At 38.3% G+C, this 126,402-nt stretch overlaps 3 protein-coding genes across 7 annotated transcripts; all 3 read left to right on the top strand.

The window, feature by feature from the left end:
- The first annotated feature begins 1,782 nt into the window (after positions 1-1,782).
- On the top strand, positions 1,783-37,955 carry ubr3 (ubiquitin protein ligase E3 component n-recognin 3). 5 transcript variants are annotated; one of them, XM_060876510.1, is made up of 40 exons: positions 1,783-2,352; positions 4,432-4,571; positions 4,739-4,891; positions 5,521-5,682; positions 5,802-5,842; positions 6,100-6,166; positions 6,257-6,387; positions 6,575-6,791; positions 7,362-7,541; positions 7,818-7,951; positions 8,158-8,244; positions 8,362-8,427; positions 8,593-8,682; positions 10,221-10,349; positions 10,637-10,689; positions 10,893-11,026; positions 11,750-11,835; positions 12,094-12,235; positions 13,164-13,260; positions 14,358-14,499; positions 14,684-14,788; positions 15,057-15,263; positions 15,476-15,508; positions 16,926-17,368; positions 18,341-18,429; positions 21,023-21,172; positions 21,967-22,100; positions 23,328-23,438; positions 24,167-24,379; positions 24,671-24,807; positions 25,639-25,724; positions 28,551-28,656; positions 30,230-30,330; positions 32,198-32,322; positions 33,472-33,576; positions 34,106-34,231; positions 34,385-34,564; positions 34,662-34,871; positions 35,215-35,354; positions 35,483-37,955. In XM_060876510.1, exons 1-40 carry the CDS (start codon positions 1,922-1,924, stop codon positions 35,598-35,600), a joined length of 5,601 nt encoding a protein of 1,866 aa, XP_060732493.1. In that variant the 5' UTR covers positions 1,783-1,921; the 3' UTR covers positions 35,601-37,955. The 5 variants fall into 5 exon arrangements, with proteins under 5 accessions (XP_060732493.1, XP_060732490.1, XP_060732491.1 ...); XM_060876507.1 differs by having other exon boundaries at positions 1,785-2,352; positions 6,575-6,803; XM_060876508.1 differs by having other exon boundaries at positions 1,785-2,352; positions 6,575-6,803; positions 24,167-24,367.
- Positions 37,956-44,538: 6,583 nt separating this feature from the next.
- Positions 44,539-114,731, top strand: myo3b (myosin IIIB). The gene is made up of 37 exons (XM_060877329.1): positions 44,539-44,681; positions 45,438-45,539; positions 45,726-45,909; positions 47,012-47,146; positions 47,626-47,730; positions 49,963-50,062; positions 51,181-51,257; positions 51,853-51,998; positions 60,016-60,081; positions 62,335-62,496; positions 64,825-64,909; positions 65,500-65,616; positions 65,840-65,944; positions 66,978-67,061; positions 67,266-67,468; positions 67,629-67,727; positions 67,816-67,930; positions 68,347-68,473; positions 68,709-68,919; positions 69,733-69,880; positions 71,425-71,578; positions 71,733-71,821; positions 71,923-72,052; positions 78,430-78,509; positions 80,061-80,081; positions 81,925-82,002; positions 82,232-82,437; positions 85,829-85,940; positions 86,396-86,558; positions 88,081-88,161; positions 89,720-89,795; positions 92,297-92,348; positions 93,257-93,374; positions 106,228-106,328; positions 106,858-106,904; positions 107,370-107,589; positions 114,155-114,731. Exons 2-36 carry the CDS (start codon positions 45,511-45,513, stop codon positions 107,527-107,529), a joined length of 3,966 nt encoding a protein of 1,321 aa, XP_060733312.1. The 5' UTR covers positions 44,539-44,681; positions 45,438-45,510; the 3' UTR covers positions 107,530-107,589; positions 114,155-114,731.
- Positions 114,732-118,354: 3,623 nt separating this feature from the next.
- sp5a (Sp5 transcription factor a) lies at positions 118,355-120,196 on the top strand. Its single transcript, XM_060877331.1, has 2 exons — positions 118,355-118,638; positions 118,955-120,196. The coding sequence occupies exons 1-2, from the start codon at positions 118,588-118,590 to the stop codon at positions 120,041-120,043; spliced, it is 1,140 nt and encodes a 379-aa protein (XP_060733314.1). The 5' UTR covers positions 118,355-118,587; the 3' UTR covers positions 120,044-120,196.
- The last annotated feature ends 6,206 nt before the right edge of the window (positions 120,197-126,402 follow it).

A 126,402-nucleotide genomic window follows, 5' to 3' on the forward strand; every position in this document is an offset into this window, starting at 1 on the left:
GTTTCTCTGATCACTGCCTGCTTCATCTTATAACAACCCACAGGCAAAAGTTTAGATCTGTTAAACCTGTAGTAAAGACTGTAAAGAGATGGACCAACGAAACAGAGCAGGTTTTACAAGCCTGTTTTGACCTTGTTTTTGAAGCTGCTGCCATTGATACACTCGACCTGATCAACTTATTACATAACCTTTAACACCTCCAGTACCCCCCTCCCCCTCTCCTGCACTCCAGATCACTGAAGATGATGTGTGCAAGGTCTTCAGAAAGAACAAAAGAAGAAAGGCACCAGGCCCAGACGGTGTGACACCAGCCTGTCTGAAAACCTGTGCTGACCAGCTGGCCCCATCTTCGCACAGATCTTCAACAGATCATTGGAGCTGTGTGAAGTCCCTGTCTGCTTCAAATGTTCAATCATCATCCCTGTCCCAAAGAAACCTAAGATAACAGGACTTAATGACTACAGAACTGTGGTGATGACGTCTGTCATCATTAAGTCGATCGAAAAACCCGTTCTGGCTTATCTGAAATACTTCACTGGACACTTACTGGATCCCATGCAGTTTGCTTATCCAGCAAACAGGTCCATGGATGATGCAGTAAACTTGGGACTGCACTATATCCTGCAACACCTGGATAAATTAGGGACTTATGTGAGGATCCTGTTTGTAGTTTGGCCTTTAACATCTGTCAGTGGCTCATCAGCTTACTGACAGATAGGCAGCAGCTAGTGAGACTAGGTAAATTCATGTCAAACAGCTGCTCCATCAACACTTTGAGGATGACACTACAGTCATCAGCCTCATCCAGGATGGAGACGAGTCTTCCTACAGACAGGATTTTAAAGAGCTGGCTGCCTGGTGCAGTCACAACAACTTGGAGCTCAATACACTCAACACAGTGGAGATGATAGTGGATTTCAGGAGAAACCCCTTTGCACTCCCCCACTCACCATCATAGACAGCACTGTGGCTGCAGTGAAGGCATTCAAGTTCCTGGGCTCTACCATTTCCCAGGACCTGAAGTCGGACACTCATATCAAGATTCAAGGATGCTTGGCCAGTTGAGGAGGTTGAACCTGCTTCAGGAGCTGCTGAAACAGTTCTACACTGCCGTCATCGAGTCTGTTCTGTGCACATCGATAACTGTCTGGTTTGGGCGCAGCCACAAAATCAGACATCAGAAGACTACAGAGAATGATTCGTACTGCTGAAAGGATTATTGGTGTTCCTCTGCCCATTCTTCAAGAACTGTATATATCCAGAGTGAGGAAAAAAAATCACTCTGGATCCCTCACATCCAAGTCAGGATGTGATTTAGTTATTTAACTGATCACTCCCTGCATAAGACAAAACAATCTGCTGTATTCTTCAGATATCTGGGCTACGGTTACCGGGGGACTAAATCAAAGCTTTTCATTATGGGGAAAATAATTCCAGACCCAACTAAATCACTTGAATTATGCTGAACAATGTGCAATAGTCCTATTATGTGCAATAGTCCCATCTCTGCATCTCATTCTATTGTATTTTATGCCATTCTTTCATCTATAGCACAACTTGTCCATGCAATTTATTCTTTTTTTTCTATTTATTTCTGTCTATTTGTATTTCCATGAATGTATTCTTTTTTTTTTAATTCTCATCTTATTTTTATTGTATGTGTTGATGTTGTCTCTGTGTACTGAATAACACTAACACATATCCCTTGTATTCTTGTTAATAAGGTTCTTTACGCTTCTGCTTCTGATTCTGTGTTTAAACACAAACAGCATGTAAACTTGCCCAGCTGATCAACCCTCTCTTATTTACTACGAGTCTGTGCTGTCAGTTGGGCAACTCGCTTCATGATATCGCGAGAAAAACCGTGAACATAGCAACAAGACAACCAAAATAAATTGTTGTGAACAGTTCTGAGTGAACGATGGCGGCGTCGCTGCTACGCCGGGACAAGAAAACTACAGCTGCTCACTTAAAGGCAGACCTCAATCGGACTGACAACAGCTCCGGGGTCCGGCAACTTCAGGAACTGCTAAATAATGTGCTCAATCCGGAGAAACCGGCGGCGGACCCCGAGGCCCTGGACTGGTGTAAATATCTTCTGGCAGGAGGCGACGGTTTCGAGGAGTTCTGCAAAACCGTCCGCTCCTACGATAACGCTACGCTGTGCGGCTTGGTCTGGACTGCTAATTTTGTAGCATATCGCTGTCGGACCTGTGGCATTTCGCCCTGTATGTCACTCTGTGCTGAGTGCTTTAACAACGGCGACCACACGGGCCATGATTTTAATATGTTTAGGAGTCAGGCTGGCGGGGCCTGCGACTGTGGAGACGGTAATGTCATGCGAGAAAGTGGGTAAGTTCATTTGCTTGATAGCTACAAGCTAGCTTGTCCTGCTATCCATATTTAGTCATTAGCTAGATGAGGTAACATCACTAGCCACTCGTGTGAGCTGTCTGTCTTGTATTTGGTTGTATTATTGTACTCAAATGAATGCATGTCATGCGCACCGGAATGCGGAATAAAATGAATAACAGCCTGACTTGACTAGCAATGCTATGTAGTTGTGCTACATCCAGGTTCTTAGCACGGTAACACAGCTAGCTTAGCGTAGCTTAGCTTAGCTTAGTTTAGCTTAGCTTAGCTGCACGCCTTAACTGAGTGTCAGGGGTTTATTTTTAACCCCAGAGCACCACACTGTTATTGCCTTTTCCCCCTCACGTTTATTTGCATTCAAAAATATTTAAAACCCAAATAGAACAGTTTTATTTTAAAGTGTGGGCCCATTGAATGCCCCCTGTTTTGTGGAGTTAAGTGCTTTACTGTGTGTGGTCTTTTTATCCGTAGGTGTTCTTGATAACTAATAATAAAAAAATAAACATTAAAAAGGAGGTGGTTTTATCATGAATTATGGTACTAATTTCATTGCTCATGTCGTCAGAGTTTTTCTTATTCTATTCATGTACAAATATAGTTTAATGAGGTTGATTTCTACAAAGTTTACTATAGAAAAGTGTAAACAAGACATTAAAACACACTTCAGTAAGTACAACACATTAAATGTAATGCAGTACCACTATAACAAAGTGACAGGAAAGTCTTATCTCTACTCCTAAGCAGAATAAACCTTTCTTTCTTTCTTTCTTTCTTTCTTTCTTTCTTTCTTTCTTTCTTCGTGATGCTCAATGACGTAGAGCCCAGACACACCTCTATAATTGTATTATTTAATTCAGGCTCTCTTTAAGAATAAGTAGTTTGCATTTGGTATTATGGAAACATCTCGTTTTTTGTATCAGGGATGCTTTATTAATTTAATTTTTCGTTTTGATTGATCCCTTGTCAGTTTGGTGATTTAATGCACATTGGAGAAATCAAATTATATTAACAAAACCTTACATAAGAAAATTCTGCTTATTTAGTTGTTTCCCCATTAAAAACACATACAAACCTCTCTTCAGCGGAGCGGACTGGATATTTACGCTAACGTACGTGATCTCTGCTCTGATCCAGACAGGGAGAAGATTGCATTATCCTCAAAATCCCCAAACTTAAATTTTATATGCAGCGGCCACCTTCTCCAAATTATCCTAATACATAGCTCAAGGCATGTATTGAATTATTTTTCTGTGAATGCCTTGCACGCTTCCCCTTCTGCTCTCAGCTTGGTCAGGATATATTATTCTTGTTAGGTATGGACCTGGATTTCACTCCAGAGCTCTCCTTCCTTAATACCTTCTCTGAACTGTTACTGTCCTTAGAACAGTCAAATTGATTTTAAACTTTAAGGAATGACAGACATTGGGATGGATATGATTTGGGTATTAGGTCAGTTGTCTGTCAATACTATGTAAGGTCATTTTATTTTAAACAGCTAATATGTAATTAATTCGACATGACTGGAAAAATAATCAACACTCTGATTTTGACCTGCATTGAGTGATTCATTTCCAATAACAGCATGTCACAAAATGTTTTATACCCACAAAATGATTTGGATATATTTAAGATTTTTATTTTATAAATAAACATCATGCATTTTATTTGTTTTTAGAGGCATTTCATTAAACATGGCTTCACACCGTACTATTAAATATGAACTGTCTATACAAGTTCCTGTGAAAGACCTGTTACTATAGAAATACTAACATATTAGTTTTATGTTCAATTCTATCATTTTTAGTATACTACTTCTGTACTGCTATAAAGGCTAATTTTTCCAAAAAAAAAAAAGAATCAAGACCCTTTAAGGAATTTAGCAGTTCTGTGGTATAACTATAAATAACTCCTTTAGGAACAAGAACAGAACCATACATGCAATGTGAAGGATGCTTTTTTTTCTTTCCCATTTTCTTTTTCTTTTCTTAGTAATTAAAAAAAATTTTTACTTTATATTTAATGGATTCTATTGGTAAGCATGTTTATTTATCTCGGCAGGTTTTGCAGAAGGCATCGGTTAAGAACCGGCGAGAATATTCCATCAGTCCCTAGAGATCTGCTGCTCATGTCTGAGATGGTTCTTCCTCGTTTTATCATCAGCTTAATCCAGTACCTGAGGGATGGTTACACAGAGTCAGGTGAGGCACATTAGTCAAATTCCTGCAGTTTGCAAAACAGGTGTACTTTTGCAAACAGTGAATTTTTTTCTTCTTCTTCTTTTTTTTTTTTTTAAGTTGTCATACCCCTTATATAATCATTTATAAATCATATGTGACTAAACTGCGTCGTTACTCCGTTTTTCCAGAATCGGCCACAAACAGAGATCTGCAGAAGGTCCTTCAGCATCTGGAGCCTCAGATATCGTTCCTAGAAGACCTCACTAAAATGGGTGGAGCCATGCGCACAGTCCTCACAAAAATCTTAACCAATCAGCAGACCTTTAAAGAACTGAGCATGGGTAGGCAATTGAGAAAAGCATTATAATTCAATACCTGTCCTAAACTGGCCTTGAGAAATCATATTATTGTAACTGTTGCTCACACCAAAGCACTGTCAACACCAGTGTTAAGATGTGCATGCTGTATTATACAAATAACAGGGATGCAACGGTAGCTGCTGCTGCTTGTCTGTCTGCCTCCCTGTCTGCATGTCCCAAAATTTAAAAAAATTCACTAAAAGTATAATAGTGTATAAAGTTCATTAAAGTTAGTAGTGATGCGTTTATATGTGCTTAATGTCATTGACTGGGAAAGAGTTTATGATTCTGGTTAGTAAATACTATTAGTTACTGTCCATTTGAGATGACGTGACCATTCATACACTCGTAGGTAGAGTACATAGAGAGTAGTGTACTTAAATTGGGACGCAGCTTTATTGTCTAAATCGAATGTAATGGGGGGGGGGGGGAGAGTTTTACTACAGCACATGACTTAGTAAGAATGCATGTTATGTTCTGTTCGTAACAGACCACATTCAGTCACATCTGAACTTTGGTGTAAATTGTCTTTTATAAAAAGGTTTTAGTTATTCATGTTTTTGTTGTAAACATCTTGAGAGACCCATTTTGAAATTCTTTCTGTTTCACAGGCCAAGAGGAGAATACGTATGCAAAGAGAAACTATGAGAAGTACCTGTCTGCACTTAAGAACTCTGGTCTGGTGTCAGTGGAGGATAAGGGCTTGGCTGGGGCAGGGGCAGGGGCAGCAGATCCTTCAGCTGGGGCTGGAACTGGAGCACTTGGCTTACTGGGTAACTCTTTTCCTTCATGTTGGTTGGCTGCTGCTTTTATTTACAAAAATATGATATTCTTCATATACTTTTGCACATTATTTTTCTCCTGTCCTTGTTCTTATTTTCTTTTCTTTTAGGTGCTACAGCAGCAGTCAGCCCAAACGAAGAAATTAAAGAGGTAAGATTTAAAAAAAAAAAAAATATATGATCAAGCTGCCAGCTGTAAGATGATAAGTTTTCTCAGGAGTAAAAAGTTGTCATGTCCTTTGTGTACTGATTTCACAGCACAGCACTCAAATTGCAGCACTATATCTCGTCATTGATATTTTGTTTTCACATTCGAGAATACGCTGTTGTGTTGTAGGATCCGATGCAGAAACCCAGTCCCATGTATAAGAAAATATAAAGCACATGTTATTTATCTCTGTTCAACAGGAGGATCAGGATGGAGGGCAGAGTGTAGGCCAGAGAAAAAGAGTAAAGCTGAGTAGCAGTACCAAAGGTGAACTATATAGTCACACTACTTTCTCTCAATTCTTTCAACAAAAAAAAAAAATAGATTTCTGATATGTCATTGTTTCCTTTCTTGTAGATTCATCTATAATGGACGTTCTAAAACACAAATGTTTTTTAGAGGAGTTATTGTTTTGGACTATTAAATATGAGTTTCCACAGAAGATGGTTACTTTTTTACTTAACATGTTACCAGATCAAGACTATAAGGTATGTTGAAGCTGTTGACACAAGCTGGATATTTATTTATTTGTTTATCTATTTATTTAAAGCTATTAGGATTAATTAGCACAAATGTGATTAAAAGTATTTAATTTATTTAACTGCATCACATGTTGAATAATGTAATATTATGAACCTGTGTGTCTGGTAAGTTAATAAGCCGTTTGTCTTTCAGATCACTTTCACTAAAACGTTTGTCCAGCACTATGCCTTTATCATGAAGACTCTGATGAAGAGCCACGAATCAGACACAATGTCCAACCGGATAGTTCATATCAGCGTACAGCTGTTCAGTAACGAAGAGTTAGCACGTCACGTCACTGAGGAGTGCCAGCTGCTGGACATCATGGTCACTGTACTGCTCTACATGATGGAGAGCTGCCTTATCAAAAGTGAGCTGCAAGGTAAACATGCACGCGTTGTCGTCAAGAATGCTTATTTTATACCTACAACGTTCATGTGTATGTTAGATGAACTGAGTGTATATAAACATGCAATAAAAAAAATACATGAAGACGATAGGTTTTCAAAATGACGAGTGCTTCATTTTAATAGTGTTTATCGTTCCCAACACTAGTTACATGTAAATGCATGCCATGCAAGATCATGTTGCGTAAGGAGCCAGTTTATCAGAAACGCAGTCTGCTAACAGATGACTAAAACCTCGCAAGCTAAGTGTGATCATCTCATGGAGGAAAGTCGCACTTTCATCAAGTTTTTGCAAGTCTAATTAATTCACGAGTCAGAAACCAGCTGTCAAAATGTCAACTGACTCTCAAAACTTAGCATCTGCTTGAGATGTATGTGAAAGAGAAATGTATTTTAGTTTAAACAGTTCTTTTAAGAAAATGTTAACATTTTCCAGTGTTTGAAGAGTTCTCCCAGGCTAACACAGGTCTAAAAAAACACCTTTTCACCTCGAACACTTCGATAGCTAAAATACTCATTTTCTCATGTTGTAGATGAGGAGAACAATCGTCACGTGGTGGTGAACTGCGGCGAAGCCTTGTTGAAGAACAACACCTACTGGCCTTTAGTTAGCGACTTTATTAATATTCTCTCTCACCAAAGTGTAGCCAAGCGTTTTTTGGAGGATCACTCGCTGCTCATGCTCTGGATGACCTTTGTCTCCTTTTTTCAAGGTCAGTCATTCATTGGTTTTGCAGTTTCATTTTCATTCCTTTGACAGCGTATTATACTTGGGTTTATTTAGTTTTTGTGAACTGAACAACGGATAAAAAAGGATAATAAACTAATACTTGCATTTGAACAGAAAGGGAATCTATATTTATTTATTTGCTTCATTTCTATCTGTTCTACAAATTCATTTTTCCTCATTCCATTCCCATACATATTAGTAGTTGTGCTTCAGAATAATGGTTTTATGTTATTTTTTTATTATCTGTATCACTTTTCAGGAATGAACCTTAACAAGAGGGAGCTGAACGAACATGTGGAGTTTGAATCACAGACGTACTATGCGGCTTTTGCTGCTGAACTCGAGGCGTGTGCTCAGCCCATGTGGGGACTACTCACACACTGCAAAGTCAAAGTAACATCCTGATTTGATCTACTTGCTCTATATAAAGTGCATATTAGCCTTTTTATTTTAGCATGAGTTCAGCTCCCTGACAGACACCTGCTAAATCATTTGTAATAAACCAGTCCTTATGTTGGAATTCATTTGGTCAGAAGAATGATTCATCAGAAGAGAAACTGAGGTGTTTAGGATGTTTGTCTGGTTTGATTTCTTGACAGGAAACACAGGAGTACACTAAAACAGTAGCTCGCTACTGTCTGGAAACCTTACAGATATGGTTTGATGCCATTGGCTTTGTTGATGAGGTACAGCATTTTTTTTTGGTTGTTGCCATTTATGTTCATTACTGATGTTTTGGCCTATTTGTGTACAGGTGTGGAGTGCTGATTTCTTTCTTTCTCTCCTTTTCTTCTCGCAATCAGCCTGCGTCCAATCAGATAACGTTTCATTTGCCGTTACACCGCTATTATGCCATGTTCCTTAGTAAGGTAATAATCTTCTTCAGTACTTCAAGACTTTAACTTTTATTAAATTTATCTCCTGCCAATTCATTTACTTCCCAAAGGAGGGGGAAAAAGGTTGTCTTCTGAATTAGCTTTTTTGAGCCAGCTTTTAGAAAATTGCATATGATCCATGTTTCTGAATTGGTCCAGGGGGTGAAGTGTCAGGGGCTGGACTTGGACAGTCTTCTCCCTGATCAGGAAATGCTGATGAAGATTATGGTGCACCCTCTTCAGATACAGGTAACTTAACATTGGGTGCTGGATAGAAACAAAACTTTATTAGATGCTTTGACAGAAAGGTCTGTTCTCTCACTCTGTAATACCAGCTGGTGACAAATTGGAGAAAAAGCCAACACCTAAGGTGTTGGGCCACCATGAGGCCATATAGTGTTGGTCAGTCGATGTAAATGGTGATGTAATCAAAAAGCTTCTTGTCTTTTTATCTGATTTTGTTTTTCTTATATTTTTTTAATGTTTAATTTGTTTTTGAATTTTGTGTGGATTGGAAAGCAATTAATAGACAGAAGAATCACTCTTATACAGCAGCAGTATTTTTGGGTCACTGCAGAATACAGAAGCTTTAAGAGGAAATGCATTGTTTTTTTTCTTCTTGCTTATCTTCTTGTTTTGTGGTTAATGAAATTTGCACACAATGTTTCTGTGTAACTGACATAACTGCAATTAAGTAATGATCACAAGAAAAGAACTGTTTGTGTGGAGATCAGATGAAGTTGTGGTCATGAGAAATGAAACCAGAAAAATAATGCATGGTCTACTGGGGCTTCTGTAAGAATTGTACACTACTCAAAAAAATTAAATTAAGGGAACACTTTAATCACACATTGGAGCTCTATGAACTAAATATTCAAGTTAAAAATAATACAATATGATATGACAAGGATCCATGGAAAACAAAATCATTAACCCAATGAAGGCTGGATTCAAAGTCACAAAAAATCAAAGTAATAAATTTAAATTACAGCCTTCACTAAAAATGCATGAAAACTTTCACCACAACCCATAATGTAAGTCAGTAGTTGTGTGTGGGGCAATACTTATGCATTTCCAACACTGTCTGATGAGATCTTGGAGGGTCTCTTTCAAGCCCTGGATCAGGGTGTCAGTGTCCAGGGTGTCCAGGATAGTGAAGTGTGGTGAGATGCTCAGATACATAAAGTGTCTGTGGTTATTCAACTGATTCAGGTCTGAGAAATTTAAGGGCCATTCAATGTCTTCAGTACCTTCAGCATTCAGAAATTGCCTGCACACTCTGGCCTAGCAAGGCCAGGCAAAGTCATGCACCAGGTGGAACACAGGGCCCACTGCACCAGCAGAAGGTCTGACACTGGCTCTGAGGATTTCAACCCAGTCTTCAACAGCAGAAAGGATAACGTTGGCTAGCATGTGGGGGTTTGTACGTCTCTCTGTGGATATTCCTCTTCAGGTCATCACTGACCCACAGCTAAACTGATCAACCCTGGATGATGTCACCATGGTATCTCCAGACTCGTTCATGACATCTTCAGACTCGTTCAAGACACCAGACTCTGAATCAGTTTTACAGCAGTTTTTCAGCTGTGATAACTTACTTACTCACTCACTCACAGTCCTAACTGGACAGATTGATATCCCTGAAGTTTAATTGACTTGGTGTTTTGTGATTTAAATGTTCTTGTAAATTTGTTGAGCAGTATAGACAGATTTGTGTTATATTAACATCTTCACCTTTTGCAGTGTTGTTCATTAACTGACTGTGATGTGTTTTTGTATGTGTGTAGGCATCTCTGTCTGAGATTCACAGCAACATGTGGGTGAGAAATGGATTACAGATTAAAGGGCAGGCTATGACATACGTCCAGTCTCACTTCTGCAACTCTATGATAGACCCAGACATCTTCCTTTTACAGGTATTCCATTATAATAGCTCTTATTAAAACACTTATTCATGAACATTTCAACACTTGGCTTTTGGTTAGTTGATGTATGTAGAGCGGTTATGCCCTAACTATAGCTAAATATTGTCCAGTACATGGGATGGTAACAGGTGGGTATTTAGGGGACATCTTTTTAGTTACACATTTAGGGATAAAATCAAAACCTGTTTAGTTTTCTGCTTGTGTCCTGCTTTAAAATCACAGTTGGCACATAACAAACCTGCACCAGTGAGATGATTTTCTGCTTTATTTTTCCCCAGGTGTGTGCATCACGACTAGATCCAGACTACTTTATTTCTTCAGTGTTTGAGAGGTGTGGGTCAGATTCTTCCTCATACTTTCTGCTCTTTCCGCTTTACCAAGCAATGTCCATGCCAACAATCTGTTTTTGTTTTCAAGCATGGATCATATACTTTTTATTGTGTCCTCTGATAGCAAGATAGTACATTTTCTATTGTACTGAAATCATTACACCTTTTCCTTTCAGTTAATAGTGTTTTAACGTTTGCATGTCAGGTTTAAAGTAGTGGACTTGTTGACGATGGCTTCACAACACCAGAACGCCGTGCTGGACGCAGAGCAGGAACGACCCATGCTAGAGGGGGCTCTCACTTTCCTTGTCATATTGTGCAGCCTCCGCATACACCTGGGTTGGTACACACTGTGTTTTCTGTATACTTCCGTAAAAGGCTTTTTGTGTTTAAGTTCTTAGTCTATCTCTAATTCTTAATAGTCTTTAGTTCCTCAGTGTTGTCCAAGTGATCCTAAAATGAGCAAAAGTTCCACAAATCATTCCACGAGTTTCCTTATTTATCGATTTCAGCTTCACATATCTGTAAATAATCTAATACATATCTGTATGTATATCTGTAAATAACCTAACAGGTTATGAGTAGTAATAAAAAGGCACACAGGCAGGATACTCGTATTAAAATGTAGATAATATTAATTATTGACAGCCTGAATTTGTACACATGGAAACGTGCAGACTTGGATATGAATTTATTTGTTAGCCCTTCAAGAAAGTAATATGAACATGTACGTACAAATGGCATCACGGAAAGCTGTTCAAAGCCCTTTTTCAGATCGTCCCACATTTCTGAGGTTAATTGCATAATTTACAACACTAAAACATGCCAAACAGGATTTACTTTGACTTTCTGTGTTTACAGTGTTGCATTCATTTATTTCAGCATTTAATTTATTTGAATGCTTTCATTATTTATACCTTTGTTTTCTCATAATGGAAACTAGGTGTGTCTGTATTTTAAATAATGACGATTTAGTTCTAAACTGAACTATAACCAATAATAGTTTACATGCCTAAATGCTAGTGATTTTATCTCACCCCTTCTTTTTTACCCACTTACTAGGCATGACTGACGATGAGATACTGAGGGCAGAAATGGTGTCACAGTTGTGTATGAACGACCGCACACACAGCTCTCTTCTTGACCTTATATCCTTTACTGCTTGCTCTTCCTCAGATTTAATGAGGAAATGTGTATAGGGGTTGAGGACAGACGTGGTCATTAAACCTGGATCACAATGTGGAAGTAAATTTAAATGCTTAAAGAGAAAGCCACTGCTGACATTTGTCATTTATTTTCTTTTGTTTTAAATTGAGCTTGTGAGCTTTTTTTTTTGGTAAGCCTGCTTGCTTGTGTTATGATTATACCATGTTTTTTTGTATGCTTCTCCTTAACAAATATTGCAAATCCCAGAGAATCCAAATCCTAAAAGTGGGATAGTGCCTGGCAGTTGTAGCTTTGAGGAGATGCTGTCTGCTGTGGCTGATTTTAAAGCTCCAGTGTCTGAGCCTGGTGGCTCCATGCAGCAGGGCATGTACACGCCTAAAGGTGAGTGAAACTATTGTACCTACACTGATCAGCCATAACATTAAAACCACTGATGGGTAAAGGGAATAACATCTCATTACTGTGGCACCTGTCAAGGGGTGGGATTTATAAGGCAGCAAGTCAACAGTCGGTTCTCAACGTTGATGTGTGGGAAGCAGGAAAAATGAGCAAGCCTAGTGATCTAGGCAACTTTGACAAGGGCCAAATGAGTGTTCGTACCTGCAAAAAGTGGCCCAAGAAAGGATATCGGGTGAAGTGGTGATGTTGCATGTGATGGTGTGGGCAATGTTCTGCTGGGATACCTTTTGTTAAAGTAACATCCATATGAATGCCAGGACCCAGGTACCCTCTACCCAAACATTGTAAAAGACCAAGTATACCAAATATATACAAAATAATTTGCAAATCTTTCTCAGGAGTGTCGTGTCTCAATCTGATCAGCATTCGTGGGGGGTGCAAGACAAACAATAACAATCCATTAAAGCCTCACTTTTCAACTTGCAGGATTAAAGGCTATGCTTCTAACATGTTGTTGCTAGATACTACTGCAAGCCTGGTGGCACAAAGGGACCTACATATTATTAGGCGGGTGGTTTAAATTTTCTAGCTGATCTGTGTATTGTATTTAAGTAATCATTTTTGCATACCTAAGCAGTTAGTAGCCCACGTTAAACTTGCCCATTCTTACTTTTTTTTCATTATCCATTTGTGTTTGGAAGTCTGTAATGGAAATATAATTGTCATTTGTGTCCTGTAAAGATTTTACATGTTCTTTTGAGCCTATTACTTTGTGTTCCTCCCATCGGCCTCATGATGGCACTCCTGTTCTATTGCTGAAACCGCTGTGCTGCCATTGATGCAATAATTCTCATGATAATGTCCAGCCATATGTTGAATGTGTTTTATGCCTTTTGCTGGGTTTGTTTAGCGGAGGTCTGGGAGAAAGAGTTTGACCCCATCATGGTGATCCTGCGTACAGTTTACCGGCGAGATGTCCAGTCAGCGATGGACAGATACTCAGCATTGTGAGTGACCTCTTTCAGTCTCCATTAATGCTTTCTTGTTTATTATTAGCTGGTGAATGTTGTTAGAGCTTTTGCTCCTGATTTGTTACAGATTGTTGTTCCATCAGCATAAATGATTTGCTCTCTGTGATCTCTGCATCTTCTGTTAAATTGTGATACAGAGGACATGGCCTGCACACTTCTTTTGCCCTTGAAAAGATGTGCATGTGAGTTTCAGTGCCTGATACAGGTGCCTCCAATTAGAGCCAGGGCAGGAGCAATCAATAGATCAAGTATAAGGTCTAATAGGCCAGGGTGAGTCCTGCTGTATTAAAGTCTGTTTAGAGTCTCCTGAAGACAAATGTGAAGGTCTAGGTTCAGGAGATAAGGCAAGGTTAATTTCCTGTAGATCTCAGCATGATGAGATCTCTCCAAATGCAAGAAGACATTCTGCAGCTGGTCAGAATGTTGTGGGGCTTTTTTAATTTTTCTTTATTGAATAAATTGTACAGCTAAAGAAATGTCTACCTTTTGGTTGGAGGAGATGAGTTAGTGTGTCTAATGTCAATCAAATCAATGCAACGAGAACATGAACGTGCTAAACAGCATAATGATCTCTAGGCCAAATATGACTTCAGTATGAGCACCAATATAAGCTGATGGAAGTAGAACAATGTTTGATTATTTATTTATTTATTTATTGGGGGGGGGGGGGGGGCATTGCCTGCCTGAGACTCGCTCTGAGCTATATAATGATAGATTACCTGTCAGGGGAGCAAAATGTTTCATATCCCACACCCTTCCTTACTTAAATGAAATCAATGACATTTTAAAAACCATTTATACCTCCGTTAAGATATTAATACCTTTTGATAAATTGTTTAGATGTATTGTAAAATTAGTAAATTGTTCTGCGGTCAATTGATGAAACCAAAGTTTAAATCTAGAGAAGGTTCTCGCAGCGGTGCTGCTTTAGAAAATGACGTTCATCGCTTTTTTTTTTTTTTTTTTTTGGTTCAAAGATTTATTTTGTCTTATGTTGAATGATCTTTCAGTTCTCTTTCAGTAGCCTTTAACTACTGATCTATACTGAGCAGTTTGTTGTCTTCTGAATGTAGTTTGAAGCAGTCTGGTATTCACACTGGTAACCCCTGGCCTCCGTATAAGGAAAGGACCCCCCTGCACCCATGCTATAGAGGACTAGTGCGTCTGCTGCACTGCAAAACGCTGCATATCGTCATCTTCACCTTGCTGTACAAGGTGCTCACCTTTTTATAGATATTTCTGTATTCATTACAATTTTACAATGTTTTAATTATTAATAGAAATACTAGTAGTAATAATCCTACTTAATAATAGAACTTAATAATACTAATACTAGTTAAAAGACACACACTCATAATTGATTTTATTCTTTTTTTTTTTTTTTTCTCCACTTGTTCAGATCTGGATGGACCATCAGAACATGTCTGAGCATGTGCTGTGTATGGTGCTGTATTTGGTTGAGCTCGGTATGGACAACCATGCACAAGAGGATAAAGAGGATGAAGTGAGTGGCTCTTGTGCTGTCGCCTGAAATTTGTGAACGCGTTGTTCTTGACCTTTTCCCAGAGCTCATGGTACAGATGTTGTTTTACCTAGAGTTGTTAGAAAGCTAAAACCTTTATGTACTTGGTAGATTTATTTGAGATAAGCAGTAAATGTGGATTCAGAATAATTATTGCGTGTATATATATTATTACCGTATGTTTAAAGAAGGTGCATTTGCTTTATGCATAAAAAATCATTTATGTTTGTTTGTTTATCTTCTGCTGAAGGAACCATGTATTGAGGAGCACTGCCATGACAGCTGGTTCCCTGGCACCAGCCTGCTTTCCAATCTGCACCATGTCATTAACTTTGTACGGGTGCGAGTGCCTGAGACGGCCCCAGAGGTGGAAAGAAAAAGGGAACGGGAAAGAGAAAGGGAAAGGCAGCGCGAGACGCCTCCCAGCACCAGCACTGATGCATCAACCTTTGGACAGGTCAGCTAGACAAATTCTCTTCTGGCTGTTACTGCAAAACTAGTTATATCTAAAGGTGTTTAAGTCTTTCCGTATAAAATTACCGCATAGATTGTCATTCATTTTATGTTAAACAACTATCTGTCTCTAGCCGGTTATTGGAGTCGGGTTGTAAATAATGAAATGATGTCTGAGGCATGTTTTAAATGTTATTGCTCACTTTTATTCCACAGAGCTCCAGAAGGCTGACAGGGAATTGGAGAGAGGTAGCTGGCTTTGAACATGACTGGGCTGGAATTTGGGAATGATTTGGATTGATTGGAAGTGTAAAACAAATGATTAGGAGTGAAATCTGTGAGCCAAGTGCATGCTTGAACTCTCTGGATACAGACCGAGCATTTAATGATGCGATGTTCCAGTTACACTTTTTTGAGACTCTCTTTCAGAAGAGTTTATTACTAAATGGTGTAATAAACATGCATGTTGTTTATTACATTATAACTAATGGTGTGTTAAAGCTGCACTACTTGTCTTGTGCATTGTGTCTCTGCAGTGTCAGTGTCCTGCCTTTGTGTAACTGTGAAATGTTGTCAGTGTTTGTGTGGTTGCCTTCTGGAGTTTCATGGTTGATGCCTTTGCAGTGTGGCAAACTAATTACATGTTTAACGTCTAGCAAATAGTTGTTTGGCATGTGAGAATGATGGATGTGTTTCTGAGGGATCTATGACGTGTTGCAGCTGTAACCTGCAGTCAGTTGACTGACCATGCTTTTCTTTTATAACACATGTGTGTTTATAACACGCTGTGATATTTAAGTGGCGGTGGGGTATTTTTCCGGTCTCTGGTATCTGCTAACAGATTTAGGACAGGACATGTGATAGGATATTACCTCATGTGACTCGCTGTGGTTGTACACACAGAGCTTGAATCTAGTGTACAGAGTGAAGACTACATGAGTATGACTTAGCACTTAACATCCAGCAGTACAATATGCACCTAATCTGAATTGACTTTTTATTCCTAGATCATGTATTTGTGTCCATACCTTCTTTGCGTGTCTGTGTTTTACTTATACATATTGAACTAGGTGAATCTTTTAACTAGGTGAAGGCTTTATAACTTGGAATATTTTCAGCAGTTTCCAAAAAACACTATCAATGCTTTAGGAACGTTGAGGGCCACTTTGACATTTGCATACAATGCATTAAGCAGATGTAAAGCAGCCTTTTCAACCTGACTTTGAGTTTTCATTGGGAATGTTTTAAGTCCTGCAATTTTTTTCCACTCCAAAATGTCAGTTTAGACTTGATTCTGTAGGCACGATTATCTGATTAATGATCTCACTGTATGTCCTCTTTGGCAAGAAAGGTAACCATATTCAGCACAATTAAAATTTTCCCAGGGAACGTACCTTTTAAAATGTAGGATAATGGATTTGTTACTATCACCCGTTCCTTTGGAAACGTGCTGCTAGTGTTCTGACTCGAGTATTTTCTAATTGTTCTTCTTCTGGAAATATTCTAGGCAGTTAATTCAACCAACTAATGATGGCAACTGGAAAAAGGGGCATCATGCTTGCCATTTGTACCTCTGGGCTGCTCTCATTTAAACATTACTTTCATGTAAAGGAATATGTCTATACTTTCTGTCCTCTTATTTTTGTATTGTTTGTTTCTCTGTCAGAACTTGCGTGAGGCTCAGTTGTTCAGTCTGGTGGCAGAGCGCAGGAGGAAGTTCCAGGAGATGATAAACCGCAGTAACCACGAAGCGAACCAGGCTGTACGGCCGAAGTCGTCTTCGCGCTGGCTTCCCCCAGGCTCTCCTCCTCAGATGGTCACTGAGATTCTAGAGATTCGTGAGAGCATGTTGTCCCTGCTGGTCAAACTGCACGAGAAACTGTCAGCCAAGCAGAACTCACTGACACCGAGCTGGCTGGAGGAGGCAGAGCCAGCAAACCATTCGCATGGAGACGGTATCACTGCTATCGAGAGGATCCTGGCCAAAGCAGCATCACGCAGCAGACATAGCAAGAGATGCCTGCAAGAGATTTGTGGCAAAGTGTGTCCTCCTGTGCCTCCTAAAAAGAACAGTCCAGGAGAAAAGAAGAGCATGGATAAAGAGGAGAGGTGAGCAAATATAAGTGTGTATCAGGGGTGTGTGAGTTTGTGCGTTTGATTTCATCGCAATAAAGTAGAATTATTATATTTTCTACTTTTTAAAATTGCTGTTTTTAATGTTTGTTCCAGGCATGTAGTTTGATGTCACACTGTCTCTGCTAGCATATTATACCATTCTTGCTATAACTAAGTTTTCCACTTCTTGGCATACTATCATCTTCATTTGTACAGGCTCTTGCTATGCATGTGTCAAACTTCATGGTCGTGGTGGAAATGTGGTAATAATTGCACCATTTATTCTTCATGATGCTGCTGTTGCTCTAGTTGCCCTATTGTTCTCTGCCCTGCCTTTTGATTGATCTGAATCTTTCCTTTGCTAGATTTTAGTGGGTAGAAGCTCTGTCTGATTTTCCCTTTCTAAGGGTGATAGAACAGCCTATACGGCTTCCATTAGCACCTGTTATTATGGAGAAGGTGCCACCTGTAAGTCAAGACAAATTACACACCGACACTTTAGCTGAAGGTTACCATGGCAACAGTGATTGGTCATGGCATTGGACTCATTTTTTTAGTGTCATATCTTTGTCCCTGATGCTGTCAGTGGCAGGAACTGAAGTGTATCGTTCGTGTCTGCACTACTTCTTTTTATGTCCTTTTATTAAGCTACCCTGTTTGAGTGCTTGACTACGTAGACAGTAGAGGGACCCTGATGTTCAGAAATCTCTCAGTGAGCGTGATTAGTGGCTGTTCATCTAGGAGAAGGGCTAATGATGGGAGGCAAATGCATATCATGGCCTACCAAGCATAATTTGAACAATCACGGACAAACGTATGTCTACGCAATCTGTAACTGCTGTACACAGCGTTGCATCTGATCGTGTCATTGCTGCCTCTAAAATTAGATGCTCTTCCTGGGTTTATTGTTTGATGTTTTATTGATGTATGTTTTATTGACATCTCTCACATTTTCTCTTTTCTCAGGCGGCAGAGGGCCAGGGAGAGACAGCAGAAGCTACTGGCTGAATTTGCCTCCAGGCAGAAAAGCTTCATGGAGACAGCCATGGATGTTGGTAAGCATAGTAATTACTCTAGTCTTGGTGCTTTGAAAGTCAGCCAAAGTGTCCAGTTGGGTGGAAAAACTGCCCTTCTTACGTTATATATGAATGATGGATTATTTCAGTCTGCTTGACCTAAATTTGACTGAACGCTGTTCCCATCTTGCTCCACATTCGCAATCATATATGTTTGCAGATGCCATAAACTTGTTGGAAGTCCTTGAAGGAAAGTGCTTTATTAGGGCTGGGGTAGGGGACGCAAGTGACACCTATTATAGCTTCCCAGGCCTAGTTAGCATGCTTGTGAGTGCGTGTGTGTGTTATTCTCCGGGGAAACAGCTCTTTGGTTGAGGGGACAGCAGATCAGAGTGCTAACAGTACTGTAGACACAGAGGGACTGACCCCATGCAGCGTTGTTAAGGGATGAATAATGTTGGTTTTCAGCACCTAGCAGCCTTAAATATAGCCCTAAAGGCAGGTAAAGCACACGTGGAGTGTCTGTTAATTCTTGCACATGAATTAATGTCTGTGTGTTGAACCGAAGCTGAATGGTAACGCTGATTTTTGTTATTGGTTTGCATTTAGTTTAAATACATTTGCTTGATTCATTTCCACTAGCCGCAAATAGCAGTTTAATGTGAAAAATTGCCGTTAGTATCCTCGCTGCTGTGCAGTCTGACATTGACCCACTGTGTGCATGTGCTTTCCATCTAATTGGAATAAAAAATAGTTACTCAAACAGCTTTTCTCCCCCAGACTGACAGAAAAGGTCACTGAAAATCAATATTTAAGGTGGAAATTTGCCAAGGTGCCTTGATCAAGCGCTTCTGTACAAATGATCTTTACACACTCTATGCAACACTGGCTGTTCTGCTCTTTTTTATCCGGGAAATATAACGAAGACAAACATAAGCTTAACATTGCATTTGGGTTCAGACTGAAATTTCCCATGAAATTGCCCCACCACACACACATCAGTATGCTGTTAAGAGAATTTATTTTCTCCACTTTTGTGATTGTGTACAGTGCTGTCTGAATTGGAATGATCTGAATCTGCACATTTGGTCTTTTGATAAGGCTTCTTCTGCTGTGTGTGCACGCACGCACGTATGTGTGTGTTTGTGCCCCTTCAGAAATGGCTTTTTGTGAGATTGCCCCAGGCCCACACTGTCACATTGACTTCCAAACTAAACATTTTGTCCCAGCTGTCTCGCCCCCTAAAGCGATAAATCAATCTAAACACACTGGCATTTGTTGCCCTGTGTTATAATTGAATTGAACACACACTAACATTTTGAAAAAGTAATTAATCTTCAGAGATGGAGGTCCTTGAAATAGTGGAAAGTACGAGATGCATAGACAAGGATGCATACACAAGTTGAACAGTATTCACAAAAAGGCTACAGTGCTGTGTACAAAAACACAATAAATTATAATGGTATTCTTTACTATTGCGATATGGTGAAAGGTCTACAACTCGTTTCTCCAATAGATGTTATTATAAATGTTCACACTATAATGAAATTTAGAGTGATTTGCTGAAATTTAATTTGTGTTTCCTGAAACATTTAATACTGGTCTGTATTTATCATAAAAGAAGGTTTGTACATCAAGGGGTTTTGTTACTAGGACTAATATGATGCACTACATGGCCAAAAGTCTGTGGATACCTGACCATCACACTCCTGTGAATATCTCATTCCAGATTTATTCACACCTTTTTTTTTTTTCTCGTTATAACAATCTCCACACCTCTGCAAGCTCTTTAAGTGTTTTAAGTTTTATCAGATTTTTCACTGTATTTCAGGCCTATTTATTTTTACTGGCCTGCATACTGTTGTGCACTGAATGCTTTAATGAGGATAAAGAGAATGTGGAAATGATATCTTCTGCCCTTACAGCTGACCTTCTCAAACAGTCGTCTGTTAGGCAGCTTCAAATATTGTCCAGATAACAGAGCTTTTCTACACTACATTACTTCTGATGTTCTTTTGTTTACACATGGTTGACCAAACTTCCACCATCTGTTAATTTAAGCAAGAGAGGGCAGAAGAGCAATGACCATCCTCATAATTTAGCTAATTAACTATTACAAGTCTGCCTCTGTTGTAACTCATGTTCAGTGATTTGATTTTAGTCCCTATCCTCTCTCCTGCTTTTATGCTTGCTGTTTGTTTGCTGCTGGCAAATTCAAAATTGATCTAAATTAGCAGTAGTGTGCATTTCTGATTGTTGGAGTTCTTCCAGTTCCTTTCTGGGCACTGGTGGCTGTACTGTATTTCACACACCATTTGAGCAGTGCCACACCGCTGCCTGCTCCTGTTTTAATCAGATGCAAAATAAATGAAGTCCTGTTCCTTTTTCGCATTGTTTCATTGCCTTTGCGTTATCCTTACTGGGGATGTTATTTCAGTCTCTTCATGAACTACAAACGCCATGTGGTCCATTTAGAAACCACTCGTGATCAATCCAGTTTCCATCCTTGTTTGCTTGTTTTGATTTTTTTTCTTTTTTTTAAGGTAATAAATTGGTCTACCACTTCACTGTTGCTTGATAAATGTGTGAACCAGGTCTCTGTTTTGAGCGCCTTTTGTTCTCTTGCTCGTAGAATGTCCTGAAGTGGAGGCAGTGATGGACGTTAGCTCAGTCGAGCCTCTCGACTCTGAGGTTCTCTATGACTGTGTAATATGCGGCCAGAGCGGCCCGTCTACTGATGACAGACCTACGGGCCTGGTGGTGCTACTACAGGCGTCCTCAGGTGAACAAACACTCATTGCTTCTGTTTTATCTTTTCTTACATTTCTTATTTCCTTTTCATTCTGGTGTCAAATATCAGCACCTCTACTAAATTTAATCTGTAAAATTACAGGTTCCCATCAACAAGTGAAGCATTTTATAGTCAGTCTGTAATCTTTTTCTGCTGCAGAGCACAGCACTGTTATAGCATCTATTAAACAGCCCCATTTATTTGCAGCACCTGAGCCTGGGCACATTGCACCACTTCTTTTAATGACACCACTTAGACAGCAGCATTTTAATTGCTTCATTCATCATATGTGTTGATCCTCAGACAGGCCCTAGCTTTTGTAGAGTAATTCCTGCCATGCTGATATGGACACGGGAATCTCTCATTCAGTGTCATGAAAACAAATAGCTTGTTTTGTTAGTAATTACCACAGCAAACTGATGTACAGTATTGCATGTGTGAAATGCACAGCGTCAAGGTCAAAACCGCATCCTCTGGTATTCACTTAGCAAGACTCGATGTGCCGAAGTAGAACAGGTGGATAATGAACATTCCGGAAAGATCATTAGCGACGTTATTTTTGTCCCACTTTGTTAACTCGATTGGTCGTTTACAGTGTGATATAAACGTGAAGAACGTATGAAGATGCTGTTGCTGTTCAAAGTGTGATGGCTGTCAGTGTTGACATTGACATGGCACTTCATTACAGTATGCAAATGAAATGACGCCTTCCATAAATGGTAACACCAAAGTCAATTAGCATTGAGTTGTTATTCATGTTTTGTTTGTGTGTGTGCGCGCTTCAGTATTAGGGCACCGCTGCTGCAGCGATCAGGCAAAGCGGCTCCCTACCAGTGATGACGAACGGATCTTCCCTGAGGACACGTGTGGGGCAATTAGCGATGTTAGACTGTCACTTATGCAACGTTACTTTAAAGAGGTACGCACATAATTTTATTTCTGATTCTGCCACAGGACACAAGGTTACAGTCGAGATACAAACGCTAGTCATGTTTCCAGCTTTTCAAATACTTGGTTAACCTTTCCAGTTTCTAGTATAGAGATTTCTAAATGATCTGTATTGAATTGCTTGACACTTATCATTTTCTGTTCCTAATTTGTTCCAGATCTGCTCAGAAGCAGACTTAATTTACATAACTGTCAAAAGTAAAAAAAATTAATACATGTATTGTTCTGATTTGAAGTGGAGATGAGCAAGGGCAATTTAAACTACGTTGTCTAAGCTTTTTCTTTATACAAACAAAAACCAACATTTTGTGTGTGTTTTTTTTTTTTTCTTCTTCTTCTTTTTTTCTTTTCTCCTTTCTTCAATATTTCACTCATTTAGGGACTCGAAATATTTAATGTAACACAAATGAGGTCAAAGCTTTTGCAAGTCTTGATTTTTCCGAACTTTGACGTATCCATTTGCCACACAATCATTTGAGTGATATGGCATACTGCTAAGAATGGTGACCCATACTCCGAATTTGTTCTCTGCATTTAACACATCCAAAGTGCACATACACAGCTGTGAACACACACACACCGTGAACACACACCCGGAGCAGTGGGCAGTCATTTATGCTGCAGCGCCCGGGGAGCAGTTGGGGGCACCTTAGTCGTGGTATTGCCGGCCCGAGACTCGAACCCACAGCCTTAGGGTTAGGAGTCAAACTCTCTAACCATTTGGCCACCCCAGCTCTCTGTACCATTTGCATTAACCAGTTGTTGGCTTGCTGATAACCTTGCTGTTTTTTTTATGCCCTTTTTTGATTTATCTGCCCTATCCGGTTCAATCTGGAGCACATCCTTATCCCAAACAAATCAATGTGCTCAAGCTTATTAAGTACTCAGACCAGTTGGAGACTCTGAATTAGCATAACTATTAAATCTGGCATAGCTTATTTTATCTTGAGGATATGTGATGTATAACAAAGATGCCCAGGAGTGAGTACCTGATTCACAGTTTGGTTATATATTATCTTGCATTCCTGGACGTGTTTTTGGTTTATTTTGTTGTCTGTAATGAAATTGATTTATGTGCATGGAACAGATGATTGATTTGGGTTTTGCTTAGATGTTTCAGTGTGAGTCTCTTGCTGCTGTGTAATGCATTGTTATTAAATGCTCAGTAGTTAAAGGTTAATGTTAATTCTCTCACCAGAGTTCCTGTCTGCAGTCGGTCTCCATTGGCTGGGATGGTGGTGTGTATGTACAAACCTGTGGACATACGCTGCATATAGACTGTCACAAGTCCTACATGGAGTCTCTGCGGGTAAGAGAATAAAAAAATACATGCGAGGATTGTCATATGGAAGAATCAGTGCGATTGTGTGCGAGAGATGCTCTATCAAAGTCATTAGACAAGGAGAACAATTGCTTGTTTTTTACACCAGTGCTTTGTGTTTGAAGTGAAACAGTGGCTATAAGGTTAAAGTCACTGCACAGTAGCCTGCACTGTAAGTGTTAATTCCAGTGCACGCACACACACGCCCATCACCCTATTAGTTTGCCGAGAGGCAGAGCATGAGGATGAGTCCTTCTCAAAGATCTGACACATCATTAGTAGGTCATCCATCAAAGTGACTTTTCTCAAATTGATATTTCAGAACTGCTTGCTCTATCACTCATTCTTGTGACGTTTATGATAATGGGCACAATACGACATCACTCTCTGCTTTAATAAGCCCTAATGCGAGCAGACAGGGGGAAGAGTGGCATCAAGAAAGAGATTTATCAGTGTGTGCTGTCTGGGCCTAGAGAGTTGGGCAGATTTTAATATTTTGATCTGTTTTCCTTGAACAAAGGAGACTTGTATCCAAAATTCCAAATATCTTAATATGCTAAATAACCACAATAGGCAAACACTCAAAGAAACGTACAATGATTATATTTAACCTAAAGTGGACATGTTTGATCTTAGACTCCTAGTCTAATATGATATATGCACATAATGTTTTCTCCAGGCTTTGTGTTTTCAGTTTATCCTTATGTCATGGTCAGAATGACCAGGTTTTGCAGGGTTTCTCGGTGGATAAAGGCGAATTCACGTGCCCGCTGTGCCGCCAGTTTGCTAACAGTGTCCTGCCCTGCAAGCCAGGTTGTGGTACTGAGGCGGGCTCCTGGCACACACCCAGCAACACAAACCTGGCCACACTAGTGAAAGAAGTGGAGGAGCTGCAGGAACAGTTGACCATCTTTCCCGTAAGCACCAGTGTAAGGCAGATACCTCTCAAAATACCACTCATTAGACTCTCCCCCATGTATTCATCGAATGTGAACATCATTCCATCCTAACCACACTCCCAGGCTGGATGGAATAACAGATTTGTGTGTGGAGCCATGACAGTCACGTAACTGTTCTCTGATTTAACATATGATGTGTTTTGTGCATTTTTGAGGACCATTATTCTATGCAATTCACCTTTATTGTAATATTCCTTACACTAAGCCCTTTAAGACCCTCTCTCAGTGGCATCTTTTGATTTAGGAATATTTGCCTTTCAGACGGAGTCTAACCTGACTAAAGAGATGGAGTCTGTGATTAAAGACATAAAGAAAACCACGCAGAAGAAGTACATGGACTATGGGAAGAACCCTGGCTCACCTGATAATGACTTCCTCTTCATGTACTCAGTGGCCAGGTAAGCATTACAGACATAAATGAACATTATAGATTAATACATACATTTATTCAACTGCTAGATGTCTTTTTTCCCAACTGAGTCCACTCTGTCCATGTTCTGCTCAGCAGTTGAGGATTAAATGAAGGCTGGATTTAAGGCTCCCTTAGTGTTTCTCAATTTTAAACTCTAATTCTTATCCAGACACGCATGTTAAACATACAGGGAAAGGTTCTCTGCTGAGCCAAACCTGAAATATATATCTACTAACTGATCTGGACCCATTATTTGCTACATTCTAATAGAATCTTAATCTACCCATGATTGGTGTCAATACAGTATGTTTAGTAAATGTCCACTCTGTTGGTTTCTCTGAGAATTTCATGTGCTTGCTGAATCTCCCAGTTCCTGTTTGTCAGCGTTTTCATTCAAGAATCTGACATGCTGTAGGCAATTTATTTATTTATTTATTACTGAAACGTAGTCCTTTTTCTCCCCAGTGATAGCTAGTGTGCTCAGACCTCCTTCCCCCAAACTGCTCTCCTTTGTCCTCCCTCCCTCCTTCTGTTCTGGTCCCCAGTTTTGTGTCCTCTTTTTCCTCATTGGCTGAATAGTGCAATGGAAAATTCCACTATCTCATTTCTCACCTCGTTATCAGTAGCAGACAGGTGAAGTTGTACATCTACAAAATTTTTCTCTCTCTCAAGAAGGGTTGAGTATTTTGCTTTCTACCATGTGAAATCCATAGAAACAAAAAATATGCTGTTTCCAACACTTTTGCCTAGGCTAGGATTTTCTCCCAGGTTTGCATTTAATGCAATCTCTTTCTTTCTCTCGTTCACTCTCTGTCAGGACAAATCTGGAGTTGGAGGTGGTTCATCGTGGTGGGAATCTGTGCAGTGGGGGGGCGAGTGCTGCAGCAAAACGCTCCTGTCTCAGTGAGTGTTAAACCACATATAGCTCAGGATATCCATACACATTTGCCGTCACTCCTATTGTGAAATTAGGGCCAATGTTACACCTATATGCCTGTATCATTGTAGATAAAGGTTATATTGCCACGTACCAGATCAACACTGCATTTCAATACCACATATGAAAGTGACCAAGTCTGTCTATGTCTATATGGGTTTATGTAGTATGCTCAGATCCTTACCCATACATCTCAGATTTGCGGCAAATATGTTTTGTTTTTTTTTCTTTCAACATTTCTTAGTCTCTCGCTCTTGGTTGCGTGTGCTGGTGTGTTTTTGTGTGTGCGCTGCTCATGTCCCTCAGCTCTCGTGAAAGTTCACTCTTAAATGGAGTTGAAGAGATTTCACACTCCACCACCACCGTTTGCAGAGTTCCATAAGAATATGGGCACAGCTCTGGCCAAGTTTACTCCACGGTAAACACAAGAGGAGGAAGAGTGAGAGAAAAGCAGGGTAGTTTTGAAGACAGCTGCTAGATGAAAGGATGGAAAAGGGAATAGATTTAGGGAATTGGTCTGGAGAGGAAGGGAGATGTGGAAGTGGTGGCACCTGTTTTCTCATTAAGGATTCAGTTTTGTTTAATACATGTTCTCTGGGATCAAAGCAATTAACAGAATATTTAACATTAGTCAATTTTAACGATTGAAATGTTTAGAACTATTTATTATTTACTATTATTTTGGTGTCGATTCATGATCTACTCACTCATCAATATTGTGTTGGACATATGAGTCATGACATGATCAAGATAGATGTAGAGTGCATTTGAATTCTGAAGCGTTTCCAATAGTCCAAATTAGTGCATCAATACAAGATGATTTGATACAGCTGATTGTAAAAGCATAGCACTCACCTTCTACATGTATTATGTTGCCTGTAGTGCTGAAGCAGTAGCAGTGATTTCACAAAGATACAAAACTATCAGGAAAAATATTCAGAAATTGTATAGTTCTAATTAAAAAACTTCTCTGAAGGTTGGCTATTTTGAGTTATTAAAGATGTAGCAGTATTGATTGGATTTTGATGGGTATAGTTAGAGAGAACTGGCAGCAGAATAATATCCACTTTAAATAATGCAAAACACTGACATGTGGTCTGGTTAGTTTAATATGGATTAATGATTTTAATTTGAGTTTAGTTTAAAATCAAATCAAATGGCCAAATAAATGACTTTTTCTCTACTGAGAGACTAGTGAACAACTTTTTTTTTTTTTTGGCCAACGTTAGAAGCTGAAAAAAGGGAAAGGACTGCTATTGACCTGGTTGTGTATTGAGTTACTTGAGTCTCAAATCTAACTATATTTCACCATTACATTGGTTTATTTATTATTTTTGTATTCTTATGTACCTAACTGAGCTTCTGTTGTTAACCAAATGCAAGATATTTACAAGGAAGTAATAAGGTTTCCTAAAGTACCCAGATCACAAATGTTCCTAATGCGAGCTACGTAGATAAAAATATCTAGTATTCTAAATTCCTGTGGCAATTTCAACACTGGTCTTCATACACCTGTGCTTTCTGTCATGCTAACAAATAATACACATAAACATCTGCCATGCACACACAGATGGCAGTATTTGATGTATGGCATCACTAAGAAGTGCTGAGGTGTAGAGAGTTTGGTACTTTATAAGCAAACATGGGACAAGGAGCCAGATCAATATCAGAGAAAGAGAAATGGTGAGATCTCAATTCCAGCCGTCGGAGTACTACTAGCCACTGGATGATGGAGTGATTTAACAAATGAGAGTCAGCCAGATGAATGTGTATCAGATAGTGGTATAGAAATTGGGATTAGAAGATGCCTGGTGCATATGATACTAGTTTAAACACTATGCAGTTTAGAGACAGAACTGGATCTCTCATTGCCGTTCTGTATCGTCCCTTTTAGTTGTTCTCCTTTGCTTTTAGCTCTGTCCCCAGTGACGTAATGAGTTGTTCGATGAAGCATTTTCTGTCCTTATCTCATTACCTCCTCATTACACCATTCATTTAGTGTGTCTTCACTTTGCTCATCCTCTGTGTTGGTGCCTGCAGATGGCAGTATTGCTCCACAGTAGAGTCTCCAGACAGAACAGGTTGTTTTAGTTGCCTTCTGCTGCTGGTAATGCACTATTTGGCATCACGACCTCTGAAATGGGGACATGTACAATCCTGACAGAGCCAGACCGTATTCTACAACACCAGTTCCCCTGTCTATTTTAAATGAGTCTGGGAGCAAATAGACGGCAGAAATATGAACGAAAATGGTGTTCTGGCTGAATGTCAAATTTCATTTGTTATAAGAGACAGTTGTGTTGGTAGTAATGGATCATTTCTTGTATGGATAATGAAAAGCTTTTGTCTGTATATGGCAAAGCGTGGTGATGCGTTAACAGACTCGATCATGCCGGCCTTTTGTTCTGATGAATTCAGTGCAATGGGGAAGGTTATCTGATTCATTGTTCATCATCTTGGCCTCTGATTCGAAGTGTCCTGTTCAGATGAATGTCTGGTTAGCTTTAGGGTTACAATAAGCAGGTATAAAGCATAGACACTTGTGTGTTCATTCACTAAATTATATTTGTTATTCGACAGTGAGACCTATACCTGACCTGAAACACCTTCACATTGAGAGCGCTAAGAGCAACATTCTTAGAAATTAGAACTCAGGAAAGCTGTTCAAGGAAGTATTTTTCTTTTGGTTCTATGTGTCTGAGAATGAATCATCTTTGTGAACTGTTCTGACTGGTTGGTCTGTTCCGCTTCCTGTTCATGCCATTGATGCGTGTCCTTTCTTTCTGTTTCAGATCAGTTGTTTCATGTATTAGCCATGCACATGCGTCTCTACAGTATCGATTCTGCGTATAATCCCTGGACTCGACTCACGCAGATCACTCCGCAAAGAGAGCCAGAGTAAGTATTCACACATGCGCACTCACACAGAGACACACACGCGCACACAGCTCTGCCTGCATTCAGCCTTCCTCTTTCACTTCACGCTAAATGGTGCCATCTCCTCAGGGCTCCTAGAAACGAAGTACCAGGGAAAAAGGGACCCATATGGCGTTGCCATAGATACCAATAATTGCTGCATCTGGCAAATTATGGGGTGCTGTGCTGCTCAGAGAGGGACGACCTCAGCCTTAAATCCCTCAATAATAGAGCTGTGTGTGTGCTTTGGTCTTTTGATTTTCTGCTTCTCAGCATTCAGTATCACTCAATTTTATCAGATCCAGAAGGTTTGACAGAGCTTTTTGTGCAACTGGAATTAATAGCTTTGCACAAAAAGTGGCAAAAGGCACTTGTAGGTGAATTTCGACTGTATTGAGGTTACTGTTCCCTAAGCACCATGCCCCCACTTAATACACCAAACCACCTCCGATTGGATAAGCACTCAGTAGTCACCTCTCATAGCTCTCCTTGTCTCTACATTCATCAGTCTTCTGCTCAGCATGACAAAATAACAATGGCTCTCTTCTTTGGATATTATTTTCAGCCTTTGCACCTGTGAGATAGTAAGCAGTATTCAGAGGGGAGTCATATAGTGTTCAAACTACCTTGTTAGGATTATTATAGGAGAGCACTGACAATTGCTCCTCCAGGACATCTCCCTGTGATATTTAAATAGCGTCTATCTTCTTGGACCACTAGCTGAATTTAGTCTCCTTTTCTGGAAAAGCACAGATCCTCTATATAGTTTTGCATAAGCGGTGATGCTCTGATTGATTCCATGTGTTTTTCTGTTAGAGAGAACTTACTACCATTTTGGAATATGGTATCGGTGTGTGGATGTGGGAGTGTGTGGATGTGTGGGAGAGGGAAATAAGGAAAATGGTTGAGCACTCGTATTATGTAACCAGAAGAAAATCTATTCAAATGAAGATAGCAATCTAACAATGCGCAGTGTCTATACCGCCATGTGAACATTTACAGAATTAAAAGCACTTTGTGTCACCTCAAGAATAAATCACAAAAACCTTCAGCATTTTCTAGTTTTGTGAACAATACTCGGTACGTTATTTCTTTGAAATGGTAACACTGAGGACTAGATACTAGATTCCACTTCATTTAATCTAATAAACTCATCCAGTAGTATATCGAGATATTTTAGGAGCATTAAGTCTTTGATATTTATTCACTATTGTCTGCCAGTGACACTTTTCATGAGTTCTGTAGTCTTTTTAAGGTACAGCGATTTGAGTTTATTATTGTGAAGTTAATTTTTTTTTTAACTGTTCATTTATATATTTTAAGTTACCTCTAAAAGAATTCCTCTAAATATTGATATAAACCAAAGACAAAAGAATTTGTGATTGTCTGCTTACTAAAGAGTTGTTTCCTTGGTTGTAACTTGCTTACCATAAAACATTATGTATGTATACACTACCTTACACAATTCTTGTAAAATGGGTCTATCACACTGTTTGTTAATGCTATGTGCATTCATGTGTCTTCACTGACAGATGTGTTTTTGTCTTGTGTGTAGAGACGAGGATGATGGGCACCCCGAGGTTCCAATGCTGTTCAGAGATGTTCCCTCCCTACTCATTATTTTTGTGCTCACTATGCCTCAGCCACTGCGCAAAGGTACAGCATTTTATGCACTCATACACTATTCTGTGGAAGGGCGGTTGAAAAACTCCTAGGTGTTATAAAGGTAGTTTAAGAATGTCAGAAACATGGTGACATTAATAAGAGGTTTTTATATATAAAGGCCACTGTCTCTCTCTTTCTCTGTCTGTCTCTCTCTTTCTCTCTCTCTGTCTCTCTCTTTCTCTCTCTCTGTCTCTCTCTCTCTGTCTCCACCATTGCTATTGTATTCTAAAAGCTGGCAGGAATGGCCCAATTTGTAGCAGTCTTGTGGGAGCGGGTGGTTGAAAATGAAGGGAGTAGGTCATGCGCAGCGGAGGTCAATGGCACATCATTGTAGAGCTTATCACAAAGGCTGGAGATGAGCACAGGAAAAGGAGGAGGAGAATAATGATGACGAGTTTCATTTCCAGTCAAAACATTGGAGTTAGGTTATTACCTTAATGCCTTTTATTTTTATTCTGGCTGCTATTACTGTAGATATTTGGCAGATCCACTGTTTGAATATTTTTCCAATCTTCCTCTACACGAAAAAAGCCTTTGTGTTTAAATGTTTAGAAAAGCCTGTGCTCTTTGCTCCTAAGTGCTTTCTTGCTCATTTAAGTGTGAAGTTGCATCTATTCTCAAAGCACTCTAGCAGATATGCCTCTTTTCCCCCTCAGGCCCCTTCCACTCAACCCCACCTGCCAGTGAGCTTCAATTACTGCTCAAATGAAAATGACCAATGCGTAAAATAGCACTAGCATTTATGAGCGGAAATGAGTTCCTCAGCCTAGAGTGCAGCAAAAGGCAAATTGATGCCTTTTTTTTTTTTTTTGAGGTCTGTCCTCCCTGTGCTCAAGGGAACAGTGCTCAGTTTGTGTGTGCGTGTCGATCCAGCATCGATCAGAGCCAGAATAATTATCTTTACTTCACTCATTGGGAAATGGGGAATTGATTTTAACACATCACAATGAGACACGGGTGTGAATGAAGTCTTTTAGTAAAGCTACAGAGCTGAAGAAATGGGTCAAGAGTTGACCACTTGTGTACAGACACGCCCACTGGTGTGTGAGGCATCTGTGTGGTCCACAAGTGAAGGGCGCAATAATGGAGTTTTTTTTGTCCTCCTGTCTGACTCCGTCACATGGACAATACTAATAGACGCACAATTTACCACCTTGTTTCACGAATACATTCACGGACAACATAATATTCTTGCACTCATTCATGTTCTTATGATTGATCCTTTTCTCAATGTCCTTACATACACAGTAGCAACAGACAGGTCACTCATTCCAGTTTGTGTTTTTCTATGGTCCATTGTCCAGCGTGGATTGTAGATCTCTGTACACATTTAAAGAGATGATGCCTATGATGGGATTTTTCTTCTGTTTTTGTGCTTTTAACAATAAATGGGAACTGACTGTAGGCAGAAACTCATGTAATCGTATGAGGAACTGAAGAAACATCAGTGCACACACTACATATTGGTCAGAGGAATTGTTTGATCGTGTCATCTGGATTTGTCCCTTTAATGGGATGTACCTAATTTGCAGATCAAATGTTCTGTTTTGTTTTGTTTTGTTTTTGAAAAAAGCTCATGTAACGTGTCATGTTTGACTGGAAAAGGATGAAAGGTATAAAGGGTAATGCTTCTATATTCTATGTTGGCGGACAGTGAGATAGGCAATACCTAAGTTTTATGACTTTTGCTGCTCTGTTGTCAAAAAGATTGAACAGATAAGTTATGAAATATCTAATAATAAATCTCTTCATAGACTGGAATACAGCCACTATAACAGGTTTCTTAACCAACTTGATGCACAGTTTAAAACATTTGACTTTTAATGCGCCTTTTTTTTTTTTTTTTGTCTATTTTCAGATCACTTCACAACATTTGTGAAGGTGCTATACACACTGCTGTATACTCAGGCCTTGGCTGCTCTGTCCATAAAACTGAGCCCTGAGGAGAGATTGGCCTGGTGCAACAGCGGGGCAGCCAAGAAGGTAAAGATCCCTGTAAAACAAGAATGACTGTTAAACACCTATTAATCTATGTTCTTCCTTAACACCACTAGACTAAGCTTTTACTCAGAATATACAGATTTAGGAGTCCTCCAAAATGTCGTACCACAGAAAATCTTGTTTTTAATTGAGTATTAAAGTGAAGGACTTCGTGTAGCTACTGTTGCTAACATAGTTAGATTCTGTATAGGAAAATAGCCATTTCCAGGCATGGCATTAAAAGAACAATAAACAAACAAGAAGGTAAGGCCAATCAGAGCACCAGCTATCAGCTAACAGGACAATCGTAGGCAGCTCCATAGATATATTTACTGGCTAAGCATAAGGGGAGCCTATGTGAACAGGCATGTCCATGCATACACGGGCACAGCTCTGCTTATTTAATACTGTTCATTTATAAACAGGACATTGTCATTCTGTATGTCATCTGAACAGATCTCACAGAATAAACTCATCTTTGCTCATACTATATATGTACACGCTATAGATGAAGGGGATCCTTGCAACATTTGTCAATTTAGGTAAACGCAGAGCATCCATCATCGTTATGAGGCTTTATCATTCTATTCTAATCTAATCTTTTTCTCCAATTGAGATTTAATAGAGTGGGTAGTGAGACCATGGAATATAAATAATGTGAGACAAATGGGAGAAGTTGCTGATTTTCCATCAGGCTTCTTTATCGCCCATTATTCAGATATACCGCTCTTTTCCTAGACGTTTTACATGTGTTCCTACAAGTACATCAGGTTTGTAGTAGAGATGGAGTTAAAAAGACTGATTGTGTAGGAAAAATTGAGTAGCTTGCTAACTAATAAATCTGACCTTGCAGTCTTTGCTTCTGTTGCTTGCTGTTTTCAATTGTTACATATTCAGCAAGATTTGTTACTTATTCATCAAGGCTTTTGCCGAAAAGTCTGAGTTTTATCTGCACATATTCACTTAGAATGTGCTTAGTCGTGCAGAATTAAAGACTTTTTATGCTTTCTAGTTATGTTCAAATGTATTGCATTGCTAATTATTAAAGCATTGTGTTTTGGAGCACAGTTGTCTTTTTCCATGATGTGTGTGTTCAGGTATTGCTAGGATCATTGTAATGTTGTTGTTTTTTTTTTCTGTGTTCATGTGTAGAATTTGCCAAACGCAGGGAACTCATGGGAAGCACTCCTGAGTCATGTGATCAGTGAGCTCACAAAGGCCAAGGGAAGTTATGACAATAGCTCTATTGACAGCATGGTAAGAATCTTCTGATCTGAAGTTATTGCACTCTTTAATACAATGTGTCGATGCTGGACGTGCAGATTTGTTTTTGCACTCTAGCAGAAGAGCCATCATCAGCATAAGTCAAATCCATGTGTTCATTATGGGAAAATTAACTGGAGTGCTACAGAGTTGGAACATTTTTTTCAGTATAGAAAAGTAAATATTCAAGGAATCTAATTATATTTAATGTGGGGTTTTTTTTATTTGCCTCGAACACTGTTTCAGAATACTTGAATAAAACATTTATATAAAACAGACTAACATTTAAGTAACAATACGTTCATATCTGCAGTAGGGATTATGTCCGTTCAGTAGGTCTGATGATGTTTTACACCTCATCTTATTCTGCCATTCACACTGTTCCAGTTAATAACACCATGGTCGTTTTAGCCATGCTTTAAAGTTCCTGCTCTCTTCCAACTGATTAAATATGTTTCCAATATCCACATAACTGTTCCCACTGGAATAATCATTGATGAGATTTTTTTCTTTCTCTTTCTAGTTTAGTGCCACTGTATGGTCTCCTAAATCCATAGAGTTTACATTGCAGCAGTTCTGTTTGCCATTCATGCGTCTGTCATGTCTTCTTCAACATCACCTCTACGGAGACAATCTACCCGGCTGCCTGGTACTGTGACACACAGACACACTGCTTTATATACCTGCCTTCATGTCAGAAATACACGCTGACATGTTAAAATGCATGTACATGCTGCTGTATTGTTCTTTCTGGATTGGAAAATTTGCTGAGCTTTGAATTCAGTGACTGTTTGTTTTTCAGCTAGAGGAGGAATTCTCATTGCTGGCAAGAGGTTTGGGTTTGCTGTCTGCGCCGATCCAGCCCAGTACCTCTGTGAACAGTTCAGGATACCTGGAATGGAATTTCAACGCCTTTGAACTCATCTCTCAGTGGTGTTCTGAGCTCATCATCCTGGCAGACACACCTTCACAACACTCTATGGTCAGATTCATGCATTCTCATGTCGTTTATCATCAGTCTTGCCAGGTTAGCCAGAGGAGAGATTTTAATCAGAACATGTTTTTTTTTTTTTTTGCAGTCTCTGTTGCCGCAGAACCCTCAGTGGTCTGCTCCTCGTCTGCTGCAGCTTCCTGAAAACTACAACACTATCTTCCAGTACTACCACAGGAAGGCCTGCACTGTGTGCAATAAGACACCCAAGGACCCAGCTCTATGCCTTGTGTGTGGAGCATTCGTCTGTCTCAAGGGCCTGTGCTGCAAACAGCAAGGTGTCTGCGAGTGTGTGCTGGTGAGTGCTGACGCTCTGTAGTTCACCCATCATTCATAATTGTTGGGGGGTGTCAGTAGGTTTTATTTCTTCAGAGTTCAATTTTTCAGTCCCATATCGCATCTCTTGCTGTGTTCAACAAGCATATAACCATGATTTGTTCCCAAAATGGATTGGCTGTAATTGAGGCGGTAAAGGAGTAGTAATGAGTTTGGATACAGCTGAAGCAGTGAAATTGCTGTTGCTAACTATCTGAGGAAAGCTCATCAAATTGCTGCATCTTTGTAAAGGAGACTTGAACTGCCTGAATTGTAATAATAGGTGTGAAAGTTTATAAAATAATTATCTGTCTTTTCATCAATAGCACTCTCAGCACTGTGGAGCTGCAACAGGGATCTTCCTCTTAATAAATGCCTCTGTGATCATCATCATCCGTGGTCATCGCTTCTGTCTATGGGGGTCTGTTTATCTGGATGCTCATGGAGAGGAAGACAGAGACCTACGGTAGGAACACTCACGTTCACTGTAGACAAATGAAACATACCAGAAAAACCAAATCATATGAAGGTTTGATGATTGAAGCAACTTGTGTGTGAAACAAATATTTTGATTGTGTTTGTGTGTGTGTGTAGTCGTGGCAAGCCTCTGTTCCTGTGTGAGGAGAGATACCGTGTGCTGGAGCAGCAGTGGGTGTCGCACACCTTTGACCACATTAACAAGCGCTGGGGTCCCCACTACAACGGACTTTAACACGTAAACCCCACGCCCAGAGGAGCCAGATCACAGTGGGCATCAGTGCCAGCCTCTCCCTCTTTTTTTGATATATCCTGTCATGTAATATAAAAACTATGCTGTGAGTGAATTGCTGCTACAGCCTTGGTTATGTGAAGTTTAGTGTACAATCATGCCTAATGACTAACAGCGTGTGTGTGTTTTTTTTTTTTTGTTTGTTTTTTTAATGATTTTTTGATGCATTTGAAAGGGGAAGAGATTTTAATCTTTGTTTTTGGGACTGGCTCACAGTGAAAACACAAATTTGCCCACTTCTGAGTGCATTTATTTAAGTGCTGTTTGTTTAAACCTCTTGGCTACTGTTTAGTGCATTGGAGAGTAAAACTCCACAGATGGTTGTTGTGTCTGAAACATTTAGAAGATCTTGAAAAGTCCACAGCCTACTGTATAAATGGATATCTTAGCCATTATGAAAGCCTGGAGGCATTTGATTTCTCTTAACTGCAATTTAAACAGAGGTACCAAACTGGAACCAGACATCGAGCATCATCACGCAACCCTACATCAAATGCAGCGAGCAATCATTTTCATCCTACATGCTCATAACTCAGGCCATTAAATGCTCGTACGGGATAAAAGTTGAGCTTTCTTTGTTTTACAGAAATCATCATTGAATGCTAGAACAAAAATTACCTGCCCATCGAGGCCTAGTTACTTCCATCCTCAGGAATTTTCTTTTCTGTAGTTAAATAACTTTTAATATTTAAATAAATATTGCTATTTGATGTTCATAGTATAATAGTTAATTCTATCATTGTATAAATGATTTCAGGCTGTGGCAGAAGGCACTGCGGTGATGGCTGTCAGCTAGCTATTTGCAGTTGAGAGACCAGTTTGCATCAACCTTGCCAATCTCTCAGCTTTTCTTAACCTAACCGGTTAAATCACAGTACTTCTGGCTAAAAGCTGGAGTAAATGTTCTGTATTGGTATTTATGTAATGTTTTACAGAGGCATCCAGAATCGCTGTTTCCATCCCGAATGGTCAAGATCTTTTATAGTCAAACCCCAAGCTCATTTTTGAACAGCAACTGCGTTGCTTTCACAGTTTATATTTAGACCGGGTTTAGAAAACACTTCATTTGGTCCTTGATGAGTGTATCGTAGTATCTTTACATCAGCATCCGCAACAAATGCAATTATACTAGCATAAAGCGATCCTCTGAAGAGAAAATCAGTTATTTTCATGTCGTAGGCCTGCATTTTCCTGCTCTGTCTAGAGCTGAAATGCAATATCTGAGGGTCAGGATTAAAGCACTTGTGGTTTCATAATGTTCCTAATGAAATACATTTTTTAACATGTTTAAACAGCACATTTATCTCAGATTCAACACAAGGCAAAAAAGTTGTGAATTGGATTTGCTTAAAAAAAAAAAAAAAAAAATTAAAATATTTGGATTCTTTTCCAGTTACTAGGATTAAAATCAGGACATACATCAACAAGTATTTCAGAATGTAGATTTCTTTCTCTTTTTTTTTTTTTTTTTTTGCATAGGTATACTTTTATATTAATGTCTAGCCCCCTTCATATGATATTGATCTACATATAAGAAATTATTTCACAATATTTATTAGATGTTTTTGTATGGGATGTGTGTAAGAGGTTCATGAGTGACACTACGAAGAGTTTGTTTCTTTACATTGTTGGATAAAATGTTCTGTTGGTATGTGTTGCTCATTTCTGTCAGCTTTCTCTTAAGAAACTAAAATGGTCACAATTAAGTGACTCGCACACAAGATCCAGAATATGATCTGTTTCAGGCTTTGAAAAAAAGCTTTCATTGCTGTGTGTTTATTTCTTTTTTCCCTTCTACCCTATTTTTAAAGTCCCCTTTCTACATCTGTCATAAGAAGAAGTCACCAATGAACACCATAAAGGATGTTTTGATTTTGTACTTCACCTTATTGTGAAGCTATTAGGTATTGGTTCTCAATGCTGCACTTACACAATGCTGGAGGGAAATGCCCAGCACTTCAGTTCTTAGTTCCTGTCCTTATCTTGTCTTGAAATCTTGCATGCTGCTGGTTTTCTTCTCTTTATTTTTCTCTTTTTCTTCTTCAGCCCAGATATTATATAATTGGACAGAGTTTTTGCAAAAATGTAATGGGTATATATTGGAATGGAAAGCCGCAATGTTGTGTGTGTGTGTGTGTGTGTGTGTGTGTGGTTTGAGGTGTGAGGTGAGTGAGTGAGGCAGAAATACAGTACATTACTGTAGGTGCTGATTCCAACTTTCAGATTGCAAATCAGAAAGGGTGGCAGACATTTAATGCAAAATGTAACATATGTGAATAAAATATAACAATACTCTGACATGCTTGTATTTGGATTTTCTTTAAAGTCAAGGTTCCCAGCTCTTTGCTGCTTACATGTTCATTATTAGGAGTGAAAATGATATTTTCAGAAACATGAATTATTCCATTTAAGGTGGTGGTTGTTTGAGGTGCATCAACACACTCAACAAACATTGAGTTATTGAGTGTGTTGATGCACCTCAAACAACCACCACCTTAAATGGAATAATTCATGTTTTATATCAGTCTGTATATTTTTTGAAGACTTTGTAGATCCGGCAGTCTTTGGATGATGATGAGACGAACACTTTAAAATTGAGTGTCTGAAAGCATTAGCATTATATGAGTTATAATTCAAGTGATTTCCATTGACAATTTTGTCATGTTAACAGAGATGAGTGAATGTTTTGGGATAATTAAATCTACATTTCCAGTAATATGTAATGTATGATTCTTACATATAATATAAAGGAGATTAAAGTGAATCATGCATTAATGCAGGAATAATGATTTTTAACTTGTAATTAAATTGTATTTCACTGCACATACATATTCACAAAATAAAGTCAATAGGATTGGCAGAGTTACAGATGACCCCCTTGGCATGGAATTACTCATAGATTATGTACATACTATCTATGTGTCATGTCTGTATGGTTATGTTATGGATCTGAGGTTTGTTTTTTGGGGTTATTAGAGTTTACACAGTTTATTACAGTTTCCAGTTCAGTGAGCCAGTGTTGGGGCCTGAACACTAGAAGGAAAGAGTTTTGGGGGCACAACACAATAGCTGCTTATTTGGACTTGGCTTCTGTTCCTGCTGTCTCATTATCTCAACGGATCTGAGAGATAGCAAGTGATGGCAAGCTGGACTCTGCTCTTACTGTCCAAAACCTTTTGGAAATGGGTGCAGATAGTTTTTTTTTCTCTCTTTCTTTTAATAAGGCTGCTGTTCAATGCATAAGCACCAGGCAGTTTGTCAGCATTCTTTGTTAATATTCATGTTGTAAATAAATCCCACCTGAAACCCTCAGAAAAGTAAAATTGTCCCTCAGTGTTTTGTTGCTGTGGCTTGACACCAATTCAAGATGACCTACGGGTTGCCATTATTATGGTTATGTAGTATGAGTCTTGGAGGTTATTTTTGTGTTTGTGTGTGTGTGGAGCTGTGGGACTGGCAGTATGGTAACCGTGGTGCACTGCACAGCTTCCTCTGTCACAGCTTCTTCTCAGATTCCACTCAATTATTAACCTCAATGGAAAGCACTGAAAATCTCTTCAGCAATGTTAGGAGACGGCCATGGCAGGTAAGTCTGTTCTCCAGAAAACCACCTTTTGGATGATAAACATTTAAATGTGCGATGATTGTTCTAGAACAACCTGCAGCACTAGTCTACAGGGACTCTAGTATCGGGTTATGTTGGAGATAAAATAGCTTCAGGTGTATGGTATAACATATGCCTTTAAATTCACTTCTGCTTATTTTCAAAGGAAATATAAATGGAAGAGATGATGCAATCAAAAATGGGTAAGGAAATATACTTTCTGTTATCACTAAAGCAGTTGATGACAATGCAATTGTTTTACTCTCCTGGTCATGTGGTGTTTTTTATCATGTAATGGTCATAAGTCATATTTACTTTTTTAATAAATACATGTGAATCTTGCATTAAGGTTATTTAAGTTTGAGTCATGATTTCATACCTTTTATGTTTCTCCTCCAATTATTTGTTTGGCTAATGCTATGACCTTGATTTGCCCTCCGAGGAAACGTGTATTTAATAATTCTGGTCTTATAATTCAAACGACTGAGATCCAAAACCAGCCATATAATCTTTTCGAGTTGCTGCTCATGCTAATTGTACTGAATATTCACAAAGAAACTAACCCCTTCTGCGTATGAGCTCATAGATGCCCCCTATTGGAAGTGTTGTCCTGCCTGACAGTTATACCTTCTAAGAAAGTCATAAAGTGGCATTGCAACAAATACCGCTACTACAAAACCTTTCTTTTTTACTTCACCCTATTCATGATGAAGCACATGACCATCTGTTCAGCTATTTACTATGGACCTACATCTATCCTGTCCAGAGCTGGTGATAGTCTTCACTGCAGAATAGGAGGCTGTTTTAGCATTACGATTGTGTCTGGACCTTGGTTTCTGGACCTTCTGGCAACTTCCTAGATCTGCTTGAATGGTGTGCACCTCATCCACTGGATCCTGTGCAGTGCTTGATTTCCCAAATACTAACTTTTATTCACGGATATCTAGACACGTCCTTAATCTACACTACGGTGTCGACCACTGCAGCATGCCACAAGACTGTGGATTGCTTCTCCCTTGGTGTCTGATATGCTTATTACAACTTTTCTGAAATGGAAATGCCTCTAGCATTCTCCAAGAACCTAGCATGAGATACAAAATCTTCATCTTGTGGTGGAGCTGCTTAAGTCCTCTCCTTATTAGTCCATGCATGATGCTGAATTGAAATTGGTGTCTCTAAAAAAAAATAAAAAAAATAATCCAATTCCTCCTTTTTCTAGCAGTCCAGTTAGTCTAAGGTTTTGGTGTGTCTTGTGACATTGTGATCTTTCTCATTCAGAAACAACATCAACTCAGTGAGAAGGTTCCAGTGAAAGATGGCTGTATGATGATATTTACTGCAAATAGTACATCATTGTCTGTCAGATATGGTAGGATTTATTATTTGGTTAACTGAGAGACTTTTAAGATCAAAATAACAGGTAGTAGTGGCACGCTTCTGGACGCAGTGTCTGCATTTGGGAGATGGTTGTGAGTGGAGTAAAGTGTGGAATCACAGGATATATGAAGGCTGTGGCAGGAGAGAGTGTATGGGGTCTTGTACCTCCTACCCCCTGGGTTCTAAGTCCATGACTCTTTTACTCATTTTTGAGTGATGTGTGTTTTTATTTCATGCACAGGGTGGCTAAATCGGAGGGCACAGAGGGGAAAGAATTATACCATCTTCACGGCAGGATATGGTGAGAGCGAAAATCAGAAACTGATCATCTAAAGTGTTCAAACAAATCGTCCAGTTTATTAGGAACACCTGAATGTTCATAGTTATCTAATCAGCCAGTCATGTGGCAGCAATACAATGAAAACCATCATGCAGATACGGCTCAAGAGCTCCGGTTAATATTCACATCAAACTTCAGGCATTTCTTCCTAGAGTCCAACTGTCACTCACTGACAGTCACAGGGACCATTTTTATTCCTTCTGTTTTATGTGAAAATGATCACAAGCGCTTATCCATTATTGAAATGATTGTATGTATCATGCTGCTGCCACAAGACTGGCATGATTGTATATCCAGTGTAACTTACTAGGTAGCTAGAATCCAAGCTTACAGACGCTTTACTAGGATTCCTGTTCTAAGGTAGTCAAGTATGTTTTTTTGTGTTTTGTTAGCTGGTCATGCTGCACAGTTCTTATTCCTTCCCTTCCCTTAAAGATACTCGCTGTATTCCACAGACCTGACACGTTCTCACATTGTATTGTAAATTAAGCAAAATGTTATATACTTGGATGGTTGTGTTAAATTTTCTGAACCAAGATGTGACCCTGACTTATAAGATGCTTTTTAAATCTCCTGTTCATCTGTATTTATTCTCACTGGGTGGACTGTAGTACTGACTGAGTAATGTAATCTAAGATATCCCTCTCTCATTGTCTGGCTCTCATTGTCTAGTATCATCTTTCCCCTTGTGCCATACCCCCTTGTTGAGATGTAGTGCACCATGTGGGTTACTATTAATAGTCATTGTGTACCTTTTAATGAATGAAAAGTAACAGCCAAGTCAGAAATTATTAGCACTCTTCCATACACTATAAGGTTCAGCTGGAATAGTTAATTTTATTCTAACAAAAAACTCTTTCTATTTAGATCTCGTATTTTTTTTTTTTTTAAATAGTATTTTCTTTCAAAACATATGTGGCAACCATTTCTTATGTCCATAAAGAAGGTTTAAAATAATTACTTTGAAATGGCCATGATTTTAAAAAACTTATTGTTTACTGGTTTGACCTGACTGAAGGGCGATGACAGCCATTCGTGACTACGAGCCAAAAGAGCACAATTAGCCGTAGTCTTGGGGTTTAGAGGAATGGTACTGTATGTTCTCTTTCCCTGTCAGTCACAGAGACATTAACAAATTGTAAGTAGACTCTCTGAGTGCAGATGGCCTTTTCATCCCAGATGAATGCTTCCCTTTGATGGAGAATGAGCAGCAGTTTAAAAAGATGAAATTGGCTGGGTTTACATCCTTCTTGGAGGAAGTATATGAAGCCTTCACCCGCCCTGATGGGTCTTATGATAGGGGAAAACTTGCTGGTGAGTGGAAATTGGTACATGACCAAACTATGGAGAAAAGAGTATAAAATAAGATATATAAAGCACTGGATTATGATGACATCTACCACCACTTGTAGTTGCTTTTGCCAGGATGGTTAACGATGGCTAATTAGGTAATGTCAGTGAAGGGAAAAAAAAGTTTGATTTGATATCCACTAGTCCATATGCACTAATCTAAGACTGTAAAGGAACATTGGTCTCTCTCTCTCTCTCACACACACACACACACACAAACACACACATATATATGTAATATATGTGTGTGTGTGTGTGTGTGTGTGTGTGTGTGTGTGTGTGTGTGTGTGTGTGTGTGTAAAGGAACTGTAAAGAAACATGGGTCACACACATACATATTATATACTGTATGGGTCTCTCTCTCTCACACACACACGTGTGTGTGTGTGTGTCTGTGTGAGAGACCCATATATAATATGTATGTGTGTGTGACCCATGTTCCTTTACAGTCTTAGGTTTGTGCATATGGACTATATGGATGTGTGTGTGTGAGAGAGACCCATATATAATATGTATGTGTGTGTGACCCATGTTCCTTTACAGTCTTAGGTTTGTGCATATGGACTATATGGATATGTGTGTGTGTGTGTGTGTGTGTGTGTGTGTGTGTGTGTGTGTGTGTGTGTGTGTAAGAGAGACCCATATATAATATGTATGTGTGTGTGACCCATGTTCCTTTACAGTCTTAGGTTTGTGCATATGGACTATATGGATATGTGTGTGTGTATGTGTGTGTGTGTGTTAAATCGTAGAGCCTACATTTAGCATCAGACCAGAGCTTAATACGGAGAGAGCTGGCCTGTGATGTGCCATTGAATAGTGCTGTTGTTTTCACTCAGGTCCTTTTCCCACCTGTTCTTCATTCTTTGTGTATTCTCTCTGGACCTGAGCTCATAGCAACATGGCCACTGTTTATGACTGGAGCAGAGCCAATGGGTTTAGTCTGTCTCTGAGCTTTGTCAGGGAGGATGGGATGCAAAACAATATGAATGAATTCTTTTCTACTTTTGAAAATGGAAACATTAAATAACATTGATGCATTTTTAATAATTTTAAATGAGATCTTAGGATGGATTGTAGAGTAGCAGTGAGATGAGAAGAAATATGTTAATGCTTCATGAGTTTTTACAGATGTTGGAAACACTGACGGCAATCATTTTAACTTCTAATGACAATTAAATGTGTCTGGTTTTGCAATTATTAGAGAGTTCTGGAGGTTTTTATCACATAGGCAAATTTTCTGCACTAATAATTTTACAACCCTCACTGTAATTATTGCATCGAATGTCACCTGTGTTTTTTGTAAAGGCTACATATGAATGCTTGTACAGTATGTATATGTATATTTGTAAGTAACCTGAGTGTGCCATATAATGCTCCTTTATGACTGGCTACATCTTTCTTTTGAATATTTAAAAGAAGCTCACATTTCACATTACAATTTAATGAAGTCTTCATGAAAGCTGATTAGCATGATTTAGGCTTGACACATTTGCACCTTGGATACACACGCATACAGGAACACAGTCATTTCAGAAACGTGCTAGAGAAGCATCTGACAGAAATAAGGTATGTATTTCCTTTTGTTTTATTTGTTCAATTGTTTAAACTGTTCAAATCCACAATGTGCTTATGTTTGATGAAACTATGGTGAGTCGAAGAACAGTGCGTTATTTCTTACTTTGCTCTTTAAATATATAAAATTCTGTTAGTGTATTGGTGATGTTTGTGTAGACAAATATTAATCACGGTGATACTAGTACTATTATGTAGTTTCAAATGAACTGCATATAATTTAAGAAGTATAACATTTATTTTTGAGAATTATTCTTGAGATATTAATTTACCTACACTTGTCCTTTTTATTGCTTTCTATAACAACAGTTTGAATTTTTGTAAAACAGAGTGTTATGTTAAGGTGGATTTGGTGTTGGGGTTTATCGCCTTGAACAGTGTAGCCTCTGGGTTTGTGAAAGTTAATATTGGTGTATCGGATGATCCTGTCACTGGGCTCACACAGCTGCTGCAAGCAACGTGACTCTCTTGCAAAAACAATAGTGTGTCAGAGACACTCAGTGATGGAGGCCACCGTGTTAAGATGATTTATTGCCATATTTCCAAATATTTTATTTAAGCTTACTTGATTTTTTTTATTGTATTATATTGTTTTCATTTCCTGTAACTGAATATGCTTTGCTGCTAAGCAGGTTTAACTTTATTTTGAGCTTTCCATCTGTACTGTACTTAATGGATTTTACTTCGAGGACAGAGTGTGTTTTCTGGATAGCCTGTGGATAACTGTTGAATGTTTGTTTCCAGCTAAAAATGGAGCCATTAGAGACATCCGTCATAGGTTAGGCTGCACTTACCATGTCCCTCTCAGCAAATAAATGAGAACTATGAAATATCCATCTCCCAGAGTTCAACACCCACCATCACTCACTCTGTCCTCCAGTGTGATTCATAATTCTGCCCGAGTCGCTGAGCGTGCACCATTTACCTTCTTCACTTCAACCTGCGTCCTAAGCAAATGCAGCTGCAGCATAGGGTCACATACCAGTGCGCATATACATCATAGACATCCAAGAACATATTTTCAATATGTGCTGCATCCTCAGCAGTAGAAAAATGCATCTCTAGTTTATCTGGCATTACATTTTTTGGATTGTATAGTATCAGTCACGTTGGTTTGAGATGTTCGGCTTGTCACTTGCTCTTACAGGTTTGATGCGTATTATACTGACTCAAGTGATGCGGAGATAATTCCTGCGTCCACCTCTTCTACCCAAGGCCCTGTCTCACTTAACACTGTGTACGCTCCGCTAAACATTACCTTAGTGACAGGACGGACCTGAGTCCCTAGACACCAACCGGACTACCTTTTGTGATGTAGCTTTACGTTTCCATTTACTAACTTTATTCCCGGAGAAAGTTTTGTCTGACTCAGAATGAGATGTGTGTAGGTTATAAGTCCCTTCACTTTTAAGGGAAAGGTAATCTTCCTTAAACCCATTAGTAAGGATTGCTTAGCTCTTAATGCCACAGAAAATTCTCAGTGTCCAGCCTGTATCTCTCCTTTGGGTTTCTGTCCTTCTCTCTTGGGTCAAAGATGAGCTTTGTTTAGCTTTTATAGTCTGCCATGATCACCTGAATCGTGAGTACTCTATTTCACATCGGAAGACATGAACGAATGCAAGATTTCATTCTCCTTGTGAGTATATGCTGCTTTGCAAACACAGTCCGTCTAATATAACAGTGAAAGCTCCAGTTTCTCCTTGTTATTTTCTGATCTGGATATTACAAGGTCTGTATAAGGGTATGCATATTCTGTGTATACTAATTTGACTGCCACTCCGACTGGAGCTGTGATGAGATTCCGGGTGTTTGTTGTGTTCAGGAGATCACTATATGGGCTGTATCCATACAAGTCCAGCATGATCAGGCTGGAGGGGCTGGAAAACCCCTCTGACAACTGGAATATTGTGGAGACCATTGGGGAGGGAACCTACGGTAAAGTCTTTAAAATCACCAACAAGAAAGATGGACGTCAAGCAGCGGCGAAGGTTTTGGATCCTGTTAATGTAAGTCATTCATAGACTGTATTAGGTGATGAAAGAATCACAGTGTTTAGGTTTGCTGACACAATACCTGTGAACAGAGATCTCTCTATTTTAGTGTCTTATGCCTTCATGCATGAGCCAGGATATATTCCAATTATTTTTTTATTAACATTGATTTACTTTTTAATTACCTTTTACTGCTGTGAGATCAGTTCTGACTTTCAAGAACTTTTACAGTCAGAGGAATAAAAATAAAATAAAAGATTGCATTGCTTTTGCTCAGAACTGTATGGTTTATCTCACAATTAGCATCAGTGGTAAATCCAATCTCTCTCTCTGCTTCTCTCTCTCTCACTCACACGCTCTCTCTCTCTCTCTCACTCACACGCTCTCTCTCTCGCTCTCTCTCTGCTTCACTATCTCTCACTCATACTCGCACACACTCTCTCTCTCGCTTCTCGCTGTCTCACTCACTCACTCACACACGCTCACACTCTCTATCTCCATCTCTCCCTCACTTACTCACTCACTCACTCACTCACGCACTCTCTCTCTCTCTCTCTCTCTCTCTTTCTCACTCACACGCTCTCTCTCGCTCTCTCTCTCTGCTTCACTCTCTCTCTCTCTGTGTCTCACTCACTCTTGGTGTGTGTCAGCAAGTGTGTGTCAGCACTGCAGTAGCTCTGCCTAAAACTCTGTAACCTGGGGATGAAACCACAGTAGCTACACACTTCTTTTTAAACTGAGCCTGATTTTGCTCTTATTCCATACAGTACATTAGACATCCATTGCCAATAATTGTTAGTCACCTTTGTGATTTGTATTAACCCACCTGGACTTAAAACTAACTTGTCCCCACATATATAAATAAATGAAGGAGTAAAGAAGGCACATATACACTAGCTCTTACACCTCTACTCTAGCACTCAATTACAACCTTGTATCTTGTACACTTCTTGTATTGTCCTCTGCTTGATAAATCACTTTGTTGTATTTCCTTATTTGTTAATTGCTTTGAATGTGTCAGTTAATTCATGAATAAATAAACTAAACTAAAGAAAGCTTACAGAATAACTGGCTTGAGGTTGACAGATTTTTAGATGTAATTGTCATCTCTCTTCAGGATGTTGATGAGGAGATTGAGGCAGAATACAACATCCTGCGCTCTCTTTCAAACCATCCTAATGTGGTAAAGTTTCTTGGCATGTTCTACAAAGCTGACGAGTTCACTGGAGGACAGCTGTGGTTGGTTCTAGAGGTTGGTCACCTTCTTGTTGAGCTCAAATGTGTTCAAGTAACCATAGAAACCATGAACACCTCAGTATCAATCATTTGGAAAGGTGCTTCTATTTTGGGTTTGTTTTTTTAGGGTTTGTAGATCTGTCTGATGGAAAGCTTCGATAGAGCCCTGGAGGGTTAAGAGATATGAGTAGAACCTAAACCATCAACTGAAACCCTGAAAATCTTTTACATGTACATAAAGCAAGCAAATATTTTAATATTTTGTTCTGACAACTTTGCGCCATGCTTTATGAGTTTCTAAGAGGTTTAGTAAAATATCACTTCTAAATTATGTTGGTTAGAAGAATTGACTCTTTTTGCTGATTGCCCAGGAGAAATAATAGTAATAGATGAAAGTAAAGTGTGTGTGTGTGTGTGTGTGTGTGTGTGTGTGTGTGTCATAAATAATAAAGCAGAAATGAACAGGGAGTCACTGAGCGTTTTATTCTCTCTCAGCTGTGTAATGGGGGTTCAGTAACAGAACTGATAAAGGGTTTGCTGATGAGGGGAAAACGTCTGGAAGAGCCTGTCATCTCTTACATCCTCTGTGGTGCTCTGCTGGTAAGGAACACACACTCACTCATTTGTTCACTGCTGAGTTAATCCGCTAACAGCACAGGGCAGGGGCAGGGGTAGGTGAGGTGGCTGGCTCAGCAGTCTGCCATGAGAACAGAAGGGGCGCAGACACAGCTGTAGAAACAGTAAAGGAATCACATGGACTGAGACAGGAGCAATGTGAAGCTATCAACCTTTGTGTAAGTGGCTTACAATGTCCTCAGGGGTCATGAACTCTTTTTCCTAAGCTTGTTGCAGAAGAACTCATTTTAGGCTTAAATTTATAGTCCTGGATTCTTTTTCTAATGTGATTAAAACCACTGTTAAGTGACATTTTAATGAACATTTCTGATTTAGGAAAAAAAACATGATTTGAGGCCCAGAGGTGGGTAGAGTAGCCAAAAAATTGTACAAGAAGTACTGTTACTTCAGAATAATATGACTCAAGTAAAAGTAAAAAGTAGACATCCAAATAATTACTTGAATAAGAGTAAAAAAGTACTTGGTGAAAAAACTACTCAAGTACTGAGTAACTGTTGAGTAACGTCTGATTTATTTTTTTAACACAAGACAACAATCAGACAGACAAAAATACAAAATAATCTTTAGGCAAATTATGGCTCATCCAATCAATAAAATAAATTAAAATTAATTCATTACAAAATAGCTTAAATTAAAATAATTCAGGTAAATTCAAGTACTTAATAAATAAAATAATAATAAAAATAAATAAATATGCACAAGTAAAACAAATTTCCAAACCTTTATACTTTTTTACCAGGCAGAACTAGAACAAAGGCAGCCCATAAATTCTCATAAACTGTGTGTGTGTCTCCAGTGACAGAACAACAGAAGGAAACACACACACACACATTTCATTTCTTTTGTTTTGTGATTGTTGCACATTTGATGCCTTGATGAAAAGGGCAATAATAATGAAATACATCTCTACTCCTTTAATTAATTTCAGAAAGCCTCTAGTACTTTCCTTAGTTTCAGGTAAGCTAAAGCTTCTGGTTGCAAAGCTGTTTTTGTTTCTCAAAATATCTTCCTTCATGTTCATCAGAACAAAGAAATGTATACAGGTTTGTACCAACATGAGAGTGAGTAAATGATGACAGAATTTTCATTTTGAGTGAACTATCACTTTAAATATGTGTGTTCGGCTCTGCAAGAAACGACACGTCTGATGTCATCTGTTTGTCGGCTCTCGCGACGCTGAGTAAAGTTGAGCAGATAAAAAAACTCGAAACAGCTGAACTGGACAAAACTGTTGTGTTGCTATAACTAACGCGTCCCGCCGCTGAGATGTGATTGGTAGGGTACCATTTGATTGGTGAAACAGTCACGTGGTAAAGCCTTAGCGGAAGTTTCTGTCAAAATAAAACATTAAAATTGATGCGTAGAATACCAAAGAGGTGAAAAGAAAAGTAACGAGCTCATTGTAGCCTAATGTAGCGGAGTAAGAGTACAGTTTCTTCTTCACAAATCTACTCAAGTAAAAGTAAAAAGTATAGTGATTTAAAACTTACTCCTAGAAGTATAATTTTTTCAAAATCTTACTCAAGTAAATGTAACGGAGTAAATGTAACTCGTTACTACCCACCTCTGTTGAGGCCTAATCATAAGACCAACTTTAAGGCACTTCATATATTATATTATATATTTGTATTGCTGAACTGGACTGAATTCATTTCTGAAAGATAAACATAGTGATTTACAAAATATATAGCAACTCTCTGAGGGCGAATGCTAAACCCACTTAATAGAACAGGGGGCATAGAAGCCTTTATTATCGCCACATATACATTACAGCACAGTGGAATTCTTTTCTTCACATACCCCAACTGAGGAGGTTGGGGTCAGAGTGCAGGGGCAGCTATGATACAGCACCCCTGGAGCAGGGAGGGTTGAGGGCCTTGCTCAAGGGCCCAGCAGTGGCAGCTTGGCTGTGCTGGGCCTTGAACCCCGATCAACAACCCAGAGCCTTAACCAGTTGCGCCAACACTGCCCCTAATTTAATTTAGCCGTTCATAAATAAATCAGCTCCTCTCCAAATAAATTTGTCATTAGTAGAATTTGGATAAAACTTGATTATGTGAATAAATAAAATTTAAATTAAATAAATAAAATGCCCTCTGTTGCATCACACAGTGTGTGCTAATCACTGTTCAGATCAACTATTCACTGATCCTAAGCCCTTCTTTAATTCCTCCCAATTCTTCTTTTCCACATCAGGGCCTGCAGCATCTGCACAATAACCGAATAATCCATCGAGACGTCAAGGGCAACAACATCCTGCTCACCACAGATGGAGGTGTCAAGCTGGTGGATTTTGGTAATGGCTGTTTGTGTTTCACTCTGTACTGACAGCCTGCGGCTTCGTGTTGCTCTTCACTTAGACATGCTGACAGAATGTCTTTAAGAGGCTACATACTCTGGGTCTACAGAGTCCTCCACTGTAACATTCACAGGCCTATATTTAGCAGCAGGACCATTAGGTGTAGCACACAGGAAACTCTCTACTGTTTAAATTAGTGAAATATAGTTTTTGTGTTTGTTCATTTTTGTCATACATTTTTGTCTTCTGTTTTGAACATGCACAGTGAGAATCCAGACACAAGCTTTTATTTCTGTGTGTGTGTGTCTGTCTGTCTGTGTGTGTATGTGTCTGTCTGTGTGTGGGTGTGTCTGTTTCTGTCTGTGTGTGTCTGAGTCTGTCTCTGTGTGTGTGTGTGTGTGTGTGTGTCTGTCTGTGTGTGTGTGTGTGTGTGTGCATTTGTGTACGTGTATGTGTGTGTGTGCATATGTGTGTGTGTGGAGGGGGGAATGACTTGCTTGCCCGAGGCATGTTTGGGTGTGTGTGAGGTGGGAAATAGGACCCTGCAGGGTGATAAAGCTGCTGCTTTTTATTACAAACAATGATGATGATAGCCATGATGGTGACAATGATTGCTAGTTCACTGGGCCATGGCATTGTGCCATATCAAATTATGGACCTCTGCTTAAAAGATGTCTGTCTGTTAACAGATATCTGTGTATCTGACTGAATCCTTAATAGGAGTGTAAATCTCAGGCTTTCACATGATATCATATGACTGCAAATCTTAATGAGTTCATATTTTTGAAGATACAACTGAATCAGAATTTGTGGTAGGACTACTGTTAACTGGCGAACGACCTTGATGTGGAGTGCGACAATTTTAAATGTCAGTTATGAGCAAATTTTTTTGTAAGCCTATGCAATTATTTACATATCAGATTTTAAATATGAAGATTTTTTTTTACACACCACTTGCCTTTTAACAATAATAAATTATAATCCATGATAATTTATTTCAACGTTGACTTAAACAGGGCTGGGGATAACAGAGGTCAAGAGCTCATTGAAGATTATTACACATTTTCCCCTGTGGAATATGAATGTCATCACCATAATATGCATGTCTTTTGCAGGTGTGTCGGCTCAGCTGTCGAGTGCACGCTTGCACAGGAACACGTCAGTGGGAACGCCATTCTGGATGGCTCCTGAGGTATCTCCTCCCATTCACTCTTTCACTCTCCATTTCTGTCCTGTTCACTTATATACAGTACACACTGCAATACAGTATTTTTTTGGGTGGCTGAATATAGTTATAAAGCTGTGTGTTAATGAAGTATTGTTAAAAGTAGGATAGTTTGCATTTTGATTGAAAAGTGTGTGTGTGTGTGCGTGTGTGTGTGTGTGGGCTCAGTGGGGGTTGTGTGAAGGTTAATAGCTGAGAGCCTTTCTTGTGCTATTCGGTAGTGAAGCGAGATGATTGGGCTAGAGGGGGTCTGGCCTCCAGGCCAATTAGAATTCAGTCTGCTGAAGCGTCTCTTCTGTTTCACGATTGGTCACGATGAGCCTTTTATAGCCCAGAGGAAGAAAAACTGCAGTTTAATATAAAAATAAAACAATAACAAAGTGGAAAGATTTTAAATGTCAAGAACAAAACAATAGTAATTTGGTAATTTTTATATTATACCAGTTAGACCTCATTATGGCTCCCATAGATAAACATTATGCAAATATAAATTATACAATATTACTATACCCAGTAGCATTATACTGTAATGCTACTGGGACTGAAATGTTTTCCTCTACAGGTAATTGCATGTGAGCAGCAGTTGGATTATTCGTATGATGCCCGCTGTGATGTGTGGTCTCTGGGCATCACTGCTATTGAGCTGGCTGATGGAGATCCACCACTGGCTGAGTTGCATCCTGTAAAAGCTCTGTTTAAAATACCAAGGTGAGGCAGCAGAGGGCACCATGCACACATCCAACCAGATAGAGGAGTCTAGGAAAAAGAAGATTGGTTGGGAAAACAGAGAGGGAGTGATGGAGTGAATGATGTGTGGATAGAGAACCGGGTTCTTATAAAACGCCCTGGTGAAGGTGTTAGAGGATCCTGTCCAAGCGCTGATGCTAACCTTAACTCTAACCCCAGCCTTTTTAACTTAAGGAATGCATGGGGGGGTTTACGATGGATTAAAAGGAGATTTGACAATTGTTTTTGTGTTTGGGATGGATTTTAATTTTCAGTGTGTGATTCAGTCCCACTGAAGTCAGATCAATTTAGTTTGCCATTTTTTTGCTTTTTTTTACCCAATCAGAAAATCTGTCCCTACACATTGTCCTGATTAATGATTATTTGAATGCTTTGATGGTGAAAGCGTTTGACCTGTCATCCCTACAATCACACCATTATCTCACACAATGCAGCATGCCTGCACCCTCTGATTGCAATTTGCATGTGTGATTAGCCTCTTCTTTTCTCATTGAGATGAGGCTGTCACTCCCTGCACCCTGCACAATGTTATCTGGCCCTCAACAAGCCCACACGAGATGAGGGCCCTCAGCTGCTGGTTTGACGCTAACCTTACACACACCTTTAGTCCGGATAACATCCAAACATGTGAACTGTCTAGTGAACGCCATGATGGTCCATAACATCATCTATCAGCAGATCTCCTGGTAAACTGGTTACTTAGAATAATATAATTTCAATATAATGGATAATAAAGTGCAATGATTATGAATGAAACTTTTAAAACTAAAATCTGACAAATGACTTATCCCATGTTGAGTTCTTTTCCTAGATGCTAATTCCACCTCTGTCTATCCTGCTCCCTTTCTCTTTCTTAATTTTTTTTTCCTGATATGAGAACAGATTCTCGGCTTGGACACATAAATCAGTGGAATAAGGACCTTTAGCAAGGCCACGTCTGAATAAATAGGTGTCTGTGTGTGTGTCTGTGTGTGCACTGAAGTGTGAAATGATTCTGTTAACATGTCATCTGTCGTGGTCACACACACTCCCTTACTGGGCTGACCTCGGACACTGATATTACGAGTGGGTGTGTGGAGACTTTATTCTGTCAGTAGGAGGTGTTTCCCCTTATAATGAAGGACATCTGTGACTATGGTACACTGACTTCCACCAAGGTTGCAGACTGAATGAATAGATGCATAGATTTCTAATGCATTAGTTACTGACACTATTCATTGACATGACACAGTTACATGACACTATTTATTTCCCCTGTCCTGCTGTAAATCAGATTCAGAAACATTTAATAATATGACTGGACCTTTTTTAGATTTTTATAGCATTCTGTTAAAGCATATTTTATTCATTCTCAGACACTGGGCTGCTGAGCTGTTGACTGTCTTTATCATCGCTCACAAAGTACGCACAGTTATTTAATAATACATAGACTCCAGAATTTCTGCACTTCTAAGATATTGAGCTGTAAAGTTTTGATGGAGAACATCACAGTATGTGCTTTAATATTTTTCTACATGCTTTTAAGCAATGTTTTGGTATAAAAACGCTCACCTATATTATGTGGAATGTACATAACATTTATAAGAAGAACTCATTTTGGATGAACAATTCAACCTTATAATTACAATACAATATTGTAATAATACAGTATAATAATCTAAAGCATTAAATGACAGAAATAGATAACATGCTAAACATGTGCAACTTCCACGTGAGACATTTATAATGTAATGATTCTATATACAGGTGCAGCTCAATAAAAAAGTTCATTTATTTCAGTAATTCAACTCAAATAGTGAAACTTGTGTATTATATAAATTCGGTACACACAGACTGAAGTCGTTTAAGTCTTTGGTACTTTTAATTGTGAGAATATGGTGACATACTCAAAACACCTGCAAAGGTTCCTGAGCCATCAAAATGGTCTCTCAATTTAGTTTACTAGGCTACACAATAATGGGGAAGACTGCTGATCTTACAGTTGTCCAGAAGACAATCATTGACACCCTTCACAATGAGGGAAAGCCATAAACAATCACTGCCAAAGAAGCTGGTTGTTCACAGAGTGCTGTATCCAAGCATGTTAACAGAAAGTAGACTGGAAGGAAAAAGTGTGGAAGAAAAAGATGCACAACCTACTGAGAGAACCGCAGCCTTGAGAGGCTTGTTAAGCAAAATCCATTCAAGAATTTGGGTGAACTTCACAAGGAATGGACTGAGGCTGGGGTCAAGGCATCAAAAGCCACCACACACAAACGTGTCAAGGAATTTGGCTACAGTTGTCGTATTCCTCTTGTTAAGCTACTCCTGAACCACAGACAACATCAGAGGTGTCTTAGCTGAGCTAAGGAGAAGAAGAACTGGACTGTTTCTCAGCAGACAAACGTCGAGTCCTCGTTTCAGATAAGAGCAAGTTTTGTATTTTTGTGTTCAAGGCTGTGGGGGCACGGTGGCACGTTCGCCTCACACCTCCAGGGTCGGGGTTCGATTCCTGCCTCCGCCTTGTGTGTGGAGTTTGCATGTTCTCCCCGTGCCTCGGCGGTTTCCTCCGGGTACTCCGGTTTCCTCCCCCGGTCCAAAGACATGCATGGTAGGTTGATTGGCATCTCTGGAAAATTGTCCGTAGTGTGTGATTGCGTGAGTGAATGAGAGTGTGTGTGTGCCCTGCGATGGGTTGGCACTCCGTCCAGGGTGTATCCTGCCTTGATGCCCGACGACGCCTGAGATAGGCACAGGCTCCCCGTGACCCGAGGTAGTTCGGATAAGCGGTAGAAGATGAGTGAGTGAGAGAGTGAGTGTTCAAGGCTGGAGAGGGGTGGAGAAGCTCATAGCCCAAGTAGCTTGAATTCCAGTGTTAAGTTTCCACAGTCTGTGATGATTTGGGGTTGAATGTCATCTGCTTGTGTGGGTCCACTGTGTTTTTTAAAAACCAATGTCACTGCACCCGTTTACCAAGAAATTTTAGAGCACTTCATGCTTCCTTCTGCTGACCAGCTTTTTAAAGATGCTGATTTCATTTTTCAGCAGGATTTGGCACCTGCCCACACTGCCAAAAGCACCAAAAGTTGGTTAAATGACCATGGCGTTAGTGCGCTTGACTGGCCAGCAAAGAGAATCTATGGGGTATTGTCAAAAGGAAAATGAAAAACCAAGAGGCCAAAAAATGCAGATGAGCTCAAGGCCACTGTCAAAGAAACCTGGGCTTCAATACCACCTCAGCAATACCACAGACTGATCACCTCCATGCCATGCCAAATTGAGGCAGTAATCAAAGCAAAAGGAGCCCCAACCAAGTATTGAGTATATATACAGTGAATGAACATACTTTCCAGAAGGCCAACAATTCACTAAAAATGTCTTATGAAGTATTCAAAGTTAACTGTTTTTTGTTAACTGTGAGCCCAAATCATCACAATTAAAAGTACCAAAGAAAAACTACTTCAGTCTGTGAATTTATATAATACACGAGTTTCACTATTTGAATTACTGAAATAAATGAACTTTTTTCTCAACATTCTAATTTATTTTGTGTGTGTATGTGTGTGTATGTATATATATATATATATATATATAATATATACATACATACACACACAATATGCAGATATCTAGAAATTGTATAGCATGGTGCCTATTTTGCACTATGTATTTATTTATTTATTTTTTATGTTCTCTCACATAGACTGACACAGAGCTTCAAAACATCTGCCTGTTTTCATCTCCTCAGTGTCGATGGCAGACGTAAATGCTATAAGAGCCATGATTATTTCAAATGAGAGTAACATAAAGCATTTAAAAACCAATAAAAGAATAATTGATTGCAACTAGCAGTGGCCATTATGTTATGTAAACATTATTTGCAGCAGCAGTATTCATGCTCTATGTGATCACCTAGCCATAAAGATGAGACATTCTCCTAGAGTCCTCCTATATGTCAGGTCTTATTGGTTCCCCCGATTCACCAAACCTGCATCATCTCATCAGTTAATCTGCTCCTTCTGCTCCACACCTCCAACAGTGGGTGTGTTAGCACAGGTAAAACTCTAAAATGTGTAATATGTGATATATTTATTGATGGAGACTTCAAAGCTCTTTTGTACGTTGCTTTGGATAAGGCCAAATGTCATAAATGTAAATGCAGGGAAACCTAAGGCAATGCATTTAGATGCACTGCATTAAATAAGATAAACTTAGACAGTTTAGAAGTTGAAGAATCCTCTGGAGTTAGTAATATTCCATAATAATATTCCATATTACTGCTACAAATGGAGTCAAACATCCAAGTAATAAAAATATGATCTCTCTTAGTAATTTTTAACATTAATATAAGGGCCACAATAGATACGCCTTGTGTGAAATTTATAGTCTTTTATGAATATATGAAATGCCACAAAACAATAAAGATTAATATATTGTTAGCAGGCTGTTTTGTCACTAGACCAATTGATGCAAGCTCTTCACAGATGGTTACACTGTTTCTGCACAGACCTACGGTCTATTTTTAGTGGCTTGCTCAAAGCTTTTCTCAGAAATAATCACTAAAGAGCCACCCGGGTTGCTTGGTAGTTCAGAAATATTGCACAGCCCTTTTTATGTAGCAGATTGCTATTGACAAAATGTCTACTGGCTCATGTGTCATGGACAGCTCAGGATGGTGCTGGACTTTCTGACTTTTGTTTGTGTGGCTGTGAGTGTCTCTTACCTACTGGAGTGTTTTTTTGAAGTAATTTTATAATTATCGATGCCTTTATTTATATGTGTGTAAAAAAAAAAGAAGACATGTAAACACTGAAGTGTGCATGACACAATAAGCATTTCTGGTGTTTGTATTACACAAACTATTATGTCTGGGTTTCTGTGTATTGCTATATATATTTAAATATGTATGCTTGCATTAGCTTTGAGTTTGCAGACTGAGTGGAAAGACATCTTTATGCTGGCTGAAGTGAATTTTCAGTGTGTGATGAGTACCGAGCAGCCTCTGTTTGTGCTTATTTAGGTCTGGTCATTTATAACACAGTCATAAGCATATGGAGTGAGGATACAAACCTGTAACACAGGGCTTTTGGTGGGAAATTTCTCCTTTCATTCATGTTTGCTTTATCTCTGTCAGTTTGTATACTGTCTGACCTGGGTGTGAGGCATCTGTGTGTTTTTGTGTGTCTTTCAGCTTGTCATCTGGAGTGTAACTAACTGATGTTTTGAGCACCATTGCTGACGGCGCCTGCGTTTGGCACCACGCTCTATGACATGCATTTAGCAGCTCTGCACCTTGATTAGAACAAACCGCTCCTGTTTACATGCTGTCTCACAAACAGGCGGCAAGGGGAGAAGCCTTGACGGAATTTACACAGCACAATAAGGATGTTGAGCAGTGCCATCAGCCACGCTGGCTTCACTTTGTTATGTAGAAGCGGCTTGCCGTGGCAGTGCAACATCAAGGCGAGAGCATCGCTGCGGGCTCGCATTATAGTTTGCGTTGAAGGAGTCAGTTATTCTCCTTTGATCTGCTCTTCAGAGAGGACTGTCTGTCTGCATTTCTATCAAAGGATGGGGTGACTTAGAGCAGCCGAGGACGACAGATTTACTCTTAGAAAAAAAGGAAAACGGTGCTTAACAGGGTTTTCGTTTATATATGCCTGACTGCTTTGTTCTCACGGATAGTTTATGATGAAAAGGAGCGAGGACGTGTCTTTAAGTAGTGCGTCTTCCTTTAAACCTGTACAGCACCCTGGATCTAGCCTTCAATCAGTGTTAAAGTAGGATGACGTATTGAAAAACACGAATATATGGGAAATGTGGTGGTAGAAAATAAGGGAATAAGGGATTTAATCGCTGTCTGTCAGTTAAGTTTGTGGAAATAGTAACTAGAAAATCCAATCTTTCCAGTCTTAGAGCTTTCATTAGCCTCGGGTACAGTGTACTGATGCGTTGTCAGTTCTATATTCCTCCAAAATTTTAGCCGGGTTGCTCACTTTGACTTGATCCGGAGTTTCCCAAAGTCACTTGTTTCAAGTGTCATGCTGAAGACACTTTGGCATTGAGTGACACATTTTTACAGTCATCATTGCTAGAGCTTGTTCTGTCACTCTCTATGCTTCCACTAAGCATACCAGTTCATATACTGTTAGTGTTCGTATGAAACACCAGAGTCCAGCAGAGCCTGTACTGTACAGTATGTGGCTTGCCTTTGTGTGTTTGTCTGCTGATGGATGGAGCCATTCTCAGGTTGCTGACAGGAGAATTATTTGCTCTCATAACTCGGCCACACTGTGGCAGATGCTGTGTGACAGACACAGCGAGCCTCAGCTCATTTGTCATCTTCCACTGGAGTGCTTCAGGCCTGGCCCACACCCAAAGTCAGCCTCTAGTACTTAAGCACTCACTGCTCCGCTCCCAAAATCATTCTCATTATCTTTCTGTGGCTCAGTGCCACAATCTTGATTTAAGCCAATATCAACCAGATATGATTCATTAAATCTCTGAGAAGTGTTGGAGTTAAACACCTCTTAGAGATGCACGTGTTTTTACTGTACTGTATATATTTAAAATAGGAACCAAAATTCGTTTTTTTTCTTTTTCATGTTTTTATGTATCTCACCCAGAATGAACATTTTAGCATTTTAAAATCATAAAAAGTGAGAATTTCCTTCCAAGCTGGGCTGCAGGTTTATTGTGGTGATTATAACTGCAATCTGATTAGATTAGGTTTTATGTCCATTTCACTATGCAATGCATGAAGACTGACATTGACTGTGTGGAGCAATCACACAGCTAGCAACATTTTAGACATCTTTCGGCAGACTGACTGCTTTTACCACTGTGTTTGTTGACCTGGCTCCTTACTCAACATGATCTTTACAGAAGAAAGAAGAAAGCCTAGCCAACGGTTTAAAAAGTGGATTATTTTCCAGTACAGCACATCACACACTTACATTTCTTATACCAAAAAAGTTTGACTATGTTTACACATTTGAATTTATTAATGAGTAACGTGTCACGCTTTTAATCAATGGAATGCAATGCAATATTGCACCATGTCCACAAAATGTAGATCCTGACATTTCTTACATTATAGCAGCTATGAACAGATGTTCCTGTACCAGCCTCCACTCTCTCTCTCTCTCTCTCTCTCTCTCTCTCTCTCTCTCTCTCTCTTTCTCATGCTATCTTCTTTCTCTCTTTCTCTCTCTCTCTCTCTCTGAAGAGAAAACCCTGCATCTTGTGTTCTTGAGAAACGGAAACGGCAAACTGTATAATTGTTAAATAATTTAATCGTTAAATAAACCTTTACTTATTGAAACCATCACCATATTTTGTGCACTTGGATTATCCAGCAATTGGATATTTTACTTAAAACGATATATAATTAGACATGCATTATGTGGAGAATCTGTCATTCAAGAAACAAGAAGAGTGTATTAATAGACCTAAACCATACAGCTGGACCTGCTGTCAGAGCTGCTATTATAGAAAACTAATCAACACCTAATGACCAATCAGAAATGTGTGTGTGTGTGTGTGTGTGTGTATTGTGAAGCCTGTAAAGACTGCTAAAGATATAGTAGAGTAGAATATTGTACAGTACTGAAAAAAGAGGCCAGCCTAAAGCATGATGAAATGTAATTTCTTTTTGGGAATTCTTAATCAGTATGTCACCTAGAGGCTATATTTTGTCTAGACTGTAGCCTCATGGCACCTTCACAGAATAATTTCTTAATTTCTTATTCTTTTCCAGATTAATTTAGATTTCAAGAACTTTTTTGATTTATACTTATGTAGAGAGAGTATTTGGTGATGACAGCACTGTTATATCTCTTTTTCTCTTACTCACTCTGTGTGTGTGTGTGTGTGTGTGTGTGTGTGTGTGTGTGTGTGGTGTGTGTGTGTGGTGTGTGTGGTGTGTGTGTGTGGTGTGTGTGTGTGTGTTTGTGTGTGTGTATGTGTGTTTGTGTGTGTGTGTGTGTGGTGTGTGCAGAAACCCACCTCCTAAACTCCGCCATGCAGATCAGTGGTGCAGAAGCTTCAGTCACTTCATTGCTCAGTGAGTATTCAGACCTTTCACATATTCCTATACTCCTAAACTTTCTCAATCTTGGTGGCTATTGTTTTTTTTCTTCTTCAATTAATAAGCAGTTGCATAATTACAAATGAACCCAAGTTATCAGAAAGGTAGCAGTGTAATGTTTATGAAGACATATTAATTATTATGCACTTATATAGATTCTAAATGCATATTACATCCAGCATTTCAATATAGGAACGATTGCCTCACTTCTAATTTCTTTTGGATGATATCATCTGGCAAATGACTAAATGCAAATTTAAAATGAATCCATTCCTGAGTTTGCAGCAAGAGGGGTTATATATTACTTTCTCCATTATTAATATCGCTGGTTGCTGATAAAGCTGCGTTATAAATGTAAACCATTTTCATGGCAGAACGATTTTACAATTTTCACTATATATCATGGCAAGAAGAGTTATGAATATTACTGTAAGAGTAAAACATTCAGGGATACACTGCACCCACCGTGGTCTCACCAAATATATGAGTTCTTTCTTACCAGAGTTTGCAAATAAAGAGAAATGGTGAGTAGAGTAAGAAGATTAATAAGTATATGCTCATATTATGGAAGTTGATTGTGTGTGTGTGTTTCAGTAGGTGGATGGTTTGTGATCATGTGTATGGAGGAGGGGTAGGTTTGGGCAATATGTGTCTGGGTTCACAAAGACATTTAAAAACCGAAATAATTGTGTGCACAGCAGGAACCAAATTGACTCATTAATTTGTATTTCTTGTGAATTTGTCGGTGAGGCAGGTCTGTCTGATGAATTAAATGAAAGACTAATGCGTCATATTAATAATCTGCAGCAGACTTATGCTTTTCACGTCGTTCTGGGCAGTCTGGCAATTCACTTCTTTAACAGATTCATAATACTTGACGTTTACTGATTCTCCTGCATAACTGTTATCTTTGTGTTCAAACACGTTGATCGGTAAATTTTCTGAAAGTACACGACGAAACAAATGCTTAATTTGTGTGCATAATTATCTAGAGAAGGAAATAATCTGCAGTTGCCTAAGAAACTACACATTGTCTGTTTGTGCTGTTTTGTATTAAATGCAATTCTTCTTCAAGAGAGGCTTTTAAAAAACACTTTAATATCTAAACCAATACTTTATGGAAAAATGGGGATCAGTCAAATTGTTTGTCTGCTTTCCTCTAACTAAAGCTCTGTACAATGTTATCAGGTGGTGCAGGCTGTTTATTGGACACCTCCCTCTTCTAATTGTAGGAGTGTGTTGTTCCTGGCTAATAAATGCATCAGCAGTGTCAGTAATTGTGCTGTGGAACAGCTTGCTCTTCCCTATCAGCACGGCCCTGCTGTTAGAGCCACCGCACTAATGGTGGAGATTTAACGTTCTAATGGCACACACAGAAAGGGTGCAAGTGACAGGCATGCAGGCTGAATTTCAGTGTAGATTAAGATAGTGTGATTTAGATGCCTGTGATTTGTCTTACTTCAGTCCTTTCAAAGTAATTGTGCTATTGTTGGTCAGCGATAGGTTCAAATATGTTTATATATTTGAATGGTATTTCCATAGGTGTTTATATACATATTCGAGTCAATAGTTTTTTTTCCCTCTTGTATTTATTTCCAATAAATCTATACTTCTCCAAGGGGGCTCCACATGAATTGAATAGGTTTAATATAAGCCTGTAAAAGAAAGAAAAATCATTTCGACACTTTTATTAAAATGATGTATGTTAAAAGCATCATTAAGAACTTCTAATCCATATGAGATTTTTATGATTTGTGTGCCAAATGATTAGCCTATTACTGGTCAGTATGTGACATTGTAGATGTTCAAACAGCATATGATCTATACTTCTGTGCTGTACTGTACATAGGGTGAGCCTCACATTGTCCAGGAGGTTATCTGGTGCTGTGCATACAGGTCAATGAATTGTAAACTGATATTTGAAATGTTAGTAAGTCAACAAGAGCCGGACTGGAGTTAGAGGATAAGACTGTTTTCTTTCCCCTGTGTTTCTATGAGAGATATAGGAGTGTGTGTCTTATAGTGATCTCTCAGCCACTTCCCAGCTCCAGTCTAGATCTGACTCGGGCCACAGCAGGATGCACAGGTGTCTCAGTACATCCTTTAAACTGTTCATATTTAATTCAAGCTTCTGTGTTCACAGCGAGGACCAATTTATATAATTTTCAACAGTGTTATTATTTTTTTTTTTTCTGGTTTACTATTCTGTTATTTCTCCTTGTTTTTTAGGTGCTTGATAAAAGATTTCGAGGCACGTCCTTCAGTCACCCATCTGCTGGAACACCCCTTTATTAAGCAGGCTCACGGCAGAGATGCTGCGCTCAGGAAACAGCTCTCGGCTCTCATACAGGACCAACAGAACGCCGGCTCCAAGACCAGGACCAGGACCAAGTACGTGTTCTCCTCCTCAGATATCACCCAAGAGTTATATACAATACCTTCTCACATGTTCTTTTGAATAATGAAAAATTTTGAAATGCTTTGGATTAAGACTATCAAGTTGATATCAAAATCCATAGTATGTCACATTGCGTGAATCTGATATTGTGGTCCACTCTATTGATTTTCTGTCTTGTCTTTTACCGTTGATACTACTGCAATATGTGTCTTCTTTATCTCTGACCTTAATATTGAGTGTTAAGCCTTCTACAGATGGTGCTGTATTTTTTAGAGCCAAAAGGGGGCAGAATGTAATATGATTCAGCAGCACTGCTTGTCTATAACAAACCAGTCCAGTGCGCTTGAGTGACGAGAATGTAAAGATATGGTCTGTGAGGATGTTTATCATCTCAGACACTAGTTTACTTTAATCAGACTCGCTGTTAGCACTAACCTTATTATACAGCAGACTATTTTAGAACATACATCTCTGTTCCCTATTAGACATCCACACAAGATTTAATTAGTGGTGAGCTTAAGATCAACAACTATAGAGAGTACTACTTTAAAGAGTGTATTAGAAACAGTGTTTCTGGGCTGTATAGTATACTGTATGATCAAGTATAGTTATGTCACCTGTATGTTTTAGGAAGCTGACATACTGCATGCTAGCTTCTTTTAATTACTAAATACATATAAATACATGGACCGTGCAAGCTCTAGGCTATAGGAAAATCTACAGGCTTGTTTTCTTATTAAGCTTGTGCAAGGAGCATTTACTTCAGTGTGTAAGAGCCAAGCTAAGTAAGACTGACCCAAAGACATAGTAAACATGGCTATTACTTCCTTTGTTGTGAGAACGGTGGAAACATTTGCTTTTATCCTTCCACAGAGTGTCAAAGTGACAGATAGAATGACAGAAAGAGAAAGGTCCTAATAAGATTATAGGCTTGTCATGGAAAAGTCTTTGCTCTCACAGTATAGATACTGAAGTCAGGGAACAAATTAAGGAGGTGACAAAAAAGTAGATAATCACATGCACACTGTGATACACACACTCACATAATGGGCTGTAGTTATAGGTCACAGATTTCATGTGCAATAGATGAAGGTATAGACTCAGGCAGCATTTTCTGCTGAAGAGAGGAACAGAAACTCACAATCTCCTTTTCCAGTGAATTTAACAGAGACAATGCATGAGCTATACACAAGAAAGCACATATACTTACTGCATTTTAGCAAAGTAAATATACTTTGATTTGTGTGTTATATTAGTGTGTAATGTGTTGAAGTAATTGTTTAAAGGAGTGGTTTGATATTTTTAGAGCCCCCTTGTGGCTGTGAATGCAATTAATACGCTGACAGATGATTCCCCTAAATAACCTACACTCTTCTTAAACACTTTCTGAGATGCCTTATATAAAAAAGAGGCAGGGCTAAGCAACGTTGATCCTGCTTGTGTGGAACTTACTGTATATCAGGGCCAGAAAAAAGTAAAGACACCTTGTATGAAAACAAACTGGCTATATTAATTGCACAGTACTGCAGATCCTATTTTTCTTTTCGTATCTAATGACGTTATATTCAAAAATATGTCTCAAAAGTTTTCAATATAATAAACTGCGTCTTTAAATTGTTTAACTATTAACAGTTAATGCATAACTTTCATCACTTAATCACTTGGAGTATTTAAAATGTCTTGAAAATATCAAAAATGTAGTCAAATGTATTTAATATTATAACTCTGAAATAAGTAAAAGAAAAAAGGTAAAAAAAAAAATAAGAATTTAAATAATCTTAATTTAAAGTTTGCTTTTATTTCTTCATGTGGAAGATGATTTTGCTTTTTTCCATAAATGCATAAAAAATGCTTGGAATTACTGGAAAAAACCTATAGAAAACATATAGAAGAGAGGATTAATTATTTAATATTTGGTTTATTGCAATCATGTTGCTAGTAATATTAGGTATATTTGACTATATTCAAGATATTTGCACTTACAATAACCTTTTGCAGAGCACCGATTAGCTCATGCAGTCCAACACACACATTTTCCATTCCTTTCTGAAGCATTTCTGTCTCTGTCCTTCTCTCTCCCTTTCCCCTGATCACAGTACAGCATATCCTCACACTGTGCTAGCTGAGGGCCTTAGGGCTTTGTTCTGTTTTTGCGAATGGACCAGCTGGTCCTCTGTTAATCTCCTGCTCCATACAGGGGTAAACTGTAATAGACTAAAAACCCATGTGGACTTGACCACTCGGCTCAAAATGACATTGATTTTGTGTATGCATCGATTGCATATTGTAACTACAATTGAGTTATACTCCTATCTTTATAGGCATGAACGGATCAATACACGTAAAACACTGCTGATTGAGAGTTTTCCTGATGATGACCTGGTGAACCTGGAGGCTTTAGATGAGGTCTGATTTATCTTATATTTAATATGCTGAAAAACAATTTACTATATAGTCCACTTGAAGTTACACTCTGCAAGTACTTAGGGGAAAAATACTGAGCACAAAGCTAATGTTACTCTAATACTATATAAGTTTAAGGCAAGTGGGGCATGAAGGAGGGGGATGCTGCTGGTCAGATGAAAAATAGCAAAAAAAACTCCATTAGATCGGCTAGTCTTTACACAAATGTGTGTATTAGCTCTGCATTTAGCCATCAGAGTATACTGGAACAGTCTCCAAAATAGTAATAATAAAAATGGCAGATGAGTCTGTCAATGTTCTGAGCTCTTGGATATTAATGAACACTCTTTGGAAGCCCTGCCCTTTTCTGAGGTTTGTTAGCAATGTTTTGGCCCTCACTTTCTGTCAGGGTAAGTTGAGAGATGTTTTGAAAATCAGGATGCCTTTGGACCAAACTCGTAAATTTTGAACAAACAAACAAAAACAAAAAAATCTTCACTTAAAAGTTCACTGTAATGATATAATTGCATAATGATTTAATACTCATAATATGTCATTTCTAATATATATTTCTTGATTTTTGCTTTTCTCAGGAAACTATAATCACACATCTTCAGAGGCGCTATGACGAACTGCAGATATACACCTATGTTGGAGACATCCTCATCGCGCTGAACCCGTTCCAGGCTCTGAACATTTACTCGCCACAGGTTCTGGCACAGCGTTCTAAACACATATGATGCATTGCTCTTTCAGCTTGCTTAAATGTGTTTTTTAAAAACTAATGACATTTAGCTAGCTGATTGATATCATATACGAATATACGATATCACATATAATTCACAGGCTATTATACTGCACATGAGAGAACTTCAAATGGCCAGTTACTGAACTGCCACGATAAAGGTTTTGTCTTTTCCCTGTTCTGTACAGTTCTCTAAGCTGTATCATGGAGCAAAGCGCTCAGATAATCCTCCTCATATATTTGCCACTGCTGATGCAGCTTATCAAGGGATGGTAACATTCTGCAAAGACCAGGTATATACTTTCAGTTCTTAATACTTGTCTACAATCAACTCCAGAATTATTAGCTCCTTTTATGAACAGTGAACAGAAATGAAAATCTAACATGAACAACTTGTGCAATGAGCAAATTTCAGCTTAAACAAAAAATGAAGGATGCAGAATAGTCCAAGACATGCCTTTTAAATGTATTGAAATACTCCTATGGTTAAAAGTTGTGTCTAAAAGATAAGGCTTACCTTGTTGTTCATGCTGTCTCGTGAGTCAGTTATCTTATAAGGCAGTGCTTCAGTATCTATGAAGCTACCTGTAATACATCAATGGTCACTTATCTGAAAGTCAATGAGGTGAGATGGAATAAATAATTGTTATATAAAATAGAGCAAATAATTTACAAATAACAAATTTTTCCACAGACTGTTTCCTCTCTCTCATACACATTTTCCTCTTTTATAGGGTTTCTGACACATAGGATTATGGAATATGTAGGACAGCAAAAGATACATGTATTCTAGATTCAAAAACTGCTCAGATGACGGTGCTTATGTTTTGGAAACGCCTTAAGCCTAAGCCTTCCTTTGAATGAACAATCGCTCTAATCCTTAAGAATCTTGTAATGTTGAACACACATGTTAAAGACTTTTTAATGACCAACGATATCAGATCTTTAGTGTTTCTGATTTTGTGCATGTGACCGTTCTCCGTTCAATGTTGTGCTATGTGTAACTGGGGTCATTATCCTGATGAAAGTGCTACAAGCAAATATTTCCCTCCTGACGAACAGGTTTTGGATTAAAATATTATAAGATTTTCAGAGATCTTACTTAAAAGCTATTCTAAGAATATTTTTCTGTTTTTATTTCTCCATTATTTAAGTGGGGGGGGGGGGAATAATTATTTCCCATTTTATTGTATTCATCCATTTTGGCTGTTCGCTTAAGGGATGCCAGTAATTCTTGATTTGACAAGGTACAGGATATATCAGTGTCTTGATGCCTTTTATACACAGTGAAAAATCTTTGATTAAGTGAATGCGTTTTTCTCTCAGTGTATAATCATCAGTGGGGAAAGTGGAGCAGGCAAAACCGAGAGTGCTCATCTGATCGTCCAACATCTCACTTTTCTGGGAAAGGTAGAAGACGTACTGTCGTTCTTTCTGTATACAACTATCTGTTAGGAAAGAGATATATATTTCACAGAGTTACTGATGGAACAATTCTACAGTATGTTAAGAATGTAAATAAATTACCCAGAAATATTCGTCTATAATGAAGTAAGTGTAGAAATTGTAAAAAATAGTCACTCTCTAGTCACGAATGCTTGGTTCCCTCTGCAGGCTAATAACCGAACACTGCGGGAAAAGATCCTGCAGGTGAATCCACTGGTGGAAGCATTTGGTAACGCGTGCACGGCTATTAATGATAACTCCAGTCGCTTTGGGAAGTACCTGGAGATGAAGTTCACACCCACTGGCGCTGTCATGGGTGCGAAGATCTCTGAGTACCTGCTGGAGAAATCACGAGTCATCAAACAGGCCACGTGAGAGTCACACTAACCATCATGCTATTACACAGAGCTAACTATAATTCTAGCACAGATATGGTTTACTATTTCCCTACTAGTTCTCAACACTCACATTAAAGTGGTTGTCAGTTTACCATGTCCTGATTATGTTTCTACTATTTTGTTTTTATGCCAGAGGGGAGAAAAACTTTCACATATTTTATTACATATATGCTGGTCTTTATCATCAAGACAGTCTGAAGAAATACAGATTACCTGAGAAAACAGCACCCAGGTTTGAGACTCTGTTCAAAAAAGTATTGTTTGTACATCATTTTAATGTCCGTGAAAGCACACATGATGTCGACTGTATTTTTTTTCAGGTACATTAATAATGCAAATGGCAAAATAATGCAGGAAATTGTGTCCAGCCAATTATACAAAGACCAGTTTGCTGCTATTCAGGACTGCTTCCGCATAATCGGGTTTTCAGAAGAGGTGTGGTGTGCTGATTAATTAACTCTTAAATATAAATCCATCTAAATATGTTATGGAGAATAAAATGCCACAAGGTCTGGGTTTTAATTTATCAACTGTGCATATGCAGTGTTTTGGGTGTAAACTGTGCAGATGAAGAATGCAGTATTAGGGAATGTCTGTCGTGAATAGAACAATGACGTGCATGCTACAAACTACTGGTTTTATTACACTGATGTGCCTACACACATTTGAGAATTTCAATTTTATTATTCCTTTGAGAATTTTATGCATGACGTGTATGCAGGGCATTAAATTATGAGTGCACGCTACTACTAATATGATTCTGATAAGGCAATTTAACCTTTTAATGATGACTCTACAAATATTTTTTCATCATTTCTGATTGTTTGACATATTTTATTGTACTTGTACAGGAAGTGAATTCTGTATACAGAATCTTGGCTGCTATTTTAAACACTGGTAATATCGAGTTTACCTCCACCACCTCTCAGCACCAAACGGATAAGAGTGAAGTGCCGAACTCTGAGGCATTAGAAAACGGTGAGAGCTGTAATATATGGGAACATCTGACTTTAAAATTAAGAAAACGTTCACATCTACTGAATCTATTTTTACACATTATTTGTACATTATGAACATGGGTTTATTACTATTACTATTAATAAGGATTTGTTGTACTGATTATTTTTTTATATAGCAGGGGTATATATTACATATCTGTAGTTTTTATTTTATTAATAATCGTTGACCTATTGTGTGGTTCTTTGCCATGCAGCCGCGGTTCTGCTGTGTATAGGAGCACAGGAACTGCAGGAGGCGTTGACCTCTCACTGTGTAGTAACACGTGGCGAGACCATAATCCGCACCAATACAGTGGATAAGGCCACTGATGTGAGGGATGCCATGTCCAAGGCCCTCTATGGCCGACTCTTCAGCTGGATAGTGAATCGTATCAATGCTCTTCTACAGCCGGACATCAAGAGCTGGTATGTGGATTTTAAGACCTGTTTTACAGTCTTGCATTCTTGCTGATATTAATCATCTCCAGGAATCAGAAATATATTTGCTCAAGCCACCAATGTCTCTGATGTGAGACAGGTCTGCTAGTTGACTTACTAGAATTGTGAAATATCCACTCCTTTCAACTAAACAACAGCAATGAGTTCGGTATGCAGTTGCCGGTGTCTGGTTTCAGTAAAAAATAAGAAAACCTCTACTACATTTGTGAAAGCGTTCTCTCCCTGTATGAAGTTTGGTATGCACAGTCTCTCCATCTTAAAGGTGACCTCCATTTCAGCCAACACAGACTGCAGAATATTAATTGCCAGAGCAAGACAAGAAAAGCACAATGAAAATGAGGTTTCTATAAATTTTTGATATTGAGTTGCATTGAGAAAATACTATTCAGATGATTAAACAGACTTCAGAAGGAGAATAAGAGGCAGTTCATTGATCCAAGAGAATCCCTTTAGATAGCAGCATGTGGACATGTCAGAGACTCTAATGCCTTCCAGTCTGTTTCACAAAATCCATATGCACCCTTTTCCACTCCAATCCTTCCCAGTTTCATCCTTTTTGCCACTAATAACTGTTAACTATGGCAGAAGGTGACCTTTAAGTACTGGTATATTTTGCAGTGAAGTGTTGCATTTTAGGCAGAGTGTGAATCCCTCAAATTACTCACTCCTCTATACTTTGTTTATATTGTTTGTTTGTGGTGCCTATTTCTAAAATTAGAAAGGCTTTAAAGCTACGTGGCATTAGAATAACGTGAAAATGATTGTTCTTTCTGTTTATAGCGCTGCAGAGAGCGGGATGTACGTGGGAATTTTGGACATCTTCGGCTTCGAGAACTTCAAGAAGAACTCGTTTGAACAGCTGTGCATAAACATTGCCAACGAACAGATTCAGTTCTACTTTAACCAGCACATCTTTGCCCTTGAACAGGTGAGACATTTAGATCTTTCTTTAAACCCTGCATTATTGTGCCTTCTAAACAGTTGTGTATTAACATACCGTAGCTTTTATTGTGTTCATGATGTAATCAAAACTGAATGATCCCCGAGCTAGTCCGGCTTGCCTCAGGCATGTGCTCTGTTCAGTGTGTTTGTATCGATTTTGGGGGAAAACATGTACCACAGTATCTCACATAATCTAATAATATATTCTGATATATTCTATAGGCTTAAGTCTCATTTTTTAAGAAACACTTAAAGTAATGGAAATTTGATACTTTCCAACTTAAGACTGATTTACTAGTATGCATATACTGTATATTTACCTCGAGAAAGGTTCGCACAATGTCCTTAAATGTTGAGGGATATTACAATGTAATGTTGAAGGTATGTTGAAAGTGAAGTTAACAAAGGGGTTTGAGTCCAGCTAGCCACGTAGTGTCATTTATAAGTGTTTTGAGGTTTGTGATGTGAGTGAACTGTTCATACAGTACGTAGAATTCAAAACGTGCATTCACCAATGTTCACAGAAATCCCAGTCTTTTAACATAGCACACCCTTCAGGACATCACATTTTTTCCATTGAAGACACAACATTCCACAGTGTATTAATTAGAGAAAGTGTGTAAATGCCCACCATGTAGTGTAGTGTTTAGCAGTACAACAAAAATGTAGTGTAATTCAGTAGTGATTTATGTATCTGAGCAACATTGTTGTTTTAATAGGCATCACGACTCTGACAAATTGAACTGTATCAGACACTCAATCTGTACTTCTGTCTCTCTGTCTCTGTATACTCTCTCAGTATTCTCTCTACAGTACATTATTGCCAAACAAATTAAATTCTCAGAATGACTAGAGAATTATCAGTGTCTACAATGAATATAGTACTTTTCTTATAGATAATGGTAACATCCTTCAAATCTAATGATTAAATGTTTTTGCTACAAATATTACCTGCAAGTAATTTATCCATGAAATATTTGTCATTTGTTGTTGCTTATCTTCTTGTCTATTAATGAAGAGAGCGAGAAAAGTGTGTGTGTGTGTGTGTGTGTGTGTGTGTGCGCACATGCAGGGCAGTCTGTGTAAGCGTTTGGCCTGGAAGGCTGACTGCATAATTTTCCTCATTACTAACAGAGCATTAGTGAGCTTTATTCTAGAGCTGAATGTGATTTAACACACACCACACCTCCTTAGTGATAAACACACAGCACTGCTATTCCACAGCTCTGATTAAAACATGAGGAGTGGAAGCAGAAGCCTGTCACGATTAATCTGTAGAAGAGCAGAGTGAAAGAAATGTCTTTGTTTGCATCTTATTGTGTTAATATTACGATATTTCCACTATGAGTTGGTTTCTCAATTTGATTCAATTTTTAAATATGTATTTTGATTCTTTTGCTATCTGACCAAGGTAAAGCAGTTATGTGAGTGAATGAATGAACATTAGAGCCTCACAGGGCCACAAGAAGTTAATTATAAATTTTATAACGTCGCCAATGTCTGACAGTTAACATTGTGTGTGCTTCTCAGATGGAGTATCAGAGTGAGGGGATAGATGCCAGTCTGGTGGAGTATGAAGACAACAGGCCGATTTTGGACATGTTCCTACAGAAGCCTATGGGGCTTCTCTCGCTGCTGGATGAGGAGAGCCGCTTCCCTCAGGCAACAGACCAAACCCTTGTTGGTAAAACACTGCACAGCGCTCAGATCATTTTCCGCCAATATTTATAACCTGGTTTTATGTTTTTTTAACAGGTATTAAAATGACCTACAGTCTATAATTAATGATCCTCTAATGGGCCATTTATCTAGTTCTCACATTCTCCTTTTATCTCAAGACAAATTTGAAGACAACCTACGCTACAAGTACTTCTGGAGACCAAAGCGTGTAGAGTTGTGCTTTGGAATTCAGCATTATGCTGGAAAGGTAAAGAATCTCTATTGAGTGCAAATCTACTTCATTTTCTCTAATCAGCATTTTTCTCAGATCGGGAGGTATCCTAATATCTGGATGTTGTGTTCTTGAAGGTGCTGTACAGTGTGAATGGTTTTCTGGAGAAGAATCGAGACACTCTGCCTGCAGACATCATGGTTGTTTTGAGAATGTCTGAGAACAAATTGCTGCAGCAGCTGTTCTCCAATCCTCTTACTAAAACTGGTATGTTTCACAACTGACACACACAACTAGTTAAATGGTAAGTCAGGTTGTCACACTGAGACTTTTGACACATACCAATACTGACATTATTTAAATGACTTTCTGTAATTGGGTGTCAAGTAACATTCTAGTGATGAATGTCTATGGATCGTTAACTCCACCATGTAGTATGGGATCCACTTAGAATAGTGTTGATACAATCACCACAGCCATGGTAACACTCTGTCATTCTCACACCTCACTGTTACCCCTTAGGGGTCAATCTGAGGGAAAACTCAGAAGAGGTCAAAACATGTTTGAGGAGGATTGTTTGGTTGTTTATGTGAATATTTGCATTGTGTCATTACGCACACTTTGATTGTATGTTGCTTTACTTGTGGTAAAGGTCAGTCCAAGTGCAATACTATTGACATGTCACACAACTGTATTGTCAATTACGTGGCCTGATGTTGATGATTTAGAAGAGATTTTTCATCATAGCACCTTGTCTATTCCTCTTTTTCTCCTTTTCTGTCTTTCTCTGTTGATTCTACTTAAATAGAAATCTGTTTCTTCTTTATCTCCCATGTGGCTGATCATTGGCTGGAAAAATAGTAAGATAGAATGAAAGAAGGATTTTTTCATATTCACTAAGTATTCATCTTTGCTTCCCTGCTGTTTTGTTCTGTCTCTCATGATTTGGGGTGTTCCAGCGATAAGGTTTTCAAACGGCGAGCAGATGAGATGCCACTTTTTAAATCTCTTATAAAGCATGTGCATCTCCTCTTTTCTTTATCAATGTGCTGCCAGCGACATGCTTAAAAAAAACGTCTGCCACTAGGTAAGCTTAAAGGCCCCATCTACTAGATTTAGTGAAGAAGAATGAAGCAGAGCGTTTAATTATGTATTTCACTCTCCTCTGTAGATAAGCCATTATTTGCCTCCCATCTTCTTTCAGTATCCTTGAGTGTGATTTGTCTAAGCAGAAGAAGGCAGTTGTTTTTCTGTTCTTAATGGATAGAAAAAAAGAAAGTCCCTCTCAACCCTGTGTGTGTATGTGCGTGCGTGTGTGTGCGTGCATGTGTGTAGGTGTGTGAGGGGTGGGTTGTGGGGGGCAGGGGCACATGCATTGAAATGAATAGCTCACTCCTGTTTGTGATTGATAATAGATGTATAAACAAGAGGGCGTTCTAACAGTTGTTAGTCAATGAGAGAGTGCAGTACCATCCTTTACGCTATGTATGTGGCTGTCCACACTTATACTTATCTTTGCACATCATAGCTGGCTGACTTTTCATCCTCATACAAACCATTAGAAACAGCATCTTCCTTTTATGTCACAAATATCAGCAAAATTAACATTTTTGATCTTCAGGCCAAAATATGAGAAGAATTTAATTTGCATATATTTCTACCCAATTTTGTAGTTTTCTCCTCATCTCCTATCTGTGAAATTGCAGCTATCTGTAAGATCTGATAAAAATCATTTTGTGCCTGGTGGTGTTTGCTTTACTGACAGGCTTCCTCTTGTAGTCTGCTTATCACCACTAGGGGGAAGCCTGGCTGACAGATTCTCTGCAAGACTCTGAAATATGTCAGCATTCATTTTCTGTTAAAATTAAGGGGTGTGTGTGTGTGTGTGTGTGTGTGTGTGTGTGTGTGTGTGTGTGTGTGTGTGTGTGTGTGTGTGTGTGTGTGTGTGTGTGTGTGTGCTGTCTGTCGTGCACAATCAGAGATGATCTAGATAATGTAGATTCAGAACTAGGTTAAATGTGTAGCATCAGAGAAGGTGTCTGGCATCATTGTACTAGATCGATGTGAATTGAAATCTTTGGATGCTAAACTTTAAAGTAGAACCATTGGCTGCATAAGAGAAGTTAGTAGGATTAAATGTCTTTGCTTTTATTTGTAATGAATACTTTTGAAGGTCTAAATAAAAATGATTTAAAGTTGTAAAATTGTTATTTTAACTGCACACTTGAGTATTCATTTTCTATTACACTCAAAGTACACATATGCCAAAATAATACTCAAATAAACAAATAAAATATAAATTTTTACTTTATGTAATTAATAGTCTAGGATCAACAGATAGATCTTTGGTGTTGGGATGAGATTTGGATGGAGATACAATATTGATAAAGCATATAAGATATCTCTGACCTATACAGATGCCAGAAGTTAATATTAAAGATTAGGTCCTGTTTGCTTAAACATCTCGACTACTAAATAGAATATTCTTGCCTTAATTAAACACTTATTTATAGTAATTATATTGACATGTTGTATTCCAAATAAGCTGGGAGTACTGAGCTTACTATTTGCTTCAGAATACTTTTTGTTCCTTCGTGGCTTGCTGAAAAACAGTTAGCTGAAGTATACGGTGGAACTTCGTGGAAGAAGTACTATAATCCTTTTTTTGCTAGGAAGGCTTACACAACATACACAATCTTATAACCAGTCCATACATAGTGTTATAACCATAAACACAAATAAAGCTTGACTGTGTTTAGAAATGAAACTAAGCTTTGGTTCATCCTCTCCTTCAGAACTCATCTGAAGGCCTGTCCATGTGGCATGGGTTTGTCACAGGAAATGAATTATATTTGCATGAACAAATTCCCCTGAAGCCTGAGCACATCCGTGGATCAGGCAGATCGGTGTGTTTGGGTTGGCCCTGTTCTAAGATGCTCTGTGGGATTTGCTCTCCCAGGCTGTGGGTCATACTGTATGTATATATTCTAAAGTAGGGCCTCAGCATACATTTACATTTGTACATTAGAACAAAAATGTAAAGGCTGTTAGAGGGAATAGTGTTTGTGTTGTGTAAGGACTGAAGTCTCACAGCAGAATAAAAAAAATCAAGTCAGGTCCAAAGTCATTAAGTTTCTTCTCAAGTCAAGTCAAAATAAAGTCCTTAATAGACTTTTCTGTGTGTAGCCACCCCGAATAATTTAGTTGATTGAGGGAAATCATAATTTAATTAAATCGTAGTAGCACATTTATATGCCAGAGAATGAATGCAAAGAATAAAAAACAAGTCATAGATTGAACATGAATTGCTGAAATCCTTGCTGAGTCCAAGCACATGCAAGACATTGTAAGGAACGAGTTCAAGACTCAAGTGCTACAGGTACTGATATAATATAGCTTATGTTTTATATAACTTATGACTAGACTTATAGTAGGTTGTTCTAGGTGTTTTACTCTCATATCATATTCCCCAAAGCATTCAAAATGTGCTGGGCAAAAGTCTGAATTTGCTCAGCTGTTGACTACACAGTGAGCTAAATTTACCCTAATCTAAATAAATGGATTCAGATGTTCACCTTACTTACATCATTCAGGGAAGATAACCTTAACAACCTTGATGCTAAGTAAACATTTAACCTCAAATGTGTTTGCTGTAGCTCTGCAAATTCTTTTGCTGCATTTCTGCTGCGATATGGAGAAAGCAGTCACACTTTTGTCACCTGTCAGAGCATCTCTTGATAAAGCAAGGCTGTGTCAAGCATCCAAAGCCCATTACAGCGTGCGCTGGCTCCTCTGATGGATGCTTTCTTACAGTGAAACATGCTGTTCAACATGCCTCTGGCCTCGGAGCACGGGACACTGACGAGGAGAGGAGGCAGTGGAACAATCTCATTTGCCTGGTTGCTGACTTGATTTTTAAGAATAGTTCATATTTATTTAAAAATGATGAAGGGGCTTGAGAGCGATCGAGGCCACAAGTCAATGTATGAGAGAAAGCATGCTCGAGCGAGTGAGAAGAGAGTGATATCTAGCAGCTCTCCTCAGCAGAAGTCAGCTTGTAACGGCTGCTGTCTGACAACTTTGATTGTCCCCTGTGTCGACAGCCCGAGTCTGGCCTTCTGAAGTACAAGGCACACACAGCCTCTGATGAAAGCGAGCAGAGAGGTGTCATATTGAACGAGGGATTGCTTTTTAATCCAGGGCACATTGACTATTCTTGTCAATAGAAACTCAATACAAGTGCCAGCTTGAGATTTTTTTTTTCTATAGGAATCTTGCTGGGCTTAATTTTCAAAGTGAATGCACAGATGCCAGGGAAGGGTTTTTTTCCCCTCTCTCTCTCTCTCTCTCTCTCTCTCTCTCTCTTTCTCTTATTCGCTCTCTCTTTCTCGCTCTTTCTCTCTCTCTCTCTCTCTCTCTCTCTCTCTCTCTCTCTCTCTCTCTCTTTCCCACTCTCTCTTTCACTTTCTTTGTGTTGTCAGCATTTGCCAGAAGCATCACACATGAAGTAGAGATGATGGGTGTCATCCTCTTTCACAGAACTGTGCCTTAACAGACAGATGGACCTAGTGCAAGAAAACAACATACATGCACATACAGATCTGGTTTGCTGTTTAACTTTTAGAGAAATCGGACACAGGACTGTATTGAACTGTCTTGAGAATTATATTCTAGCTGTTTCAGTGAAATTGCAGCAAAGCGTAAAGGAACATCGCATAAAGCCAATCTCTAATATACAGGCATAGGAATAAATGATTGTCTATTCCATGTAATATCACTGTAACAATATATATATAGCACATGACCTTAATTTTAGATAAACATGTTATGTTAGTGCATTGACAACGTTGCATTCCTCTCCCAGTCTTACCGATTCATGACAATAATGGGCTGCTCATCTGTAGACAGGAAGCAGGAGGTGGAGAGCTGTATTGATAAACATCAAAGGAGATAGAGATGGAGAGTGAAATCTTCATTTAATTCTATTAGAGGGAAGATGTTGTTCTAGGCAGCGTCAGTGCTTATAGAACTCTACATGTACTTAGTAGGTCAGATAAGTGCAGGTGGTCACAGTGCTACCGTATTTAAACTTATTCTTGGCTACGTCACACAAAACTGGTGTTTTGGTTCAGAATGATCACAGAAATACCATGATGTTAGTGAGAGTTATCCATTATAAAAGGAGGAAGCTGAGAAATCTGTATTTTAACAAGATTCCTTGTTTAAATTATATCTGCTGAGCAAAAGCTGGAAAACACAGCAAACTAGTAGTTTTAGAGCATCAGATTCCTCTGCATTCACATGCGCACACACACTCACTCGTATGCATACACACACATTCGACTGCGTTAATGCTGCTTTCCGTTTCTGCGGTGGGTATTTTCTAAAGGTGTGTGGCACATCTGTGCTGCTATTGTTTATTCATGCAGTCGAGCCTTTGAAATGTGTTAAAATGCTTCCCACTCATTATAAAACTCCTGCCACCCATGGATTAGCACTTTGATGTCACCAATCCTGCTTCAAAGGCTGCTTTCAGTACCATTAATCAGAGTTTAGCCTCTGAAGACTCAGCCAGAGAAAACATTTGGACATCTTGTGCAGAAAGTTTTGAGAAACACAGACTGCTATGCATGTGCTACAGTGGGACTGCATATCCTGTAGAACAGTACTGCGTGTGTGTGTGCGTGTGTGTGTGGTGTTTGCATGTGCGTGCACGCAAGCGTGTGATAGAGGAAGAGAAAAGATCAGGACCCTTTGCTGTGACGTTTCTTGTACTGTTGTGTTTCATGTCTAAATGATTTTCTGCTCTACTATTCTAGAAGGTTTACATATCAGTGTAGATCTGTGTGTCTAAATGTTCCTGTAAGTCATTGCATACTGTATTTTAAAGAAGTAACATAATGTAAATACAGAATTTAGAAATACAGATAATGCATTCTGTAAAAACATATTTGTTTATTATTATATTTACTCTAGTATATTTCATATTTATTTTTAAGCCTTCCAAAAGCTTTTCATCTGGTTGGATCCCAAAGGACAAAGGAAAAAACTTATAAGGTCAAAGTATTTACTTGAATGCAGCTTGTGGAAGCTTGTTGGGAGGAGTGTGTTTTAATCAAATTTCCCATCCCACCTACAGCTCAAACACTGCACAAGATTCACAGAAGAACTTCACTCCATCTTTATAGAAGGTCTTCTAATCTTTCTGGAACGTAACAAACCCAAAAAAAAGTATCTATTGCAGTCAACATTAATTTGAGTTGGGAAAAAGTCTCTTTTAAAAGAGTCCAGTGTCCACAGGGCATCTGGTTCAGAGGCTGAAGAAAGTGAACAATGATTAGTAGCTTTGCCTTTTTTTTTTTTGAGTAGTTTCCAGATTTGCTATGGAAATAAAACTCTGGTATAGACCATGAACACTTCTGGTTTAAATACAAATGTGAAAACAGATCTGAATATTCTGCCCACTATACGGAGCCCTTTAATGGCATTTACACCCCTACAGAATAGAGAGATATTTTAAGTTGTGAATTAAACTGAACTTTAGCATTTGGCTCTCTGTGTAAAAGAGCTGCTTTATAAGTGTTGCTATATGCTATAAAACATCCATACTCAGGTCTGTAACATGGCAGGTTTTTTTTTTCCAGGTAACTTGGCCACATCCAGAGCCAGAGTTACTGCAGCATCCCGATCTCTGCCTCCTCAGCTCCACGCAGGACGTAACAAGGTACCTGTAAGCACGGCACATACACCTTTCATCCTGTTATGTGAAAATAATTCATGTGATACAGATAACTCACCAGAATTGGCTTGAAGTGATTTACTGATTATTATTTTTAATGTTATCTGTATGTCTGTTTCTGCCTAATTAAATATTGAGGTAAAAGTCCATCGGTTCCCTCTAAACAGAAGCTGAAGTTCTAACGAAATGCAGCTTAGCTGGTAAACTGAACGTCCCCTGTCCTGAACACTGAACATGTTTTCCTCAAGCATGGGAAATTTTTACTGTGCATTAAAATGAACCACACCTGCAGATATCTGCACTCAGGGACTTTAACTGTTACTATTGCACACAATTGCACACAGTCACCTTTGTGCAGTTGCACTTTAACCTACATTTATATTTTGACCTCATATTTCTCACCTACCTCGTAATTAAACACACCGTAGCTCTATGATGTGTAAATGTTTACTGTTAATTTCTGTTTACTGTTGTTGGTTGTTACTTGTTGTGTCTACCTGTGCACTTTAGTCAGTAGTAACGGCATTTCATTCTTTTGTATAATGTGTATGTGAAGGAATGACTATTAAGCTTGAGTTGAGTTGAATAGAACAATACATTTTTTACAAGTTTTTTGAATTTGTGTGTTTATTATTGGGCTAAAAATTACCACAGAGAATTAGTATTATTAACTACACCACATGTAACCATCCTGGTTACATAACTGTGTACACACCTATAGAAAGGAATTGTTTCTGGTCATACAATCCAGTGTCACACAGCTGAGGATGGGATCCTGTTTCAGTTTGGTTCCTCTCAAGGTTTTTCCTCATATCCTGAATATATATTTCTGTAAAGCTTCTATGTAACCGTGTTCAGTGTTGAATTGAATTGAATTGATAAAAACCAACATCATCTGACTAATTAGATGTGGAAATTCCTTAGTAATGTAGTATAAGCATGATTAATGACCCTTTCACCGGACATTTTCCATGTCTTGTAATGTTCTATTGAAATGTTCTACTTCTTGTATGATACCAATTTTAAGTTTGCACATTCTTCTAACTTGGCGAAAAAATACTGCCTACTATGTTTGTATTTACAGTCAGGAAGTATGTTAATGGCATCAGAAAGCACTGGAATCAGAATGAACAGATTAACTTATTTATATTTGTTTTTATTACTTAACCATTTATTTCAAGCAAGAAATAATGGGTGGATTCAAAGAATATCCATTCTATTTTTCCAAACAATACGTTTGTATCTGGTATAACAGACTTTTAGGATTAGTGACTGTTAGCGTGCGCTAGAAGCCGGTCTCAATCTGCTTCTCTACAGATGTATTCATAGCTTAAAGCACTGCCTTGTAAGAACGCTGACTGATGAGTCGGCATGGAAAGGTATTAAGACAGCAGGCTTCAATTTTGGACACACCTGATATCTCAACCCCAATATGTTTCAACCCCCAGTATCTGATCTATGTGTATGAATACTTTAACTTTTCATCTATCTCTTCTTTCTATTTCTCTGTTTCCAAATGACCCTCTCTACTCCCAGTCTCCTAAATTTTGGAAAAAGGTAAGATTCTTCAACTTTTCAAGCCTTTCTGAATTTAACATAACTGGGTTTTGCTTTCTCTGGTTCCTGTACTTTAATCATAAATTAAAGTTGCAGATATATATCTATGGCATTCATTTAAATTGATTCAATGATTTAAAATAATAACCAAGGTAGTGCAAGAGGCTCAACACAGTATATTTTCCTTGGTTTACATGGACCTTTAAATAAGATTCTCAAATCGCTCAAAATTTCGAAGCTGGTGATGAGTAATTTTCTGTTACAGAACAGCTCTGGCTTTAATTTTCAGTGATCTGTTTGCATTAATGTGCTCAATACAATTCATTTTCATTTCTATAGTAACAGCTTATTAACCAAGAGTAAATAAACAAAATAAAAAAATCATGATATTAAATTATTTTTTCTCTAGGGAGACATTTATATAAAGATTATGGTAAGAGTCTCGAGTATTAACAGTCAGTAAGTATTCTAGCACAGGAAAGAGTTCAGCACAGAGTTCTTCCGGTCAGAGATGCTTCCATGTTCCTCTGTAAAATGACAAGCTGTGTGTTTTCTTATATTGTTCGAAAAAACGTTTGAAGCTACAGTGTAAACTGTAAGTAGATTGTAGAATTGTACATAATGTAAGTAAAATGGTTAAATAGTATGACATGTTATTGTAAAAATTATACACTATTGTCAAATTGCTGGGGCATAACAAGAATAACATTGGGATGTGTTGTTAAAGGAGATACAGACACTTCCTGGACATGTTCCATGGACAAATTTTATTCCTAAGATGTGAAATAAAAAATTCTACCCTGGGGGTTTACTTTATGATAAATAAAAAAACTGCTTAATGAATACTGTAGTAATTTTACAAACCACTAAAATGGCTGATCTGAAACTTCAGCAAGTTACAGCAATGCCAAAAGTGGGACAGATGTAGAGAGATGAAGATCTTGTTAAAGCAGCCACACAGGACCCTCTCATTCCCCGTCTCTCTCAAAGACATATTGGGCAAAGTCAACTGTCGAAACCTCCAATTACAGAATGTAGGACCAGTGAAATAAAATTCTGTGCATACCTTTCTCCTTTGCTCAGATGAAATGAAGTATTAAGATATGCACTTTGCTGCATAGATGTTCCATAAAATATTTATCACATCGTTAAATTTGATGAGTCCACGAGAGGAGATAGCTGTTAAGAAGATCATATTGTGTTCTTGTTAAAACACTGTTGAAAAATGGATGTTGGTTTGAGATGATAGGGTTCATTATATAAAAAGGACCCTGAAGTACTTGTGTCCCCAGTATGCTCTCATTACTCCTGCCCTCAGGATGTTGGTTTTAAGTGTTTATTTTCCTCCAAACCACAGTTGATGAAGTTGACATTATTGTTTTATTGGATCATATTGCGCCATGATCATGCATTTACAATTCCGAAGGGGAGAAAGAATTAGGTATGTGTTAAACACATTAATATACAAAATAATAAATCTGAACCTGTGTGGACTTTGTGAAACATGTTGTTTCCATTCTCATGAATTTAACCAGTCTCAATAATTATTTCCAGTTGTGCAATTGTTTTGTTTGTTTGTTTGTTTTTGTTTTCCTGTTAGCACTAATTTATTCAACTTTTAGCAAGTTACAGATTTACTATAGGAAGACATTGTGGTTTGGTGGATAGTACATTTCTTTTCCATATTCAGGGTTGAAGGTGCCTCCCTGTGTTTTTTCCCCCCTCTAGGTACTCTTGTTGATTGGCGTCACTAAATGATGCAGTGTGTAGGATTGTACTCTGTCCCCTGGGATAGGCTCCAGACTCAACATGTGGACTAAAACTGAACTTTGTGTTGTTAAAGGTGGACACCATGGAAATGATGAGACACCCAGAGGAGACCACCAACATGAGAAGACAGACTGTAGCATCCTACTTCCGTGTGAGTGTCCACATCAGTCATCATTTGGTGTCCCATACTGGTGTCTAAGAACAATAAGACTAAAAGAGAAATGAATTACACTGACATAATTTAATAATATCTTAAACTGAATTTATAATGATTTCTTTATAATAATGGATTTCATATGGAATACTTTTGCTATTTGTTTCATAGACAGTGTTTAATAACCATTCCTACTGTGTAATGTATGTATGTGTTTGTTCTCTAGTATTCTCTGATGGATCTGCTGTCGAAAATGGTAATGGGAACGCCTCACTTTGTGCGCTGCATTAAACCCAATGATGATCGCCAGGCTCTGCGCTTCTGTCAAGAGCGTGTGATGGTGCAGCTAAGGTACACAGGCATCCTGGAGACTGTCGACATCCGACGCCAGGGCTTCTCTCATCGCATCACCTTTGATGACTTTGTTAACAGGTAGGTCTCAGAGCCACTGTAGCAGTCACTCAGGAGCTCTTGTACAACAAGCCATATCACACAAAACATGGCTTGTTAATTAGGCAGAATAAGTGGGACAGATTCACTAACGTGTAGTTATTAATGGGAAAACTCTGTACTCCCTGAGCGAAGGATGAGAAGATTCAGAGGAACTAGCTAGTAAATGAGGACAGAAAGGAAACGGATGTAAAGGAAGGAATTTCTGGTATCTTGTTTATTGGCAAGTCCAGCTGTGCATCTTCAGATAAATGTGTGTAGTTTGTTTTACTTACAGGACTTCAGGACTTTACATGAATTTATTTTACAACTGAAATAGTTTTGTGACAGTCTGGAAAAAAACAATTAGTTTTGTTTTCTGAAAAACAAAAATGATGAAAAATCAGCTTTAGACCAAAATCTGCCAATCAAATGCCTGTGATATAATTTTCCACCTCTTTTTGACATTCTTCCTGCAAAAATAATGTTGGCTAAGGAGTCAGTTAAACATATTCCATGTGAAATGCAATCAGTCTGCCTAAAGATGTCTAAAACCTTGTGTGATTTTTCTCACACATTTAATGTCAGGCTTTGATCAAGTTGTATGATAGCTGTTTTGTAACAAAATGGATATAAGCCTAATTAATTCAGTGTGTAATCAGATACCGGCTCTCAAATTGCCTGTGATGCTCCTGTGTCCTCACATCACCATCAGAACAAAGAAGAGCACTTACACACTGTGTACAGATCACAGCACACAAAGCTTAAAAATTAATAAAAACTATTTTAGTCTGAACTGACTGACTGATTTGATGAGTAGTTCTCCACCAATGGAATGAATGAATGAAAGAGATCAGATGTGTGAAGAGATGATGAGTCTTGTGTTTCTTGAGGACTTCATTGGCTCTGTCTATCTACAGAGATGCCTAGATAGTTTATAAATACTACAACTCTTCTTATTTTCTGAAATTTCTTTTTTTTTTTTAAATCATGTATTTTTATATAAATTTAATACATTTGAATAAACTCCTGCTGAGGTCAGATACACACCTTTGCAGTCACATGGCCCACACCAAAACACACAGGAAGAGCTTTTATCCACAGTCCATTATGATCCTGAACTCCCAATAACCTGACTCTTTATTTTGCACATACCACTTTAGTGCAGCTGTACTTCAGACGGTCTGCAAACCTTCTATAGATACATTTCCTGTCTTATGCGCTAGGCTCATTGCACACCACTTCACCACTAGTGCTGTGCCCCTCCTCATACTATTACTGCCTCATCGTGTTATTACAGTCCTTACTTATTACATTCCTTTGCATTTCTATATGTTTTACTTGGTTGCTTCCTTATATCTATGCATGTCTAATTATATATTTTATTACCTTTATTACACTTTACTACTGCTTATATCCTGGTGTCAATCACTCTGCATTTCACTATGCACTGCATCCTGATTGATTGTGTATCTGACACATTTACTTGTACAATAGTTTGAATCTTTTGATGTTAATTAATTTTTTTATAAAATAAACTTCACTATGTCAATTGTTATTAATTTATCCATTTAAATTTTTTTACTTAAATGTATATTGTATATTACAAGCCTTAGATGATGTCGAGTGCCCGCCAAGTCTCTGTGACTTAGTGGGTACTATAGAAAATTAATTGTATTTAAAATAAACTTCTGATTTGCCTTGCAGATCAGAACTGCTGTTATAGAATCAACACTTTTATTTCTATAACCATATTATATAATTAATTTTTAATTATGAATCGATCCTTCCTCAGCCATCTGATTAGAGATTTCAACAGGGCTGTGGTATCAATGCCTTTAATTACAATAGATGGACTACTTTGAAGAATGCTGAATTAAAAAAAAAACTTTTAATAGGCTGTGGAACACACTCTTTACTTTCACTTTTTTTCCTCTGCAGAAAATGGAAATTTACATGTAGGTCATCTACATTAGCATCTCACACAGTTTAGCGCTCCTCCAAAAGGGACACAACAAACTCCAGGCGTTCCTCCTCTTTCTTGTTATCTTTCAGATCAGAGGACTGTCCTGGTTATTTAGTTTTTCCCAGGACTCACTGTGTCTTTCATGACGTCTCTGCTATGCTTTGTGACCATTACATTCATGTTTAGTGGATTGCATAATTATCCATCCAAGGCAGTGGTGGACCAGTGCCCTGATATGTAACTCCACTAAAAACTAGCTTAAATTTGTATGACTTTTTCCAAAGCTTTCTCTGAAGTAAAGGAAGTGTCCTCTTTGTATCCATCATCAAAGAGATTACAGGTATCAACTTGAATTAATATGAAAGGCAGTGGGAACTGGTGTATCAAAGAGATATTTTCTCCTGGAAACACAATAGTTGTTATCTTCCTCTGCAAAGCAGATGAACACCCAGTATCATCCTGGCCCTTCATGAGCCTTGATGTGTGTGAACAATGATCCTGATGTCCTTCTGCTCTAACTGCTGCTTTCAAGTGCATAACAGTGAGCACTGTGGACACAGCAAACAAGGGTTAAAGTGGTTCAGATTTCGGGTTTACTAGTTAAACCATTTTCTAAGCTGCAGACAGTGGATATATACTATATGATAGTCCAGACCTGAATGTATACTCAAAATATTTTATATTTCATGCAGAGAATGTTTTTATCCTTCAAGCCATCTTTTATATTGAACCTGGAATAACACAAGTCACTTTGCAAAATGATTTTTTTCCATATAACTGCAAATAATTTGAAATTGAAATTTAAAAGTATGTACAAACAACTAAAAACCATTTGGTCAAAATTCAAACCATTTACATTTATAGCATTTGACAAACACCCTTATCCAGAGTGACTATTATTATAACTGTTTAGTGTTAAGAGTCTTGTTCATGGGCCCAACAGTGGCAGCTTGGTGGTGAAAGGATACAAACTTCCGATCAGTAGTCCAACACCTTAACCACTGAGCTTCCACGTCCCCTTATTTGAGCAAATAATTTGCTATTAAAACTTTTGTATAGAACAGAAATATCTTTTGATCTTTTTGAGCTTAGAGTAATGAGCTGAAATAAAAACATTCAAAATTACTGGTCTTTCAGAAATAAAATTTAAAAAGAAAATTCATTGAAGGTGATGTTGAATGGTCTGCATGGGATGCACTCGCCTCATCTTTTTCCGATCTTCAGCTGTCCAGTTTCTATGAACTTAGATACCTGATCTTGTCTAATACGTTTAAACCCAGTGTGTATATTTTTCTGGGCCAATGCTAAACCTATGTGTGTTCCTGTCTCTGTAAATCCGACTACTCAGTGTATATTTACGTGTATATTTATATAATTATATTCATTAATACTTATGACATGATTAGTAATATTTTCTCTTCTCCGCAGATACTACTACCTGGCATTCCGGGCACATCAGATGCCAGAGAGCAGTAAGGAAAATGCGGTCATTATTTTACAGAAAGCCAAGCTGGACAACTGGGTTCTGGGCAGGACTAAGGTAGTCACCATTCACTATTACACCCTAGACTAAATCAGCTGGGCAACAGCGTGATGAAATACCTGTTCTACACAACATAGAGCTGTTTTCCCAGCCCATCCATTGCATACAAAACAAACTCAGCTCTTTGATTCTCTTGCTCCTTCTTTCATTCTCAGCCTCTTTCATTTTCTCACTCTTTCTCTCTGAAGAGTTAAATCCCTAAGCAGAGAGGGGTTGTTATCTATGACTCTAATTGACCAGATGGTTGGCATCTGCAGCTTTGGAAAAAAGAAAAAACAAGAAGTTCAAAGAGCGCTATTCCCCTATAAGCCCCTTGATTGCAAACATTGTGTGTGTTTTTGAGAGGTGAAGGTACCCTCTGCGCATGAATGTGTATTTTATGTGCATTCATTTGTGCATTCATTTGTGTGTGTGTGTGTGTGTGTGTGTGTGTGTGTGTCTGTGTGAGACAGGTGTTTCTGAAGTACTACCACGTGGAGCAACTGAATTTGTTGTTAAGAGAGGTGATGGCTCGGGTGGTGGTGATCCAGGCCTACACTAAAGGCTGGCTGGGGGCAAGAAGATACCGCCGGGAGAAAGAGAAACGCAATCACGGGGCAATCATCATCCAGTCAGGTACAGCACTGCTACAGAAGCATCACGGGAGCCCTGGATTTCTACTGTCTTCTTAGATTAACAGATCCAACTGAGAAAGTGCTTTCAAGTTTTTCACCTGCGATTAGTGATCAGTCAGATTGTGTACAATTGGCTGTGCATTTTTCTTACATTGCATCATATCAGAGTTATTCAAATAACTTTTTTCCAGTTACAAAAAATTCCTTTCTTTCAAAGGTCTAAATGATAAGAGTAATTGGTGATAATAGCAATTATGTTTTAGTGCTAAACCATTAATGATTCATTTTCAGCTATATATAAGATCCTTTAAATTGGTTATGTGCTTTGTTTGTTTGTGTATCACACTACTGCTTTTTTCTAGCCCTGCTGAGCCTGAACACATGAGGCATCAGTTTGAAATTTGATGCAAGGAGAATAAACACATACTTCTCAGTGTATTCATCTTTAATTGTTCTGTTTTCAATTCTTGTTTAAAGAGCCATGTTGTCAGTTCACTAATCAGACCAAAGAGTCTAAATAAAATAAAATATCTGTGAAACTCTTTGGTAAATTCTCACCTTTCTGACAAAATGTCACTAGCCTTATAGCTAGTCTCTGTTTCAATCAGCTGCTTTCAATAATTCATCTAAAACCATCCAATTGGTTGCAGCAGAGGATCTGATACAGAAGCCTGATTTTTCCTGTTTTGTCACTGAGCTACTGCTAGTTATTTCACATGATGATTGTGCTACATTACTTATTTTAATGCTACATATGTTCTGCTTAAATAATTTTCTAGATCCACAACTGCATCATGGTCTGCTACATGACAACTTATTCTGTTCAATGAAACCAGAGTCATATAATCAGTGATTCCACATTTTGTCATTTGTTTTTTATTACTAAGTGACCAGATCCTGAACAAATTGAACACAAAGTGAACAAATTCTGTTGCAAACTTTGCCATGGTACATGTTCACATTGAAATTAGTGACAAAATCCCTTTTTTTTATCCAAAAAGATTTAACATTGCATATTTGTTTTTCTATATTTACCAAATCCTGAATAACTTTTTATTCGCTAATTATTCTAATTGTAGAATAAACAAGTGCACAATATGGAGGTGCTTGAAAGATTTGTTGAAGCTTGAAACTGTTCTGTACTGAGGAATAATCAGGTTATTATTCCTCTTAGCCAATGTGCAAACATTCCATAAACATTCAGCTCTAGTTATTGCTGCACAAGAGGATCGTCCCAGTTACTGACTGCATACATACTTTTGCCACTCACAGATACGTAATACTGGATCATTTTCCTCAATAAATAAATTACCAACTGTATTTTTTGTTATCTTCTTTAGTTAATGACATACTGACAATGACAAACAGATTTATTATTAAATTAGCAAGCTGCTTATTCCCTCATCCTTTACTCATATAATGGACACAGATATTCAGTTCGGGTGTGGATAGTCCCGCTGTACCATATTGTCTGGTGGAAAAGTTCCCTAACTGTCTGTTTTTCTTTCTTTTGCTCTGTGTAGCATGGAGGGGTTATTTAGTCCGTCAACATGTGAAGCAGATTAAGCAGGATCGGGAGAATGCAGCAGTGCAGATTCAATCAGGTAATGATCTTAGCTCTGAGCAACCACAGCTACACCACAGAGCTTCCCTTCTTGTTCTTTGAAAAATTGTGGGTTGATTGTGCATCTATTCATATTTAGATCTATTTTTCTTTAAAAAAAAATTCTCCAACTAGGCTATTTTCTGAAAGTCCCCTTATTTTCAACAAATAAAACCCATGGAGATAATGAATTAATAATGATAGAGGGAAAAAGTTTGAGAGTATGGGCCTCAGCATTTGGTCCCCATGTTTCAGTGGAGTGGTGCATGTTGAGATCCTTTCTTTTCTTTCATCTCTTTCCCAGTGTAGGCAGTGGAGAAGAGGAGAAGGGGAAAGTGGGGAGGAGGTGGTGGTTTATCCCCTTCTGTTTCCTTGCCACTTCCTCTCTCAAATTCCCGGCCTATTACAGCCCTCTCACATACCAGAAACAAGATGCCTTTTTATACTGTCAACCTTTTCATCTGAAATGTAAATGAATTCTTACTCACTGTGGCCTGGCAGAGATCAAAGCGGGCATATTAACCTTCTTGGGGTGCCCCCTCCCTCACTCCACTACTCCTTTGAGGACATGTGGAGGGAGGGAGAGGGCGGGAGCAGGGTACTGGGGGAGGCAGGCAAGAGGGAGGGACAGGGAGGAGAGATGCCATTGTTCTGCTTTCCTCTCTTCAAGTGCTACTCACCTCCTTCTTGGCACAGAGGCTGCTCTCTCTCTCTCTCTCTCTCTCTCTCTCTCTCTCTCTCTCTTTCACTTTCTCCCATCCTTACATGTGCCCAATATTAAAGCCCGTTTAAACAGACCAGATGAGCTGATCTGTTACACTGAGAAAAGCCAGCTGACATGGTATAGTTAATGTGGTCCCTCATTGTGCGTGAGGGCATGCTGATGTGTGTTTTGTTGTTTCTTCTTGGGGGGTTGGGAGTTTTTAAAGTCAAGCTCTTCAAACCCCTGCTATACCACTCTGGCATGTTCACATGAGTTGGGCTGCTCTAGCATGTTTAGCAAAGACCTTTGAGATGAATGAGAACACTGCATACTCAAAGCACATAAATTAATCACAGTCCTGGTATGTGCAACTGCATATTCTCTTACTTTATTTCCCTCACACTTTGTATGTGTGTCTCTGAATTTAAAACTCTTAATACCAGGCGTGTTGGCTCATCACTGGACTTTACTCAGCTTAAAATGGAGCACACTCAAATTTAATTGCTGAACCCCATTTAAACCAGAATATATGAATGTTTCTGCATTTTAGTCCAACTGCTTCTCTTTCATGTGTGTTCAGTTTCGGGTTGTTTCTCTCCTCAGTTAATTTGTAATTCATAAAGTAATTATGTACTAAACTAATCACTGATATTTGATTATAATCATCCATGCATGCTTTGGGTGTGGGTTTTTAATGGCAAGGAGAATTTCCAAGTAAAAGCCAGTTTGTTTGTTTGTTTGAATGAGATATTGATACTTGAATTTATATTTTATAAAATTGCTTTTATGAAACAAAGTAGGCAGCAAAATGAAGAACTCATTATGTTTCAGTGACTAGTGTTGAAATTTGTCACAGCTTACAGAGGACACAGAATCAGAAAAGAGTGCAAACAAAGCCACCAGCAATCTTCATCTGATTCCCGATCAACTGGGTACGTATGTGTGTTTCCACTGGACATCCCTGTGTGAAGTGTTTTCTCCTTCCTGTAGAGTTCACATTGTTTACATTTGCACTCTCTCTCGCTTTCTGTAAAACACAAACACACTCAGTAACCTTTTATTTCCTTTTCTAATTATAGCTAACAATAATATTCCAACAGAAAACTACAATTAATTTCACATCAGCAACTGTCATGTAAATTACCACAATAAATTACCACAATAAATACCACAAAAAAAAATACCAGAAAAATACCAGAATAAATTAGAATTACAGTAAAGAGGCATATTATTGTTCATAATACGTTTTATTAGACGGTTAATCTTTATCTTCTAATGACAGATGCACATAATCATCTTAATAAAACTCAGGATACAAGCAGCTGAATCAAGGTACAGACATTAGAAAGATATAATACAGAAGGAGAACAATTGCTTAGTCATTGCTAATGTCAAAGCTACAGCTTTGACAGATCAACAACCTATGAAATAAAATCTAAATGTGTAGATCACAAGTGACTGGATTTACTGAGTGTGCCAGAGGTCTCCATACATAGGGGAAACCTTTGACAAAAGAAAAATGTTTTGGAAATCATTCTCACAGCTTTATCGGGAAGCTGCCACAAAGTTGTGATGGACTTTAATAGGAAACATGACGAATGATGTAGACGATGTTTTGTAAATTAAGTTTACTTTTTTTTTAAAAAAGTGATCATTTCCACTATGTATAGAGACTATCGGGACACCCTCCGCTTCTTTCATCTATCATACTGTAACTCTTCTTCATTCATTCATTCATTCATTCATTCATTCATTCATTTTCTACCGCTTATTCGAACTACCTCGGGTCACGGGGAGCCTGTGCCTATCTCAGGTGTCATTGGGCATCAAAGCAGGATACAGCCTGGACGGAGTGCCAACCCATTGCAGGGCATACACACACTCTCATAACTCTTCTTCAAATTGACCTTATTTTTAGAAATCAAATTCATTCTGGTTACATGTTTATCCTTGTAATTTGCAAATTATTATTTAGATTCATGTTCACAATGAGACATTAAATCGTTAAATATTATTCGGTTTTGCTCTCAGTCTCTCTCTCTCTCTCCTTCTCTCTCTCTCTCTCACTCCATGTGTGTGTGCGTGAATGCATTCATGTGTGTGTGTTTTTTTCTGCAGGGATTTGAGTGAGCTTGTTTACATCCTAAATCTCAGTGGTGAAACTTTATTATTCTGTTTAATCATTTCTGGAGAGGATCCATATAGATTTATTTTGACATCAGCTGCCCATTTTCTTTTTAGATGATTCATTAGCTAGCTTACATGCTTATTTGTTAGTTAATTTTGTGCTGTAGATCTCAGCTTTAGTGTTTTATTTTTCATCTTTATTTTTTGTCTAAATAATGTCATACACAGTCTCCTCCAAAGTATAGGAACAGCAAAGTCTTGTTTTTCAGCTTTCATTTCCAGACAATTAGGTGACCATTACATGGCTCCTCAGTACGTTTAAGGTCTGGTGATTAACTTGGCCATTCTAAAAGCTTCCTCTTTCCCCTGATGAACTCCTTGAGTGTGTTTTGGAACGTTGTCTTGCTGCATGATAAAGGTCCTCACAGTGAGCAATTCTCTGTAAATTGACAGTCAGACAGTTTCTGTATGCTTCTGAATACATTCTGCTGCCAAAATCATGAGTTACATCATCAATAAAGATGAGTGATCCTGTTCCAGAAGCAGTCATACAATCTGAAGCCATGACACTACCTCCACTGACCTTCTGATTCTTAGTGCTGAGGAATGGTTTGCATTTTGTAGCCTCTACTCTGCTCTCAAAGTCTTTTTTCTTCAAGCAGTTTTTTGTGATATCTTCACTCCTGCCATGTGGAGGTTATTGGTGATGTCACTGATTGGTGATGTGTTTTTCGTCACAGCTCTACTGGTACTAAAGTGCTGTTGTTTTCCTTTTCCTGACATGTTTGATGCCTGGTTATTAGTATACCTGTGGTATCTTTTGTTTTTAGGAGATTCCAGGTTGTTGTATTGGCTGTGTCCAGTGCATTGACTCTGACTCATTATTCCTCTTTTCTCTGCTTCAAAATGATTTGCTTTTCTTCCATAAACAGCACTCACAAACTTTGTCTAGGTTTATCCTAGTCAATAACAAATGCAGTCTTCAAAGGTAAATCCCATGGCTCAGACCGAGAGTAGACATTCAGAGCTATCAGTTTTTTAAATAATCAACTAACACAACACACCTAGGCAAGAAAAAACTCCTGTCAATCACATGTTCAAATATTTTTGATTACTTTTAACAAAACGTGCTATGTTCTAATTTGTTTAACACATTAAACAAAGTGAAAGCTGAAATTCTGACCCATAATCTCATATTGATTATTTGATTTCAATCACAAATGTTTGTAATGTACTGTTTCGATACTTGAGGAAGGAACTGTGGGCTACTATCTTAATCTGTTTCACCATTTTATTTTCTCCTCAGGGAAGGTACATCTCAAAGAAGAGGCTCTGACTGCCATATCCATAAAGACAAGGTCTGAAATGAATACTGTACTATTGCAATGCACTTCATGTCCAGGGTATTGCTTTGTGTTCAGCACTCACCAATCTGCATATAAGCACAAAGCTTGTAAGACTGATGTCCTTTTTGAGTTGTGAGAGACAGACAGAGACAAAAAAAGAGAAAGTTCTCTCATTCTTGACTCCCATCTAAGCACAGAGGGAGAGTGAAAGAGCGGGAGAGGAAGGGAGGTACAGGGAAGGAGTGAATCAAAAGGCTGGAAATCCGTGCTGGAGAGTAAATGCTAGCTTCTCCCTGAGGTGATTTGTCTTTGCGCTTCTCTCTCTACAGATGTTAGGGCCCTTTTTTTAGTAAAGACCTCAGGTTCTTTGCTAGCACTTTGATATCCTGCTCGAATTCAATATGTGAAATAGAGGAGCCACTCTGTGACTTGGAGCACATTGCCTGGCTTTGAAGTCTGATCCAATTTTTGCTGCTCACCATTTGATGTTGAAAGGATGAGATGAAGAAAACGTACAGTTTTTGCCAGTAACTCTGCTGAGCATATGTAAGATTAAAAAAGCAAAATCCTTTGGAGGATGTACTTAGAAATGTTAAGGAGATTAATACTTTCCTATAGCTCTTTTATTCAAAGATAAAAATTAAATATGTGAGGAAGTCTGCCCTCGTTATTTCCAGCATTACAATTAAGCCACTGAGACAGAAAGCATACTCACCCAAGGAGAGAACGCACACATATTAAAAAAGAAATCTGGAGTCTGTACATTAGCAATTACCGTTGCAAACACACTCCTAATAGGTGCTAGTAAATATCTCTTAATTTTGTACTTCTTTGTTTAACTCATTGTATTTCTTGTTGCTTTTTCTTACTTTTTGACACAGTGTGGATTGTTTGTGTATATTTCTATCTCTATTTTTAAGGTTGTCTCTGTCAGTAGTGACAGACAGAGTGAAGTTGACTGTAAAGGAAAAAGCACAGCTGATGTGTCTGTACTGAAGACTACTGGAGAGAGAGACAGCACAACACATCACAAACAAGGTCAGGTGTTCCACACACAAACACTAAAAAGTATGAGACACAAGCAATACTCAGACAGGATACCTGAAGTTATATAAACATTCAGGCCCTTTCACACAGGTGCTTCTATGTGGAAATTCAACAGCAAATGAGAAAAGAGTAGAAATCAGAAAGTTTGACTCAGGAAACCTGACCAGGATAAGACCAAGTGTCATACAAGCAAGTGGCAAATCACTTTTAGTCTGTCCTTGTGGGTGTATAGTAACCAGCACTGTCTTTCATTAATTCTGGTGAATATGAATCCAGTGCCAAGACTATAGTGTGTAAGAACTGGTGTGTCCTCCACAGAGCCTTGACCTCAACCCCATGGAACACTGACTGCACCCCAGACCTTTTCTGATATGAGTGCTGACCTCACTAATGCTCTTGTAGCTGAATGGGCAAAGCCTGAGAGCCATGCACCAAAACCTTCCCATTTCACAGAAGAGTGAAGATTAATATAACAGAAAAAGTGGGACTAGGTCTGGAAACTGATTTAGAAAGAACACGTGTGTGTTAGTGTGAGGGGGGCACGGTGGCTTAGTGGTTAGCACGTTCGCCATTACACCTCCAGGGCCGGGGTTCGATTCCCGCCTCCGCCTTGTGTGTGTGGAGTTTGCATGTTCTCCCCGTGCCTCGGGGTTTCCTCCGGGTACTCCGGTTTCCTCCCCCGGTCCAAAGACATGCATGGTAGGTTGATTGGCATCTCTGGAAAATTGTCCGTAGTGTGTGAATGCGAGTGTGTGTGTGCCCTGAGATGGGTTGGCACTCCGTCCAGGGTGTATCCTGCCTTGATGCCCGATGACGCCTGAGATAGGCACAGGCTCAGGCACAGGCTCCCCGTGACCCGAGGTAGTTCGGATAAGCGGTAGAAGATGAATGAATGAATGAATGAATGAACTTTGTGTGTTGGTTGGGTGTTCACAAACTTATGTCCAAGTAGTGTAGCTTCTAATGCTGCCGAGCTAAACACAAATTAAACAATGCACTGATCAGTGTGAAATTTGGCAACTGTACTAGCTCCATATACTCATCAGTGGCACTAACAATCTACCTCCTTCCAAGCTTTATTTTTATTTATCTGTCAATACATATTAAATAAGGGGTCATATGTGACAGGATAAGTTGAAACCACTAGGTTTCACTTTCATTTTTTGGTAGGTTGTGATTGGAGAACTGAAGAAACATTAGTCAGCACACGCTGTAGGAGTGGTCGGGAGAATGCTTTGAGCCAATCATTTGTATTTGTCACTTTACCATGCTTTGTCATGCTTTCATGCTTGCACCTATGGGTTAAAGGTATGCTGACTGTTGTAGTGGAAATGCCACCACACTGTCCTAGGTTGGTAGTCTGTAGGCACATACACAGACACGCATACAGATAACAATACCATGTTAACACCTTCACAGAGAAAGGACCTTTGACTCCTGAAATTGGATTACTGTAAGAAAATGTTCTGTCTGTTTTTATTTTTTTTATTGTCTCTGTTTCCTGTCCTTATGCATTACTTCTTAATAATAAACACAAGTGTATCCTCTAAGTATAGGGTGCAATTAATAGTCTGGGTCAGGCCACTGTGGAGAGCTGTGTCTCTTTCACCCCAAAGAGATCAACATAGTTGACACTGACAACCACACACACACACACACACACACACACACACACACACACACACACACACACACACACACACACACACACACGCACACTCATTTGCTGAACATATGTTTGGTTTTTGTTTGGCCCTGAGCTATGAATCCCATTAATGTGAGCTTCCTGGGAGGTGTGTGTGCGCACACAAGTAGGGTGGAGTGGAGGGACCAGTGTCACATAGTGATGGTTGCCAGGGGAGATAGGGGTCCATCATTAGTATGATTAGTATGTGAAGGAAGAGAGGGGGTGGGATTGAGATTAGCAATGTGCTGGGGATTATGGGATTATCTATGATATTGTAGCACAGTGACGGCACTGCAGTGGGTGCGGGATTACTGTCAGCTCTCCCCGGCACGCCTCTCTGAGATACCGGCTAATTCTGTAGGAGACAGAGCAGTTGACCACGCTCATTTCTGTCGCTCTCACGTTTTCTTGTGTGACATTTTCTCCAGATCTTCTATCTCTCTTGTGTGCTCTTATTTTACCTTTGTCACATGCTATGACAATTGTCCTAATTATATGTTAAAATATGTGATAATGGTGTGGATATTTTGAGGTAATTTAGTATAGTAATGGCCTCATTGCAGGCAGGAAATTTGGCCTCTGGTCCCTCAGCTATGATTAAAGAGCTGGATTCTGTGGATGAAGATATCCCATCATGACTAGCTTGTTTAATACTCTACAACCATCACATTATGAATATGTAACACATTCTGTTGCTGAGAGAGAGAGGGAGAGATCAGAATTTGCAGCTCTTACACACACATACTGGATCATACAAAATTACATATGCTTTAGGTCAGGTTCAGAAACAGAAACACTGTCCCAATGTTTCATTAGATTTGTAAGCAACTTATTTTAGGAGCTTAGGTTACACTACTACTGGAGTAACAAGGACTGACTTTAGTTCCTTTTAGATCTTGGACCAGAGTAGGTACTTGTCTATAGATAAGAAGCTGTTATGGTGGCATGTGACATAATGAGCATTGTTAATTGATCAAACATGAGTGTCAAAGAATAATTAACCCTATTGACTTACATTTTATCAACATGTATTTTATAAACAAACAACCACTAATTGAATCGTATCAGTTGCAGCACTTATGGCCTCAATATGGCACTCTACTTAAAGCAATAGCAACAAGGTACTGTACTGGTCTCATTCTCAGCAGTTGAAGATAAATACATACCAGGAGCTTTGTATTTGTTGTTCAGAATACTTCCATTTAGTTTCTGAAAAAAGGTTTTACAAACTAGCTTTTGTTCCAGAACCATGTAGTTCATCAAGGGTTCCACAGACATTCAGGCAATGCAAAGCACTAGACATTTTGGCACCATAAAGCAGGATCCAGGCTTTTCCCATGTCATCCAGTTATAAAATACTCCAATGGTCATATGCTAATATTTAGTACCTGCTGAAAAGCTTTATCAGATCTCCAACACAGACAAAGTCAGCATTAAAAAAAATTATATATATATATACATTTTTGATAATATTGCTTTTATCTGAAAGAGAGGCTTGCAGCTGGGGTCCAGATGATGGGATTCAAAAGGAACTACAAGAAATCAGGAGAAATTATTATTATTATTATTAGTAGTAGTAATCATAATAATAATAACAATAACAATAATAATAATTATTATTGTTATTGTTATTGTTGTTGTTGTTATTATTATTATTGTTATTGTTATTATTATTATTATTATTATTATTATTATTATTATTATTATTTAAACAGTATGTTCCATATAATAAAATATAATAAAATATGGATTTAATGATAGTGTACATGTGACACTGTCAGCAGTAAAACCATTCCAGTCATTCAATTTGGTAGAAATTAAATAGAAGCTCATAACCCGGTTTATTTGCTTCTCATTTTGACCAAATTGTTCTTGTATTTGGACATGTGGGAAAAATAAGATGCACCCAAGTTTTTTCCCTATAGATAAGCCCAAACTGATGGGAGAACACAAGGCGGTAGCCTGGTTAGAAAAACACAGAGTTTCCTGGGCTTTTGTCTGGTTTGAAGTCTCTCTCAGATTAACATACAGTCAAGAAGCTTACATACATTGTGCTTGCATTGGATAACACTGTGTGTGTGTGTGTGTGTGTGTGTGTGTGTGTGTGTGTGTGTGTGTGTGTGTGTGTGTGTGTGTGTGTGTGTGTGTGTGTGTGTGTGTGTGTGTGCACGCATATGTATCTAATGTTATGGCTGGGCATCCATTGATGGAAATAGATCAGAGTGTGTCGTTTTGTGTATGTGTATGACAGAAGCTTTGAGGAGTCCAGGGATCATGCCGAGCCAGATGTTGAGAGCTCAGTTCTTTTCCTGCTTCTCACTCTGCTGTTGTTGCTCCTGGGGATATATACAAGCACATATACTGTACATACACACATACTTTATCATTCTCACTCACACACCTTATTGTCAAAATATCTCACTGACCTCACTAAATTATTATTGCATTAGTTTATGGCTAGAAACCCAGGACCACTTTTCCCTGTGGTGGATAGGAATTAAGTATCTCCTCATCTTGTAGCTCCACCCAGCTGTATGCAAAGTGAAAGAACTTTCTCAGCAACTTTAGACAAATGTGTACCTCTCCTAGGAACCTATTTAGGCAGTCACTAAGCCACCTGGAGTTAAATTCAGAAGGGATGGGATGAGGAGATATATGATTATTACACCTTAATAGAGATGTCCAAACACTTGTATTTTTGGAGGACATCAGTTGAAGTGGTGATGGCACAAAATCTATTTTAATTATTTGGTCACAATCAAAATCAACCATCGACCCTGCCATAAAATACAATTCATGACTGTTCCACTAAAAATCTTCAAAATGATTCATGCTAAAAATTGCATGGTCAATTATCTGTTATCATATCAAACCTCTCCAGCAGTGAATCCCCTCTAGAAATAAGTGTTTGGAATTTGAAAAATATTTCAGATGAGGTTCAAACAGCAAATCCACCCACCATAGCTACATGTCTGATTGTAGACTTGTTTTTGTGGACCAGGGACTAGTACTGTACTGAAATACAATGACTGGGCAAATTCAAACCTCACTGAATTACCCAACATCTAACTCAGTGTGTTAAAAAAATAGTCTGTGCTGCACAACTGGACTCAGCTTTTATATTATGTTGTTTTTTGTGACAGAAGTTTGGCTGTGAAAGATGTGGAACATGAAATGCATTCATATTTCATTTAAGTTACTTTAAACATTACATTACATTAAATCTGATTTTCATGCAACAAAGAAACTCAATAAGGAACAACACTAATTCAAGCTCAGGATATTCGCATATTTGCAGTGTTCCTGTAACTTTGCCCTGTTCTGGCATGATTAGTGTTGTGTTAGTGTCTCATACCTCCAGGAACCATGGGTTGTGAAATCTGGCCACTGTCTGTGTAGTGTTTGTCATGTTTGTGTGGGTTTTCTTCGGACTCATTGGTTTTCTCCAACACCACCCCATCAACACCCCCCACTCCCACCCCAAACACACACACACACACACACACACACACACACACAAGCACACACACCAGTAGGTGCAAGGTCTTTGCTTGGCCTTCAGTGATGGCCTTCAGGTCTACAATGAAGTTGACCAGGTATTAATAAAGGGATTCCTAAAAGAAATTAAATGTCCATCGCAAACTTTGCAATACAGTCACTGTTATTGCAGTATGATAGAAACACAAATCAAAAGCTCATCCTTCAACTTCTCCAACATAGAGTAAGCGATTTCATTCCTCAAAAGGTTTACTGAATCTCTGTGGCAATACATGTATTTGAACTGAGGATGGACTCAACTTATAAAGGATTCTGCTGGATTAGCAAGGTTCCTGCAGAGAGGGCTTTTTCTTCTGAGAATTTAATACACTCGTGTACACACACACACATGCATGCATGTCACTCTTCCCGAGTGTCACTCTGGTTTGCAGTTGTCATGTCCGCCTGCTGGGAACATAAACACAGACTTGATCAGCTCACTGTCACTGCACATAAACCACCTGAACTCCCCTCCACATCCTACCTTTTCTCTAATCCTATATATTAATACCTTATTAAGGCTGTAGCCTATAAGACATGTGAATACTCCCACACAGACAAACCCTGAGCACTGACAAAGATATGATCAGAGCCCTCACTCTCCTTCAGCACTCTTTCTGTGTAGTAAACAGGATCAGGCTTTATGGGTTATGAAAGCTGAGCTTCTTATATTAACATGCTTTTTGAAGATTATGCTAGTGGTAAACATGCATGTCAAGAGTGAGACGATGATAAGAGTGACATGGGCAATTAGAGTGAAGAGAAGGAGACAGAGAGGAAACTAACCTGCTCCTCTCAAGTGTGCACTGAGAAAGAAGTAAAATGAATAAGAAAAGATAAGAAAATGAATACTTGCTAAAAATTATTTTTAAAACTGAATAAATAAAAAGATTTATAGATATTTTATATTCTACCTGTCAACAAAATTACATCAAGTCAACACAAATACTTTTGAGTGATGTGATGCCTTATGGTATTCTAGTGAAGTAACACAAAACCAAAGGAATATAAAGACTGTGCTTGTGTAAGTGATCTGTGTTTCTATTCTCTGCTATGGATTGTTCTGATATAAATCAGCTCCAGGATCCCAACCTGTCTGAATTCAAACCATTTCTACTCAACAGTCTTTATTGTTCATGCATCAGTTATCAGTCTCGATTTTTTTTGTACCTTTACAGCATTTAACACAGGTAATAATATCTTGCTATCTATTCTCACCAGACTTGGAATAACGTCTGGTCATGACAATGATAACTTTTATAAATCGGAGAGTGTTTGTATTATAGCTGACATAATGATTACATCTGTTTCATGGAGAATCTCTGTTGGTGTTCCTCAAAGCTCAGTGCTCCTCTCTTCCTGCCTGTTTATGGTGATCTTTACATTTCTTGCACAGTTGTACTAGTGGGATTAACAATTTTTTTCTTATTTAATCTTCATTATACAAATTGTTTCATTACACAAATCAGTCAAAAAGTTGTTGAAGGTTGGAAAAACCAAGTCTTTTTTCTCACCGTACCATCTGAGTGTCTAATGTAGCCTCAGATTCCAGTTCTTGGTTGATAGGAGTGGAAGCTGATGTGATCCTCTACTGTTGTAGCCCATCTGCCTTAAGGATTGATGTGTTGTGTTTTCTGCTATGTTTTTATGTTCACTATGGTTGTAATGAGTGGACATTCGGTAACTTGTCATAGCTTCCCAGTTAGCTCAAACCACTTAGGCTATTTTCCGGCTGACTTCTCAATCACATGCTGTTTGTGTCCTTAAAGCTCTGCTCACTAGCCTCACAATAGTAATGGAGCTAAACTAATGTCTATAACAGCCAGCCAAATATTGTTGTGGCTTGAATTTTCCAGATAAGATTTCTTTTTTAATATTTTTGGGGTGCCTAGTGTTATTCACTTTATTCCTAAGAGTTTCCTAGAGCTAGCAAACCCATATGACTGAAAGAAAGGCACATACACATAAAACAAGCATGAGTTGACTAAATAAACTGTGAACATTCCCAGATAGTATTTTCAGCAATTTTATGATCCCTGATTCTGATATTGTTTTACTTGAAATCAATGAGGTGTATATGTATATAAAATAGATGCATTAGCAGGTTTTGTTTTGCTACAGTGCATACAGTTTCTTTTGTAGCACCCTCCATCATCTTTAGGACACATCTGGAGCTCATTCTGACAGCCTTGTGACAGCTGATACACCCACTTTGTGTTCTACAGGCATAACTCCCTCCCTCTCTCTTCATCTATCCATCACATTCTTTCTCTCTCTCATACTGCCTCTTTCTGTAACGCTCTTGCTCTCCAGTGTACCTGTCTTTATCAACTTTCACAAATTATCTAATACCCAGTGTATTGGGTATTAAACCTGCTCTTTAAACTAGACTATTCATCAGACAGGCACACAACAGGAGATCTCAGACTGCTTGTGGGAATATGGCAGAAAAGTTGGCTGTAACTTTTTTAATCCTCTTAATGTCAGTATGATTAGTTAACTAGATTTTTTTACTACAGCTCAGACTGTCTCAGAAAAGTTAACATTTAAGATATGAGTAATTATTCTGTACTGTCATTGTTGACATTCTGGTTTTATTAATGCCTTTGAGCTGGGTTTTCTTGAATATTGCAACCAAGCTCATTTTATCATGTCCCCTTTTATGTTAAATGACAGGGCGTAAAGATTGAATGGGACAATCATGGAAACGGCTTTTCAGAAGTAGGCAACTACTTGTTTACTGGAGCTGATTTTCAGTATGATTAGGCAGTACAGCAGCACTTAATTTGTTTAATGTATAATTTATTTTTTTTTTTTAAATCTATCATATATATTTCTTCTCAGGTGGTTGGAAGCAAAGTTGTGTTGATTATGAACTTTGGATGCTTTTCCAGCAATTATTTATCTTAAAGTATTTTTTAATGGTTTCCAGTTCTTCTTAAGGTTGTACTCCATTGTCTCTTCTCATTTAGTAAAGATCATTTGTCTTCCCTCTCTAGTAGAATAGTGCTAGTAGAATAGTGTACGATTGTCTTTATTTATTTATTTTTTTTTTTTTCACTGAGTCAAGTGCAAAAATTAAAACTGCTTACATGTAATTCACATTCCAAAGATATGTCCAAATTTATTCACAAGGTAGCCCTTAATTCCATTTGTTATATCGCATAATCATCTCGGTTGATGTTTTAATATTAGGTAGGTGGACACTTTGGTTGGAATAGGACACACACCTAGACATCTTTGTAGAACATACATGGAGTTGATTTGACAGGGATTTTTTTTATCCTTCCCCTTTCTCCCTGTGATTTTTACTCTCCTCTTTGAGCAGTAGAAGTTTAAAATAAGCACATCATGGTCAAATCAGCATGTGGCTCCTGCCTAAAATTGCTCTTTTAGCACATACATGGTTCTGGTCTCTTCAGGGGTAATTAAAGTACCGTGTGAATTCCCTGTGGGAATGTTCCTACCCTCAGTAAAACACATTGGATTTAGTTTGAGTGTGTGTCAATCAAAGCCATAAATCACTGGAAAAGCAGGCAGAAACTTTAGCCGTCACCAGTTTCACATTATTTGGGTATGTTTTCTAAAAAGAACAGGGTGTGCGTGCCTGTGTGTGTGTGTGTCCTCCACAGAGTCTGGTTATGTTTGTGGTGGTGGGGTGTGTGCCACAGAGAACAAGTTTCTGGTCTGGTCTGCACATGCTTCATTTAGAGATCAAAGCCATGTGCTGATGAGTTATCCTTATAGACCATGATGCCTTTTCATGCTTCAGCTTTAGCATCTGAGTAAATAAAAGCCCAGCAGTCGAACCTAGCCCACAATGCATCAGGTGATCACAACATGTGATAACAGAACAGAATCAATAGCCATCCCTTGTTTACCTTCTAAAATTGCTTTCAGTATGTAATTAGTAATAAGTACATATTTGACATTCCAAGGGATGTAAGAGGTTGCATTTAAGAGATGTTTTGAGAACATAAAATTTGGTTTGTATTAGGGAAGCTTCATCTTTAAAACTAATTTAAGTAATTTTTATTTATATATTTTTTCTTTCTTTCTGTTTTTCAAGATTGATTAATAGTGTATTAATAAATCATTGTTGGGGATCTGTACTGCCCTCAATCAATTAACACACATGTGCGCACACACACACACACACACACACACACACACACACACACACACACACACACACACATGCTATGGCCTATCTAGGGCCTCTGAGTGTTCAGTCCTAGTGAAATAATAAATACAAATTTCTGTCTTGTGAAATTGTATACTGTATATGTTTAGACCATATAGTCTTATAGGTTTAGACCGTATCGTCTTTAGCGATGTGTGTTTTAAAACCGTTTTACTGCTGAGCTTCTGCATCCAGTTCTTTTTATGATCCTGTACATATTTACTTATATTTACTTTTTGCTTCATCTTCATACTGATCATGTTATTACATTGTGACTTGAAGCTGTGTATTTGCATAAATGTTTATTCAAGTTTTTTTATTTTTATAAATATTTCATATTTATTATTTTTTTATTTATTTATTTATTTTTATTAAAATATTAATTTTAAATATTTATTATTTTTATTTTTATTTTTAGATTTTTTTTACAAAGTACAACTTAGTACAAAATACAAAGGTTTTTATTGTATTTCCATTTCTTTAACTACTTATAATTGTCTTAAGTAACTGACCCACTTCTAATCCTACAACCCACAACTAATCATCAGATTACAACACTAGGCCTGCATCGTGTGTGTGTGTGTGTGTGTGTGTGTGTGTGTGTGTGTGTGTGTGTGTGTGTGTGTGTGTGTGTGTGTCAGTCTAACTCTGCAAATCAACTAAAGTGAATCACTACGGCACATGTTTTTCCTCCCCCATCCCTCCCTCCTGCTCCTCCTCTTTTCCCATTCAGACATTCAATCTTTCTGCCCTCCAGCCAGTGATGTCCTTTTTTAACATCCACTTGTCCTCTAACTGTAGTACACAATACAGACATACATCTATGTTGAAATGTGTCATCGTAACCAAGATGTCTTACACCAGTTGTTTCCTCAGCACTTATTCTTGGTTCTACGATCGCTGATTAATTCATCTAGATGTAGGTTATCATATACAGTGCAGTACCCTGCTTATCAAAGTGCCATCTTTTCTTGTGTTTGTCTTTCAATGGCAACAAATATACCTCTACTATATTCTAGAAAGATCTATAGAGGAACGAGGATGTGCTGTCTGTAACCTAATAGCTTGTCTTAAAAAAAAAAGTTTGAAAAACAGACAGAAATAAAAGCCTTATTTCTAAAAGGCTTCAAGACGAATGTTGATTATTAATCTGTGAAATTTTTCGAGAAGCCAGGTAGAAAAACCAGGCAGTGAAGTTATTTTGATGATCTGTGTTTTAAGGAGAATTTACAGTTCCGTTGTTTCCTGTAAAGTGTGTGAAGTATTCGTCGTCATATGATCATTACAAGGGAACATGCAGATCTTTGCTGTGGGAATGTATTCAGTCATATATTCAGTCTTGTCTTGTGTGTAATATTAAAGGGAGTTTAAAGTTTTCAAATCCTAAAATACAATTCTTATATTTACTGCTGTTAATTTTACATTGTAAGCCTACAACTAAGTGATTATTAATTAATTAGTGATTCTCTCTTCTTATTTTTTTATTTGTTGGCCTTGAATTTGAAGGAAAACATAACTTATGGATTAAAAAAAAAACTTTCTAGACAGTACCACTGAAAAAGTTTGTGTTTCTATGTAATTCACTTCCTACATTACATGCAGGACAGCTATGAAGTCAGGCACTTCAATGAATCCATACAGTAATAAAATCCATACAGAGCGAAATTACACTGAAAAAAGTCTCCCAGCTTTGAAGTATACACAGGATTGAGACCTGACAATGTGTTTTCAAAGTTAACCGTCTGTCAAGTTGCAGTGTAACTGTGAGTTATTGAACACTACCTCGACAGAAGGAACATCATCAGAGTGATGATGAGCCGAAGAAGCTTGAAACTGTGACTTCAAGATAAGAGACGAACAGACATTAAATATACATACTGCCTTGTAAAGGTGTCCTGGATTTTAGTTCGCCGCTTTTGTGGATCAGAAATTTTAAAAGAGACGAGAGATGAAACAAGAGAGAGCAAGTTTCCCAGCTTCACTGACATGCTGTTTGATCTACAATAACTGTAAATCCGCACATTTCAGAACATAGACATACTGTAATAATACACGCTGCAGGTCTGAACACGTTTTTGCTAATGTGCTCAAGTGAACCTCATTAAAGAGTAAATGTTTACCGTCAAGATTAGGCTCTAGAGTACAGAAAAAATGCTGTAATAAGCAAATCCCACCACAGTGTCTGATCAGTTGTTTTTTGAGCAAATAGAGATGGAAAATGATGAAGCTCTTAGCACTAGAATGCATGTGCATCTGTATATTGTGTATTTAGTTGCACTTTATATTTTACTTTGCTCAGTTAGTGATTTAGTCAAGGTAAATATTTACAAATGTCCATCAAAAAAAGAAAAGGAGCTATAATATGTAGCGAGTCTACACCTGAGACACATGATGGTCTGTCAAGATCAGCATTTAGTTTGAGCAAGTGGGTCTGTCTGAATCTTACACCAGCGTGCTGTAAAATCTGATTAGTTAGAAAACATTAATTCATTTTCTGTCAAAGCTTCTCTGACAAGAGTACTGACACAAAGCTTGTGGTAGCTTAGTGGTTAAGATGTTGGACTATTGAGTTGAAGGTTGAGTTTGAATCCCAGGTCCATCAAGCTGCTACTGCAGGGCCCCTGAGCAAGGCCTTTAACCCTTACTTGCTCAGTTGTTTAAACTGAGATAAAATGTAAAGGCGTCTGCCAAATGTCATAAATATAAGGCTTATATTAGTGCACTCATTGTAATGTATTGTTATTTCTATAGTAACAGCTCATTCACAGAGACTTGATAAACATTTCACATAATCTATATCTAAATAAGTGCAATTGTTTGCATAGTGAAGCCGTCTGAGGAGAAATTTATTTAACATTTATGGCAGGAGTATCCAGTGCCAGAGCTATGTAATGTTCAGTTTTCAGACATGGGAAGATCTTTAGAGTTTTCTAGTTTCATTGTGAAATGGCAAACCACTTTTTGTCTTATTAACTTCGAGAAAGTGAAAAAAGAAAGACTATATTGGCTATACCATAATGGTGAATTCTTCCAACATACGAGGAATAAAACACTTTAGGAAAACCGCCAGTCACTTATTTAGCTATAACGGCATCCATTGTATTAATTATTCACTAGATTTACTATGTTCAGCTGAGTTTGTGTTGCACTGAGCTATCTGTTTAGTAAATGTAAGTGTTTTAACTGGCTTTTTCATCACATATAGATGCTTCATACATCAGAGCATTTCAGCTATGTGTTGTGTGTGTGTGTGTGTGTGTGTGTGTGTGTGTGTGTGTGTGTGTGTGCATGTGCTGAGTTTCTCAGCTCCTGTTGCAATGCTGCTTTAATGTGATTTTCTGTGGGGGAGCTCAGTAGGAGACTTGTCACTCTTGGCAGTGTGTGACTGATCTGTCTGTGTACTTGTGTGTCTGTTTGTGTTTGTGTGTCTCTTTCAGGCCCAGCAGCAAAGTTACTACAGCGCACCCCTCGGCGTCGAGGCCAGCAGCCCAAACTACTGAACAGCCCAGAGGACAGTATTTACTACAACCAGCTCAATGTAAGTTCAAAGCCAGAATAGAACCCTTTGTCCGACTTTGTTTGCTGATGATAATAGAGTTAAATGTACCTGTGCCAGAGCCGTGAGCCACACGGGCCTTCTCCTGAACCAGCAGCTCCCCCACTCTCAGGCTCTGTTGTCTCCAGCATGGGCTTCTGCTCTTTATCTGTTGCTTTCATGTGAGGATGTCTGCCTTCACGGTGAATAATTGATGTGGTTTATCAAAGCCGAGCAAGATGCATGCTTCATCAGGCTCACCCCAGCTCTCTTTGATCAAAAAAATTATGCTGTGACTTCTGATATTATCAGCATCTGTTCGCATTCAACGCAAAAATCACTTTGAATTAAAAATTAATGATTCTTGCTCGTTCGTTCATTTACTCGTCTTTTCTGACTCTCTCTGACTTTGTGTGTGTGTGTGTGTGTCTGTGTGTCTGTGTGTGTGTGTGTCTGTGTGTCTGTGTGTGTGTGTGTGTGTGTGTGTGTCTGTGTCTGTGTCTGTGTGTGTGTGTGTATGTTCCCTCTGCAGAGAGCTCTAGATTACCAGGGGAGCAAGAGGAAGCCCAGAAAACTTGGGTAAATAGTTGCCTTTCCTACTTTCTGCTCGGTGAAATATCTAAACAGACCAGGCCCTTTGTGGAAGTGAGAAACCAGAGACGGATTTTGTTTTCTGCTAATGTAAATTCAGATCTTAAAATAGCTTAAATATATATATTCCAGGGAGGGAAGTGAAATTGTACATGAATGCAAATTTAATTGTGAAATATGTATGTGACCACGTTCTCTCTCACTCATGCTCTCATCCTGGTTGGCACTTAAAAGATTAACATTTTACTACCTATTTCTCCCTGGAGGAGAATAGAGTGTAATATTTTAATATGAGACAGAGCTCTAACCTATTTTTCTTGCTTCGTCTCTGTTATGTCTTTTTTTCTTGCCATTTCTTTATCTTTTTTCATCCCCTGTTTATCTATTTTCCCTGCCTTCTTATTTCTTTCACTTCGTTCTTTATTTATTCCTTCAACGTATTTCTCTCCTCAGCCAGATCAAACTTCTTGATGGAGAGGATGAGTATTATAAACTGTTGTTGGTGGCGGAGTCTGTCCCTGAGGAAGATGTCTCTTCTATCCCTCCTCCTCCTCCCTCTGGTCCTGCTCCGGTTTCTCCACTGGAGAGAGAAGCTCTGCTCAGCCAGAACTGAAAGAACAACACAGTGCTGCTGCTCAGCCTTGACCTGTGCCCTAGCCGAGTCCATAGCAGGGTAGAGTGTTGCACACACACACACACACACACACACACACACACACACACACACACACACACACACACACACACACACACACACACACAGAGGTAAGAAATAAATCCATTGTCAGTACTATGTTCTGAACTTGGCCAGGCTACTCAATAAGTGATTAAAGAAAGTTTATTTCACCTCCACTATTGAGTTTTTCTATCAATTTAAGTTTCTAGAAATTATTGACCTGGTCATAGTTAAGCTAATTAGACATTTGACACACAGGAGCTAAGTAGACATTACATGACTTAATATTTGAATCAGTAAACATCGTCATTCTTCTATATTCACCAGACATCAGCCAAATATTCGCTATGTTCAGCTTTTGCAGGAACAACATATATTTATATACTTAGTCTTAATGAATGTAATTCCATAATATCATTGTGTGTAAATTGAGTTCAAACCTGCAATCCTGCAACGGTGCCTACATTAATAAAAGCTGATTAGAGGCATCATAGCTATAGTATTTTTGTATGGATACATGTAAATATGAGAGGTGTAAAGAACTCATTAAACAAAATAATACTGTCTTTTCTTAGAAAATAACAAATTTAATTATTTAAATTAAAAAAAATTATCATTTAAATACTTCATTTAGTAACCTTTCCCTGATTTACTCGAGAACAGAAAATAATGTCAAGCTATTCTCTCTCTCTCTCTCTCTCTCTCTCTCTCTCTCTCTCTCTCACTCTCACTCCTCACTCTCTCTCTCACGCAGACACACACACACAGAGACACACAAGACACTCACTCACTCACACATTTCAGAACATTATTCTGTATTTGTATTTTGACTGTCTGTTTCTCTCTCTTGTCTGATTATTCATTAATTGCCCACACATTTTGCTTTGATATCTATGACAGTACAGATATTAAATAAATACATAGTGATATTAATAACATGCTTTAAACACATTTGACAGAAATCTTGCTTTTTTTTGTGGCGTAGGGCATCCAGTATTCACATGGCACATCAGTGGTGTTCTGTCCCTGCATTATCAAAGCTCTGAAACACTGTATTTTACTAAATGACTCCAGTCTAGTTTTCTTTGCTAATACACACGCGCGCACACATGGCACGCATGCACACACGCAAACATGCAGGCACACACACGCACACACACACATACAACACACATGTTCTCTTTTAAAACAGAGCAGAGCTTTTTGTTTTTTTACTATAATTTTGGTACTGTATGAACATTCAGGCTTAGTGAGCATTGTAATACAGGCTTACAGAGAGAACAAGTGACTCTTGAATGAGAGCTTTACAGTGAACAGGACCTCCCATGATCCTCTCAGTGTCTGTGTGCACCCTATCACCTACAGATCATCCACATCTCCATTTCAAAGCTTCAATTCCACAATGCTTATTCTCTCATTTAGAGCTTTGATATCCCTTTTTCATTAAACATATCTTATCAAGCCAATAATGATAAAATCATTAAGTTGAAACTTCTTTGAAGAGTGAGATAACCAGCTTTCCCCTCTGTTGATCCTCCTATCCAAGAGACACAGCTCTTAAAAGGAGATAAGTCTGCCATGACTGTAATGCAATTCCTGCTGATTTATCAACCACCTTCATTGAGTAAATGTTAAAGTCCTGGTTGAGGATGGGACAAGCACTCTGTAAAATCTGCAAAACCATGTGTTTCTTCTACTGTATGGACACGATGATTTGTGGTGCTGTTTTTTACAATTTGCATATCATGCTTCATCTCGTTTTGTTGTCACCCCAGGGCCCAGGCAAAGATTCTGATCTTTATTGGGTGTAAGAACTGTGTGTGTACTGTATGCATGTTTTGGCTCACTCTATCTCTGTGATGTAGTTAACACTTCATAAGTGGTGGTAGGTGTGTGATTATACAGCCATAGCCATGGATTTCTTTTGTTCACCAAAGTATGAATTAACATCTTCATCCATTTCCTATTTGTGTACAAGTTATACTCCTGTATGTCTTTATGTATGAGAGGCTATAGCCATCCCAAGTTAAAAACTTACTGCTTTAATTCCTAACACTTTCATATAGTTAAGCAAAAAGAACTGGTCTCTTGTTCTGTGATGTACTAAGTAACAAGAGTTTAATCATAAAACAATTCAGTGCACTTAATAACCTGGTGTGTCTTGTAATCAGAGTGTAGCTCTAGATTAGCTACTTCCAAAGATGTACGAATTTTTTTTTTTATTGTTGTTGTCTTTCAGAATACTGAGACTTTTTATACATTCTATGTAGACTCATTTGAGAATATTCAATCATTCAGTAGCACTCAGGCTAAAATGGGTCATTCCAAGAGCCTCGAGTCTCTTTATACTATATGGAATCGGTTAACAGAGATCTTGCTCCCTAGATCATTTTTGGGCCTTCTTAGGCATGGAAATCAAATTTTGAAAAACCTCTCAAGTTCTTTGTTTCAGTGAAAACCTCTGAAGTGCAGTGCAGTGCCTGGTGCAGTTTCTCTTTCATTTCTTGTGCTCTGGTTAACCACTAACCAACCAGGCAATGAGTGACTTAGAATTTAGTTATGCACACTTTATATAGAAGATAAGATTTCCTTTAATTTCTATAAACTGGACTAATTCCTCATCAATAACTGACATCTACAGAACAGTGCTGTTTCACTGAAGGTCCACAAAGATGTAAACAACATAGGACCTGCACCTGTTTTTGTTAATACTTTTGTATAAAAGCATGACTGCCCATTATTTTCTTCCTGTTAAAAAGCTGTGTGCATCTGGAGCTGCAGACAAACTCGTTTAATGTGGTCCATGTTGCACACCACTAAAGTTATTCCTTTTTAGCTATTTGTTCGAAACTGCATTTCTTCCCTTTTTCTCAAGCATAGCAAAAGCAGTGCCACCTTTTAGATATTGCAGAGCTGTAATCCCTTAGTAGAAGGCAGAAAAAAAGTATTTGTTGTCAGACAGGATACTCTGTCTCATATTAATAGTGAGGGCCGGCTTCAAAGGATGAACACAAATAGACTTGCATTGTCCTGCCTCTATATCCTTCAGAGTTCAAAGCAGGAGTTTGAATAGCAGTGTTTCTAAAGCTTTTCTTTTAGACCTGCTGAGATGTAAAGCAGGTAACCTGCTATTGACTCACACGCACACAAACACGCACACTGATATATGCACAGAGTTGCTGTTAATACATTCTTTACAAAGCTCCATGTTAATACTATGCACCGCAAGCACACACATGATAAGACTTAGCATTAATGCTCACACATCGTGCAAGTCGTCTTTGCAGCACATCCCTGCGGGCTCTGAGCATTGAATAAGCAGGTAGTTTAAGATATATTTACTTATTAACCCTGTGTGATGATTGATGCCTGAGTGAGGGACATGTGCATGAGCAGGCAGACAGATGTCGTGTGTGTGTGTGTGTGTGTGTGTGTGTGTGTGTGTGTGTGTGTGTGTGTGTGTGTGTGTGTGTTAGTTGGGGGGGCTCTGTGTCGAAGCACCTTCCCTATAGACTGCATTAATGAAGACAGAGGAAGAGAGAGTGAGTGAGAGAAGGGGAAGGAGATAAAAGAGAGAGCAGAGTATGCACATCAAAGAGTTGCTAATGATGGGAGATGCCATTAGGGGTTGTAGTGGCCTTTGTTTCTGCTTTCTAACACCTGCAATTTGTCGAGGGCTTTCTATGTACCACTGAATTACCCGCATTTGCATGACTACTGTGTGAATACAAAAAGGAATATAAAAAAGCTCCCCAAATAGTTTGTGTGCCTTATACTTAAGCACTGCTTCATGTCTCTTAAGGAATAGCTAACTGATTACCTAGCTGATGCTGCAATGCTGAATAGGATTTCATGAGCTGGATTTAACAGATGTGTTACAGTGTAAAGCAGATACAGATATGTTAAAGTGCAGCGTATGGTTTCATTTTGTTTTAGCATTTTATTTTTGTTGTGGCTCTTGATTCAATAGGTCAGCTTATCAAACAGTACATTCAACATGCTGCACAATAAAGAACAAATTCATGCTACATATCGCTCATTAGCCAGCTATTTCTATCCAGGTTAAAACGAATCACAATGGTGGTTTCACAGCAGGAAGTTCATAGCTTGTAGATATAAGATTTACTCAGCAGTGGAGAATGCAGAATTCGAAAACATGTTTGCAAATTTCCTGCAAATCGGGACACTTTGCAACAAGGTTTGGATAGAAAAATGAATTCAGTTTAGGCATGAGACTTAAAAAAGATATCTTAGGCTACATTTGGGTCTTGTTTACAGAGACCTGGCAGCTCTGCTCAACACTAGGAGCCTGGTCAGAGAGCAAATGCTTAATTAGTCATGTTTAATTCACAGCTTTATTTCATTATATGCAGCTAGGAGTCTAAATGGCTCTATCATCCGTTTGTGTTTGTTATTGTGCTAGTATAATTTTAAATTATTTAATCAATCCGAGTTGGAAACATAACGGCATGGACTCAGCCATTGCTTATTTTTTGTTGTACCACTGCATTGTACTGTATCGTGTCATATCAAAGTAGTTTTTTTGTATCAATTTCCCACTAACATTTGAATATACCCTGCAATAAAAAGCTCTATCAAAGCCTAGATATCAGTGCATAATGCTACAGGACTATAGGTTAGCAATCAATATGACCATATGGGTGAGCATGTATCCTATCTCTTCTGAAAATGAGCTTATTTAACATTTCTGGGCCTGCGGGGTTTTGAGGGAATTGTGAAGCAAATCAGAGCGTGAAATTGCGATTAGCCCCCGTTGTTTGTACCGATTAAAGGAGGCTATAGGACTTGGCATGGCCAAAGGTGTAACCTGTTTAGTTTGGCCTTGCTGAAGCCCTCCCAGATGGAGTGAGCAGCTGCCATTGAGTAAATGTGAGCTGTGTGTGCACAACAAGGATGGCTCAGGTCATTTTTAGATTCAGGAAGCAAAGAAACAAATCTGTCGCTCTCAGTTGGGAGGAGCAGCCTTAAAGTAACACCTTGAGCTAGAGCAACAGCTCTCCAGGTTCAGCTCCACTGTGTCTTGTTCTGCCTGGCTGCTATATCAGACTCAGAGGAACACCTACACACAGTGCTGCTAGTCCTCCAGTGTGGAAGGATCGCACTAAATTTCAGAGGAGGGACCTCCTACTGTTCAACAGTATAACTGTCTGAAATATACGTGTCCAAATCTAAGGGTTACAAATCACAAAGCAGCCTACCGAAATTTACTATTACCCCAAGCAATTTACCAACAATTACAATTTGTTAACTGACTTAATGAATACTCATTTCAAACTGTTTCTCCATGTATAGATAAAGTGTTGTGTAATATTGTAGATTGTTTTGTGAAAGAATTAGTTCCTGTCACTTGTTATATAGTAGCTATCATTAATTATTCCTTTAGCAGCTTCACTTTCTCTTTCTTGAAATTAATAATAAAAATACAGCTTGGAATGTTTCAAATAATCCAAAAAGTGTATTTAAAAAAGTCCTCTCTTGAAATCTCTTCTACTGCAGAAGAAGTAAAGGAATAGAATTAGCTGTAATTGTACGAACACCGGCATATTTGGATGAGCACTTTAATATAAACCTGTGGTTTGTTTTGGGCCTTACTTAGAACTACACAAAACTAACTTGGTAGCTGATGTTAGAATCCTGTAATGTGCTACTCAAAGTTTAGGTTCCTTTATCCATAAATGTTTTATCATTTAATTTCACTAGTTAAAGGTGATGAAGCAACTTCAGACATGATCACCTTTGAACGTGGCCTCAGTCACCCTGCACTGGCAGCTCTCAGCAACCCACAGTCATATTGCCACACGCAGCGCTGTGGCTGCTGTTTGGATCATGACCTCTCCCTCCTCTCATGACCCCAGGTCTGTCTGGGTTTGCCCTTTAAACGTGCAGCAAAGCTTTTGCCTAGGCTTGAAGAGGGACAGCCATATCAGATTTCAGGGGAAAATGTTGGAGAGTCAGGAGTGCAGAGCAGTGCACTGGAGCCTGAGTACAATGGCAGCTTTCTGTCAGGCAGCGACTTCAAAGGCTCACTGAGTGACTGCTCTGAGTTAGACTTTGTTGTAGATCACTGAGGAAATTCACAGATGTTTTCTCATTCGAGACACCATTACGCCGGCTCAAGTACCCAGTAGCCCCGAGCATTTCTCTCTCTCACTTCTCTCATTTCTCTCTTTCCATCTTTCCTGTTCTGGCTCTCTCTTTCCCATGCTCTCTTTCTTGTGTGTGAGACAGATGTGGAAGCAATTTTTCCCTTTTTTTCCTGCAGTCTGTTCATAGACCATAAAAAGACAATTTATTCACTTTTTTATTGTGAGACCCCCCAAACAAGGAAGCCTAATGGCATTTTATAATGTACAAAGTTCTAACCAAGTTGTGAACATCACCAAAATGTGTTAATCATTGTGTGTGATTTTGATACAGTTTAAATGAATGCTTATGTAACTGAAATAAAGACATGTATTGATTATTTCTCATCATGATTAATCTCTCTCTCTCTCTCTCTCTCTCTCTCTCTCTCTCTCTCTCTCTCTCCCCTCCCATACAGATTGCCATCAAGTCCTATGTAGATAAATGTTTATTGTATATTACAGTAAATACGGTGAAACTTAAATCTGTATTAATTACTTGTCCATTTTTGGTATGAAGAATGTGACCATAAATTAACTATTTATTTTGTAGATATATGGATTTCTGTGGTGTAACTGATGTCATTCTTATTCTATTCTACTTTTGTAGTAATAATTTTTTTCTTGCCAACCTGTAAAAAAAAATTAGACTGTTCATAGAAAATTATCTTTTACTTTTGACTTTGTTTTTATGGCATTGTGCATTTTAATCATTTCCTAAACTTATTGTTCTATTTTCAATTTACTTTTTTTTTTTTTTTCATTTTTTCATTTTATTTGACGAGGGGTTCTCCACCGAACAACACAACTTACCACAGCTCAATATGCATATGTAAACCCAGATCCATCCAGCGAGTATGTGTCGTTATCCCATTTGGTAGCGTTAACTGTGAAAATAAGAGAAGTTTCTTTGGAGGCTATCTGTTGTAGAAATTATAGGTAGAAATAAGTTTTAAAATACCAGTAAATATATTTTTTTAAATTAACTTGAACTGAAAACAAGTGCATTTCATGATGTAAAATGCATATAGTTTGTTTCTGATTTTCTCATTTTCTCATTCTGAAAGACAGCAAGTTTTAATGGCAGGCAGTTAAATATGACCATGTGTTTATTAAAATTAATAAGTAACCAACTTTCACTTAATACAGACATCACACTACCCTACTTCTGCTGGTAAAGTAGCTCTTCTAGCCGGAGACATAATCAAGACAACTGTGTTTGATCAGTCAGTGCTCTGTATTTATCTCCAACCATATATCCCAGTGCACTCACCTTGTATCTCAGTATACAGGGTAACCAAATTCAACACAGGTAATTAGTTACATGGTGACTCTCTTTGCAGTGGAAAAGTGACACTTTGGAGGATTATGGGTAATGTGCTATGGGTATTATGGGTAAGGCTAACGCATTGTCCGGTGGAGAATATGTATTTGAATGGGTTCTGGGATTAAGGTATGACTGGGTTTCTGCGTACTAACATGGAAATGACTCTTAAATAAAACGTTGGTCTTGTATGTGATTACTGTGGCTTGTTGTCTGAGGACAGTTCTTGTATGCGCACACTTTCAATCAGCTATGTTTTGTACCACAAAGGCAATAAAAAAATTAATAAATAAAATGCTTATTAAGGAATGTTCAGGATCATTATAATTTCTGGCATGATTTGTCACCCAGAATGATTCTAAATACTTTACTACTTTACGCTTTATGATTATAACCCTTAAAACAGACAGTATATAAATGTGAATAGATATTACAGAGATGGACATTTGTGACTATCACACTTGTGTATGCATATTTAACATCCCCCTCCAGATTTAGTCCCCCTTTGTTGATGGCAACCGTCACTCTTCTGGGAAGCTATTCTCTTCACTTTGGAGTGTGGATTTGTGTCTATTCAGCCACAACAGCATTAGTAAAGGCAGGGACTGATGTAGGACAAGGATGTCTGGGGTGTAGTGAACAGTGTTCTAGTTCATCCCAGTGGTATTCAGTGGGGTTAAGGTCAGTTCTCTGTGCAGGACACTTGACATTCATGGACCTCACTTTGTGCACAGGAGCACTTGGTTCCAGAGGAGAAATTCTGCAGTGCACAAAGACATCAGGTTGTTTCCAAATTTGTGGCAACAGTTTGAGGAAGAACCATGTAAGAAAGTTTTATTTATAAAGCACACTTGAAATAGTTATGCTATACTTACATAAGAATAAAATTAGAAATTAACATAAAATTAACTAAAAGTACAGGCAGTGCACAATAAAAAATGTCATGTTAAGAAATAGTAACAATAACAATAAATTAAATAAATATATTTATAGGAAATAAGCAAGCTTGAAAAGATGTTTTGATTTTTTATTTTAAAATGGTAATATCATGATATCAGCACTCCTGATATCTATTGATAGGTTGTTTTACAGCCTTGACATAGTTGACAGTAAATGCATGGTCACCGATCATGGTATCCACATACTTTTAACCACATAGTATACATATTAAAATGTGAAATACGTGGCTATTATATTCACTGTGAGAGATTTTTGAACTTATAAGAAAAATAATCAAATGAGGTTAGATTGTAGAAATTCTGATGTAGGAAAATGAAATTCTCTAATAGAAGTGTAGTGAAACATTGAGTTTACAGAAAAGCTTTGCTCTTCACTGCTTTTATAGAAATGGCTCTTGATCTTAACAATCTTTGCAGCAATGTCCTCATTGTTATACATATTGTTATTATAGTCACTGGAATTACACTAACATGCATTAACTATCATGTCAGTAACTAAATGCTTATAGTCTAATATACTGTTGGTTGTGTTTCTTTTAATGAGACAAAACCTCATAACCTTGTGTGCCATTTAATGGCTGATTAAATCTGATTATTCAATTTAATTCAATCAAAGTCATTTATTTGGCTGTATTACAACATTATTTACCAAATTTCAGTTACAGCTACATACAACTTTAATTAAAATTTGCCATTTTGCAAAAATCTCCCTGATTCACCTGATGATTATGGTACTGTTTTTCATGCTGTTGTAGATAAAAAGGCAATAGAAAAAATATAGCAATGTTTTGCATCCATTACAGGAAAGCTGAGGTTACCCTGGGCCCAGTGGGAATTCCCAGCTCACCCTTTGGCTGGGAACACAATAATCCCTTCAAAGGAAGTGATCCACTTAAAAATCAATCACTGAAAACTTTTTAGGGACAGTGGGAGTCTTTGCTGAAATGTCAAATGAAAAAATCTGGACCATAATTAATTATTTGATTTATCTCTCTATTAGAGTATAAAAAGATTAATATTAAGTTTACTTATCAACTAACATGCTGTTAGATATTTAACACTGCAATAACTAATCTGATTTACATTTTCTATTTCGCATGATCCCTTATTATTTAAATGCGTAGGTCATACATGTGGATTAGTTCTATGGTACAATGAGAGAGACTATAGAAAGATGTTTGGTAATATTGAAAACATTCCACAGTAAATTTTATGTAAATAGACTAAAATGCTCTTTACTATTTAATACGTTAGTGTTTGATACTGTTTAATATGGCAGTAGGTGCAACTGAGATTGGGTTGCTTAGATAACTGATGTGTCGACAAGTAGGTGGAGAAGTGGGTGTGTGATTGGAAAACCCTTTGCTTTCACTATAAAGATTGAATCTCCTCCCTTAGAGTATCTTAAACTGGATCCCAAATAGCACCCTCATGTCTTTAATTTCAATATAGGCTATTAAATACTAGATTTTACACCCTAGGTAGCAACTACGTGTCTAATAGGGAGCCATTTGGGATTTGGGCTCAACTTTTCAGGGAAACGCCAAAAGAAAAATGTCATGCTTTTTGACACTTTGACACCTTTAATTAGCAAAGCTAGTCAACTATGACACCTTAATCACTTGATAAGTGGACTACTGAGGCGTCATTTGTCATCTGTTCATGACAATTCCCATACAGTGGCTTTCAATTAAGGATAACTGAATAACTGTTGAGGCACTTCCTAAGTTAATAGTATGTTTGTATTTATAACTTTTGAAGTGATTTATAAAATTTTGATTTTTGTTGATATTAGAGTAAAACATTTCCTACTTTATGATAAATAAATAAATAGCATACTTTGTTTTTTTTGTGTTTTTTTTTTTTTAACATGAATTCTGGCTTTTCCCAGTTGTGGCTTGTCTTGGCTGAAACAAATGGGTCGAATCCTGATTAACTTTGTGTTGAATCGCATTATCCCGTCTCTTTCGCCTCCCCCCGTGAAGCTATCTAACAAGCCTCGTACCAATAGATTTGTGCAGATAACACGGGGGCATTGTGCCGACGGGCCGCGCTACAAATCCTTAATTACAGCATGGGGGGATCGGGTGACTCCGCCATCCAATACCGGGCTCCCCGCGCGGAAAGGGCTCTTTGATCAAGAAAATCCAATTATTTGTGTATATACATTTCCCACATAGTGATTACTTCATTAATTGTCCCGCCTTTATCTCCACCCTGCCCATCCCCCCTAATAATCAGCCCTTTTATCCAGACCAACAAACACACCATAGGAGCTTTGTGGATTCAAAGGATTTGCTTCCCGCTCTCAAAGAGCCGCTATTCTTTGATGATTGGGCAGCGGCAAACTTCAAAGTCATAAATCTTCCTCCTGACTGGCTGGCGGCCCACCAAAGTCCTTATCAAATCCTAAGAAGTGATCCTTCAGTCCCTCAGATGGTCCAAGGATATCTGGAGGAGAGGAATCGCAGGGACTCCACTTTTCTACAGGAATACGCTGTTGTGTTTCTTCCAGCGCTCCGACTCTTCGCCTGAGACTGTGAGGAAGAGCGCGAGGAGAAAGTTGGCCATGGCAGCGGTGGCTGTGCTGAGGAACGACAGTCTACAGGCGTTTCTGCAGGTTTGTGTGATGTTTAAAAACCTATTCGTGAATTGCGTTTTCCATTAAAGTGGATAAGGCATTGAATTATACAGATTTAAACGAATTTTGATAAGGGTTACAATCATATGCCTAGATTTGTAAGGGCACTTTTGCCTAATATGCATAAACAGGTATTTTATTTCTACTTTTTCATAATAAACTTGTATTAGTTTTGATTCAAAACTGGCATTAAATTAATCCGAGACACAATATGCCAAGTTGCGCGTCAGACTTCTTTTTTTATTGTCTCCCTACATGCTAACTTTAGAACATGTCTTCTTTTTGGATCATCCAGGACCGTACTCCAAACTCCTCACCGGAGAACAAGCATTCACCTCTGGCGCTTTTAGCAGCTACGTGTAACCGCATCGGGCACCATCACCACCACCACCACCACCACCCATCCAACCCAGCTGACTTTATCCAAGTTCCATACGACGCGACCCTGGGTTCTCCATCGCGCATTTTCCATCCGTGGAGTAACGAGGCAAATCCTCAGACTGCTATTTCCAGCAGTTCCTCTTTCGGACTATCGTCTAAACCTCCACTTTCTGCGCACCTCCAAGGCTCCTACAGCTCTCCCCATGAGCTGCCGTTAACACCTCCGGCAGAGCCCTCGTACCCTTACGACTTCTCGCCGGTCAAGATGTTGCCGTGCTCCGTACAGTCATTACAGGCCACGTGTCCGCCGACCTACGTCCCTGCTGTGACGTACACGGCTCCAGCGCCCATGCCACCTGCCGTGCCAGCTTTTGTAGCCGGCCACTCAGGCCTGGTACCCCAACAGCAGAGACAGCTGTCCCCAAATCCGGCCGAGGACATCCCGTGGTGGAGCTTGCAGCAAGGCAACGCCGTAAGTCACCCGTCGTCCCTGGCGCCTCACCGTTTTCCTCTCCAGAGGGGTTTAGTGCTTGGCCACACGGACTTGGCGCAGTACCAGAGTCAGATAGCGGCTCTGCTGCACCCCAAATCCCCCCTCGCTTCAGCGCGCCGATGCCGCAGGTGTCGCTGCCCGAACTGCCAAACGTCCAGCTCGAGCGACGAGCCAGGTAAAAAGAAGCAGCACGTATGCCATGTTCCCGGCTGCGGCAAAGTTTACGGCAAGACGTCCCATCTAAAAGCGCACCTTCGCTGGCACTCCGGAGAGAGGCCGTTCGTCTGCAACTGGCTTTTCTGCGGGAAAAGTTTTACACGCTCAGATGAGCTGCAGAGGCACCTGAGGACACACACCGGAGAGAAGCGCTTCGCCTGTCCCGACTGCTGCAAGAGGTTCATGAGGAGCGACCACTTGGCCAAACACGTGAAAACACATCAGAACAAGAAAGCCAAACCTCATGAGAAGAGCGCAGAACACGTTAAACGGGAAGACACGAGACACATTTAAAGGACTGGTGCAATATCTTGCACTCCTGAAAGTGCACAGAACATAAAAAGTGGACTTTACAAAATTTTGCAACTTTCTTAACAACCATTACCATGCAAGTTGTTTCTTTTAAAGGCGTGAAAAGTCTTGCTTATTTGGAATTTACATTTCTGGACTTGTAAATATGATTTTCAAGTCTGTACATTACATTACAAAGTCATGGGGACTTTGAAAGATGTTTCTTATCCCTGTGCTGCCCATAATATCACTAACAAGTTTTGAACTTGTGTTAAGATCTTTGTCTTCGGTGGAAGATCTCACATTGATTGTAAATATATATATTTAATAGCTTTTGTTGAAGGAAAGTGTCGGTTTTCGCTCCTTGTGGGGTGTTTTAGCATGCTATATTGAAAACAAGCTGTTAAATTGCTGTGTAAAAATAAAGAACTTGTTCATCCGCTTAAAGTTGAGTAATATAGTAAGTAAAAGGTTTTCACATCAGGGTGAGGGTAAAATATCGTTTAAGATCTTATAATACTGGTTTTAGCAAGCCCTTCAAGTAAAGCTGGCATCACTGTAGAATAGTATCAGTTTATATAAACTGAGTAATTGTGACAAACGTTTTTGATGGCATATTTTATATCACAGCTAAAAGTCTAATAATATTATTGTTAAAGGGAAGACATTTGTATTACTATTATGTTCATATCACAGCTTTTGCTTAGATGATCTATCAAGTTTGGGTAAGTTGGCCGACAGAGCTTTAAACTAATACATTAGTGTATAATATGAGGAGGTCCGTAATTTTAGCTTGTTTAATTAAGTCATATGCCTTTGTGCTTTATTTAGATGACTATGAACAGTGAAAAGGTTTAACTTGTGTGTGTGGAATTTTAATGAAAATGCTTAAAAGGAGCCAGCTGTGTTAACTACACTGTTTTTAATTCATTTGTGTAACTCATTTGTAAGTTATACTTCTCCATTTGTTGGGGATTACAGTAAATAGATCAAATAATTGTAAAACCTTTAAATAACCACAATATGATTTTTTAGGTTTACTTCATTAAGTACATCTGGAGATTAAACAACCTATTAAACAACTTATGTAAGAGAATTACTGGTGTTTTACAGTTTACATAATTGTATATGTAATATAGTTTTCTAATTAAATAGGCTTGCTGGCTTTTACATTTTGATCAGCTTTAAGTAATATTTTAAGCTCCACTCTAGCACACAGTGACAAAGAACTTATCACAAAAATAAGGATTGTGCTTATGGGATGAGCTGGCCATTTCACAAAATCTAATACTTTTTCCACAAAAAATATTTGACAAAATTAGAATTGAAATCTGCTGTACTCTCTATGTAGAGGAGTTGAAGGCCAAAGAGTATTGAATTTGCACACAAATCAGGTGTTGAACTGTAGTTGTAGTGTACATTCTAAGAAAATGGTTTGTTAACGGTGTGTTTGTATATTTATCAGTTTGCTTTATTATCTGGTTCTAATTTGGAGCCTTTTCTAATAGGGAGAAACTCTGTATGGTTCAACAGAGAGCATTTAAAGGTTGATCTAGAGTTATAACTTAGATTAGATAGATTTTAATGTTTTTTCTGCAGGTATATAAAAATGTTTCTATGCCAACTATAGCCAACATGTTGATGGATGTAGAGCCACAAACTGGTGAAAATGCTATTAGCAGTGTCCTTATCTTCTAATATTGCACCTCCAACCCCATAAATAAATAAACAAATAAATAAATAAATACTGACACCATTATAGCATAAGACAATAAGTATGCCAGCCTGTGGTGTTTTAACTTTAGCTTTATAACTGGATAGTATATCTTGTTCTATTATATCCACTTACCAATGATGATTGAAAGTACCTGATGATAAAAAGCTTCTTTAATTCCTAAGTATTCATGTCAAACATGTTTATAAAATAAAATATTTCTGATATAATAATATCAAATACAATATCACCTCTAGGACTAATCTCTATGATTATAAAGTGTGAATTTGAAATGTGTTACTTTTGCCGATTCATAGCAGAACAAATCTCCACTGACAAAATAGCTTAGTTTTGTGCCTGGAATTTTTTTGTTTTTTAGAATTGTATTTTTATAGCTTATAAGATGTTATTGCTTCTTATAATCCTCATATGTCAGCAACAAACTCCTCCCAGTAGACCCCATAAGCCTGCATATATCCATGTGACTGTTTATTTCCCAGGTTCTAAATCCTTCCATTCTCAAGTTGTTCAGTGCTACATATTTTTTATCTGAGCTCCCGCTGAGTAAAATAAAATTAACAGAATAGATACAATCAGTCAGTTGCGAGCACTAGATATGCTCTTTATTTTACAATGTCGAAATCTATAATGCAGAGAACCAAAATAGCATCATAAACGATTAATGATCTTTGCAAAATATAAAAAATAATGATGTATCTGAGTTTTATGTCTCAGATATATATATATATATTTCTACTCAGGTAACTCTAATTGTGTGTCTGTTCAAACTATTTTATTCTTCATTTCTTTCACTTGGATGTGGAACTACGAGAAACTATAAGAATACATTCAGTACATTTACAAACATACTACATATGTATTGTCTGCACACATTAAATTCCTTCCCAAAGGCTAATGAATAAAAAATAATGATTTAAATCTACTGTTGGACCTAAAAGCATATACAATAGACACAATTAATAGACTATAGAAAAACCATTCTTGTAGCAACTACAAAAACTTGATCATTCTCAACCTTTATACAGGAGAGAGAGGCAGTCAAGCAGTCTGGCTAGAAGATTCCAGAGATCTGGAGAAAGTGTATAGACAAACAAAATACTAATATAACAAGGGAAAAAACATTTAAAGATTGTACAAATAAATCCAATAATATCCTGGGTATTTGTGGGAGGCATAAAATGAGCTTTTGACTTATAGTTTAAAAAAAGAGAGATCCCAACATATCAACAAATTTCAGTAATGGATCTGTATTTCCTGTGATAGGTTGTGCATACTTTACAAAATGCTATGAGTAAAATCATACTGCACAAATATATGTTCTTATAATTTTTCTTTATAAACTTATAATTACTTCAATTTGCTTTTATTTAGCCATAAAAAATATTAGCCTTTCTTATTGCATTGTCCTCAAGATAATAACTTACCCCCTGGATTCCATCATCATAACAATAAAAGAAAATATTCTGCTTCTGTCTATAATATCTTACTGGGATGATAATAAAACAAAGTTTTAATGTTGACCCTTCTGGGACCCCACTAGTGATGGTGTCAGAACAAGAAAATAAATCACTAATACTGACTGTTTTTCGAAAGTTTTTCAAATTTGGCATTTGAAATAAACCAGTTGGGTAATGTTTATTGAATGATGATGCAATGATCAGTACAACACTTAATAAATATATCACAGACCTCATTGTCAAGGATGACCCAAATGGCACAACGTCTGGGATAAGATAATTCGTCAACACCAAGTAAGGACAGCAAAGAGCACTAAAATCTGTTACTGTGGTGATGCCAGTGATTAAGGCTGATATAGAGGATATAGAATATCCCTGTTTTAGTTCATTTTACATGTGAAGTCATTTCTCTCAACCTAAGTGTCAGTGTTAATGTTTGCAAAGTAAACTCTGATTTTGTCACTGCATTTACTATGCCCACTTAAGTAACCTCATAACAGGAAAACTCTGAGGCAGTGAATATCAGATTTATTAGATTATATATTTATAAACCAGATTCATTTTGCAGTTGCAACCTGATAGTAAACCAATCAAAGAATGGGTTTACCTTCTGTGCAATTCAAATCCATTTTCCCGACATCGGGTGGTTTTGCTAGCAAATAATTATACTATGCTCTTAATTCTTCAGTGTACAACAGTTGGTCATTGTCAGTGAAGCAGAACAATATAAATAAAGTTGTTTGTTATAATGTTAAATGACTAGGCCTGATTTCAGCATGAAAAACTGCTGTAAGAAAGTTACTTTTTAAGAGTGTCTGATAAGGCAGCATTTACCAACAAACTATTTCAATAAAAAAAAAAATCAACAAATTAATTTTATTTAAATCTTTAATGTTATTCATGTAAAAAGTTATGTCTAAAAACATGAATCATCAGAACAATAAGAATACTGTTTATATAGTTTATACCATTTATATAGTGCTTTTCTAATACTCAAGGTGGTTGTACAAAAGATGATCTGATCTAATATGGGTCTTTCTCATTGGTATACACTCTATTGCAGGACATCTAGAGCCCCCAATGGTTCCCCCTAATGGTTCCCACAAAGAACAACTTTAGAAACCTTTCTACCTTTTTCCTTAAGAATTTAGTCTGTGGTGCTGTTAGCAGGGGGCACGGTGGCTTAGTGGTTAGCACGTTTGCCTCACACCTCCAGGGTTGGGGGTTTGATTCCCGCCTCCGCCTTGTGTGTGTGGAGTTTGCATGTTCTCCGCGTGCCTCGGGGGTTTCCTCTGGGTACTCCGGTTTCCTCCCCCGGTCCAAAGACATGCATGGTAGGTTAATTGGCATCTCTGGAAAATTGTCCGTAGTGTGTGAGTGAATGAGAGTGATAGGCACAGGCTCCCCGTGACCCGAGATAGTTTGGATAAGCGGTAGAAAATGAACGAATGAACGAATGAATGCTGTTAGCATGCTAAAGGACAACTTGCTGTTTGCATTAGATGGCTTTAGCTTACATTAGCTTACATTAGCTTAACTATGTGATATAACCAAATCATTTAACCCTAGTCTGTCTACACTGTCTAAAATGTCTGCTACATTGTTAAGACATAAAGTGCAGTAGACATAAAGTCTGAACTGGAATGGAATGAGGAATGCAGATTGGTGACTTTGTGATCCAAAGCCCATCATCACAGCTGAAAAAAACCATGAAGTTATTGGTCTGTATGACTGCTAGCTGAGCTAGTTTACATCAACTGATGTTTTTATCTTATTGATGAAAACGTTGTCTAAATTGCACCGCATATTGGTTGCTCTGATTTTTAGGAATATTTTAAATCTTAGTGGCCAATGTTACCTTGGACCTTCACAATAATCTGAAACACACAAGAAAACCAAAAGATTTTCAGACAAAAATTAAACCTTTAGGTTCAGCTCATACAAATTAAGCTGACTATACTCCCAGACTATAGAAGATAAGTAGGAAGTAGGAAATCTCAATCTGGTAATATATTATTGTATTATAGTAATATATTATATAGATATAAATATCTATGCAATCATGCAGTCCTCAGTTACAAAGAACAGTAAGGCTGATCTTTTTGCTGAGTTATTTGTGATCACCAGACTGGGGAAATTATGTATAAATGGCTACATATAATGTAAAATTCACTCAATATATGTGTTAATACCCTAATTAAAACTGACATTACTGTTTGGGTCACTTGATTTGGAAGAGAAGGAAATTAACGGTACCAGAATGTTCTTATATTCCATCGCCATCTTGTGGCAAATTTTGGATATGAAGTTTTCAACTCACAATTTTATTTCTCTCTTTCGAAAAGGGTACGGTGAAATCTTGAAAAAAACATTTAAAAAAAAGCATACATACAAGTAAATGTACTCAGATGAAGTAAATGCAAAATGTATATTGATCTTCTTTAAGCACGAAAAATATTCTAATGAGAATCACTAAAGAGTTGTTTCTTTGTGTTTTGGTATGTATCAATTCTAAATGTATGGTGTCAGAGGTAAAGCAATCCTTATTGTATTATTGTATCCAATGTAGTGCTATTTGACGCTTGGGCTCAGAAGGAGCTGTCCAGGTACTGAAACGAGGAGCCGCAGCGCCACGTTGTGGCAATCTGAATAAACCTGTAACCACATACACAAAAACCTAAAAAAAACGTATAGTATCTGAGTCCATACACAAATTGTCCAAAATATCAGCATTTTTTTGTCTATTCAGTTTAATCGACAAGTTATTCATTTATTTATTTTATTATTTTTAAGTTTATTCAAATAAATGTTTATCGCCACCGTGTAAATTTTCTTCAAAATAATTTCTTTGTGTTTTCTTACATTTTATTCTCATAAATACCATATTATACTAACATAAGGAAAATTGTTTCCATGTGTATATTTTAGGTTACACATTGGCATGCATACTACAGAATTGTATCCTAATTATTGAGCAGCGAATAATCTGCTCCACTGATAAAATGTCTGATATGTCAGAATAGTGCATGATGTGTCTAAATCTAAAATCTTTTCGTTTGCCTTATGGGTGCATTTGCCCTAGGTTTTTTTTTTTTATTATTTTTTTTATCAAGGTCAGGATTTTGCCAAACCCCTCCTCTCCCTCCCTCTGCTTAAAGTGCGTGAGCGCG

The sequence above is a fragment of the Tachysurus vachellii genome, chromosome 8 (assembly GCF_030014155.1).
Source record: "Tachysurus vachellii isolate PV-2020 chromosome 8, HZAU_Pvac_v1, whole genome shotgun sequence".
Lineage (NCBI taxonomy): Eukaryota > Metazoa > Chordata > Actinopteri > Siluriformes > Bagridae > Tachysurus > Tachysurus vachellii.

Excerpts from the sequence above, each read along its gene's own strand:
- ubr3 (XM_060876507.1), top strand. The coding sequence starts at position 1,922 with ATGGCGGCGTCGCTGCTACGCCGGGACAAGAAAACTACAGCTGCTCAC. Across the intron at positions 12,236-13,163 it reads GGGCATGTACACGCCTAAAG|CGGAGGTCTGGGAGAAAGAG; the intron begins GTGAGTGAAACT and ends GGGTTTGTTTAG. Across the intron at positions 22,101-23,327 it reads TGCAACGTTACTTTAAAGAG|AGTTCCTGTCTGCAGTCGGT; the intron begins GTACGCACATAA and ends TTCTCTCACCAG.
- myo3b (XM_060877329.1), top strand. The coding sequence starts at position 45,511 with ATGAACGAATGCAAGATTTCATTCTCCTT. Across the intron at positions 67,469-67,628 it reads CGAGTCATCAAACAGGCCAC|AGGGGAGAAAAACTTTCACA; the intron begins GTGAGAGTCACA and ends TTTTTATGCCAG. Across the intron at positions 67,728-67,815 it reads CCTGAGAAAACAGCACCCAG|GTACATTAATAATGCAAATG; the intron begins GTTTGAGACTCT and ends ATTTTTTTTCAG.
- sp5a (XM_060877331.1), top strand. The coding sequence starts at position 118,588 with ATGGCAGCGGTGGCTGTGCTGAGGAACGACAGTCTACAGGCGTTTCTG. Across the intron at positions 118,639-118,954 it reads GTCTACAGGCGTTTCTGCAG|GACCGTACTCCAAACTCCTC; the intron begins GTTTGTGTGATG and ends TGGATCATCCAG.